General features: G+C 41.7%; 1 protein-coding gene across 8 annotated transcripts; it reads left to right on the forward strand.

Moving 5' to 3' along the window:
* The first annotated feature begins 61,572 nt into the window (after positions 1-61,572).
* Positions 61,573-121,595, forward strand: ZFAND6 (zinc finger AN1-type containing 6). 8 transcript variants are annotated; one of them, XM_012466927.2, is made up of 7 exons: positions 61,573-61,719; positions 88,880-89,042; positions 106,710-106,880; positions 108,088-108,196; positions 109,089-109,189; positions 114,431-114,544; positions 120,681-121,595. In XM_012466927.2, the coding sequence occupies exons 3-7, from the start codon at positions 106,727-106,729 to the stop codon at positions 120,827-120,829; spliced, it is 627 nt and encodes a 208-aa protein (XP_012322350.1). In that variant the 5' UTR covers positions 61,573-61,719; positions 88,880-89,042; positions 106,710-106,726; the 3' UTR covers positions 120,830-121,595. The 8 variants fall into 8 exon arrangements, with proteins under 8 accessions (XP_012322350.1, XP_012322352.1, XP_012322346.1 ...); XM_012466923.3 differs by having other exon boundaries at positions 61,629-61,719; positions 108,037-108,196; XM_012466922.3 differs by lacking the exon at positions 61,573-61,719 and adding an exon at positions 75,214-75,301 and having other exon boundaries at positions 108,037-108,196.
* The last annotated feature ends 989 nt before the right edge of the window (positions 121,596-122,584 follow it).

Here is a 122,584-nt window from a genome sequence, read left to right on the forward strand (position 1 = left end):
CTCTTCTGCACCCCCCTTCCTCGTTTCCCTCACAGGAATTTACCCCGGTAAATCTGTTAGACAGCTAACCCTTTTGTGGCATGGTTTTGGAGTACGCGGACTGATAGGTACAGAGCTATAGAGAACAAAGGAGCATACAGATATGTGGTCAAGCTACTTCTCCTCCGGGATTTCCCCTGGGAAGGTTCACCCCTGCCTCCTAGACTGTGCCTGTTGGCTCACAGGAGCACGAAGCCAAGAGCAGGCTGCTTTCCCTCCTTAAATCATCTTTGAGCGTCACAAGAACCACGGAAACGATGGGAAGATTGAGCTTTCTCTCCCCGATTACATTCCCGTGGTGCTGAACATTTCTCTAAAAATAATAGAAGCGGCCGGGCACGGTGGCTCATACCTGTAACCCCAGCACTTTGAGAGGCTGAGGCGAGTGAATCATTTGAGGTCATGAATTCAAGACCAGCCTGGCCAACATGGTGAAACCCTGTCTCTAATAAAAATACAAAAATTAGACAGGCGGTAGTGGCGCGTACCCTTAATCCCAGCTACTCAGGAGGCTGAGGCAGGAGAATCGCTTGAACCCAGGAGGCGGAAGTTGTGGTGGGCCAAGATCAAGTCAATGCACTCTAGTCTGGGCGACAGAGTGAGACTCTGTCACAAAAAATAATAATAATAAATAACAATAATAATATAGAAGCATGTGGTTTTAAAATTACAATTAAGCATCCTTGCCTGGATGCGGTGGCTCACGCCTGTAATCCCAACACTTTGAGAGGTCGAGGCAGGCAGATCACTTGAAGTCAGGAGTTCGAGACCAGCCAGGCCAACATGGTAAAACCTCATCTCTACTTAAAAAAGAAGATACAAAAATTAGTTAGGCAATTATTTAGGCATTTATTATAGAGAACAAAGGAGCATACAGATATTTGACAAAGATCAACTACCTGCCTTCACTGGGTCCTGGCTTGGGCAATGTTGGAGATAGAAAAAAGATAGACCCTGTCCTCAGGATGCTTTTTTGTGTGTTTATTTTTTGCTGTTTTTGTTTTTGTTTTTGAGACAGAGTTTTGCTTTTGTCGCCCAGGCTGGAGTGAAATGGCGTGATCTCCGCTTACTGCGATCTCCGCCTCCCGGGTTCAAGCGATTCTCCTGCCTCAGCCTCCCAAGTAGCTGAGATTACAGGCACCCAAGACCACACATGGCTAATTTTTGTAGTTTTAGTGGAGACAGGGTTTCACCATGTTGGCCAGGCTGGTCTTGAACTTCTGACCTCAAGTGATCCACCCGCCTCGGCCTCCTAAAGTGCTGGGATTACAGGCGTGAGCCACCGCACCCGGCTAGGGCTTTATAGTTCTAGTCTTCCATATACAAAAAGGATTTGCTTTAAAAATTCTTACATATTGGCCGGGCGTGGTGGCTCACACCTATAATCCCAGCACTTTGGGAGGCCAAGGTGGGCGGATCACAAGGTCAGGAGATCGAGACCGTCCTGGCCAACATGGTGAAACCCCGTCTCTACTAAAAATACAAAAAAATTAGCTGGGTGTGGTGGTACGTGTCTGTAGTCTCAGCTACTCAGGAGGCTGAGGCAGGAGAATTGCCTGAACCCAGGAGGCGGAGATTGTGACAAACCGAGATTGCGCCATTGCACTCCAGCCTGGGTGACAGTGCAAGACTCCATCCGAAAAAAACAAATTCTTACATATGGTGGGCGGTAAGGAGTTTGAGACCAGCCTGGCCAACATGGTGAAACTGCATCTCTACTAAAACTACAAAAATTAGCCGGATGTGGTGGTGGGCACCTATAATCCCAGCTACTCGGGAAGCTGAGGCAGAATTGCTTGAACCCAGGAGGCGGAGGTTTCAGTGAGCTGAGATCATGCGACTACATTCCAGCCCGTGCCACAAGAACAAAACTCCATCTCAAAAAATAAATAAATAAAAATAATAAAAAATAAAGATTCTTACATACTGTGGCCTGTTTTAGTTTCTTTTGGGGAGTTTCCAAATTATCACTTTTCAAGGATAGAGAGGAGAAAGACAAAGTTATTTTCAAAAAAGAAAATTCTTTCTTTTATATGAAATTCAAAAGGACTAGCGTGGGGTGGCGTGGAGGGAAGTGTGGGTCAGAGCCAAGTAGCTGACCATGGACCGAGTGTGAAGACTTGGGGGCTATCTTTCCTCATTGCCACCACAATCTGAGTCTGCATTCACCAGGGTCTAGCATGCAGACCCATGAAGACCAGCTGATGGCTCCCCATCCTCTGAGCTGCTCTGCTAACGCGTGGAATGTTGTATGAAATTAGGGGTCCACCCACCCCAAATCCATTCTGAATATGTCAACCAGAAGGTGCAGTGTCTGGAAACTGTATGTGTATCCAGTTATCCATAAACATACACTAAACTGCTACTATGTACCAGGGACTGTGTTAGGCGCTGAAGATAAAAATTCTTGCCTTCAAAGGACTTTCAGTCTAGGAGGACCTATGCCATATTGTAGGCAGTCAAAGGAACCGCATAAGGGAATAATTAAAGCAGGTCACTGCCCTGGCCCCAGATGCAGAGACCCTCCCTGGAACCCTTGCTCAGCCTCTGGAGCCAGGTTTGCAGCCTTACAACTGGAAGGTTCTGGAAAATGCACATGTGTGACACTGATTTATCGTAGGCAGAAAAGCCGGCTGGGGAAGAGGGTGATGATGGAAGATGATTCGCCAAATCTGTTCACACTCAACGAGTACCGATGGCCCAACGAAGGTTCTCTCTGTGCTGGCTTCATCTAGAAGCTTTTACTGAAGAAGTGTGAAGTCCTGGCTAGGACTGAGGAAACTCCTAGTGTTTTTTATGAAAATAACAATATGAATCATCCTAGTAACTAACAATTTCTTCCATTTGTCAGGTGCTTTGGACTTATCATATACATCTGTGTGAACTACATCCTCATGAATATTCATTGTACTTACATAAATCGCCACATTTATACACATATGTTCCAGTTATCCATTGCTTTGGTAACTAAGTTCCTCAGAATTAGTGGCTTAAAACAGCCATCATGCATTTTGCTCATGAACCTAAACTTCGACGGGACTCAATAGGAATGAATGATTGGTCTCTGCTCCAGGATTTCTGGGGTTTAGCAGGAATGATCCGAACAGCTGGGGCTTGGCTCTCCGCTGACCAGGGAACAGAAGCAATGGCTGACACCCTAGCCAGGTAAGTCTTGATGGGAAATAAGAGGGAAGAACCCTGAAGCCACCCTGGCTGATGAGCCCAGAGGAATGCAAGCTACAAGACAAGGTTTGTGACTTCCAGGAGGACTACTGAGGTCAACTTCTCCTTTCTCCAAAGGCAGAAGCTGAAGTTGGCTGGGTTTTTGGCTGCTTCAGAGGAGGTGACTCATGGGAACTCCCACCCCTGGTATGCTCTTTAGCTTCTCGGAGCTTATCATGGCTATTTCCAAGGCCTGGAGCAGCGCAAATTGTCTGTAGGGGAGAGCGAACTTCAATAGTGACACAATTGTAACACAAAGGGGACGGGGGAGATATGCACACGAAGCCACCTGCGTGTCCTCCAGTCGTCCCCCTTGGGTCCACGGGGCCAAGCCTTGAACACACAGTGGAGGAAATATGCACTAGAAGCCACCTGCGTGTCCTCCAGTCGTCCCCCTTGGGTCCATGGGGGCTAGCCCAGAACACACAGTGGAGGAAATATGCACTAGAAGCCACCTGCGTGTCCTCCGGTCGTCCCCCTTGGGTCCATGGGGGCTAGCCCAGAACACACAGTGGAGGAAATATGCACTAGAAGCCACCTGCGTGTCCTCCGGTCGTCCCCCTTGGGTCCACGGGGCCAAGCCTTGAACACACAGTGGAGGAAATATGCACTAGAAGCCACCTGCGTGTCCTCCAGTCGTCCCCCTTGGGTCCATGGGGGCTAGCCCAGAACACACAGTGGAGGAAAGGCCCCCAGCCTATCAAGAAAAGCCAGAGGCCCAGTGTGACAAGGCTTCATTCAGTGGGAGCTTGGTTTTCATCTGAGGAGATGAATTTCCAGGACATTCTACAAGCACAGGCTCCATGCCAGCAGGATTTCCCCCCAATTTTCCGGTTATATTTGGGAACAAGGCCTAAGAGGGTGCTTGAAAGAGTGACTAGTTGTGAACCAAAAGAGCTGAGAGGCAGGGAGGGAAGGAAGGAAGTGTCACAAAGCCTGCCTAGTGGGGCAGAGTGTTTAGACTGAGGTTGTGGACAACACAAAGGAGACAGGAGGAAAGAGTGGGGGAGAGGAAGCCAGAGGGGAGTTCGAGTTACAGATGGTCCGTGTAAGATGTAGTACTGAGTGCAACTGTCACCAAGTCACTAATTTGTCCTTCTTCATCCCCTCTGGCATACTTGTGCATGCAGGTGCGTGATCAGCGCAGCGTGGCCTTACCCTCCGGGAATCTGACTTCACTATCTACCGGTCCTTCCAGTAATCAGCTCAGGATCCTCCAAAGGCTTCTCATTGCCCATGAAGAGGAGCTCAGATTCCTAAAAGGCTCTCCATGCTCTGACTCAGCCTTCCTAGTCAACCCAGTGTCACCCCACTCCAGTCCCCTGCCAGTGCCTTCCCTGACACCAACAGGCACATACTTCCCTGGCACCATCAATGTTCTTCCTGTTGTCTCTAACTGAAATGGCTCTTGTCTTTCATTCCTGTGTCTTTAAACCTTCTCCATCTCCAAAGCCCAGTCAAATAAAGCCTTCTCTGTTCACCCTGGCCAAGAAAAAACCTCTTGGTCTGTGTCCCCAAGGAATTTGTGCCTGTGTAACAGCGGGTGTCATGGTATATTTTATACGGCAGGCATTATGCTGTTTTATACCCTTTCCTGGACTCCAGACTGGCAGCTCTCCTAGGAAGAGGGCTGTCTGACTTCTCTTTGATTCCCTTAGAAGGCGTAGTGACTGGACTGCCATATGCTAAGCATGTGATGAACGCTGACTGGATTCTATTATTAACATTGCCGCTAATGTTGAGTATTCCACAAATGCCCTGTTTCATAATCAGGCTGATACCGTAGCTGAAGCTAAATTAGTGTTCCTGTTCATTTTTACTCCGCAAAGCAAAAGCAAAATTTTCTTTTCTTTCCCTAAATGACATCTAGGGGGAAGTACAAGAGAAAAGCCTATTTGAATAGGACCTTTAAGTAATTTGGGCAGAAGGCCTTGGACTTTCCACTGCTCGGAATGGAGCAGCGAAAGATTCAACACAAACCCAAGAAGCAGAAGTGACAGCAAGCAAAACCGGGCCCCTGGAGGGCGGTCCTCTGGGAGAGTCAAGGCCTCAGAATGCACCAAAAAGCAAAGTGCAGAGAATCCGCAGCCTCTCACTCAGCCCGCTGTAACTGCCTGCAAGACCCTGCACTGGGCTCCAGGGATACATACACGGGGATTGCATTTTGCTCACCAGACAGACAACGGTGGTGTCGTATGTCCCACCAGAAAATTCACCTGCAGAAGTGTTACGAGCCACAGGACAAAATGACATGAAGTTCAGCCTAGGGGAGCAAGAGAGGCCTCGTAGAGGAGGCTGACATACACGCTGGGACGGATAGAACGCCACCGTCCAGGCAGCACGGCATCGGTAAATGTGCAGGTGTGAATCATGAACTCTGCTTCTAAGGAAGCTGAAATGCAGACTCTGGGGCTGTGGATAAGCTGTGAAAGGGGAGCAGAATTCCGGAGGTAGCGGCCTTGTGTACTGGGTCAGAAGTTCAGAACTGACTTTGAAAATGAGAGGAACTTTTGAAGGGTTTTAAGCGAGAGAGTAACATGGTTCGATCTGAATTTTAGGACGCTTATTTAGACAGTCCTATTTCTTTCTTTTCTTTTCTTTTTTTGTTTTTTAAGACTGAGTCTCACTCTATCACCCAGCCTAGAGTGCAGTGGCGCCATCTCGGCTCACTGCAACCTCTGCCTCCTGGGTTCAAGCAATTCTCGTGCCTCAGCCTCCCAAGGAGCTTGGACTACAAGCACGCACAACCCCGTAGGGCTCAGCTGATTTTTGTATTTTCGGTCGAGACAAGGTTTCACCATGTTGTCCAGGCTGGTCTCGAACCCCTGACCTCAGGTGATCTGCCTGCCTCTGCCTCCCAAAGTGCTGGAATTACAGGCATGAGCCACCATGTCCGGCCTGGACAGTCCTATTTCTAATGAACTTGTTTCTGGGGAAATTGGAATCAGGAATAGCAGAGATTATTTTGTAAAATCAATTTTATTGAGGTGTAATTTCCAAGAATAAAATCCACTCCCTTTAAGTGTACACTTTGATGAGTTTGGGGGCGTGGCATTTTGGTTTTTGTTTTGTTTTGGAGAATCAGGGCTTTGCCATGTTGCCCAGGCTGGTATCGAACTCCTGAACCGAAGGGATCTACCCACCTTGGCCTTCCAAAGTGCTGGGATTACAGGTGCAAAGCGAGTGGCTATACTTGACCAGTGACTTTGATAAGTTTTGACAATTGTAAATACAAATGTATACATCCCTACCAAAATCTGAAACATTCCTACCACCCCAAAATGTGCCCTTATATCTTTATGCTCCTTTGCAGACAATTTTTTTTGTTTGTTTGTTTTTGTTTTGAGACAGAGTTTCGCTCATTACCCAGGCTGGAGTGCAATGGCGCTATCTCGGCTCACCGCAACCTCTGCCTCCTGGGTTCAGGCAATTCTCCTGCCTCAGCCTCCTGAGTAGCTGGGAGACAATCGTTTTTTTGAGATGGAGTCTCGCTCTGTTGCCCAGGCTGAAGTGCAGTGGTACAATCTCAGCTCACTGCAACCTCTACCTCTTGGGTTCAAGTGATTCTCCTGCCTCAGCCGCCCAAGTAGTTGGGATTACAGGTACGCACCCCCATGCCTGGCTAATTTTTTTATTTTTAGTAGAGACAGAGTTTCAGCATATAGGCCAGGCTGGTCTTGAACTCTGGTCCTTAGGTGATCCACCCACCTCACCCTCCCAAAGTGCTGGGATGACAGGCGTGAGCCACCGCGCCGGGTTGCAGTCAATTTCTTACCACCCTTGGCCGCAAGCAACCATTGATCTGCTTGTCATCACGATAGATTCGTTTTTCCCTATCCTAGAATTTCATGTGAATTGGCCAGGCACTGGGGCTCACACATGTAATCCCAGCACTTTGGGAGGCTGAGGTGGGTGGGTTGCTTGGGGGCAGGAGTTCAAGACCAGCTTGGCCAACGTGGTAAAACCCCATCCCGGCTGTTTTTTTGTATTTTTTTTTTAATAGAGAAGAGGTTTCACCATGTTGGTCAGGATGGTGTTGATCTCCTGACCTCATCATTCACCCGCCTCGGCCTCCCAAAGTGCTCCCAAAGTGCTGGGATTACAGGCGTGAGCCACCCAAAGTGCTGGGATTACAGGCGTGAGCCACCGCGTCCTGCCCGACATTTGTAATTTTAATAACACAGCAAAAATAATTCCATTCTCTCCAGCACGCACATTCTGGATATGAGGCCCAACAGCTTTAGTGACTGTTTCTCACTTTGGGAAGGAAGTTGGTAAACATCTCTCCATTTTGTGTACTTTAAAAATTTTCCCTGATAAAAAATGTTTTTATAAAATAGAAGTTCTGGCCGGGCGTGGTGGCTCACGTCTGTAATCTCAGCATTTTGGGAGGCCAAGGCGGGCAGATCACCTGAGCTCAGGAGTTCAAGACCAGCCTGGCCAACGTGGTGAAACCCTGTCCTTATAAAATAGAAGTCCCATTGAATTTGAGTGTCTTTACAACCTTTGTTTCCTGGTACTCTTGGGAGGCATCCATCCTGTTTAATTAAAGGTTCCTTCCACAGGAAACTCCCTTCTTTTGTCGTCTTTGGTATCCCCATCTCCATCTTCTACAACAGACAGCTTCAACAGCCACACCACTCCAGCATCAGAACAGTTTGGGGAGTTTCCAGAATCTTCTATTCCCACTTCCCGTTTCTCAAATCACTTGACCTATCATATAAATAAAGCCAAAAGTCATAGACAAGAGACAGGAGAGGATTCAAATTCTTGGCCAAGCTGGAGACATGAAGGAGGCCTCCAAGGCAAAGCCTCTCTGCCTAGAGCTGAGTCTCCATCGTGGATCTTCGTCCAGATACAGAAGAGTTCATGGTCAGAGGTGGTTTCTGCCCGGTTCATTGCCGGCCTTGAGTCTGGTAGCACTTTGATGGCGTTGGAGAAGCAGTAGGGCTCAGTGCAGTGGTTTGGAGACTCCGCGGCCTGTGCACAAAGCATCTTCTCAAGTCTCAGTTGCATGGACTGTTCACAGTGCGGGGTCCTGCTCAGGAGATCTTCCCTTAACCTGAGGCAACGTGGGTGGCTCCCGCTTTCCCACCCAGCTAGGCTGGCCATCCTAAGGAAATGCAGCAACCCTTCCAAGCCCAGGCACGCCCTGTCTAACAGAGGGGCTGTCAGGACGAGAGGGACTCCCACCTAAGTCCAAATCGAGGGAGGGCAATCCCAGCCCACCTGCCCTTTCTGTCCTGATTCTGTCTCTGCCAGCCAAGCACAAGTGCCAGTCCCGACTGCTGGCTCCTGCCCATAACAGGAGAGCCTGTGTCTGCCCTCAGGGGCTGCACTCCCCTCCACAGCCAGGCAAGTCTGTCCGGAAAGTTCCTTTCTTTTTTTTTTCCTTTGGAGACGGAGTCTCAGTCTCGACCCAGGCTGGAGGGCAGTGATGCAATCTCGGCTCGCTGCAACATCTGCCTCCCAGGTTCTCATGCCTCAGCTGCCTAAGTAGCTGGGATTACAGACATGCGCCACCACACCCAGCTAATTTTTGTATTTTTAGTAGAGTAAATTTTGTATTTTTGGGTTTCGCCATGTTTGCCAGGCTGGTCTCAAACTCCTGACCTCAAGTGATATCTGCTCACCTCGGCCTCCAAAAGTGCTGGGTTTACAGGCATGAGCCACCACACCCAGCCTGGAAGGTTGCTGTTCTAACCACCCTGCAGATGCCACGTGCAGGCCGACAAATCTCTGGAGTCTATGATGGCAAAAGTAACAGTTCAGGTTTTATCAGATTTTCCCTGTTGTGTGTTTTAAGCAAAAAATATCCAAGATTTTTTCTCCGAATAACTCTGCTTTTTCTGTGGTCCAGTAAGAGGACACTGGGTGGGGTAGTCGGGGGAATGTCCCCATATAAACTGGATTCATTCATTATGTTTTCATTGAATATTTATTGAACTTCTGCTGTATAGCTAGCATTGAGCTGGGTGCTGAAGATGGAGAAAAATCAGACAAGTCCTGCCCTCAAAGAGTTCCCCAGACTAGATTAAGTGCAATACATAAACAGAAAAAGTTATAAAATAAAATAGAAAGCGATGAGTATAAAGGATCCTTTACTTCATCCTAAGTATGTAAGGTAATGTAAGGACTTTTTTTTTTTTTTTTTTTGAGATGGAGTCTCTCTCTGTCACCCAGTCCAGAGTGCAGTGGCACCATCTCGGCTCACTGCAACCTCCACCTCCCGAATTCAAGCGATTCTCCTGCCTCAGCCTCCTGAGTAGCTGGGACTACAGGCACACGCCACCAAGCCTGGCTAATTTTTGTATTTTTTTTTTTTTAGTTTCACCATATTGGCCAGGCTGCTCTCGATCTGCCCGCCTTGGCCTCCCAAAGTGCTGGGATTACAGGCAGGAGCCACTGTGCCCGACCATAAGGATTTTTAAAAGGGAAAAATGAATATTTACTGAACATCTAGTATGTGCCAGGGATCACACTGAAAATTCTACAAACATCATCTCATTTAAAGTTTGTGAAAGGACTTATTAACTGTTTCACAGAGGAAGAACTCAAGACCCAGAACTTGACAGGTCAGACAGCTAGTGGCAGAGCCAAGATTAAAACCCAGGGCCATCTGACTCCAAAATACATAGATTAAATGCTACTTACAGATTTTTCCGCTAGGCACAGTGGCTCACTCCTGTAATCTCAACATTCTGGGAGGCCGAAGCAGGAGGATCATATAAGGCCAGGAGGCTGAGATTGCAGCGAGCTATAATCACACCACTGCACTCCAGCCGGGGTGACAGAGTAAAGCTCCGTCTTTAAAGAAAAATTTTTTTCTTAAATTCATATACAGACATGAATGAATAAATGTAACCATTTGATAGCTCAATTCAGCATAACAAACAAATTGGATGTCAATCTCATCTCTAACTCCGGGTTATTGGGGCATCTGCTGCTGCTGGGTTTAGCAGACTATCACCTAGGAAACACGTCCCAACACTATCTCAACAGGCCTCCGCAGGGCGCCGTCTCGTGTTTACAAACGGAACTGCAGCAGAGGAATCCTTGCAGGCCCCGAGCCCCTTCCTCTCTCTGTGCTTAATATCAAACTGCAAAGTGCTGCAGGCACCATTACCAAAGGCTTAGCCTGAACTGAGAAAACCAGAGACCTCCGGCAACTCTGTGTGAAAACACCTGCAAATCAGAGTTGCTGTTCTGCTGTGTTCGCCGCAAACCTCCTCCATGGTATAAGGAGTTCCTTGTCTGTGACAGCCCTTCGCTAAGGCAGGGGAGATCTGAGAGGGAAGGCGTAGCCCTTGAGTTGCTCACAGTCTAGGGAAGGAACAGCCAAACGCATGAAAATCGTAACTGCATGTACCAGTGCTCTGACAGAGAGGAACACAGAGGGAATTGGAAAGCCTCCCAGATGCGATTTCCACAGAGCTGAAGCTTCAGCACGTGTAGGAGTCTGTCAGGCTTAGGGGGTTAAAGACAGATGATCCAGGCTGAGGGACAGGCTAGAAAAGTGAACAGAAGCTGGGGGAGAACCGCAGGTCTTTCAGTTTTAGCAAAGTCCAGTTAGCAACCAGTGGAAGAAACATTCAGAGGGGGAGTTCAGCGGGTGGAGCTTCGGAGACGCGTTTCAGCCAGAGCCTGGGAGCCGTTCGCGTATTTACAGCTCTGAAGTCCTGGAAGACACTGAAATCACCCATGAATTGCTGGTTGTGTAAGACTAGAAGAAAGCATAGGACAGTACCTGGGGGACATTGGGTGTTGTTTTCAAGCTTGTAGAAGAGGAGCCCGTACAAGACCAAGAAGATAGGCCAGAGAGGTAGAAATAAAAACAGGCACGCGTGGAATACATTCTCCCGAGAGTGCTGAAGATTTTCCAAAGGGTATCCAGGAACGGAACTTTACGAGGATCGACAATTTCATGTGTGCTCTTTTCTTTTTTTCTTTTTTTTTTTTTTTTTTTTTTTGCTTTTTTTCTTTTTGCTTTTTGCTTTTTTGAGAGGGAGTCTTGCTCTGTCGCCCAGGCTACAGTGCAGTGGCACGATCTTGGCCCACTGCAACCTCCGCTTCCCTGGTTCAAGCGATTCTCCTGCCTCAGGCTCCCGAGTAGCTGGGATTATGGGCGCCCACCACCGCGCCTGGCTAATTTTTGCATTTTTTAGTAGAGGTGGGGTTTCACTATCTTGGCCAGGCTGGTCTGGAACTCCTGACCTTGTGATCTACCTGCCTCAGCCTCCCAAAGTGCTGGGATTACAGGGGTGAGCCACTGCGCCCGGCCGTGTGTTCTCTTTTCTAAGCACAGATTGCCTGCCAATGAACCAATATCTGAAGGATTGTGCTGGTGGTTTTCTGTCCTACCTCCGACTCCACGATCCTAGTCTGTCATGGCGGTGCATTTTTCCCCAAGGTGTGAAAATCTTTAGGGCCAGAGCAAAGGGACAACTCAAAGCTTTAGTGTAGTTATTGACAGCATCGTTAGGAACCAATCAAATAATCAGCTAATAAGTTGTTAAAAGCAATTCTGATGATAGATTACTATGTGATTTTGGGGGGGGGAGACTTCTAATTGAATGACATTTATATAACAAATCTTTCCTTCCATCTACTTACTTTGTCTTTTAAAAAATTTCTCAGTGCTTATGGTCATAAAAGCAAAAGAAAAAGTGACACCGAGCCCCAGTGAAAAGAAATAGTCATTCGTGGATATGTAAACAAATAGATCAAATCATTTTAAAGTCCTGTCTATTTCATTCAGAGATGTATCTCCGGCTGGGTGTGGTGGCTCACGCCTGTAATCCTGGCACTTTGGGAGACCGAGGTGGTGGACCACCTGAGGTCAGGAGTTCGAGACCAGTCAGGCCAACATAGGAATCCCGGTCTCTACTAAAAATACAAAAATTAGCCAGGTGTGATAGCGCGCGCCTGTAGTCCCAACTACTCAGGAGGCTGAGGCAGGAGAATCACTTGAACCCAGGAGGCGGAGGATGCAGTGAGCTGAGACCACTCAGTTGCCAGTCTGGGCAACTGAGAGACACTGTCTCAAAAGGAAAACACACACACACACACAGACACACACACACACACACAAGTTTATTCCAAAACAGATGTGGAAATGTAAATGGCCTAAATAGCCAAGACAATGTTGGGGAAGAACAGAATTGAAGGACTTGTGCTACTAGACTTCAACATGTACTGCGAAGTTCTATTAGTTAGGGCAGTGTCGTATCGGTACAAGGATAGCGGAGGGACCAACAGAATAGAGCAGAGTCCAGAAACGGACTCAAATGTACACATCCCTAGATGTATAACCAACGTGCCACCCCCACAATTCAATGGCGAAAAGGATGATCTTTTAATTCAATGGCGGTGGATAAAGTAAACGTTGAATACGGGGAGGAAGGGACTTTGATCTTACTTCACAACACACATAAAAGTAACTTGAACTGGATCATCAACCTAAATGTGAAAGGCAAAATAGCAGGATTCAGAAGCATACATGGGAGAATATTTTCATGTCCTCACGGTAGGCAAATATTTCTTCACCAGGACATAAAAAACTCTATTGATAAAAAAATTGACAAATTGTACTGTATTAAGGTTAGAATTTCTTTAATCAAAAGACGTTATTAGGAGACCGAAAGGACCAGCCATGGATGGGAAAGTATCTTTGTAAAACATATCCGACAAAGAACTCACAGCTACAGTGCACAGAGGACTTCTACAAACCGTGAAGAAAAACGAATCAGCCCCATTTTCACAAATAGGCTTCATCTGGAACTTCATAACCAATGAATATATGGAAGAATGCTTCACATCATCACTCATTAGGGAAATGTGAATTCTTTTTGTTGTTGTTGTTGTTGAGATGGAGTCTTGCTCTATTGCCCAGGCGGGAGTGCGTGGTACGATCTCGGCTCACTGCCACCTCTGCCACCTGGGCTCAAGTGATTCTCCTGCCTCAGGCTCCCGAGTAGCTGGGATTACAGGCACCTGCCACTGTGCCCAGCTAATTTTTGTATTTTAATTTCACCATCTCGGCCAGGCTGGTCTTGAACTCCTGACTTTGTGATCCAACTGCCTCAGCCTCCCAAAGTGCTAGGATTACAGGCGTGAGCCACCACGCCCGGCCGGAAACGTGAATTAAACAGTATGATATCACTACACATCCCAGAAGAACAGCTAAAATTAAAAGGTCTGACAATACCAAGTGTTAGTGAGGATGTGGACCAATGGGAACCCTCAATTGCTTTTGGAGTGTAAATTTGGAAAAGGTTTGGCAATATCTACAAATAAATTAATACCTCAGCCTGGCAATCCCATTCTCAGTATACACTCAAGAGAATCTGTGTTACGTGCATCAAAAGACACATACAAGAATGTTCACAGCAATTTATTTGTAATAGCCCCAAAACTGCACAAACCCAAATATCCAACAACAAGGAGAAAAGATGAATAGAAGTTAGAAAAGTGATGGCCTTAAGGATGGCGTTGTAATTGATTGGGAAACCTTATGGTTTGCTGTAAATATCCAACTTGTTCTGCATAGAGGTTCTCTGGGTATACAGGTATGTAAAAATCTACTGAGCTGTACACTTAAGCTTCCTACAATTTATGCATTTTATGCATGTTATATTTCAATTTGAAATACATTTAAAAGCTTCTACTAGATACTACAAAAGAACATATTCATGACAAATATTTCTTAAATAGGACATTAAAGCATTAATAGTAAAGAAAAGACTGATAAATTTGACCACATGAACAATTAAAAACTTCCCTTTATCTAAAGAGGACGTTAAGAGAATGACAAGCCTCTGACTGGTGGGGATATTTGCAATATTTGTAATAGACAAAACATTATATCCATATTATATAAAGAGCTGACTCTATGTACGTGCTTGTGTATGTCTCTGTATGTCTACAGAATAAAGAAAGAAAAAGCGCACAGTAAATTAATGAGTAAAAGACATGAATAAGCACTTTGCAACAGAGGATACTAAATGGCCAATAAATATATTGGCTCAGTCTCATTATCATCAGGGAAGCACGAATAAAAACCATATATGGGCTGGGCATGGTGGCTCACACCTGTAATCCTAGCACACTGGGAGGCCCAGGTGGGTGGATCATTTGAGGTCAGGAGTTCGAGTCCAGCCTGGCCAACATGGTGAAACCCCGTCTCTACTAAAAATACAAAAAATTAGCCAGGCATAGTGGCACACTCCTGTAATCCCAGCTATTCGGGAGGCTGAGGCAGGAGAATTGCTTGAACCCAGGAGGCGGAGTTTGCAGTGAACCGAGATCATACCACTGCACTCCAGCCTGGGCAACAGGGCAAAACTCCATCTCAAAAAACAAACAAACAAAAAACAAACAAAACAAAAACTATTTACACTACCAAAGTGACTAAAACTTAAAAGACCATATTACCAGGTGTTGGGGCAGATACAGAGGCAAGCTTCTCTTGCATACAGCTGGCGAAGTGTAAATCGGTACACTCGCTGGTTTGCTGTCTTTATTAAAGTCGATGCTATACACACTCTAAGATCAGAAATTCCACTCTAAGTTTCGCACCTAGCAGAAATGCATGCATGTATAGTGTAGGGGACACGCAAAAAAATGTTCACAGCGGAATTATTCATAAATACCAAAAACTAGAAATAAACCGAATTTTGAAAAGAAAAAAGTGAAGTCAGGAGCTGAGTGTGGTGACGTGTGCCTGTCGTCCCAGCTACTCAGGAGGCTGAGGCAGAAGAATTGCTTGAGTCCAGCCTGGGCAACATAGTGAGATCAAGTCTCTTAAAAAAATGAAAGACAGGGAAGTGGTTTCCTTAAAAGTCAGAGTGATGCGGGGAGAGGATTGCAGATGCAAAAACAAGGCCTTCGGGAGAAGCGGGAGTCGAAGTGGGAGGAGGCGATGCCGGAGACTGGGAATGTTCTCTTTCATGATCTGAGTGTGGATTACTTTGGTGTTTGCTTTAACGCAGTTTATGGAACTGTGAGTTCATGTTTGATAACACTTGTCCAAGTGAGTGTTACATTTCGCAATATTTTTTAAAAAAAAAAAAAGAAACTTAAAAATTAACAGGGAAGGCCAGGTGCAGTGGCTCACGCCTGTCATCCTAACATTTTGGGAGGCTGAGCCAGGTGGATCGCCTGAGGTCAGGAGTTTGAGACCAGCCTGGACAACACGATGAAATCCCGTCTCTATCAAAAACACAAAAAATTAGCCGGGTGGGTGGCAGGTGCCTGTAATCTCAGCTACTCGGGAGGCTGAGGCAGGAGAATCTCTTGAACCCAGGAGGCGGAGGTTGCAATGAGCCAAGATCGCGCCACCGCACTCCAGTCTGGGCAACAAGAGCAAAGCTTGGTCTCAAAAAAAAAAAAAATTGACAGGGAAAATCAAGAACATGTAGGACTTAACCAGACAGAGAAGGGAAGGAAGGATTTATAGACAGGGCATGAGGGAGATAAAGGGCCTGGGGCCTGCCGAGCTAGTGGCTTGGCGGAATTGTGGCAGGCTGTCTGAAGGTCCCACCAGAAGGACGCGAGCAACGGGAGACAGAGCCAGGACAGTTCAAGGCCAGCTCCGAAGAACCACGAATAGAACCACCACCCGAGACTGTGAAAGCTGTGCCCTGCGTCCAGGTGCCAGCCGAGAGGGCAGAGGTGTTCACCTGGCATATGCTGGGTCTTCTAGGAAAAGAGAAATACTTTCTAATTGCACAAAACTTCACCTCATGGAGAAGACAGTGTCTCCTTATATGTTTTTTTCCTGTAATTTGAAAGCTTTAGAAAATATATATATATTACGGATAAAATGTGGGACTTTATTCTGGAGGCACTGCTGAATGACAAGATGCATCAGGCCTCCTCTCAGCATCAGAGTCAAGTCCCTGTAAGCCTTCTTCCCTACCCAAATTAGAGGGCTCTGAAAGGGGAGCCACTACCAATTCTTTGCCTTCTCTGGCATCCCCTCCAGCAGCCTCGGAGCACTCTGTGGCTGTGAGGTTGCTGAAACATCGCAGACTGACTGGCCCCGAGCTTCCATCCATCACCATTACAAGGCTGGGCCAATATTGGCATTTTAAAGGATTCAGCAATTAAGGTCATTAGTGGGATAAGGTGATCTCACAGGTGGAGCAGGTCTCAGCTGCTACACAACATACAAAAAGATCAGGCTGTTTCCTGAGATTTTACCCAGGCAGGCTTTGCAGATGATGGCGTCGAAAGGGGCAGGAGAGTCTTACACTGGATGCCAAAGGCCTGTGGCAGTCCAGGTGGTTTCCTCAGTTCCTCCTCCCACTCCACACTCCACACCCTGGCATCGCTTTTTTTTCTTTTTCTTTTTTCTTTTTTTTTTTTTTTTTGAGATGGAGGCTTGCTCTATCACCCAGTCTGGAGTGCAGTGGGTGCAGTGGCGCCATCTCCTGGGTTCAAGCAATTCTCTGACTCAGCCTCTCGAGTAGCTGGGACTACAGGGACGTGCTGCCACACCCGGCTAATTTTGTATTTTTAGTAGAGACGGGGTTTCACCATGTTGCCCAGGCTGGTCGCCAACTCCTGACATCAGGTGATCCACTTGCCTCAGTTTCCCAAAATGCTGGGATCACAGGCGTGAGCCACGGCACCCGTCCCACCCTTGCATCCCAATTCTTCACAAAAATATCCTTGAATTGGCTGAATATCTTGGAAAACCGCCTCTCACCTTCATCCGTGAGTAGGAACACTAATATAAGCGAACATCATTCAAATCAGCTGGACGGTGAGCCAGTGAGGATGGGTCCTGGGCCGTAAGCTGGGGAGTCCCATTTGTCCTGGAGCACAGCCGCTGGCAGGCTCCCCGCCAGCCTCCTTTCCTCTGCCTGTGGCTCTCTTCTACACCCTCTAACTCCCATGCCCCAGGCTTCAAGACTGGGAGAATCAGGGGGCCCCAGAAGCTTTGAGGGACTTCAGCAACAAGGCAGTCTGGCTGCTGGTCCCTGTGTCAGAGACCAGAGTCTCTGTCCTTAAAAACCCACCTGGCCCCCAGCCTTCTCAGAACCAGCGTACTCTGCCTGGGTCTCCAGATAGTGCTGGCTCCGAACTTCCCATTCTTGTGTGCCCTTACTGATAAGGACTCCTGCCATTTCTCGTAGGGCAGAAGATAATATCCAGAATTTGTCTCTGCTTCTAGTCTGTATCGTGATTCAATAAAAGCGAAAATGTGATACTTACACAAGCTGAACAGTAGACTTCAGCTGCATGGCTGACACTGTATTCTATCACGTTTCATGTCCAAACATACACAAAAAATTTTTTTAGACAGGTTCTTGCTCTGTTGCCCAGGCTGGAGTTACGGTGGTACAATCACGGCTCACCGCAGCATCGACCTCCTGGGCCCAAGTAATCCTCCTACCTCAGCCTCCCGAGTAGCTGGGACCACCAGCATGCACCACTGTGCCAAGCCTTTTTTCTTTTTTTTTTTTCAGAGACGAGTTCTCCCTGTGTAGACCAGCTTGGTATCAAACTTCTGGGTTCAAGTGATCCTCCCACTTCCAACTCCCAAAGTGCTGGGATCACAGGCATGAGCCACCAGACCTGCCCCTCATCACATTGTTTCTGCCAGTACGTTCCATCCCTGCTCTGCAAAGTCGGGATATTGGTGTGACGTGAGTGAATTAAGCTGAAATATTGAGAATGACATGTTCCGCGTATAAGGATTTGTGTGGCCTCATCCATGCTACACTGCTGTTCTCAGAGGTGGTTCCCCCGGAACTACCCACACCATTTGCAAACATCCTCTCTGGCTTCCACAAGCCAAGTGCCCAGAGAGCCTATCTAGCTGCAGATTCCTGACCCTTTCAACCTGCTCCGTTTAGCTGGAGGTAATTGCTCCATACTCAATCATGTCACAAGAAAAAAGCAGAGGTGATCGTTACTATCTTTCAAAAGCCGGCCGTTTCTAATTTGATGTGCGAACGCCTTTGGTATGACATTTAGGAAAATGAGCCATAAGTGGCTCCAAATGAAACTCGGTCATATCTAATTACCACGTAACGAAAGGAATGTAATTCAAAACTATTAAATAAAAACACGGTCCACATTTGAGAGTTAAAGATCTTCCATTAAGGATAAATCCTCTTTAAAAATATGGGTTATTGTGGCCTAGGGGTCTCACTTAAACCTCAACAAAGGTGAGTCCAATGAAAAGTTCATTTTAACTTCACAGTTTATCGAGCCCTCGACTGCATTAATATTTCTAATAGCTCATCTTGTTCCTTTTGAGTCCTTCAGGACTTGGACCATTTGAGGGATTTTTATTTCCCTCACATCATTGGAGACAGCAGTATTTTATGATATATAATAACATGCCAGGCTGGGTGCAGCGGCTCATGCCTATAATCCCAGCACTTTGGGAGGCCAAGGCAGGTAGATCACCTGAGGTCGGGAGTTCAAGACCAGCCTGGACAACATGGTGAAACCCCATCTCTACTAAAAATACAACAAAACATCAGCCTGGCATGGTGGTGTGTGCCTGTAGTCCCAGGTACTCAGGAGGCTGAGGCAGGAGAATCACTTGAGCCCAAGAGGTGGAGATTGCAGTGAGCTGAGATCACAGCAATGCACTCCAGCCTGGGTGACAGAGCAAGACTCAGTCTCAAAATAATGATAATAATAATAATAATGCCTCACTTCTCATTTTCTAGTCTCTCTCTGTTATTATCAACTCTCTGTCTGCAGATGCTTAGAGACGTCTATTTTTTCTAAGATGAAGAAGCCAATACTGTCCTGATATTCTGAAAGAAGAAAAATCTCAAAATACACAAACTTTTCTCATAGCTTAAAAGATGACATGAAGGCCAGGTGCAGTGGTTCACGCCTGTAATCCCAGCACTTTGGGAGGCCGAGGCAGGTGGATCACGAGGTCAGCGGTTCGAGACCAGCCTGGCCAACATGGTGAAACCCCATCTCTACTAAAAATACAAAAGTTAGCCAGGCGGTGGTGATGTGCACCTGTAATCCCAGCTACTTGGGAGGCTGAGGCAGAAGAATTGCTTGAACTCAGGAAGCGGAGGTTTCAGTGAGCCAAAATCACACCACTGCACTCCAGCCTGAGCAACAGAGACTCCGTCTCAAAAAAAAAAAAAAGACAGGAAAAAAAATTTGTCTCTTCAAGTGACTTTTTGAAATACGTTCACTGTGTATCATATTTTCCCAGCTTTAACAGGAGTCAGACACCCAACCTACAGAGGTGGAAGCACGGGACCTCCTGACATTCTCTTGTTCCTTGCAGCCCTCAACCTGTAAGGCGTGAGTAGTGGGATGGGGAATTTCCATGAAGGTCCCTCAGAACCAGGCACAAACAGGACCAAAGGACCAAAATGGTACCAAAGGTCTGGAGGCAGGGTCAGAGACAGGCGATGCAAACAGACACCACGTCCAGGATGCGGGACGGTCCTAGCGAGCATGGAAATGGGCTTCCCAGTGTGGGAGGTTAGACGTAAAACCCCATGAGAACCTTCCTGGGGGCAAGTCAAGAAGCAGATAGCTGGGTGTGGTGGCACATGCCTGTAATCCCAGCTACTAGGGAGGCTGAGGCAGGAGAATTGCTTGAACCCAGGAGACGGAGGTTGCCGTGAACCGAGATCAGGCCATTGCACTCCAGCCTGGGCAATAAGAGCAAAACTCCATCTCAGAAAAAAAAAAAAAAAGCAAGGATCTGCATTGTATGAACCGTGAGGATTGTATTTGAATCCTGACTCTGCCATTTACTAGGTACATGACCTTGGGCAAGTTTCGTAATCACTCTGTTTCCCTACATGCAAATCGGGGATACTCATAGCATCTATTCCACAGTGGTGGTGTGAAGATCACATAAGTTAATACAAGCGAAGATTCTACGAGGCCTGAAACATAGTAAGCACTCAATAAATATTAATACTAGGTATTATTATTGTTTCCACTCTCCTAGTTCAAGATCCTGACCTTTGGAAGCTTGCCTAATTTTCCTGCCTCCCCAGGATCCTCCAAATTCCTTACCCACATTTGTTACTGCTGTAGCCCAAAAGGTCTCATCCTCTCATGTTACCTACAGTAGCCCTAGAGATCCTATCAGAAGAGCCTGATCACTTTACAAAGAAAGCCAACCCAGCTCATCAACTATAAAGCAAAACAAAACAAAATGATAAATTGGTTTTATCAAACTTAAAATATTCAAAGGGCACTGTTAAGAAAATGAGAAGATGGCCGGGCGCGGTGACTCACGCCTGTAACCCCAGCACTCTGGGAGGCCGAGGCGGGCGGATCACGAGGTCAAGAGATCGAGACCATCCTGGCCAAAATGGTGAAACCCCATCTCTACTAAAAATACAAAAATCAGGCTGGGCGCGGTGACTCATGCCTGTAATCCCAGCACTCTGGGAGGCTGAGGCGGGTGGATCACGAGGTCAGAGATGGAGACCATCCTGGACAACACGGTGAAACCCTGTCTCTACTGAAAATACAAAAATTAGCTGAGCATGGTGGCGCGCACCTGTAGTCCCAGCTGTTTGGGCAGCTGAGGCAGGAGAACTGCTTGAACCCAGGAGGTGGAGGTTGCAGTGAGCTGAGATTGCACCACTGCACTCCAGCCTGGCGCCTGGTGACAGAGCGAGACTCTGTCTCAAAAAAAAAAGAAAATGAGAAGATGAGTCACAGATTGTGAGAAAAAAGATCAAAATCCGTGTATCTGACAAAGAACTTGTGTCTAGAGTCTATAACGATCTCTTGTCCTCAGCAACAAAGGACAACTTTGAAACTCAACTTCTAAAAATGGGCCAAAGATGTAAACAGGCATTTTTGCAGTAGATATATAAATGGCTAATAAGCAAATGAACGGAGGTTAACATCATTAGTCAACAGAGAAATGTAAATTAAAACCACATTGAGAGGCTGGGCGAAGCGGTCACACCTGTAACGCCAGCACTTTGGGAGACTGAGGTGGAAGGATCGCTTGAAGTCAGGAGTTTGAAACCAGCCTGGCCAACATCGTGAAACCCTGTCTCTACTAAAAATACAAAAAAGTTAGCCGGGCTTGGTGACGGGCGCCTGTAATCCCAGCTACTCAGAAGACTGAGGCAAGAGAATCGCTTGAACCTGGGAGGCAACGGTTGCAGTGAGCAGAGACCATGCCATGGCACTCCAGCCTGGGCAATGGAGTGAGACTCCGTCTCCTAACAAACAACAACAACACAAAGCACACAATGAGAGACTCCCTCTCAATGCCCTCTAGACTGGCAAAAATAAAAGAACCCGACAATACCACGTGTGATGAGGGCATAGAATTAGAACTCTCATACAAGCGGCTGGGAGTGTAAAACGGTACAGTCACATTGGAAAAGAGTCTGGCAGTTTCTTTTTTTTTGTTATTTTTTTTTGAGATGAAGTCACCAGGCTGGAGTGCAGTGGGGCAATCTCGGCTCACCGCAACCTCCGCCTCCCGGGTTCAAGCAATTCTGCTTCAGCCTCCCAAGTAGCTGGGACTACAGGTGCGCGCCACCACGCCCAGCTAATTTTTGTATTTTTAGTAGAGACGGGGTTTCACCATGTTGGTCAGGATGGTCTTGATTTCTTGACCTTGTGATCCACCTGCCTCGGCCTCCCAAAGTGCTGGAACTACAGGCGTGAGGCATTGCACCCAGCTGGCAGTTTCTTATGAAGTGAAACATAAACTTATTATACAACCACACAATTCCACTGTCAGTATTCTACTCAAGAGAAATAAAAATATGTCTACCCAAGGAAGTCTACTCAAATTTTCATAGCAAGTTTATTTATAATAGCCCAAAGCTGGAAACAATTCAAACGCCGTCAACAGAAAAATAGATAAACAAAATGGTATATCCATACATGGAATCCTAACCAGCAATAAAAAGGAATGACTTACTAATAAACGCAACAACATGAATAAATATTTTAAAATTATGTTAAAGTAAAAGAAACCAAAAACAAAAAAAAATCTCTATCACATAATTCCGTTTGTATGAATTTCTTGAATAGGCAAAACTAATCCCGCAATGGCAGAGAAAGCAAATCAGTGGTTTTCTGGGGCTGGGGTATGGGAATTGGCTGCCAAGGGGCATGAGGGAACTTTCTGAGGCGATGGAAATATTCTCTATCTTGATTGTACTGACTGGCAGTTACACAGGGGGTTTACGCTTGACAAAACTCATTGAACTGAAAAAAAAAACCCACATCAAATGGTACATTTAAAATGGGTGCATTTTATTATATGTAAATTTTGCCTCTGTAAAATAACTTTTTTAAAACAACCAGCCTATTTCTCTTTTTTTTTTTTTGAAATGGAGTCTCAAACTGTTGCCCAGGCTTTAGTGCAGTGGCATGATCTTGGCTCACTGCAATCTCCACCTCCCAGGTTCAAGCAATTCTCCTGCCTCAGCCTCCTGAGTAGCTGGGACTACAGGCACGCGCCACCACACCCAGCTAATTTTTTTTTGTATTTTTAGTAGAAACAGGGTTTCACCATGTTGGCCAGGATGGTCTCGATCACCTGACCTCGTGATCCGCCTGCCTCAGCCTCCCAAAGTGCTGGAATTATAGGCGTGAGCAACCGTATTTCTTTAACAACAAATAAATTAGTTCTGCATGCTTGGGGTAGCAGGGAACAAGATAGCTGGAGGCCAGACAGGGAGTCAGTTGATTCTTTCTTAAATAGACTTTATTTTTCAATAGTTAGCTTCTCAGCAAAATTGAACAGAAGGTTCACATTCACGTCCTGCTTTCTACCCTCACAGACTTCCCCACTAACAACATCCCACACCAGGGTGATACATTTGTTGCATCTGATGAACCTTCACTGACACATTATTATCACCCAAAGTCTAAATTCACTTTTGGTGTTGAACATTCTGTGAGTTTGAATAAATGTGTAATAACATGCACCCATCATTATAATATTATACAGAACAGTTTCACTGCCATAAAAATCCTCTGTGCCCTGCCCATTCATCCCTCCCTACACACCTCTCCCTACCCCCTAAACCCTGGCAATAACTGAGCTCTTTACTGGCTCCACAGTTTTCTGTTTCTAGAACGTCGTGTAGTTGGGATAACACAGTATGTGGCCTTTTCAGATTGGCCCCTCCCACTTAGTAATATTTAGGGATCCTTCTTATCTTTCTATGTCTTGATTTCACTTTTTTACTAAATAATGTCAATTTTTCTAGATATACCACAGATTATCCATCCATCTACTAAAGGACACCTTGGTTGCTTCCAAGTTTTGGCAATTATGAATAAAGCTGCTATAAACATGCATGTGTTGGCCGGGCGCCATGGCTCACGCCTGTAATCCTAGCACTTTGAGAGGCCACGACGGGCAGATTACCTGAGGTCGGGAGTTTGAGACTAGCCTGACCAACATGGAGAAACTCTGTCTCTACTAAAAATATAAAAACTAGCTGGATGAGCTGGTGCATGCCTATAAATCCCAGCTACTCCAGAGGCTGAGGCAGGAGAATCACCTGAACCCAGGAGAAAGAGGTTGTGGTGAGCTGAGATTATGCCACTGCACTCTAGCCTGGGCGACAGAGCAAAACTCCGTCTCAAAAAAAAAAATTCATGTGTGGGTTTTTGTGTGGACATAGTTTTTAACCATTTGGGCAAATTAGGAGCATGATTGCTGAATCATATGATAAGTCTATGTTGTGCTGTCTAAGAAATTGCCTAGCTCGGCCAGTTGCAGTGTCTCGTGCCTGTAATCCCAGCACTTTGGGAAGCCACGGCAGGCAGATCACTTGAGGTTGGGAGTTCAAGACCAGCCTGACCAACATGGTGAAACCTTACTCCTACTACAAATACAAAATTAGCCAGACATGGTTATGTATGCCTGTAATCCCAGCTACTCAGGAGGCAGAGGCAGGAGAATTGTTTGAACCCAAGAGGCAGAAGTTGTGGTGAGCCGAGACTGTGCCATTGCACTCCAGCCTGGCAACAAGGGTGAAACTCTGTCTCGAAAAAAATATTGCTGAGCTCTCTTCCAAAGCGATTGTACCATTTTGTATTCCCATTAGTAATGAATGAGAGCTCCTAATGCTCCACGTTCTTACCAGCATTTGGTGTTGTCTCTACTTTGAATTGGAGCCATTCCAATAGGTTGGTAGTGGTATCTCATTGTTGTTTTAATTGGTAATTCTCTTATGACAGCGCCATTTGTTGAAAAGAATATCTTTACTTCATTGTATTGGTTTGTTCCTTTGTCAAAGGTCAGTTGACTATATTCATTTGACTCTATTTCTGGGCTGTAATCTGTTCCATTAATATATTTGTCTATTCTTTCACCAATACCATACTGTTTTGATTAGTGTAGCTTTAATAATTAGTCTTGAAGTTGGGTAATGTCAGTCTTGCCACTGTGTTCTCTTCCTTCAATATTGTGTTGGCTATCCTAAGTCTCTTGCCTCTCCATATAACTTTTAGAATCAGTTTGGCAATATGCAGAAAATAACTTGCTGAGATATTGATTGGGTGTCTTCAACCATTCTTGCTTTGCTATAAAGAATACGTGAGACTGAGTAATTTATAAAGAAAAGAGGTTTAATTGGCTCACAGTTCTCAGGCTATAAAAGCATGGCGCCAACATCTGCTTGGCTTCTGGTGAGGACTCCAGGAAGCTTACAAGCGTGGCATAAGGCGAAGTGGGAGCAGGCATGTAACGTAACTGGAGTGAGAGCAACAAGCCAGCGGGAGAGGTTCTAGATTTTTAAACAACCAGATCCTGAGTTAAGTAACTGAGCAAGAATTCACTTCTCGCCAAGGGGATAGCGATAAACCATTCTTGAGAGATCCGTCCCCACAATCCGATCACCTCCCAGGCCCCAGCTCCAACACTGGGGATCCTATTTTAGCATGAGATTTGGAAGAGACAAACATCCATATCATTCCATTGGAATTGCATTGAAATTACAGATCAAGTTGGAAAGAATCAATATCTTGACAATATCAGATCTTCCTATGGATGACTATGGAATATATATCTCCATTTATTTAGTTATTTGATTTCTTTCAGCAGAGTTTTTCAGTTTTTCTCACATAAATCTTGTACATATTTTGTTAGATTTATACTTAATTATTTCATTTTTTGAGGTGCTAATGTAAATGGTATTGTGTTTTTAATTTCAAATTCTACTAGTTCATTGCTGGTATATAGGAAAGTGATTGACATTTTTGTATTAAGCTCATATCCTGCAAAGCTGCTATAAGCACTTATTAGCTCCAGGAGGTTTTTGTCAATTCTTTCAGATTTTCTTCTTCTTTTTTTCCTAGGCTGGAGTGCAGTGGCATGATTTCTGCTCACTGCAACCTCCACCTCCTGGGTTCAGTTCTCCTGCCTTAGCCTCCCAAGCAGCTGAGATTAGGTGATCCACCCACCTTGGCCTCACAAAATGTTGAGATTACAGACGTGAGCCACCATGCCCAACTTTTTTATTTTTTAATTGAGACAGAGTCTCGCTCTGTTACCCGGACTGGAGTGCAGTGGTGCAATCTCAGCTCACTGCATCCTCTGCCTCCTCGGTTCAAGTGATTCTTGTGCCTCAGCCTCCTGAATTTCTGGGATTACAGGCGCACACTCCCATGCCTCGCTTTGTATTTTTACTAAAGATGGGGTTTCTCCATGTTGGCCCGGCTGATCTCGTCCTGTCCTCAAGTGATCCACCCGCCTTGGCCTCCCAAACTGCTAGGATTTGGTGTGAGCCACCACCCAGCTCTTTCAGATTTTCTACATAGACAATCATATCATCTGGGAACAAAGACAGTTTTATTTTTCCTTCTTAATCAGTACATCTTCTCTTTTCTGGTCTTATTATGTTATTAGATCTTCCCATATGACATTGAAAAAGAGCTGAACGGGGACACCCTTACCTTGCTTCTGAGCTCAGAGCGAAAGCTTCTTGTTTCTCACCATGAATAGGTGTTAGCTGTGGGGTTTCGTAAATGTTCTTTATCAAATTGAGGAAGTTCTCCTCTATTCCTAGCTTGGTGAGAGCTTTTATCACAACTGGGTGTCAGACTTAGTCAAAATTTTTTTTAATCTATTGATGTAACCTTGTGATTTTTCTTCTTTCCCTGTTGACGTGACGGATATAGTGATTTATTTTTTTGAATGTTGAACCAGGCTTGCATACCTTGGGTAATTTCATTTGGTCATGGTATGTAATTCTTTTGTTTTGTTTTGTTTTGTTTTTGAGATGAAGTTGTTACAGAATATCAGACCAATGGGTGAAACACAGGATTTTATTAAGGTGGCCACTGGCTCAAAGGATTACATCCCAAGTCTGAGCCCTGGAGAAAGAAAGTGGGGTACTTTGATACATCCAGGATGACATAGCAGCTGACGGGTTTACAGAAATCAGAACAAAGAACAGTTAATTAATTTGCAACATGTCTAGTGATATACTTACATTTGAAAAATAGCATTTTGAGAAACACATTGTACATTGTTTGGGTGTTATCTTGCCCTGTGACCTTGCAGCTGGTCAGCAAGAAAAGCAGGAGTCTTGAGATGCCTGGGAACTTCGCTGAGGATGTGGGGAGAATAGATAAGGTAGCTTTTACAGGGAGTTAGTTAATTTTGAGCAGAGCTGGGGGTTAGGTTTCATATTACACAGCACACAACACAGCAAAATTTACTTTGTTATGTAGCAACTACAAATTATAAGGTTTGTTTTTACTATTATTGCTATTATTTAATTCCCTTCTTCAAAGTTTCCCTCTTGTCACCCAGGCTGGAGTGCAATGGCGCAATCTCAGCTCACTGCAACCTCCACCTCCCAGGTTCAAGCGATTCTCCTGCCTCAGCCTCCTGAGTAGCTGGGACTATAGGCGTGCGCCACCGTGCCCAGCTAATTTTTGTATTTTTAGTAGAGACAGGGTTTTGCCATGTTGGCCAGGCTGATCTCAAACTCCTGACCTCAGGAGATCTTCCCTCCTTAACCTCCCAAAGTGCTGGGATTATAAGCATGAGCCACCAAGCCCGGCCCTGGTTATGATATGTAATTCTTTTTACATATTGTTGGATTTGATTTGTTAATATGGTGTTGAGTATTTTTGCATTAATATTCATGAGAAATACTGGTCTCTAGTTTTCTTTGTCTTGTTTTGATTATTAAGGTAATATTGACTGGGCGTGGTGGCTCACGCCTGTACTCCCAGCACTTTGGGAGGCCGACGCGGGCAGATCATAAGGGCAGAAGATCGAGACCATCCTGGCCATAGTCAAACCACATCTCTACTAAAACACAAAAAATTAGCCGGGCATGGTGGTGCGCTCCTGTAGTCCCAGCTACTCAGGAGGCTGAGGCAGGGGAATCACTTGAATCCAGGAGACGGAGGTTGCGGTGAGCCGAGATCATGCCACTGCACTACAGCCTGGAGAATGAGCAAGACTCGGTCTCAAAAAAAAAAAAAAACAGTAATACCTGAGAGAATGAGCTAGGAATTATTCCCTGTGCTTCTACCTTCTGAAAGAGATGAGAGAGTCAGAATAATTTCTTCCTTAAATATTTGGTAGAATTCACCAGTGAACTCATCTGGGCCTGATTCTTTCTGTTACAGAAAGTTATTAATTATTGATTCAATTTGTTTAATAGATATTGGCCTATTCAGATTGTCTGCTTCTCTTCGTATGTTTTGGCAGATTGTATCTTTCAAGGAATTTGCTCATTTCATCTAGGTTGTCAAATGCCTGGGCATAGTTGTTGATAAAATTCCTTTCTTAGTCTCTTAGTGTTCATGGGATATGTAATTATGTCACCTCTTTCACCTCTGATATTAATAATTTGTCAACTTTTTTTTCTTAGCCTGGCTAGAGGCTTATTGATTTTGTTGATCTTTTTAAAAAGCTGACCTTCAATTTTTATGATTTTTTTTTTTTTTTGAGATGGAGTTCAACCAGGCTGGAGTGCAATGGCACAATCTTGGCTCATTGCAACTTCCGCCTCCCAGGTTCAAGTGATTCTCCTGCCTCAGCCTCCCAAGTAGCTGAAAACTACAGGCACGCACCACCATGCCCAGCAAATTTTTATATTTTTAGTAGAGATGGAGTTTCACCATGTTGGCCAGGCTGGTCTCAAACTCCTGACCTTAAGTGATCCGCCCGCCTTGGCCTCCAAAAGTGCTGGGATTACAGGCGTGAGCCACTGCGCCCGGCCAATTTTGATGATTTTCTTTATTAATTTTCTGGTTTTGATTTCATTGATTTCTGCTCTAGTTTTTCTTGTTTCTCTTCTTCGCTTCTCTTGGGCTTCATTTGCCCGTCTTTTTCTAGTTTCCTAAGGTGGAAGCTTAAATTACTGGTTTTGTGTCTTCTTTTTACGTGTAAGCATTCGGTGCTCTCCGTTTCCCTCTAAGCTTTCACTGCACCCCACGCATTTTGCTAAATTATATTTTCATTTTTTATCAGTTCAACGTATTTTTAAATTTTTTAATTTCTCTTGAGATTTTCTCTTCAACCCATGTGCTATTTAGAAGTGTATTCTTTAATCTCTGAGTGTCTGGGAATGTTCCAACTCTTTCTATTATTCATTTCTAGTTTAATCCCCTTGTAGTCTGAGAACGAACATTGTATGAGTTCTGTTCTTTCAAAATTGTAAGGTGTGTCTCATGCCCCAGAATGTGCTCTATCTTGGTGAATGTTCCACTGATAAGAATGTGCTGCTGCTATTGTTGGATGAAGTAATCTATCCTTGTTCCGGTTACATCCAGTGATTGACGGTGTTGCTGAGTTCGACCATGTCGGCCCGCTGGATCTGTTCATTTCTGATAGAAGGGCATCGCAGTCTCCAACTATAATAATGAATCATCTATTTCTCCTTGCAGTTCTATCAGTTTTTGCCTCATGTATTCTGACTCTCCATTGTTAGGCACAGACACATTAAGGATTGTTATGCCCTCTTGAAAAGTCGATCCCAAGGCCGGGCGCCGTGGCTCACGCCTATAATCCCAGCACTTTGGGAGACCGAGGTGGGTGGATCACGAGGTCAAGAGATCGAGGCCATCCTGGTCAACAAGGTGAAACCCCGTCTCTACTAAAAATACAAAAATTAGCTGGGCATGGTGGCGCGTGCCTGTAATCCCAGCTACTCGGGAGGCTGAGGCAGGAGAATTGCTTGAACCCAGGAGGCGGAGGTTGCGGTGAGCTGAGATCCTGCCATTGCACTCCAGCCTGGGTAACAACAGTGAAACTCCATCTCAAAAAAAAAAAAAGAAAAGTTGATCCCTTTGTCATTACGTCATGACTCTTTATCTCTACAACTTTCCTTGCTCTGAAGTCTGCTCTATCTGAAATTAATATAGCTACTCCCACTTTTGGTGTTAGTGTGGCATATTTTTCTTTGCTTTCTTTCTTTTTACTTTTTTTTTTTTTTTTTGAGACGGAGTCCTGCTCTGTCACCCAGGCTGGAGTGCAATGGCATGATCTCAGCTCACTGGTCATCTACCTCCCGGGTTCAAGCGATTCTCCTGCCTCAGCCTCCCGACTACCTGGGACTACAGGCGTGCGCCACCACAGCCAGCTAATTTTTTGTTTTTATTAAAGATGGGGTTTCACCATGTTGACCAGGATGGTCTTGATCTCCTGACCTCATGATTCGCCCGCCTCAGTCTCCCAAACTGCTGGGATTACAGGCGTGAGCCACCATGCCCGTGCCCCCCTTTTTTTAGTAGAGACTACCATGTTGGTCAGGCTGGTCTTGAACTCTTGACCTCAAGTGATCCACCCACCTCAGCCTCCCAAAGTGCTGGGATTACAGGCGTGAGCCACCATGCCCGGCCCACCCTATTTATATTTCTTAAAGGCAGCTCCAGTGTCTGATTTGCGCATCACAGAATTCTAGATTCCTAGAACTGTGCTCATGAGAATCTAAGGCCTGATGATCTGTCACTATCTCCTGTCACCCCCAGACAGGACCATCTAGTTGCAGGAAAACCAGCTCAGGGGTCTCAGCGATTCTACACTATGGTGAGTTGTATAATTATTTCATTATATATTACAATGTAGTAATAGCAGAAATAAAGTGCACAATAAGTGTAATGCACTTGAATCTCATCCCTAAACCATCTCCCGCATGCACACACCCTGTCCCTGGAAAAACTGTCTTCCACAAAACCAGTCCCTGGTGACAAAATGGTTGGGGACCGCTGCTTTAAATGGATGGAATGAATGATTAAAGGCGCATTTTACAAGGTAGGTTTTATTATTGTTTAGATATAGCAAGGCCAACAGATTGGGAGACAACAGCCATTGGAAAGATACTTCGTTATACTCCCAGATCGCATAAGAAGCGGGCATACCACACCATGGGGAATGCGCAGGAAAGCACTCGGGCTGCGCAGAGGGCAGGGGGAGAGGAGGAAACTGTGGACAAGAACCTTTGTCGTGGTTTCTATAGGAAGGAATCAGGGAGACAGGGTACGCAGGGTTGGGATTGGCTGCTTTGAATAACTACAAAGGGTTCCAGGGTTAGGGGCTCTCTCTAGCTATTTGGTACCTGGCCCTGGAGTTATTAGGACAGAGAGTGTGAGAGCCCAGTGAGCGGGGACTCTGGATTGGTTGGTTTGTACTTGAATAACGTGAGGAGGGCAGTCCCTCTAGAGGCAAGGAGGAGGACCCAAGATGTCAAAGCATCAGGATACAGACATAAAAGACATGGTTAATACAAGGGGCAAGACCCAGTCCTGAATTCATATGAATGCCCCCAGGGATTGGTCTTTCATATACACATACACACACACACACACACACACACACACACACAGACCCCTCCTACCCATGGGACTGCCAACTCAGAGAAAGAAGCCCCTGGACAAGGATTATTGAAAGAGGCGCTCAAGTAAGGTTCCCTACTTTCTTTCCAGGAAAGCATGAACACTTCATCTCTCTTGTTGCCTTTCTAACAGGGATATCAGGAAGAATAACTCCCTGCCCAGCAGGGTGGGCTTCTGTTTCAGAAAGAATACAGCCACTCTGCTGGAACCAGAGCAGTGGCCCCATCCTAATCCTGGCAGAGGGCAACAAGTCAGCTTCGTGCTCAGAACGTGCTTCTCTGAAGGCCCGCGAGTTACCAGGAAGAACCTAAGTACAATCAGGTATACTTCTCCCGGGCGTGGGGTGTGGGTCAGCGTTCTCAGTTGCAGACCACAGAATCCGCCCCTGCTAGTTTAAACAGAAAGGTATTTATTAGGTGCTAAAGACAGATCACAGAATCACTGGAGGCGCTAAAGAAATAGACACTAGAATGCGCCTTCTGGAAGGACGCCCAAAACCACAGCACGGAACTGTGCAGCCAGGGGACCTTCTGCGTCGGCACGATCGAGACGCTTCAGAAGCGGGCAGCTGCCACCCAGCCACCTCCAGGAAGCTACCTGCCAAACCAGGAAACCACTGGCAGCCTCCAGTTCCACACAGCCTCCGCCACCACCGCTGCCGCATGTCTCTCCCTGCAAAGTTCAACACCACGTGCAAGTACATTTGGTTAGCGGAAAGTAATTCCCATTGTGAACGGTAGCTACAAGGGGGTGTGGGAAATGCTGTTTGTAGTCCTAGCCTCTCAGTTAGAATGGATGTCAGTATACCAATCCATGTGTATGCCATACGTGGGTTGCTGCCTTTCCCCAGGCCTGGTGTGACGTGGAGAATCAGTACCTGCTTACTGTTTTAAAATAAATTGTGAATTATTCAACAAAATTCACCAAATCTCAGTGGCTATGGCTCAGCTCCCCATGGTCCAACTTTCTAGATATTCAAGGCCCACCTGCCTAGATGTCTAAAGGTTACTGTGCTTCTATGTCCTGTTGGCATATACCCATGGCTTCTTAGAACATAGAGCCAAACATTTGTCTAAATTTCAGCTGGGCGTGGTGGCTCGCACCTGTAATCCCAGCTCTTTGGGAGGCCAAGGTGGGTGGATATCTTGAGGTCAGGAGTTCGAGACCAGCCTGGCTAACATGGTGAAACCACCATCTCCATTGAAAATACAAAAACTAGCTGGGTATGGTGGCAGGTGCCTGTAATCCCAACTACTTGGGAGGTTGAGGCAGGAGAATCGCTTGAACCTGGGAGGCAGAGGTTGCAATAAGCCAAGATCGTGCCACTGCACTCCAGCCTGGGCGACAGAGCGAGACACTGTCCCCTCTCTGCAAAAAAAGCCCTGGCATGGTGGCTTATGCCTGTAATCCCGGCACTTTGGGAGGCTGAGACGGTGGATCATGAGGTCAGGAGTTCAAGACCAGCCTGGCCAAGATGGTGAAACCCCGTCTCTACTAAAAATAACAAAATTAGCCAGGCATGGTGGCAGGGCCTGTAATCCCAGCTACTCGAGAGACTGGGGCAGAGAATTGCTTGAACCTGGGAGGCAGAGGTTGCAGTGAGCTCAGATCACACCACCGCACTCCAGCCTGGGTGACAGAGTGAAACTCCATCTCAAAAAATAAAATAAAACAAAATAAAATTAATTAATCAAAATTGTCCAAACTTCAGTTAGAGACTGAGATTTCGCAGTCTTTTTATCTTGAACATAACATATCCCAGCTAGAGCAACCATTACTGTCTGCTAGGCCAGTGCAGGAGGCTTAGCAACTGTTCTTGACTTTCTCTGTTCCATGAGGTTTATGAAATAGTTCTCATAACTGGGAAGAAACCCAGGTGGGAAATACCTTGTTGCTTTAGATAAAGGCTTAGAATTTACAAGCAACGGCCCTCAGTTCAGATCCTGACTCTCCCATAATTTATATGTGTAATTTTGGTCAAGTCATTTATCTTCATGAAATACCCACTTTCTCATCTCTAAAACAGGCCTTTATGAAATAGCAACTACTTCATAAATTGTGGAATTTATTCTTAGGCAGATAGTAATAGGATCGTATCTATCATAGTGGCCCAGAATCATTTGAAATTTCTACTTCATTGCCTCAGCAGATCCTTAAATCAGAGGTCGTCCTCTTCATCCTCCAGTGGATCCTTAAATCAGAGGTGGTCCTCTTCATCCTCCAGCGGATCCTTAAATCAGAGGTGGTCCTCTTCATCCTCCAGTGGATCCTTAAATCAGAGGTCGTCCTCTTCATCCTCCAGATTTGCTCTCCTTTGTTCGCAGCCTTTCTAGCCCTCAGTCACAAGCTTGGCTGTCACCTTGCACTCCTCCCTCTGCTTCACCCGTGACATTCAATCAGAGACCACGTTCTGCAGATTCCTGCTGTCAATTCCCCCTCAGCTTTTCCGCGTTTACTGTCTTGGCCCATTCACCAATTGTCGTCTCCTTTCTGCTCTGACTACTGGATCAGTCTCTGAATTTGTCCTTGCCTTTACTCTGCCTCAGCTCCAGTTCATGCATCTGTCAATCCATCCATCCATCCATCCATTCAACCACCCAACCATTTAACCATCCAACCATTCATCCATCTAAACATCCAGCCATCCATCCCATCCATCCATCCATGCATCCATCCATCAATCCATCCATCCATCCATCCATCCATCCATCCATCCATCAATCCATCCATCCAACCATCCAACCATTCAACCATCCAACCATTCATCCATCTAAACATCCAGCCATCCATTCCATCCATCCATCAATCCATCCATCCAACCATCTATCCATCCAACCATCCAACCATTCAACCATCCAACCATTCATCCATCTAAACATCCAGCCATCCATCCCATCCATCCATCCATCCATCCATCCATCCATCCAACCATTCAACCATCCAACCATTCATCCATGTAAACATCCATCCATCCCATCCATCCATCCATCCAACCATCCAACCATTTAACCATCCAACCATTCATCCATCTAAACATCCAGCCATCCATCCCATCCATCCATCCATCCATCCATCAATCCATCCATCCATCCATCCATCCATCCATCCATCAATCCATCCATCCAACCATTCAACCATCCAACCATTCATCCATCTAAACATCCAGCCATCCATCCCATCCATCCAACCATCCATCCATCCATCCATCCATCCATCCATCAATCCATCCATCCAACCATCCAACCATCCAACCATTCATCCATCTAAACATCCATCCATCCATCCATCCATCCCATCATCATCTGTCCATCCACTTAATTTATATATATTAAATACATTACGAGGGGTTAGACAGTATATTATAATAAAAGAGTCTTTGACAGAGGACCAAGTGTTAGGGACACCAACACTAATGAAATAGTCTCACTAATAAATATATGATTACAGGTGCTGTGAAAGAAAATTACAGGTTGCTGTGAGAACATCACAATGGGCCCTGAACTGGTTAAGAGGTCAGGGACATCTTCCTCGAGGAGGTGACTTTTGAGCTGAGGTCTAAAGGCTAGAGGAAGTAATTTGGTCGAGGAGATAGGGACTATGATCTTCCAAGCAGAGGGAACAGTGAGTGTGAAAACTCTGAGGCAGAGAGGAGCTGGACACGTTTGGGGAGCCAGTCCAGTGTGGTAGCAGAACAAGTCTTTTCTATCATGGTATTCCCAGGACCTAGCAGAGTGCCTGACACGTAATAGGTGTTTCAGGAGCTTGCTGAAGGAGCCAATGAATGAATGAAGGGATGGGTGTGGGAGACAGAGGAGTAAAGAAATGAAACTAATCATGGTACAACATACCACTGAAAAACAGAGCTGCCGCCTCCCTCCTGGTCTCTTTACTTCAGGTTTGCCCACCTCCAATCCCTCTCCACCCTATGGCCCCAGGAGCTTAGGCCAATACAGCACTTATCACACTTTATGTAATTGACTGGTTATTGTCTCCCTCCTCCTCCATAATAATGAGCTCCACAGAAACTTGTTTACCAATACAGCCTCAGCACCCAACCCACTGCCTGCAAAGAGGAAGCATTGCATATAAAAATTTAATGGGTTGGTAAGCATAGGAGGCAGACACCCAGCATCAAAGTCAATCCGGCGGGAGAGGGTGGAGTTGAGAATGAGTAAAACACAGTCAGCTGCCAGTGTCAGCCCGCACGGGAGGGGCTGAGAGCCAAGTGGAGCACTTACATGCCAGTGGCATTTGACAGTCATATCTAGAGACAAGCCCAGAGTCTACAGAGAAGAGCAAGAAAGCAGGTGCAGGAGATGCAAGGAGGAGCTGCAGGGCGGGCCCACATCACCCGGGGGATGGCACCCTCTGGCCGTCAAAGAGCTTGGCTTACACCTGTCAGGTCACACAACACCCTTCAAAAGGAGGCACCCACACCTCCTGACCCCTAACTGCTTTTTCTACTGTATCCTGTTTGTGTGTGTGTGTGTGTGTGTGTGTGTGTGATGCACCCCCTAGGGGGACATCCTGTTTCTAGCCTCTGCACCCTGCCAGTGCCCAGCCCAGTGCCCGACTCAGTGCCTGAGTAAATGTGTGTTGGGGGAATGAATGGCCAGCAGGAGAGAGAGAGCACTGGGCCTGGCAGGCCGAGCAGCTGGAAGGGAGGCCCCTAAACCAACAGCACCTCTGCGGGGAAATCCAACGACACAAAGCCCCATGAATGATTGTGAGTAGTTGTCTGAATGCTTCCCGTTTGCTTGCTTGAAACCAGACTTCCTACAATGTCTATTCTGGTCCTCTCACTTTGACTTACCACCTTTCAAAATCAGTTTCACCATTCATTCTGCCCTTTTGCCTTCTAGTTTCTGCAACAGACAGATCGAATCTTCGTGCATTTATTCATGAAACACTTACGGAGTCCCTATTATGTGTGATACACTAAGTCATCAGACTCAGGGTTCTATGAGAGAACCTGGTGGGAAAGATGGCTAAATAATAAAAATTCACAATCTAGAGTGATCAGAGAACGAAACATCACAGGGACACTGGGGAGCAGACACTCGCACCAGAATAATACATGATTGTGTTTTTCCTGAATTCATTTCCTCATCTGTGAGTGACTAATGCACCAGATTGGAGGTATTTGGGTCAGGGAGGCCACTAATTGTTTCCCAAACACCCAGCTGTGTGGTCATTGAGGGCAGCTGGGAACAAACAGCAGCCCAACAGCGTTCAAACTTCCGAGGACCAAGCCTGGGGGCTTTGCCACAGCACCAGCAATTACTCACTCGGCATGCGGCCACTCCTCACTCTTAGTCACCCATGGACCTCAATCCTGCACTAGACGGGTTTCCTGGGACAATGCTCACACCAAGCCCTGGGCAAACTGGGACAGTTAGTCACCCTAAAGTCTGTGCACTTTGCTGCACTTGCGAGTCTGCACACACGCCAGGACCGCTGGCCTGGATCGGGGATGATAGAGGCAGAGGCGTTAACTGCTGTGTGGAATCTTAGCCTCAGCACCTGCCTCTCTGATCTGGCACCCTGCCAGCCCCAGCTCCTAAGATGCAGGTCACTCACACCTCCTGCCTGCTGACTCAGCCACACCTTGGTGGCTGAGCTAGTCCTGATGGAGGCAGGGCAGGTGGCCTTGAGCTAGTCCTGATGGAGGCAGAGCAGGTGGCCTTGAGCTAGTGAGGAGAGTGGAGACCCTGCTGCTCTTATCACTTTATCCCTAGCAGCTAGCACGGTACTCCACGGAGCAGGGATACAGTAATGAATGAGTTAGGCGTGATATTAGTGTCTCTCTGTTCAGCGGGGCTTAGATTAAAGCCTCTGACTCCTGCCAGGTACCTCCCTCTATCCCCCTCCTAAATTCTCTGTTGCAACTCAAATATGGGACACCAAGACCCCAGAGACCAGCCCAGAAAACCCATGCTGCCTGAAACCCAGCCCTCTCTCACTATTCCACTCCACGGGGACTCTTTAAGGCTACCCAGGCCCCTTTGGCCAATATCTGACTGCCACCTGCCCCCTTTCACCCTGAAGTGGCCTTGCCTTGTGCCTGCCCGACTTCCCAAGTGCTGGAGTTTCCTGGGCAGATCTCCAGCATGTTGGCTGCTCTGCCACCCACAGCCTGAGGTCTGGCAGCTGCATAGATGGGGATCCTGTGTTTTACATACATCCCCCTGGGAAATCTGCATGCTGGCTTTTCTGAACTTCTGAGCTGGCAACGCTCGTGGGTTCTACCCTCAGCCCGCCCAGCTGCACCTTCGGGGTCAGTCACGATCAGCCAGGTGATGAGGGGAAGACAAGGCACTAAGGGAAGTTCCAATCTTTTCTTTTTTCTAATCAACACATCGACCATCAGCTAGCGCCTGAGTCCCTGCAAAGCTGTGAGGAGGCTGGAGGAGGAGCACGGGGCTATTTGTAGACTTGCAACCTCACAGCTGGCAGGAACTGTCTGGGTCACTGAGCCCACCCTCCCACCTGAGCAGGAAAGCAAACTTGCTGTAGCCTGTCGATAAATGGGCCTGAAGCCTTTGCTTGAATCTGCCTTCATGGGTCGCTCGCTCCCTTTCTGGGGTGTGGTCTGTGATTAGACTGTGCCTACTGTTAGGACGTAGTAAAATGAGCCCCTTGTTGTGCATGTCATATTCCAATGCTGCACCCCTGGAGGCTGGTGAGCTTACCTTGTCAGTATCACTGTGGGCTGAGATGAGATCTCCCCCTAAGGATACGATCTTTCCCATCACCGATCCGTTGTATCAGTCAGATCCCGACAGGTGCACTCAAGTTAGGATAATATGAGGAAGATTTATTTATTAAAGGTCTACTTACCAAGCTGTGGGTGGGATAGAGCGGAACCCCAGAGAGAGTGCAGTGGTCTGCCTTCCCTAGCAGTGGGGATCCTACTCACTAGGACTGATGGACCAGGAGATCGACTGGTAGTTTCTGGAACCCGCAAAGTGGAGTGATATATAGGAGCTGTCTATCGGAACAACCTAGGGGCTTTTCAAATGCACTCTCCACTCCCAGACTCCCCAGGAGAGTTTCCTAGAGCAACTTCAGGGACTGCAGGCTGGCTACCAGAGCCTGCAAAGCAGAGAAGCTGAATTTCATTATCAGATGTGAAGGCTGAGTTTGGGGCTGAGAAAGGGCAAAGTTGGAGGGGTTAGGACGCACGCAGACACTGGCCTGGGACGGGGAGCCTGGGTAAAGCACACACGGGCTGTGAGAGGCCCTGCAAATGAGACGGGTGCCTGGGGCTGCTGCTGCAGTGGCCCTCCGGCCTGGTCAGGAGCTGTGTTGCTCCCCAGGATTTCTTTACCACCCCAAACTCGGGGTCCACTGTCCTTGAGTAACAGCGCCTCTTCTCCTCCCTTGGGAGACTCTTTTGTCTGACTGGACTCTTCCCTGTTTTTGTCAGTTCAGATGAGTGACCTCGCTCAGCTGAAGTCTCTTCTTTGGGCCTGGAGCCACTTTGGCTCAGGGCCCACCTGCTGTCCAGTGACTCTGTGATCCAACCTTACTGCTTTCCAAACTATCAGGTGCATAAAAGTCTCCAAGGACTTGTCAAAATGACGATACTGATTTAGTACATCCTGGCGGACTCAGAGATGCTACATTTCTAACAAGCGCTCAGATGGTATTGATGCTGCCTGTCCACGCGTCACACCTTGAGTAGCAAGGCTTGAACCCAGTGGTTCTCCATTCTTGGTTGGAATGAGAACCATCTGGAGCACATGGTCAAAACACAAAGGCCCAGCCCTTGTGTACGTCAATGAGCTTGGCCCCCAGCCAGCTGCATGAGCTCTCAAGGTGATTCGCATACACACTAGGGTTTCAGAACCATTGCTGGAACGCTAGCGTGTTGCACGTGGCTGGCCTGATTGGGTGGCACTGGTTGCCAACTGCATTTAAGGGCCTAGCACAACTCCCTGCCAAGATTTCCTGGAAAACTCATTCCCTACAGGTGACTTACAGTTGTCACTCTTTGACATTATGGGTCTCCGGCAGTCTCTCTCATCACTCTCCAATCATGCGCCGCCTTGCTCAAAGCTCCAGGGCAGTGCTGACACTGGTGTCCCGATTGCCTAGAGCAGTGTTAGCAAACCATGGGCCCGCAGGGCAAACCAACTGGCCAACTATTTTGTAAGTAATGTTTCATTAGAACAGCCATGCTCATAAATACAGATACAAAAATGCCGCCATCCCCTTTGCAAATAACACAATCAGGAAAATTGTCTCTCGTTGAAATATAAATTCCTGTGAAGCTCCTATTAACCAGAGCTTTGAGTGCTTGGGATGTGCCCAGTGCTGGGGACACAAGGCTAGGTCACAGATAAGGAACTCTTCCACAGCAACCCCTGCAATGCCCCTCCTCCCTGGGGGTCTGTGGATGCGTCCTCTGCCTTCTTCTCCGCCGTTTACATGCCAGGGCTAAAAGGGCTGGTAGACAGGCGGGAAACACAATCGCTTTCCATGTGAAACAGGCTAGCCTACCTTGGCTGTTAAATGAAAATGGGAAAAGGTTCAGAAACACAGTTCCTTGATGGACTGAAGATTGTGGAAACAATGAGAAGGAAACGAGGCAGCCACTAGGGAAGTCCAGGGGAAGCGTGCTGAGGCACCTAACATCCGTCTCTTCCACAAACCTTCAACCCCAACTGGGATGCACAGTAAGAAAATTCGAGCTTCTTTTCGGCCTCCCTTCATTGCAGCAACTGCACTCTCAAGGGGACAGTGTCGTCATCTGACCCAACAGCCTCCACCTACGGTATGGCCGGGATCCTCAGCCTGGGACTCGGCACGGTCCAAAGCGTTGGAAGGGGAATCCGGCTTGACATGACAGGTCTCCTGCAGGCCCCCTCGTCACTCTCCGACCATGCAGCCCCTTCCTCAAAGCTCCAGGTCAGTGCTGACATTGCTTGTCCTCATTGCCTAGAGCGGTGTCAGCAAAAGATGGCCCACGGGCCAACATCATTTCGTGAATGATGTTTTACAGTATTTACAAAATAGCACCTGTTTTGTAAATAATGTTTCATTAGAATACAGTCATGCTCATTTACCTATGTCGGACCACTCTCCTCCCAGTGACATTTTGGGTTGCCACAACTGAGGAGTGCTACTGGTACCGACTGGGTAGAGACTGGGATGCTGCGAAACATCCTACAGTGCACAGGACAGCCCTCGTAACAAGGAATGCTCCAGCCCAGAAGCCAGCGGGCCAAGGTGGAGAATGCCTTATGTATTGTTTATGGCTGCTTCTGAGCTAAAATGGGAGTGTGGAGTACATGTGACAGAGATCATATGGCCTGCAGGGCCTAAAATACGTTCTATTTGGATTTTGTACTAAGGCAGGGTTTTCCAGAGAAACAGAACCAGCAGTACAGAGAGAGCGAGAGAAGAAAAAAAAGAGAGCGAGATTTAAAGAACTGACTCGTGATTATGGAGGCTGGTAAGTCCAAAGTCTGCAGGGTGGCCTGGCAGGCTGGCGACCTGGGAAAAGCCGAGGTTGCAGTTGAAGTCTGATGGTTGTCTGCTGCAGAATTCCTTTCGCTCAGGGGAGGTCAGTCTTTGTACCATTCAGCACTTTGACTGATTGAATGAGGCCCACCCACATTGTGGAGGGTGTTAGATATCATGAACCCCAAGTTTCTCTTCAAAGAATCAGCATGTCAGTATGTTCAGTTCTTGGTCCTCCTTTTTAAAGTTTAACTTCCTTGTAGTTTCAGTAAATAACCTTTTCTACCAGTTCTAACCAGTAGTTCACATCTGTTCCCCTGGTCCTCTGCTCCGTCCTGACTCATTACAGTCACCTCCTCTGGTCACCTGCTTTGACCCTAGGTCACCCCCAGCTACCTGCTCTGAGCTGTCCCGTAAGCATCCTTCCCTCCAAACTACCCACCCTGCCACTCTGGCTTGTACCCCTGCTCCCCTTAAAATAGCCAATTAGAATTAGACTAGACTGTGCGGTCTAACCCTAGCCAATCGGGGAACGACAGGGCAGTAGGGGTGACCTCCGTCAGGAATAAGAACCCCTTCCCCTCCCTTGCCCAGGTGTGCACAGGCCATTGTTCCATCTGTGAGCCGCACCTTCTCTAGAAGTAAATTTCCTTGCTGAGGAAAATTATATTCGAGTGCTACTTTTGCAGCACTGAAAATTTACATATAACAAGGCTCACCAACTTGACTCAAAATCCACTAATTTCAATTTTTTTTTTTTTTTGAGACAGAGTCTTGCTCTGTCACCAGCCTGGAGTGCAGTGGCGCAATCTCAGCTCACTGCAAACTCTGCCTCTTGGGTTCAAGTGATTCTTGCGCCTCAGCTTCCCAAGTAGCTGGGATTACAGGCACGCGCCACCACACCCAGCTAATTTTTGTATTTTTAGTAGAGACAGGGTTTCACCATGTTGGCCAGGATGGTCTCGATCTCCTGACTTTGTGATCCACTCGCCTCAGCCTCCCAAACTTCTGGGATTACAGGCATGAGCCGATGCACCTGGCCAATTTCAATGTTGTTCTCATGCAAATGTACCCTCACAGAAACATCCAGAATAATGTCTGACCAAATATCTGGGTACCATGATCCAGCTAAGTTGACACATAAAATTAATCATCAAAGGCTTTTACAGAAAAAATTTGTAGAACCCTGGTAATCACACCTTACCAGAGCTGAAGACCTGTTGGACTGGGCTCATGAGAGGATTTAGGTGGGTGTGACCCTGGATGTCAAGGGGAATGGAGAGTAAGCTGTGATGAGAACGCTGTGGTCATGCCTCCCTGGCTCCAGCTGACTCCCCCAAGGTCAAAGTCCACCCTGACCCTCCCCTATGGACACAGTTCTTAGTTTGGAATGTAATTTCACATCGTCTTCTTTTTTTTTCTTTGAAACTACCCTTTAAGGTAGAGTCCCGGCAGATGGTACTGTTTTACTGATAAGCAAGCTGAGGCCCAGAGAGGCGAGGTAACACCACACAGGGAGCTGGGGCGAGAATGGATTCCCCAGTTCCCAGTTTGGTGTTGTTGGGAATCACAATTCACTCTAGGGTGGCCAACTGTTCTGTTTTTTGTTTGTTTGTTTTTGAGACAGAGTCTCTCTCTATCGCCCAGACTGTAGTGCAGTGGTGCGATCCAGGCTCACTGCAGCTTCTGCTTCCGGGTTCAAGCAATTCTCCTGCCTCAGCCTCTTGAGTAGCTGGGACTACAGGCATGCGCCACCACACCTGGCTAATTTTTGTATTTGTACTAGAGACAGGATTTCGCCATGTTGGTCAGGATGGTCTCGATCTCTTGACCTTGTGATCTGCTGCCCTCGGCCGCCAAAGTGCTGGGATTACAGGCGTGAGCCACTGCACCCGGGCTACCTTTTGGTTTTTAAAAAATTTCTTGCCAGATTATAAAATTGGTGAACATATGAAAAACACATGAATAAAAAAGCCAATAGCAATCATCACCCATAATGCCAAATATGTAAACATATATACACATATATATAAATATATATGCATGTTTATGTGTATATAAAATATAAACATCTATTTTTCTAGGCATATATATGTGTTTATATTTACACACGTATATGTGTGTATATATTTATATATGTATATATATTTACATATAGGAGATATTTATAGATATTTATATATACACATATATATACATACACATGTGTTTACATAAGCATATACTTTATATATCTGTTTATATATAATTTATTTTTATTATAAAATTAATATATATTCATTATAAAAAAATTCAAACATCATAAGTAAGCTTTCTCATTACTCAAACCCATCCCTCAGAGATAATAACCGCTATTTTCTTTCTTTTTATTTATTTATTTATTTATTTATTGTAGAGGTGGGGTTTCACCATACTGGCCAGGCTGGTCAGAGCCTTCACTGGATTTAGAAAAAGGCACTTCTTCGTCAAATAAATACTTTTAAGTTAGCACAATCTGGTCAGCTCCGCCAAGGGTGCTGTCCAGAGTGTGGACTGGCTCTGACAGAGCCTGGCTGTGCACCACATGCTCACCCACTTATACTCCGAACTCTGAATCCCAGTGTGCTCGACCCTCCAAAGAGGGCACCGTCCACCTCCATATGAGGAATCCATGTCAGATTTGGAATTGGGCGGGAGGCAGGGATTTGGGCAGCAGGTGAATCAGAAGAGACTTCAGTGGGCTCCTAGAATACCTGTGGGACTGTTTCTAGCGACATACACGTGTGTGCCGATGAGTGGGGTGCATGCTCTTCTGAGAGTGTGCGTGGCTATGTGTGCCAGTACAAAGTTTTATGAGGACAAGCAAGCTCTCATATCCCGTTATATGTCTAAGGTGTCCATGAAATTCCCTTGGCAGTGGCTCCCCTGTGCAGTGAACAGCCTAGACACCAGTAGGCAGCATCCCTGGAGATGGACGTGATTGTTTTTAACAGCTACATAACAATGCATAAAATGGCTGTGTCATAATTACTAGAGGGATCCTTTTCCTCCCCCGCTTTTTTTTTGAGACGGAGTTTCGCTCTTGTTGCCCAGGCTGGAGTGCAATGGCACAATCTCTGCTCACTGCAACCTCTGCCTCCCAGGTTCAAACGATTTTCCTGCCTCAGCCTCCCAAGTAGCTGGGATTACAGGCATGCGCCACCACGCCCGGCTAATTTTGTACTTTTAGTAGAGATGAGGTTTCTCCATGTTGGTCAGGCTGGTCTCGAACTCCTGACCTTCGGTGATCGGCCTGCCTTGGTCTCCCAAAGTGCTGGGATTACAGGCATAAGCCACTGCTCCCAGTCTTTTTTTCTTTTTTTGAGACGGAGTCTTGCTCTGTCTGTCGCCTCCTGGGTTCAAGAGATTCCCCTGCCTCAGCCTCCTGAGTAGCTGGGATTACAGAGGCAGGCCACCATGCCTGGCTTTTTGTATTTCAGTAGAGATGGGGTTTTACCATGTTGGCCAGGATGGTCTCGATCTCCTGACTTCGTGATCCACCTACCTTGGCCTCCCATCGTGCCTGGCCCAGGTGTTCCCTTTTTAATGGATATTTCGCTTCCCTCCCTCCCTCCCTTCCTGCCTTCAGTCTACCTACCTGTCTACTGTTGCTATAAACAAAAGTTTTAGGAATTTCTTTATACTCACTTATTTGTCTGTGTATTTCTGCAGTCTAGACTACTAAAAGCACAATTACTAGGTCAGAGGTAGGCGCACTTAAATTTTAAAAACTGTTGCGTTCTGGCATTTTTGTGCCCCAGGCTGAATGACTGACAGTCCTTGTTTCATCATGACGCTTCTGACTTTAAGTATTGCTAAAACCATTTTCTAGCTTTGGAGGCGAGATATGGCACCTCATTGTTTCTTCTGCATTTCTTTGCCTACTAGCTAGGCTGAACGTGTTTACAGCTTCGTCTGCCAGTTACTTCAGGTTGCTGCTAATTATCTATTTGTGTCCTTATTTATCTATTGCAAAAGGCCATCTAATTTTAGCCAGGACTGGATTAGATAACTAATTAGATAACACTCATAATTATTGTTTACTAAGCACTTTTTTGTGCCAGACACTATGCTAACTAAGCACTTCGCACAGACTGTTTTTCATTGAATTAACTTAGCGAAGAAGATATTATTATCTCCAGTTTAAATAGAAGAGACTAAGGCTTAGAGAATGAATACGACACAGACCACTCACCTAGGTAAGCTGAAGGCGCTACGGTCGAGCCCAGCACTGACTCCTCAGTCCTCTAACAGTTGTATTGTCACAAGGGTGTCTTGGAACATGTGATTTGTTGGCGGATTCATTTAATGAACATTGATTTCCCACACTGCGGCAAGCACATATCTGCCTGGCACCCAGGCCACAGTGCGTTTGCAAGGTGCTACCTATAAGCTCTACGCATGTAGTGTGGAGTGAAGGCTGAGCTTTGGACTGAGAAGCTTTGGAGGGGAGGCAGTGTTACTAGAACCTGGAAAGAGTGGCTGGGTGGAAAAGACCACTGATGGGAGATGTGGCTTCGGTAGAAGAGTGTCACCAATCTTCTATGACCAGCAGAATACATACCAAGAATAAATAAAACCAAGAATAAATGCCCTATACTGACACTCCTCCCTCCCTCCCATCTCCTGCCAGTGCTTCCCATGGACCAGGTACAGCTGGAGGCTAAAGGCCAAGGACACTCACTGAGGAAGTCCATGGGGGTCAGCCTCTCAAGGTACAGAGGTGGGGAGGGCATGAAAAAGCGTATCTAGCCTGTTTGTGGTGGTTTACGCCTGTAGTCCCAGCACTCTGGGAGGCCAAGCTGGGCGGATCACTGGAGGTCCGGAGTTTGAGACCGGTCAGGACAACGTGATGAAAATCCATCTCCACTAAAAATACAAAAATTAGCCAGGCGTGGCGGCAGGCACCTGTACTTCCAGCTACTCGGGAGGCTGAGGCACGAGAATTGCTTGAACCCGGGCAGCAGAGGTCGCAGTGAGCCGAGATCGTACCACTGCACTCCGGCCTGGGAGACAGTGAGAATACATGAACAAAAGAAGGAAAAGAAAAGAGAGATAGGGAGGGAGGGAGGGAGGGAGGGGAAGGAAGGAAGGAAGGCAGGGAGGGAGGGGAAGGAAGGGAGGGAGGGAGGGAGGGAGGGAGTCAGGGAGGGAAAGAAAGAGAGAGTGTATCTAGAGGGACAAACAGAAGACGTCCATCACCCGTCTTCTGCCCATCAGTGGTGGATTCCCAGCAACAGTTGGGGATCCATACGTTTTGCTCACGGAACCAGGTATACCTTAATAGTGGCTGCTTGTGGGGTCTACTGGCCCAAGGTCCAGACAAAGCGGGTCACTGGCACAAGCTCATTGGAGAGAAAATGGGTTTGCAGGGGTGATGACGGGTTCCTGAGAATTATACACTTTTATTTTTATTTATTTAACTTTTAGGTTCAAGGGTACATATGCAGGATTGTTATATACGTAAACTCACGTCACGGGGGTCTGTTGTACATATAATTTCGTCATCCAGGTACTAAGCCTAGTACCCAATAGTTGTATTTATTTATTTTTTAAATAGGGTCTTGCTATGTTGCCCATGCTGGAGTGCAGTGGCGTGAACACAGCTCACTGCAGTCTCAACCTCCCGGGCTTATGTGATCTTTCTGCCTCAGCTCCTGAGTCGCTGGGACCACAGGTGTGTACCACCATACTTGGCTAATTTTTAAATTGTTTAATTTAGCAATATGCATTTAAAACTCACCCGTCTTTTCACGCTTTGATAGCTCATTTCTTTTTGTTGTTGAATACTGTTGTACAGACATATCACACCGGATGTATCCATTCACCTATTGAAGGACATCTCAGTTGCTTCCAGTTTTTGGCAATTATGATTAAAGCTGCCATAAACATTTGTGTGCAGTTTTGGCATGGATATACATTTTCAAATCAATGGGGTAAACGCAAACGAGCGTGACTGCTGGATCATACGGCAACTCTACGTTGATCTTTGCAAAAAAATTGCCAAACTCCCTTCCAAGTGGCTGCATAATTTTGCATTTCCCATCAGCCATGAATGAGAATTCCTGTTGCTCCACGTTTTTGCCAGAAACTTGTGTTTTAGGTTTTTGGATTTCAGCCGTTCTAATAGGTGCAGATTGATACCTCTTGTTTTAATTTGCATTTCCATAATGACAAATGCATGTTGGATATTTTTTTCATATGCTTTTTTGCCATGTATATAGTCTCTGGTAAATTATCTATTCAGATATTTCGCTCATTTTTTAATTCAGTTGTTTGTTTTATTTCATCTTTTTTATTTTGAAATGGAATGTTGCTCTGCTGCTCAGGCTGGAATGCAGTGGCGTTATTTTGACTCACTGCGACCTCTGCCTCTCAGGTTTAAGCAATTCTCCTGCCTCAGCCTCCTGCATAGCTGGGATTACAGGCATGTGCTACCACCCCCCCACTAATTTTTCATATTTTTAGTAGAGGCAGGGTTTCACCATGTTGGCCAGGCTGGTCTTGAACTCCTGACCTCAGGTGATCCACCTGCCTCGGTCTCCCAAAATGCTGGGATCACAGACATGAGCTACGGCGCCCCGCCCAGATGTTTGTTTTCTTATTGTTGAGTGTTTGAGTTCTTTGCGTTTCTCAGATCTGTGTTTTGACAATATTTTCTCCCAGTCTGTGGCTTGTCTTCTCATTCTGTTAACAATGTCTTTCACTGAGCGAAAGTTAATTTTAATGAAGTCCAATTACATAGATAATAAAGTCCACACATAGCTTGTGCTTTTGTTATGTCCGAATGGATTTTCTCTTGTGTTTTCTTCTAGAAGTTTATTAGTTTTGTTTCACACTTAGATCTATAATCCATTTGAGGAAATTTTTGCAAAAGTTTTAAAGTCTGTTTAGGTTAATTTTTTTCCACATCGATGCTCAATTATTCCAGCACCATTTGTTTTAAAACTATCCTTTCTACATTGAAATTGCCTTTGCATCTCTGTCGTAAACCAGTTGACTGTATTTGCATGGGCACTGAGATAATTTCATCAAATAATACAACTAAAATGCTTAGCATAGGGCCTATTGTAGAATAACCAATTAGTGTTAGCTTTTAGTAGCCGATGAACCTATTTCTTTGGTAGTGTGTTCAAATTAGAATAAGAAAATTTGGGCCAGGTGTGGTGGCTCAGGCCTGTAATCCCAGCACTTTGGGAGGCTTGGGTGGGTGGATCACTTGAGGTCAAGAGTTCAAGACCAGCCTGACCAACATGGTGAAACCCCATTTCTACTAAAAATGCAAAAATTAGCCAGGCGTGGTGGTGTGTGCCGATAGTCCCAGCTACTTGGCGGGCTGAGGCAGGAGAATGACTTGAACCTGGGAAGTGGAGGTTGCGGTGAACCGAGATCCTGCCATTGCACTCCAGCCTAGGCAAGAAGAGTGAAACTCTGTCTCAAAAAAAAAAAAAAAGAAAGAAAGAAAATTGAAGTATATCATGGAATATGTGAATGTTATTTGGCTAAGTCCCATTTTGAACATTTTTTTTTTTTTTGAGACAGAGTCTCGCTATATCACACAGGCTGGAGTACAGTGGCGAGATATCAGTTCACTGCAACCTCTGCCTCCTGGGTTCAAACGATTCTTGTGCCTCATCCTCCCAAGTAGCTGGGATTACAGGAATGCACCACTGCACCCAGCTAATTTTGTATTGTAAAAATACAAAAATAAAATTTTGTATTTTTGGTAGAGATGTGGGTTTCACCATGCTGGCCAGGGTGGTCTTGATCTCCTGAACTTGTTCGTGATCAACCCATCTCAGCCTCCCAAAGTGCTGGGATTACAGGTGTGAGCCACTGCGCCCGGCCTTGGACTTGGTTTTTAAAGGACACATTTAAAAAAAAAATTAATTGAGAGGAGGGTTTTGCCTTATGTATAGTCCTCTTTGATGGACACTGTGTGTTGTGATCATAAAAATAATGAGATTGTTATACTCTTGTTTCAATTTGGTAACAATGAACGCTTATTCAGGAAAATGGTTCACACAACAAAATGATGATTATTTGCAGGATTTTTAACCAAGTTCCTTTCACATGTCACTTAAGATGGTAGACTCGCTGTTTGAATTTGGTAACATGTTTCCATTGGGTAACAATGGACACCTTTGTTCAGGGAAAAGGTTTACACAGCAAAATGACAATTATTTGCAGTATTTTTACCAAGTTCCTTTCACGTGTCACTTAAGATGGTAGATTCGCTGTTTGAATTTCTTTACAACTTCGGAAAAACTTTTTTCTATTTTAAGCCAGTCAAATTTAGCAGTGGGGGGTGGAAAGATTTAAGGACCCACGTATGGGGCACAAAAATACCGTTAGATAAAGGAGTACGTTCTTATATTTGATAGCAGGGAAATCACAGTTAACAATAATTTATTACATATTTCAAAATAATTAGAAGAGAAGATTTGGAATGTTCCCGACACAAAGATAAATGTTTGAGGCAATGGATATCACACAATTGTGATATCCATTACCCTGATTTGATCATTACACATCATACACAGGTATCAAAGTATCACATATACTCCCAAAATACATACATTATCTACTAATGAAAAAATAAAAATAGCACCCATGTTACAAGGTTACTATGATGGTTAACTTATTTATTACATATAAGATGCTTAAAAGGGTGCCCGACACATTCAATACATTTATTTCTATTTTTTTTTTGAGACGGAGTTTCACTCTTGTTACCCAGGCTGGAGTGCAATGGCGCGATCTCGGCTCACCGGGCAACCTCCGCCTCCTGGGTTCAGGCAATTCTCCTGCCTCAGCCTCCTGAGTAGCTGGGATTACAGGCATGCGCCACCATGCCCAGGTAATTTTTGTATTTTTAGTAGAGACGGGGTTTCACCATGTGGACCAGGATGGTCTCAATCTCTTCACCTCGTGATCCACCCACCTTGGCCTCCCAAAGTGCTGGGATTATAGGCGTGAGCCACCACGCCCAGCCTCTATTTTTTTTTTAATGACCAACATACAGAGATGTTAGGAAATGATTAACCCTTTCATTATTAGCAAAAGGTAAACAGACCCTGACAGCCGCAACCAGCAAAAAGATTCAGTTTGTGCAACAAAAACAGGAAGCTTGTAGGGTCATGTCCTCTCGTCTTGGAAAGCCAAGTGGACTTGACTCTAACCTATACTCTAGAAATGCAGATTTCTACTGTGAGACTCTGGGAACAAGAATTTAGGCAGAAGACAAAAAGCCTGAGTGGGTTCTGTTGTGACTTTGAGAGTGATTTTGCTGTTCGTAGGTGTACGTTCTGGTTTTGTGGCAAGTCAGCTGGCTTTGTGTTTTAAGTTGTCAAGTTGCGAGGGATAATAATTCCTACTGGGTCAACTTCAGAAGGCTGTTAGGAAAATCACCTAGGGTATGTGAATATATTCATAAGGTGTAAAATGCTATTCAAATGTTAGATACTTGCGAATCTAGCTCTAGAAAAAGCCAGGCTAAAATTCTCACAACACAAAGAGAGGAACCTAGCATAGAAGAAACAAAACCAATATGAGAATCAAATAGGGAGGTACCTTCACACAGAAGCAGCATAGCTCAGAGGTAAATTCTTTATCATAAAAGCTTCTGTATAAGACAGCTATAAGCTGGGTGCGGTGGCTCACGCCTGTAATCCTAGCACTTTGGGAGGCCAAGGCCGGTGGACTATGAGGTCAGGAGTTCAAGACCAGCCTGGTCAACACGGCGAAACCCCCGTCTCTACAAAAAATTCAAAAATTAGCTGGGCGTAGTGGCGTGTGTCTGTAATCCCAGCTACTAGAAGGCTGAGGCAGAAGAATTGCTTGAACTGGGAGGTGGAGGTGGCAGTGAGCTAAGATTGCACCACTGCACTCCAGCCTGGCAATAGAGCAAGACTCTGTCTCAAAAACAGAAACAAAATTAAAAAAAAAAAAAAGAGAGAGAGAGAGAGCTATAATAAGAAACAAGATATTCACTTTATGATTTTAGAAGGAGAGGGGAGGGACATGTCCTGATGAAACTATTAGGAGAAAAGTAATGAACATGAAGTATTTACATCAATTTTGACAAGTAAATACAACATGGTGGCTGGGCGCGGCGGTTCACACCCGTAATCCCAGCACTTTGCAAGGCCGAGATGGGAGGATTACTTGAGCCTGGGAGTTTAAGACCAGCCTGGGCAACATAGGGAGACCTAGTCTCTACAAGTAAAAATAAAAATAGGCCAGGCGTGGTGGCTCATGCTTGTAATCCCAGCACTTTGGGAGGCCGATGTGGGCAGATCACCTGAAATCAGGAGTTCGACACCAGCCTGACCAACACGGAGAAACCTCATCTCTACTAAAAGTACAAAATTAGCCGGGCATGGTGGCGCATGCCTGCAATCCTAGCTATTCAGGAGGCTGAGGCGGGAGAATGGATTGAACTCGGCAGGCGGAGGTCGCAGTGAGTTGAGATTGTGCCTGAACAATAGAATGAGACTCTGGCTCAAAAAATAAATAAAAACAACAATTATGATCTTCAAGCATCTCTGCTATGATCCTTTTGAGTTGGGTTTGCAGTTTAATTCTCAATAGATTATTTTATCCTCATGCTCAGAAGAAATTCACATTTGCCCCAGAGTGCTGACAGCAAAAGTATACACTAACAAATAAATTTGAAAAATCTCAATGAAATAGGCAGTTTTCCATAAAAATATATATTATCAAAATTGTTAAAACATGGAGGGAAAAACCTGACTAGACCAGTAAGTCAAGCAGAGGCTGAGAAAGTTTTCCAGCATAATGGTGGAAAGCAATCTCACACATGAAAATATGTATTAAGGAACCTGTAAGCATCATGGGGGAGACCGGAAATCATACACACACTCCTTTCTCGAACTGTCTCTGGGCCGATGGGGCAACGCAACGGGTATGCCTGCATCCAATCGTCTTAACAGTGGGTGGAACTCGGGACCTGGAGAACAGGGGAAAAGGATTTAGTCCAGGTGAGCCTTTGAGTCCATCTTGCCCCACTCGCTGCTTGCGGGGGGAGGGAGAGTGTTTGAATACTAACCCTTCCGGGAGCAGATCTTCCCAGCCCCTTCATCTCTTGCCCAGAGGAACTACTGCTAAACAAGAGAACACACGTGAGACTGCCCGGGACACCAGCGGATGGAGCAACTGAACTAATAACCAAACAAACAGCATAGACTACTATGCTGACTTAGCTGGCATTCTGGTGTTCTCTCTTTGAGCATAAGTATCCTTTGACCTGAGTAATTCATTGGCCTGATAACTCCTTCCTAGAATTATCATAAAAGGGAGGATGAAAGAGGGCAAGGGAAGGTATAATGGGAGTTTACAATTATTTAACGTAAGCTCATTTGATACTACTGATGAATTGGGCTATGTCAGGTAGATATAGACAAAAAATCTAAAATAAAATATTAGCATATGTAATTAAACAACATAATGAAAGAAAAACTCACTATAGTTGTGCTAAGCATGTCAATATAAGAAAAATTCAATAAGTAAGCCTATTAATATTCTACTTTACAACTATAGATCAACTATAAAAATGGTCATCTTTACGGATGGTGAAAATCAGTCAATACAATTCAACAATGTTTTTTTTTATTTGAGATGGGTTGTTTCCCTCTTGTTGTCCAGGCTGGAGTGCAATGGCACAATCTTGGCTCACTGCAACCTCCGCCTCCCGGGTTCAAGCGATTCTCTTGCCTCAGCCTCCCGAGTAGCTGGGATTACAGGCGTGCGCCACCACACCCAGCTAATTTGGTATTTTTAGTAGAGGTGGGGTTTCTCCATGTTGGTCAGGCTGGTCTCAAACTCCCAACCTCAGGTGATCCACCCACCTTGGCCTCCCAAAGTGCTGGGATTACAGGCATGAGCCACCGCGCCCGGCCTCAGTAGCCATTTCTTACAAAAATTAGTTATAGAAATAGACGGTATCTCTTTAGCATCACTTTTTTAAAAATTGCAATAAAATATACATAGCCTAAAATTTACCATCTTAACTATTTTTTTTTTTTTTTTGAGACAGACTCTTGCTTTATAGCCCAGGCTGAAGTGCAGTGGTGCGATCTCGGCTCATTGCAGCCTCCCCGTTTTGGGTCCCGGTTCAAGCAATTCTCTTGCCTCAGCCTCCTGAGTAGCTGGGATTACAGGCATGCGACACCATGCCCAGCTAATTTTTGTATTTTTAGTAGAGATGGGGTTTCACCATGTTGGCCATGCTGGTCTTGAACTTCTGACCTCGTGATCCACCCGCCTCAGCCTTCCAAAGTGCTGGGATTACAGGCATGAGCCACTGCGCCTGGCCCATCTTAACTATTTTTAAGCGTAGAGTGCAGTGGCATTAAGGACATTCAGTTTCCGGGGCAGCCATCACCACCATCTATCTCCATAGCTCTTTTCTTCTTGCAAAACAAACTCTGTACACATTAAACAATGACTCTCCATTCCTCCCTCCCCTCAGCTCTCGGCAACCCCCATTCTATTAATACTTTCTGTCTCTATGAATTTGATAACTCTAGAGCACCCCATCTAAATAGAGTCAAACAGTGTATGTCTTCTTGAGACTGGTTTATTTCACTTAGCATAATGTCCTCCAGGTTCATCAACGTTGTTGTACGTGTCAACATTTCCTTCCTTTTTAAGGTGGAATAATATTCCTTCTCACATATATACCACATTTTCTTTATTCATTCGACTGTCAATAGACACAGGACGCTTCCACCTTTTGGCTATTTTGAATAATGCTGCTATGAACATCAGTGTGTAAATATCTCTTTGAGACCCTGCTTTCAATTCTTTTGGTTATATGCCCAGAAGGGTGCTTGCTGAATTGTACAGTAATTCTATTTTAATTTTTTTGTGGCGGTACCATTTTACACTCCCACCATCAGCGCACAGGGGTTCCAATTTCTCCACATCTTTGCTGACATTTATTCTTCTGTTTATATAGTAGCCATCCTTAGATCACAATTTTTAAAAAAGATATTTATTCCAAATAAATCAGCATTTTCCAGAAACTAGTCTTTAATAGAATGTCATATATTATCAATATTATTTAATTTTGCTTTGAAAACTCTGGCTATCTCAGTAAGACATGAAACATAAGGAATATAAATATTTTAAAGGAAGAGAGAAAATATTATTTGAGTTATAATAATAAAAACAATAAACTGAAAAATTATTAAAAATACTTTTTAAGGACCTGGTGTGGTGATACACATCTGTAATCCTAGCACTTTGGGAGACTGAAGCAGGAAGATTTGCTTGAGCCCAGGAGTTCGAGACCAGCCTGGGCAACACAGTGGTAGCTCGTCTCTACAAAAAGTTTTAAAATTAGCTGGGTGTGGTGTTGTGCACCTGTAGACCCAGCTACCTGGGAGGCTGAGGTGGGAGATTTGCTTAAGCCCAGGAGATTGAGGCTGCAGTGAGGTATGATTGTGCCACTGCACTCCAGCCTGGTGACGGAGCAAGACTCCGTCTCAAAAAAAAAAACAGGAAAAATAAAAACAATTTTATCCACAGTATCAACAAATCATAATATAAGAGAATTATTAACAAAAAGTATAACGCTCATGAGCATGCCTCTTTAATATTTCACTAAGTTATATTAAGGAAGCAGAAATATGTTTGAGGAGTGTTTTTTTAAAAGTTGAACAAATGGGGAAAAAAGGCAGCAGATGTCTTAATGGGCCATCCAGATACTGTGAAGATGAAAATATTTCTCCCTGCTCCCCCAAATTGTTTTTGGAAAATGCAATTCCAATTAAAATCTTTGCAGGATATTTCTTAAACAATTGCCAAAATTATTCTAGAGTTAACCTAAAGACATAAACAGATCAGATTTTCAAATAAAATTCAGAAGAGCAATGGATAGTAAAAAGACAAGCTCTAGTAGATGCTAAAGCATATTATATAGCAATGAGATTAAAATGTCATGGGTTTTGAATAAAAACATGCTGTTGAAGCAAAATAGCAAGAATAGTGGAAATCATAGCTCACTGCAGCCTCAATCTCCTGGGCTCAAGCAAATCTCCCACCTCAGCCTCCCAGGTAGCTGGGACTACAGGTGCACACCACCACACCCAGCTAATTTTTAAAGTTTTTGTAGAGACGAGCTACCACTGTGTTGCCCGGGCTGGTCTCAAACTCCTGGGCTCAAGCAAATCCTCCTGCCTCAATCTAGAATCTATTATGTATAAAAAGTTGACATGTGGTAAAGAAGGCCTCACATAAAACCATGGGGAAGAGAGGAGTTGATATATTTATTAGAACAATTGGTTAGAGACGGCCAGGCATGGTAGCTCATGCCTGTAATCCTAGTACTTTGGGAGGCCAAGGCGTATGGATCACCTGAGGTCAGGAGTTCGAGACTAGTCTGGCCAACATGGCGAAACCCATCTCTACTAAAAATATAAAAATTAGCTGGGCGTGGTGGCGCATGCCTGAAGTCCCAGCTACTTGGGAGACTGAGGCACGAGAATTCCCTGAACCCAGGAAGCCGAGGTTGTGGTGAGCCAAAATAGCGCCACTGTGCTCTAGCCTGGGCAACAGAGCCAGACTGTCTAAAAACAAAACAACAATTGGTTGGAGACTTGGAAATGGAGCAGTTTACACGCTTATCACATATCAATTTTTTTTTTTAAATCAAACTTCAGAAAAACAAGTTTCTGGTCTAACTAGGGAAGAGGCAAACCAATTTCCCTCCCTCCCTCCTTTTTTTTTTAAATTTTTTCTGACAGGGCCTTGCTCTGTTGCCCAGGCTGGAGTATAGAGGCACAATCATAGCTCACTGGAACCTCAAACTCCTGAGCTCAAGTGATCCTCCTATCTCAGCTTTCCAAGTAGCTGGGACTACAGGCATGTGCAACCATGCCCAGCTGATTTTTTTTTAACTTTCAGTCGAGAGGAGGCCTTGCTCTGTTGCCCAGGCTAGACTGACAAATATTAACGTAACAAGGGAAATACTATCGCAGAAGGAAGAATAAAGTGTGTGAAACGCAGAAGAGAGGTGTCCTAATTATGCCTAGAGGAATCAAGCCAGCCTTGACCAACGAGCAGGCATTTATACTGGGTTTTGAGGGATGAGTGGGAGTTTGATGGGGATAAGACAGAATACCCGTACAAGGGTGAGGTGATAAGAAGGCCCAGCATGCTGAATGTAATGAATAGGAGGAGGTCAGCGGAAGCACGTCCATGAGCTGAGGGAGCTGCTCGCCTGACGCCTTCTGTAAGTGCAGTACACTTTCATCAATTTTAAGACACTGTGTCAACATGATAGTAGTTTAGACCAGCAGTTCTCAAAGTATGATCCATGAACCCCTGGAGGCCCTTGAGATCCTTTTAGAGCATCTGCAAGGTCAAAACTATTTCATTGTAATGTTAAGTCATTATTTCTCTTTTTCACTGTTATTGTCATGAGTGTACAGCGGGGTTTTCTAGAGGCTACATGACGTGTGATATTGTAACAGATAAAATGTAGAGGAAATAGGAGAATCAAGCTGTCTTGTGTTGAGCCAAACATTAAGGAGCGATCCTGAGACCAGAAGTCTGAGAACTTTGATTTAGACTCTGATGAAAAGTCATTAGAGGAGACACTATTAACAGAAGTCAAATCCAGGAGAAGTTTTTATAAAAGTAGCTCCTCTCCATTAACCAGAGCCTCAGATTCCGTTTTGGTCCTATCCTTCCCCGGGCTTATGTTCGAAGTGGGTGTGCCCTTGGAGATAGTTTTGAAAAGGCACATTAATAAAGTGGACAATTCTTTGCAAGCTCCCTGTTTCGAAAGATAGAGTTTATCTCCCTTTCCCTCGAATCTAGGTCAGTCTTGTAACATTCTTTGATAAAATATAGCAGAAGTGGCATCCTACGACTTCCAAGGAAGTCCAGGCTCATGCTCCTGTATCCCTGAAAGTGCTGTGCTGTGAAAGACCATGAGGAAAGGGAGGCTCCAGCTAAACAGCCGTCACAGTTCATCTGTCACCTACGGCTTCTCCACGAGAGAGCCTAGGCACGACCAGCAGCAGGATTGCCCAGTCCACCCACAGAATCAAGAGAAGTAATAAATTATTGTTTTAAGCCACTAGATTTGGGGTATTTCTTATAGAGAACAGACATTCGGTAGAACTGGGGACTAACTGCCCGGCCTCAAAAGCAGAAGTTTGTATTTTATCTCCTGGACCAGAGTTTTTCCACATGACATGATTGAAATTCGAGGCTGATGATTTTGTTGAGGGGCTGCCCTGTGCATTATAGGATGCTTAGCAGCATGCCTGCTGCCACTAGATGACAGGGACAGCTCCATCCAGTTGTGACAACCAAAAATGTCTCCATACGTTGCCAAATGTCCTCTGGGGGACAAAATTGCATCCCATCCTTTAGAACCATTGTCCTAGGCCAAACCATTCTGAGAATAAGAATCGCCTAGGGATAATCAAAACTAGATTTCCAGGCTGGGGGGAGTGACTCACGCTTGTAATCCCAGCACTTTGGGAGGCTGAGGAGGGCGGCTCTTGAGGTCAGGAGTTCGAGACCAGCCTGACCAACACGGTGAAACCCCGTCTCTACTAAAAATACAAAAAAATTAGCTGGGCGTGGTGGCACATGCCTGCAATCCCAGCTACTCAGGTGGCTGAAGCAGGAGAATTGCTTGAACCCAGGAGGCAAAGGTTGCAGTGAGCTGAGATCATGCCATTGCACTCCAGCCCGGGCGACAGAGCAAGACTCTTCTCAAAAACAACAACAACAACAAAAACTAGATTTCCAGACTCTTCCCCTGGAGATTCTTATTTATTGTGTCCAGATTAGGAACCTGCAATGTGAATTTTTTAAATGCTCAAGGTATTCTCACTGGAGAAATGTGAGAACTGCTACAGTAGGGACGAGGAACCCAAAGACGTCTGACCTGCTCATTTTGTGTTTCAGGAAGATCCTTCCAGAAGCAGTTGGAAGATAAATTGGGTAGGATGTGGGGGGATGTAGAAAAGAGAATAGAATTGGAGGCTATTACTTAAATTCAGGTCAGAAATAATAAGGGGGTTGTATAGGGCAGTGGTGGTAGGGATGCATTCCAAACATATTTCTAAGGCAGAATCAGTGAAATTCGTGATGAACTGGATGTTGGGAAGAGGAGGACTTAAGAATAAAATGAGTAAAGATTAAAGAACTTTTATACTTTAAATGATATCAAGTGAAAAGACAATATGCAAAATGGGAGAAAATATTTGCAAATTGTATATCTGAAAAGGGACTTGTATCCAGAATATATAAGAACTCTTACAACCAACAATAAAAAGACAAACAACCCAATTAAAAAATGGGCAAAGATCTGAATAGACATTTCTTCAAAGAAGATACTCAAATGGCCAATAAACACACGAAAAGATGCTCAACGTCGTTAGGCTTTAGGGAAATGCAAAGCAAAACCACAGTGATATACCACTTCATACCCACTAGGGTGGTTAAAATCCAGAAGATTGATTATGACAAGTGTTGGCAAAGATGTGGAGAAACTGAAACTCTCACTCATTGCTGGTGGGAATGTAAAATGGTGTAGTCCTTATGGAAAACAGCCTGGCAGTTATTCAGATGGTTAAACAGAGTGACCATATGACCCAGTGTCTACCTACTCCTAGGTAGATACCCAAGACAAATAAAAACAGGCTGGGGGCAGTACACCTGTAATCTCAGCACAGTGGGAGGCTGAGCTGGGAGGACTGCTTAAGCCCAGGAGTTCAAGACCAGCCTGGGCAACATAGTGAAACCTCATTTTTACAAAAAATTTAAAAAATTAGCTTGGCATGGTGGTGCATACCTGTAGTCTCAGCCACTTGGGAGGCTGAGGTGGGAGAACTGTTTAAGTCTAGTAGTTGAGGTGTCAGTGAGCTATGTTCATGCTACCACACCCTCATCAGGGTGACAGAGACCTCAGCTGTTTAAATAAAAAAAGTCCCTATGAAAACTTGGATAAAAATATTAATAGGAGCCCTGTTCATACAATGGGCAAAAAGTTGACAACAACCCAAATGTCTATACATGTGTCATATTAAATGAATACATGTGTCATTAAATATCAATACAGCCAAATGTCATTCAGCAACAAAAGGAAATAAAGTGCTGATACATACTGCAGCACGATGAACTTTGAAACATTATGCTAAGTGAAAGCAGCCAGTCTCAAAAGACCACATATTATATGACTACATATTTATAAAATGTCCAAACTAGGCAAAACGAGCCGGGCATGGTAGTTTGCGCCTGTAGACCCAGCTACTCAAGGCTGAGGCCAAAGGATCATCTGCAGAACTAAAGGGACACACGGTAGCTTAATGGTTGCCTAGGGGTGGAGTGGGGCATAGATTGCGGGAAAGGGGCCGTGATTACTAATAGGCTTTTTTTTGTTTTTTTCTTTTTTGAGATAGAGTCTTGCTCTGTCACCCAGGCTGGAGTGCAATGGTATGATCTCTCCCGGGGTTCAAGCAATTCTCCTGCCTCAGCCTCCCACGCAGCTGGGACTACAGGTGCGCACCACCATGGCTGGCTAGTTTTTGTATTTTTAGTAGAGACAAGGTTTCACTGTGTTGACTAGGCTGGTCTCCAACACCTGACCTCAAGTGATCCACCCGCCTTGGCCTCCCAGTGTTGGGATTACAGGCCTGAGCCATTGAGCTCTGCCAAGGTTTCTTTTTAGGAGGACAAAATGTTCTGAAACTGATTTGTGGTAATAACTGCACCACGGTGAATATACTAAAGACCACTGAATTGCATCATTTCTTTCATTTTTCTTTAATAGGAGACAGTCTTGCCATGTTGCCCAGGTTGGAGCGCAACGGCCATCATCCCATTACTGATCAGCACAGGAGTTTTGACCTGCTCTGTTTTAGACTTGGGCAGAGTCCTCCTTCTTAGGCATCTTAATGGTCCCCCCTCATCCTCTGTAGACACCCACGGGTACAGTGCACTACTGCCCAGAACTGGACTTGAGCAAGTCTCTGACCTCAGCTTCCTGAGTAGCTGGGACCACTGGCATTTGTCACTGTGCCCAGCAAATCGTATTCTTTAAAAATGGGTGAATTGTAATGGTATGTGTGTTAAATCTCAATAAAGCTGTTAATTGTTTCTTTAAAGCTTGAGTTTCTAGCTTTAATAACTGGAAACATGGTGTCACCATTAGCCAAAACTGGGAATACAGAAGGAAGAATGTGTTTGGGGGGAAAATGAGCCTTGGACACATTGCATGGCTGTGATAAGCACACAGTGAATGTCCTGCTCTGGAACACAGGAAAGATGGGCTGGAGATAATAATGCAAACAATCATTTATTGAGCATTTGTTACATACCAGGTGCTGTGAATATGTTGTTTACCTACACTGCCTGGTAGGTTGCATATGTAAGCTGTTTATCGTTTCTGCTCCCTCTCTTCCCCTGTGTAAGTCAATGAGAGAAGGGCCTTCATCTCTCTCAATGCTGTCTCCCAGCACCTACAGCACAGGCTGGCAGAGAGTCGGCATACAGCATTTACTGGGTGGATAGAAATGCAGTATCTTTTAACCCTCATAACAATCCTTTGTGGTAGGTTTTTGTTCCAATTTCACCGGTTTTCTTAAGACCACAAAGCTAGTAAGTGACAGTAGTCTGTCTGCATTCCAAGTCACAATGCAATGCTACAATCTCCCAATCTCCCAGAACGAATCTGGAACAAAAGAAAGCAGTAGAGGTCATGTAAATCCAATTTCTGCAAATTCATAATAACTACATATGAATATCCAACTGGGTTAGGTGCTGGAGTTAATACAACCATAAAGTGGACAAGAATCTGAAGAAAAATACATTGAAGACAAAATCCCTAAGACTTGGCTCACAACCTTGCTAGTTCATGAAGATCTTTCACACATATTACCTTATTTAACCCCCCACAAATCCCCTAATAAGTAGGTTTTATGACCATTCCAATCAGGCTTTCGTCCTTCACTTAAACTGTGCTCCCCAAGGTGACTTCCGTGTTGCCAAATGCAACAGGTACTCACTTCAGGCACGACATTTAAGGGAGCACCAAAAAACCAAGTGATGAAGATGAATAACATTTTTATTTTCTAAAATTAAAATTAATGCAAAAAATACATGAATAACACAATACCAAAATTTAAATTAAAGAGGATCGTAAGTACTGGGTCCACCCACCAACGGAACCCCTCATTCACGGTAGGACTGAACGACCTCGAACCAAAGGGTCACGTACTTCCTGCTTGTGAGGCTTCTGAGCACGAAGACCGAGGAACTTCAGGGGGAGCCATTCTGCCCATCACCCCTAGTTCCAGCGTGCACCACGCAGGTGGGAACTGAGCCCGTGCTGTTGGAAAAGGCTGAACTGGGGATGCTTGAGCCCGTGCATATATGTGTTGCACACGGGTACGCGCACGCTTGTATTTCCAAGTCCCGGTTCCGGACAGGGGAGAGTACTGCTTTAGAGTACGCACCCTGAGCTCGGACTTTGCGCTCGCAGACTGAGGCGCCAGGCTGCATGCATGTGAAGACAAGCTCAGAATTCCTTCCTGCACAAGCGGCAGGTGGAGTGCAACTCTTTCTGGTGCCTCAATCCGAGACAGGGCCACGCCATTCCCTGCGAGGTAGCAGAGGGACCTAATCGAACACGAAAATCTCTGCGGGACCCTTAACCGCCTTCCCGTAGCTATCGGAAGTAGAGAAACTGAGGCGGGATAAGCCCCCAGCGAGGGCGGTGGAGCAAGGGACAGTGGAGGTGCAGAGGGCGGAGGAGCGTCTTCTTTCGCTCCGCCCCGCCTCTTCTCTTGGCTCCGGCCAATTGCCGCGCGCTCCGAGCCTCGACCCCGCCTCCTCCGGCCTGCGGCCACGCCCGCCCCGGTAATAATTAGGGTGCGGGCGGGGGCCGCCGCGTCAGCGCCGGGAGCCGGCCAATCCAGTGGCTCTCCTCGGCGGTCGCGTCATAGGCCGAACAGCCAAACAGAAAAGTTTAATAAACAGCGGACGGAGGGGCCGTGGCGGCGGCGGCGGAGCCGGAGCGAGCGGGGGTTCGGCAACCTCACCTGTCCCCATTCACCGGAGGTACCGGCGGCACCGGCGGCGGCGGGGAGCGCGTCAGGCGGAGAGAGCCGCCGCCAGGTGAGCAGTGGGGCCCGGCCGGCTGGTGCTGCCCCTCCCCCGCCCGCTCCCTTCCCCCACCGGGCTGCGGCGAGGCCCGCCCCCGGTCCCTCCCGGCGCCCGCGAGCCGGAAGCGGAGGGCGGCTGGCCGGCGCAGCAGGTGGTGGGCCCGTCTGGGCCGCGGGCGAGAGGGCGAGGACTCCCGGCTCCGCGTGGGGGGTGCGGGGAGTGGCGGGTTCACCTCAGACGCGCGCGGGCGCCGGTGGCCCGTGGCGGCTTCCTGTCAGGGTGGGCGCGCCGGGATCGGGAGCTTCGGTTTCTCAGGGCCGCGGAGCCCGCGCCGCCCGAGCGGGTTCGGAGCGCTTGGCGGGCGAGGGTCGGAAGGGTCCCGAGCACTCTCGGGCGTGTCAGCCCCGCCTCCGAGTCTCGGGTTTTCTTCGGGATGTTTTTCCACCTGCCGTGTTTTCAGAAACGCACCCGGGGGCAGCCCAGAGTCTCCCGCTCGCTCTGCCTGGCGCCGGGAAGGGACTTGGTCGTCTTTCCCTGCTTGGGTTTAGCTTGCTTAGCATTCTGAATTTTCTGTCTGCTCTTTTGAAATAGTTATTTTCAAATTTTTGTCTCTAGCTACCTGAAGAAGTACAAAAGAATGTGGCGTTTGAAATCATTTTTACTTGGTTTCGAAGTCATGTGCTAACCACACAGTTGGGACGCTATGATTTACCTTCGTAACTCGGAAGCTGTGACCAGTTGTGACGAAGTTAGGGCCTTGGGGTTACCTACAGATAATTTATATTAAGTTGTTTGGCCATAAAAACTGGGCATAATTGGCTGGGCGCGGTGGCTCACGCCTGTAATCCCAGCACTTTGGGAGACCGAGGCGGGCGGATCACGAGGTCAGGAGATCGAGACCATCCTGGCCAACACGGTGAAACCCCGTCTCTACTAAAAATACAAAACTTAGCCGGGCGTGGTGGCGCGCGCTTGTAATCCCAGCTACTCAGGAGGCTGAGGCAGGAGAAATCACTTAAAACTGAGAGGCGGAGGTTGCACTGAGCCGAGATCGCCCACTGCACTCCAGCCTGGGGGACAGAGCAAGACTCCGTCTCAAACCCCAAAACAAACAAAAAAAACATTGGGCGGAATTAACGATTTTGATGCTCTGAGAAACAGGGTTAAATTCCTCTTTCAAACCAATATCGGAATTTGATTTTTTTAAAGTGTAAAATACCTAAACATTTAAGGTTAGGTATTCAGCAACTATGTCACCAATTTTAAGGCACTTTCTGAGTTACGTATAGTTTCTCCAGAGCCCTAGGGAAAATGTTTTCAAAATGTGTACATTTAAATTTCCAAAACAGGTTGTCTTCTTTTTTTTCACGTTTTAAAATATATTTAAAGGGAAACAGATTACAAATGTGCAGGAGGAAAATACAGGGGTTGATGGGTTTGTTATCTTGTGATAACTTTCTGGGTGTATGCATGTCAGAACTTACACATTTTGCACTTCAAATATGTGCACTTTATTGTCAACTATATGTCAGTAAATGTTTTAAGAAGTAATCAAAGTATATTTAATACCACGAAAAAGTACATAACACAGTAAAGTATAAACAGATAAAACGTCATAAATCCTTGACTACTCCCCCAAACCCAAAACTGGAAAGTTACTAAAACTTGCGTTTGCCTGTGAGTTTCTTATCCAGTGGATTTTGTGTATGTCACTTCATGACTTTTTGAAAAATAGTTTTGTCGTATATGTTTGTATGCCCAAAGAGTGTGGCATTTAATTTGCTTTTCTTTTGAGCTTTATAAAAATAGTATGTGGGTGTAGTTCATTTCATTGCTTTATGATATATTAATCTGCCATAAGTCATAGGCAATTAGGCCATGTTTTTATTGTTTTCTTATTTTGTTTTGCTATAAACCGTCTTGCTCTATGAACATTTCTTGTTTCCGGCTCTTTGTACACGAAGTACAAGAATTTCTCTAGAGTAAATACTTAATGTGGATTGCCTCAGAAGGTATTAGGTAATCAGGACTAGGATAGATTGAAATACTTAGAAATAAAATGAATGAAAAAGCATTAGGATTCTCTATTATGTTTAAATGGAAGATTCATCGCCATAGTGATTGAACTTGTTCAACCTAAATATTTGCATGAAAAACCAAAATTCTTGTTAACCTATGTATAACGACTCTTCTTTTGAAGTCACATTGTAAAAAGTCTGGCACTGTTTAGTATCTCCTTTTCAATGCAAAAATAATAAGTATGGTAGAAAAACACTGGATTGTATGTAAAATAAATCACTCTTTCTGCTGTTCCTCTCTTCCCCTCTAATCTCTAGCAAATTACTTAAAAATTTCTCTTGGCCGGGCGCGGTGGCTCACGCCTGTAATCCCAGCACTGTGGGAGGCCGAGGCGGGTGGATCACGAGGTCAAGAGATCGAGACCATCCCGGTCAACATGGTGAAACCCCGTCTCTACTAAAAATACAAAAAATTAGCTGGGCACGGTGGTGCATGCCTGTAATCCCAGCTACTCAGGAGGCTGAGGCAGGAGAATTGCCTGAACCCAGGAGGCGGAGGTCGCGGTGAGCCGAGATCGCGCCATTGCACTCCAGCCTGGGTAACAACAGCGAAACTCCGTCTCAAAAAAAAAAAAAAATTTCTCTTGTGCCTTAGCATAGTCATGTAAAAGAAACTTGGCCTAAGCTTATCCTTCCAGTTTTGCACAGACTTTAGTTAAGGAAAACACCTGTCAAATGGCACACCCTTTAAGGGAAAGCATTAGGACCAAGGTGTTATTCTGTGGAATTATATTTTGTGTCCTTTAGAACATTTTTTGAAAAGTTGTGTGGCATTTCAGGATTTAACTCCATATTTATGTTTTAAATTAGAGAATGCCCACTGAGGACCTGTTTCATTATACTAACAGAGACACAGTGACAAATTAGGGAATAGTATCTCTTTAATATACTGACGATGGGTGTGTTTGTATGTTTGGTGTTTCATTCTTATAGATGAGAATTTACATATAGCTTTGAATAACCTTTTTGTTTGAAGACTGGAGTAGAGATGGTTTCATTTTTTCTATATATAGTTTGCAGAAAAATATCAGGATCCTTTGTTTTGGTAGGGCTGTATTCTGCTTTTAAAAACCTCATTTTTTATTTGATTATAAGGGCAATGTGTGTATGGGGATCCCCCCCGCCCAAACTGTGAGAAAGAATAGAAAGTTACTAAGAAGAGCCACCTATAACACCAATCGTAGATGACCGTTGTTAACATTTTGTCAGGTATATCCCTGGTCTTTGTAGGGTTTTTTTTCGTAATAGAATCTAGCTGTGTCGCCAGGCTGTAGTGCAGTACTGCAGTGACGCCATCTCTGCTCACTGCAACTTCTGTCTCCTGGGTTCAAGCGATTCCCCTGCCTCAGCCTCCCAAGTAGCTGGGACTACAGGTGTGTGCCACCTTGCTGCTCAACTAATTTTTGCATTTTCAGTAGACACAGGGGTTTCACCATGTTGGCCAGGATGGTGTCCATCTCTTGACCTCATGATCTGCCTGCTGTGGCCTCCCAAAGTGGGGATTACAGGCGTGAGCCACTGCGCCCAGCCTCTGTGTGTGTTCTTAATATCCTAAACTTAAAGAGTTAATTCTAAACATTGTCAGGCTGGCTTTTCCTTCAGAACTTATCCCAAATGTAATCTGCCTCACCTCCTTGTTTTATATAAGATGGTAATAGAAGTCATCTAACTGGAACCGCTGCTTCAACTTTTCTGCTCTTCTGCTTCATTTGAATATGTAAGTTAGAGTATCTTACTTTCCGACTCAGAACCCTCCAGTAGCTTTTCAATATGCAAAATAAAATCGAAACCTCATACTCTGGCTTATATACCTCAGACCAGCAAAATCCACTAGAAATAGAACACCAGTCACAAATGGGAGCTACATTAAGTAATTTAAAATTTTCTGATAGTCCAATTACGAAAAAAAGAGAAACTGGTGAAATACATTTTATTTAACCCTGTCTTTATAATTTGGTATGTATTTTCCACTTACAGTATATCTCATTTTGGACTAGCCACCTTTTTATTTTGGGACAGTGTCTTGCTATCTCCCAGGCTGGAGGGCACTGGTGCAATCTCAGCTCACTGCAACTTCCACTTCCCAGGTTCAAGTGATTCTTGTTCCTCAGCCTCCTGAGTAGCTCAGACTATAGACACACATCACCCCGCTTGGCTAATCTTTTTTTTTTTGAGACGGAGGCTGGAGTGCATTGGCGCGATCTTGGCTCGCCGCACCCTCCACCTCCTGGGTTCATGCTATTCTGCTTCAGCTTCCCCAGTAGCTGGGACTACAGATATGTGCCACCACACCCAGCTAATATTTGTATTTTTAGTAGCAACAGGGTTTCGCCATGTTGGCCAGGTTGGTCTTGAACTCCTGACCTCGGGTGATCCATCCGCCTCGGCCTCCCAAAGTGCCAGCATGACAGGCGTGAGCCATTGTGACCAGCCTGACTTTTTTGTATTTTTAGTAGAGACCAGGTTTCGCCGTGTTGGCCAGGCTGGTCTTGAACTCCTGGTCTCAGGTGATCCGCCTGCCTTGGCCTCCCATAATGTTGGGATTACAGGCGTGAGCCACCAGTTCAACCCGAACTAGCCACATTTCAAGTCCTCAGTAGCCATGTGTGACTAGTAGTTAACCACATGGACAGTTCCATCTTATAAAAGTACTGTAACTTAACTAGTTATCTGTTGGATGTAACTTACATTAATTTATTATTTTTTTCTTATAAGTAGTGTGATAATAAGAGCTACTTCTATGTATTTTACATTATTTCTTTAGGATCTAGTCTGTCTTACAAATCACTGAATCAAAGCGTATGAATGTTTCTTAAAGTCTTTTCATAAATATTGCCAAATTTTGTCCTTAAAAATACCAAATTTCACTAAAAATATGAAAGAATACACTCATGTCTTTACCAACACTATTATCTGTCCATCTACCCTCCATCCTTCCTTCCCTTTCTATAGGATTTATTATGTATTTCTGTAATTAATTATGATAGTAAAGACATGGATATTGAACATGTTCTAGTTTATCTTTTGCCCATTTTGGATGGCGTTCTATATTTGTGATACCCTTTTAAACCTTCTGTGTTTTTAGGATTTAGAATAGCAACTTTGCCATATACTGCAAATATACAAACATATATATGTGTATATATATATGTTTAAAAAAAAAATTTTTTTTTTTTTTTTGAGGCAAGGTGTTGCTGTATGTCCCAGGCTGGAGGGCAGTGGTGCAATCATGGCTCACTGCAACCTCTACTTCCTGGGCTCAAGTAATTATCCCACCTATAACTGGGACTACAGGCATTCACCACCATGCCTGGCTATTTTTATTTTATTTTATTTTGTAGAGATGAAGTTTTACCATATTGCCCAGAGGGGTTTTGAACTGGGCTCAAGTGATTTGGCCTCCCTAAGTACTGAGATTATGGGCATGAGCCACTGGGCCTTGCCTGCAAATATTTTTCCTAGTTTTCTCCTGCTCTCTTTTTTTTTTTTAAACAGGCAAAGGTTTTTACCTTTTAAGAAAACTAGGTTAATACTTTCTTTTAAGGCTTCTACTTTGCTTTTATATTTAAAGGCTTCTACCCAGATAACTTTTCTTCTAGTTCTTTTATGGTTTCATATTTCACATCTGTCTTTTTCTGTTCATCTGGGATTTTTTTTTTTAACATATATGAGGTGAAATAACTTCCTTTTATTTTTCCTTAAAAATTTTGGCCCCACTAAAAAAACAACAACAACTTGTTGTCTTGAAATAAAGTTGCCTTTATCATATGTTAAATGCACATTTTCTTGGTTCTTTTTAGGTTTTATTGAAGTATCAATGATTTGATACCAGTGCACACTTGTATGCACTGGGTATGGTATTCTCATTTTGTTAAGAAATGTGTTTTTGTTACTATAAGTCTCCCCCCCACACACTTTTTTGGTTGTTGCTTTGTTAGTCCTCAGATGTTTTAGTTTTTTCTTCTGGGGCTTCGAAATAGGTTTTTTTTTTTTTCCCTATTTTTTTTTTGAGGCAGAGTCTCACTCTGTCGCCAGGCTGGAGTGCAGTGGCGCAATCTTGGCTCACTGCAACCCCTGCTTCCCAGATTCAAGTGATTCCCCTGCCTCAGCCTCCCGAGTAGCTGGGACTACAGGTGCGTGCCACCATGCCTGGCTAATTTTTTGTATTTTAGTAGAGATGGGGGTTTCATCATGTTGGCCAGAATGGTCTCGATCTCCCGACCTCGTGATCCACCCACCTCGGCCTCCCAAAGTGCTGGGATTACAGGCGTGAGCCGCTGCGCCCAGCCCGGTTTTGAATTTTTTAACTTAAAAAAATTGCAGCTTCTACGTTTCGTATTTTATGTTGTGTAATGAAAAGATTTAATGCTATTGAATGTTCTTCTTTGTTTTTTATTTTTATTTTTTTTGAGACGAAATCTCACTCTGTCGCCAGGCTGGAGTGCAATTGCACAATCTTAGCTCACTGCACCCTTTGCCTCCGGGGTTCAAGGGATTCCCCTGCCTCAGCTTCCCAAGTAGCTGGCACTACAGGTGTGCGCCACCACATACAGCTAATTTTTTGTATTTTAGTAGAGATGGGGGTTTCACAATGTTGGCCAGGATAGTCTCGATCTCCTAACCTCGTGATCCGCCTGCCTCGGTCTCCCAAAGTGCTGTGATTACAGGCATGAGCCACCGTGCCCAGCCTGAATGTTCTTCTGAGCAGAGCTTTAGCTGTACTACATAAATTTTGATGAATAATATTTTTCCATTCATTCATTCATTCATTCATTAATGAGATGGAGTCTCACTCTGTAGCCGAGGCTGGAGTGCAGTGGCGCAATCTTGGCTCACTGCAACCTCCGCCTCCCAGGTCCCTGTTCAAGCAATTCTCCTACCTCAGCCTCCCAAGTAGCTGGGATTACAGGCACGAGCCACCATGCCCAGCTAATTTTTTGGTATTTTTTAATAGAGATAAGGATTCACCGTGTTGGCCAGTCTGGTCTTAAACTCCTGACCTTGTGATCCACCTGCCGCGGCCTCCCAAAGTGCTGGGATTACAGGTGTGAGCCACAACACCTGCTCATATTTTTATATTTATATATTTAAAAACCCCTGCAGTTACAGTTTTTATTCTTTCAAGTATTTAAGCACCTGGTCCATCTAGACATTGTGCCAAGTGCTGAGGGTATAACTATATACAGTACAAGGTCTCTTGCCTTCAGTCATAGTCTATTGAGAAATATAGACAAACCAACAAATAAAGAATTTTCAGATTTCGGTAAGTGTGTAGAAAGTAAAGAAATAATAGAAGGTGGCTGGGTGTGGTGGCTCATGCCTGTAATCCCCAGCACTTTGAGAGGCCGAGGTGAATGGATCACAGGGTCAAGAGATCGAGACCTGAACAACATGGTGAAACTCTGTCTCTACTAAAAATAACAAAAATTAGCTGGGCCTGGCAGCACGAGCCTGTAGTCCCAGCTACTCTGAAGGCTGAGACAGGAGACTCGTTTGAACCCGGGAGGCAGAGGTTGCAGTGAGCTGAGATTGTGCCACTGTACTCCAGCCTGGTGACGACAGAGCAAGACTCCATCTCAAAAATGAAACAAAAAAACCCAAATAATAGAAGGTGCTAAGTTCTGAGACTGTCTCTAAGGATGTCATGTTTAAATTGATCGGTGGTACCAAGGTGTGTATGGGAGTTTCTTTAGCTTTTCCAGTCTGTCAGAAAATTTAAAAAAAGACTTAAGTTTTTTGTTGCTGTTTTTTGTTTTTTCGAGATGGAGTCTCACTCTTGCCCAGGCTGGAGTGCAGTGGCGTGGTCTCGGTCACTGCAACCTCTGCCTCCTGGGTTTAAGCAGTTCTCCTGCCTCAGGCTCCTCAGTAGCTGAGATTACACCATGGCCGGCTAATTTATGTATTTTTAGTAGAGACGGGGTTTTACCATGTTGGCCAGGCTGGTCACAAACGCCTTACCTCAGGTGATCTGCTCACCTCAGTCTCCCAAAGTCCTGGGATTACAGGTGTGGACCACCTCCCCTGGCCAAAATGACTACTTTTTTTGGCAAAAAGTATTTTGTGAAAATTGCCTTGCAGGCCTGGCTTGGGGCCTCACGCTTGTAATCCTAGCACTTTGGGATGCCAAGGTGGGTGGATCACCTGAAGTCAAGAGTTCAAGACCAGCCTGGCCAACATGGTGAAACCTCGTCTCTAGTAAAAATATAAAAATTAGCCGGGCGTGGTGGCTGGCACCTGTAATCCCAGCTACTTAGGATGCTGAGGCAGAAGAATCACTTGAACCCTGGAGGCAGAGGTTGCAGTGAACCAAGATTTTGCCACTACACTCTAGCCTGGGCGACAGAGTGAGACTCCATCTCCAAAAAAAAAAAAAAAAAAAAAAATTGCTTTGCAAACAGTTTTCACTTCCAACTGGATCACTGCCCCAAAGGTGGTCCTGTGTAAAAAATTTGGAACTGTGATTCTGAGTTCTAAAATCAAGAAGTTGGAGGAAGTTTCCCAAGTGAAGGGAACTGCTGGCACAAATGGCACATACACAAAGTGCTTGAGTTGACTTTGAATTTGAGAGAAGATTGGAATGGCTGGATTTTACTGAGTGAGGATGGGACAAGGTTTGTTTCAGGACTTGTTTGGCAGACTTTTTTTTTTTTTCTCAAGTGGTAGGGCTGCTTCCACACCTCCTGCCTTCCTGTGGAGTTTTTATTTTGTGATCCAAATCATTCTTTTACAAATAGCGTATATTATTTTACCTCTTGTTACTTTTCTTCATTATTTCTACTGTGTTTTCAGTTTTCTCTACTCAAGTCCTTTGGTTTTGCTTAATTGTGATTTCCTTGAGGAATCCTTCCTTGAATGCCACCAAATAGGTTAGGTCCTTCTGTCGGCTTCATGTGCTCATTTATTATTGGGTGTCTCTTTCATAAACATTTGTAACAACTCCAGTTCATTAAGTGTGTGTGAATTGTTTTAGTGTCTATTTCCTCTTCCAGATTGGTACAGTCTGGTAGCTCCACTTGTGGCTATTTAATAAATTTAAATTTAAGATTAAAAATTCAGTTCCTCATTTGTATTAGTCACATTTCAGGTGCTTACTTAGTGGTCTTATGTGGCTAGTGGCAAATGTGTTGGACAGCAGAGACAGAGTCTTCTGCAATAATAGATACTAATTTATAGTCCTGGTGGCTAATGGCTACCATATTTTATTTAAATAGTCACATCTGACTATTGAGATGTGGGAAATCTGAATTGATGTACTAAGTATGAAATAGGAACTTGATTTCTAGTACAAAATAATGAAAATATCTCAATTTTAAAAATATCGATTACATATTGAAGTAATATTTTACATATATTGTGTTAAAATATACTATTGTTAATTTTATTTATTTTATTTTATTAAAAAAATTTTTTTATGAGACCTCTGTTGTCCAGGCTGGAGTGCAGTGGGCGCGATCTTGGCATACTGCAACCTCTGCCTTCTTGGTTCAGGCAATTCTCCTGCCTCCACCTCCCAAGTAGCTGGGACTGTAGGCGTGCACCACTGGCACCCAGCCTATTAATTTTGTTGTTGTTGTTGTTGTTTTGTTTTTGAGACACGGCCTTGCCTTTGCCACCCAGGATAGAGTGCAGTGGCGTGTTCTTGGCTCACTGTAGTCTCAACCTCCCTGGCTCAAGAGATCCTCCCACCCCAACTTCCTAAGTAGCTAGGACTACAGGTGGGTGCCACCATGCCTGGCTAATTGAAAAATTTTTTTTTTATTTTTTGTAGAGACGGGGTTTCACTATGTTGCCCAGGCTGATCTTGAACTCCTGAGCTCAAGTGATCTGTCTGCCTTGGCCTCTGAAAATCTTTGGATTACAGGTGTGAGCCACCATGCCCAGCCAATTTTTATGTTTCAATGTGACTACTAAGAAATAGAAAATCACATGTGGCTCTCATGTTTCTGTGAGGCAGCACTGGTCTTGACTTGTCCCTAAGTTTCTACAATGGTAGAGACTATATCCATTTTATTTCCTGTGGTATCCTCAGCACATAATAGACATTCAAAAGATTTGGTGAATGAATAAACTAACTCTCTTTTCAATGTTATTGTATAGTTTATAGAGAATGTTATCTATTCAACTTTTGCTTTTCAGAATTGTTCATTTTCTTTTTGACTAACATGGTTGAGAAAAGTTCTTTTGGTAGCTATATAATTAGTCTTCATCTTTCATGTAATATTTTATTTATTTTTCTTCTGGTTTAGGCTGCTAAGGAGAAAGGGGAATTTAAAGTTGGCCTGTCTATTTTCTCTTCATTTTTCTATGTCTAACACTTTTTCCTAGATGATCTATGATAATGTTACTTGGCACATGAAAATTTATGACTTAAAATCTTAATAGTTAGGTATTATAAATGCATTCTCTTTTATATTTGTGTCACTGTTGTGATCCCTGTTTCTTTTTATTCTGCATTAATCGGTGACCTTGTTATCCCTTGAGACCTAAAACAAAGCAATTTACTGTCTTTCGTAGAAAGGTACCTTATCCTGTCAGCTTGGTTTATGCTTTCTTATCTGTATGGTTCCTTAATGTTTCCTTTATATTTCCTTCGTGTTCAGTGTTTGAATAGGCCATTACCACCACCCTCCTCAACTCCCCATACATACCTTGTAATCTTTTCCCTAAGGAGTCAGGAGATATACCCCAGGAATTGCAAGCTCAAATATATACCTTAGTTTTGTAGGCAATGTGTATTTGCCAGGGAAATTTTTTTTATGTTTTATTCCCCATTGAATGGTATTTTTCAGAGTTTATCCTTAGTGATCCTGGTCATATTTTGCTAACGTCAGGATGGTCTTTTTATCAGCTACTACAATAAACCACTAGTTGTGCCCAGAGAAAATGCCCAGGATTAATTTCTTTTGTAGGAAGAGCAGTTTGAACTATCTGGAATCCTTCAAAATTCTAAGAAAGTGTTCGCCCTGTTCTGTATGTATTCTGCTAAAAGTTGTTCCTGATAGTCTAGATATTGATTTTTTATGTAAGCAGGGTCTTTTTAATCAAAAGTGAAGTGGGACCAAATTGTTCAGTGGCTTGTTCTCTTCTAAATTGTTTTTAGCTGATAAGATTTGGGAAACTTTCTGGGCTCCCACAAATAATATACAATACATCCTTTGAATACTTGATGCTTAAAAAGTATTGTGGTGGCATGCAATCAGGGAGCTCCAGAGCTTTTTGCAGGCTCCTTGTTCCTGAGAAGCAATATTGTTTTCATATTATCTTGGTTACAAATTTTGTGGTTTTGACATTACTTTCTTTTTATTTATTTTTTGCTGCTGTTGTCTGCTGCTCCTGATTTAGAAATGCAATAAGCTACTCTTAATTTTAGCCTGTTTGCTACCTAAAATGATAATGACCTTGTTGATGTTCTTTCAAGCAGGTCCTAGAGATTTTAGAACAATCTGGAATCAATCACTAAGTCCACAGTTGGCTTTTCTCTTGGTTATATATAGATTGATAGTGGTCTTGGTGTTATATTAGTGTATGATTCATGTTTGTTTCATAATTAACTTTGAAGTGAAAAAACTGATGCGAGAGCAGAGGTTTAGTTTCCATAACTATCTACTAATTTTATGCTTGCCAGATTTTAAGATTAAAATATTTGTCATCTCTCTTCTTTTTATTTTTTCATAAAACTTTTGTCCATCTACAGTCAATTTCCTTCAAGTCTTATGCTGTAATTCAAGCTATATATTCTTTCTGCCAATTGCTTCTGTACCTTCTCTGCTTCCAGTGTTCTTTTGCAAGTGTCCACACAGTGGGAAGAAAACCTGAACTTGACTCATGAAGTGCTGGGCATTCAAAGCAGTGAATCCTTGCAAAGGATCTTGGGACTAGACCTCTGTGAATTGGCTCTTTCAATTTGTCCACTTAAAGGGCATAATAGATTATGCAGCTGTTTGGGCTTCAGCAGGGTATTGCTCCATATTCATGTCTAGTTGCAATTATGTGAATTTTCAGTTTGTTACAAAGACTTGCCTTTGTAGTCAAAGCAATTTTGTTGGCTTTATGTTCTAATACGTGAATTTTCTCTGAGAAAAAATAGTTGCAAGATTTTGAATATTGAAAACTTTAAATTTAAAATGTTTAAATGTTTTGTCATTGTTTTTGTTTTCTGATGCAAACTGAACATTGAAAACATAGTTAAAGGAGAAGCCACTCTAATATGCTTTAATTTTGTGTTTATGAATCACAGGATTTTTGGTAGAGGTAAAAATTATACTTACACAGTAAACTACACATTAAATGCCTTTGAATTAATCAGATGATGATTAATGTCAGAGTAATGTTTGATGGGACAAGCTACTAAAACATAAGCAATTCTAATTAAAATGTATAAGCTTAAGAGTATAAAAATAGCAAACTTGGTATGTATAAAGTGACAGTAGGTCTTTTTTGCTTAAAAATCGGAGTTCCTAAATAGTGTCCCTTTAGGATCTCTGTAGTAAAAATATTAATGTAGCTTAGTGAGTAGTTTAAGAGGAATATACCCTTCACTTTAGGGTGCCCATGCCACTTTGAAGTAATAGAGTGCAAAGTAGTTTCCATACTGAAAAAAAAAGATGAAAAAGACTTAAACTTTTCTAAGTTTTATACCTGATCTGTCATTAGAACAAGTGCCTTTTCCTTTTAGATCTCTGTTTGCAAATGGTTAAGCATTAACCTTGGTAAAATACTCACATATCAAATCTGTTAAATGTAATAATAATATTTCTGCCCAGTTTTTTCTTCAGTTTTAAGTAGAAATATCAATCTTTGATGTTACTGAAATTTCTACTCTGTTGTGATACCGAGAACATAAATGTCAGTGAATTTGATAGACATCTTAGAAATGAATCTTTTGCTTTCAGTATTTTAGTGCTGTATATTTTCACTTAAGCTTTAGTTTTCTCTTTAAGTCTTAGAAAAAATACTGGTTTGTTTCCTCTTAGCAACATATTGTAATGGATTTTCTGTTGCCGTTTTAAAATTTTAAGATAAAGTGTGAACTCTTATTAAAAATAATCTGTCTTTAAAGCATAACTTCACCTTCATTGCTCCGTAAAAATAATCAAATAATTTAGGCTAAAAGCATTGTATTTTAAACAGTTGGTCACTGAACTTCAAATTAAAACTGCTTCTGTGAGATTTTCATTTATGTCACTTAGTTTATTTTTCACCTAGACAAGGGTAAGCAACAGTATATGATGGGAAAACTGAAACCTTTCCTACTGTTTCTTTAAGAAACCAGCTTATCCAGGGGGTTTTAGTGTATCTAACCTAACCTGCTAGCAAGGAAAAGTTCTTTAAAATAATGGATATTAGCCGTATCCAATCACAATTATCAGTTTCACTAACAGGGAGGAGATTTTACTCTTCAGCCACTAGAATTGGAGAGGGTGGAGCTTGGTATTCAGGTTTGGTTGCTTTGGAGTACAGCTTCAAGTGAAGTTAATCTGAGGTGAAGCAAACAGAAAATTGTGGAGGTTTTGTTGGTAGGATTTTTGTTCTAATCTTTTTATGATCCTTTATTTTATAATTTTGCTCCTTTGTGATTCTATGTGTGCTACGTTTTGTCATTGTTTTTATTTTCTGACGCAAATTGAACACTAAAATTAAGCAGGGAAGCAGAACAAAAGGGCTGTTTGGACAGGAAATAGGTGTTCATAGAGAATCAAACTTGACTTTCTCCTATCATTTTTAGTTCAGAATATGAGTGTCATTAAAAAAATCTTAGAATCAAAATCATCTCCAATAACAGGGTTTTCTTTGGATTGGTTGTTCGAACAGTCGATTGTCAGTTTTTATAAATGACATACTGAGGAGGTTCATTTGATATGTCATTTTCCTTAAACTTAAAATGTTAAGTTGCTGAAAGATAAATGTGATAGGCTTAAATCAGTCTTTTAAAATCAATTGAAATGCCAACTGTTTAATTTTTAACCTCTGCACACCCCCCCCTTTTAATTTCAGTATATTTTAATTTAACAATATGTTGACATTTTAATAGGCTCATAATTTTAGCTTTGTTTTTAAAAAGGCCATTGATTCATATTATGAACAAAGTAAAACTGCTTTCTTCATTCAAACTATTCATTTCTTTCAAAGGTGGAGATAAGTAATTAACATTTCAAAGGTGGAGATAAGTAATTAACATTTTGAAACAGGAAATGAAAAGATTTATATTTTTAAAAGCTATTGGTTAGGCTACTAAAACTTATTTTAAAGTATCTGATTCTGTTTACATTTCTTATTTATGAAATAATTGTAGTGTATTTCAGTACCAGAACATTTTTTAGAGACTGTTTTCTTTATATTGTTGCTGTTTGTTCTCATATAAATTGAGGTATAAATTGCAATAATCATTGCAATAATCAGACCAAATGCCAGCTAAGCGTTTTGAGCCATTGTACTTGCTATGCTGCTTGTTCTGAATCATGAAAAGGTTTTTAAGTTAATGCTTTTCTGCTATATCTGTTGCTTAAACAATACTGTAATAATAATGAAATCAAGAAAAGTTACCTATCTACCCACCAGAAAATCATTGTTTGGTCATCTCATTTTTTTCCTGTTCCCTTCTCTATCTTACCATATTCTTGCATTTTTCCAATAATTAAGAATTTGTGCAGTTTTATGTTTTTTTCACTTAACTATCTGTTGAAATTGTTTTCATTGCAGTAACTGTAATTCTCTTCAGTTGATGTGACCGTAATTAACCTAATCTTTTGACTTGTCTACTTCTAGGTTGTTGCTAATTTTTCATCATTTTAAATAGTATTGCATTGAACACATTTCTGTGTGTAGCTGTAAAATATTTTTCTTTTTAAAAAAGATTTCTTTTGGAAATATCCCCTGGAGTGGGCTTACCTAGATCAAAGGATATGAACACTTCACTGGCCAAATTGTTTTTCTGAAAAGTTATACCAGTTTATATCGACACCAGCAGGATGTGCTCCAAAGTTTTTCTAATGTGTAGCTCCTTAAATGTTCTGTTAAAGTGTGCCTATGGAGCTCTCTGACTTATATTAGTTTTTGCCTAAAAGTCTATTTTCAACACCGTTTTCCAAGATGTAGATGGATATAAATCCACTTTTTTGGATGTTAAAATCAGCTGAAGGAAATTGGAAAAACTTTTACCCACTTAATTCTCTGTTAGATATTTTATTTACTTATTTTATGTATTGCTGTCAGTATGTATGGGGCTTAGTGTTGTACACTGGCTTTGTTATTCAGGCTGGCTTTCCTTTTTCTTCCGTTATAAGCACATACCAGAAGAAATATTTTCTTCCAAGAAAATATATCAGAAACATTTTTAGGAGGGGACTGGAGTAGTGCCAGTTAGCATTAGAAGACTGGATTGGTGCCAGTTAACGTGTATGAATAACCTTTGTCATTATTCGTGCATATCTTAATTTTGAGTTTTTAAAAATACACTTTGGAAACAGAGAACTTTTATGTATAATTGCAGGTTTTGAAATGGTATGTCAGCATCTTTCCAGTATTTTATAGGTTTCAGTTAAGGATAAACTAACTTTACACACATAGAGTGGTGCTAGACACACGTTGTTTCTATTTGTCTTTAAGAGCATCCTTTTGGCAGTGACCACGGATTATGTATACTCTTAATAACTCGTCTGTTAAATAGAATAGATGTTAACTGGCTTATAAACTAGTTGAGTAACTGTCCAGAATAAACTTAAGGTGTGTTAAGACAATTCTAACACGATCCTGATTTTTCTTACAAATGGGGAGTAATGATAAGCCGTGGGCTGAGCTATAACTCACTGATGCAAACAGTAGTTTTGCATGTATGGTCTTGAGTTAAATAATCTAGCTTATTTTGCAATTTAAATAATTTAACTTTTTTTCTGTCAGCATTTATTTCAATTAACTGATAATTTAGTATCTGACTTTCAGAGCTAATGCTGATATGTTGGTCATTTGTGTCATTTGTGTTTGTTTCAGAGGAAAGTATTTTTTTAATGTCTATTTATTTTTCTGGTTTGATTTTTTTTTCCCCCAGATGCTTTGGTGTCTGGAACATTTGGGATAGAAGAGAGAAATTTAAAATTTTCCATATTTATATCACAAGTATTTCTCTTACTGGTAATTGACAACATGTAATTTGTCTTCTTAATAAAATTTAATGTTATTGCTACCAAATAGAGATAAAGATAATTGTAAATACTTTAGTGAAAGTTATTTCAAGTTTAACTATTGATTATAATTTTACCGGGTACCCCAAGGTAAAGAAATTGATGTTCTTTTAGTGGTTTCTCTAACTGTAACTCTGGTTCTTTTAAGTATTTAGAATCCTTGGAACATCAGGTTCAAATATTTACCGATCTTAGATGGACAGATTTAGGGAATACCTTCTTAGTACGTTGGCTTCCTAGGGAGAGTAGAAACTAGTTTTCTACAAGGAGAAGAAAACTTTTACGTATTTGGGACAAGATGTGAATAGTGATGGTTGCGTTTTACTCCCTTACATTGGAGATAAAACCATGCATTCAAAGTCTCTGTTGCCATTCAAAGGAATGTAGTGATTTTTTTTCCTCTGAGTAATATGAGGAAAAAATTTAATGGACAGTAAGTTGATAAAACTTGAAATAACGTAGAGCCATATTTGTTGAAACCTATTGATGCTAATTTTTGAACTGATGTGTCTATGAACTTGTTTGACTAAATCTGATTTTCTGTGTTTGTATGCCATTGGAAAAAATGAACTCGAAACAGTTTTGTGGTTAGCAGCACTTTGGTAGAAGAGAGCAGATCCGTCTATTCTGTTTATACCTTTTTTCCCTCCCCAGTATAAATACTCTTTGTCATCTGCTGCCAATGGATTTTTGTGAGTACTTGATTTCTCAGCAACATTTAGTGCCATTGACTACTTTTCCTTCTTGAAATTCTTCTCATCAGTTTCATAATACTGTCTGTGCTTTCCTCATTAGTGATCTCTGTGTCTTTGCAAAGTTTTCTTCTTTACAAGCATTAAGTAATAGAGGCTCATGGGATTTTGTTCTTAATTCATTCGAGACCTCTCCTTTGATAATCTCCAGTCCCGTATCTTTTAATTAACATACGATACATATTAATGGCTCCAACATCTGTATCTAAAACCAAAAAATTTTTCTTTCGCTCTCAAGACCCATATTTATCCAGCTCACCAAAAGTCACAGTAAATGGATGATACTGCCATCCAAGCCAGAACCTGAGTGTCATTCTGATTCTTCTCCTTCATCACCAGTTAGCCACAGTTAGCCTATAAATTTTAAATTCAGTGTCTCTAGAATCCATTTCCTTTTTTTTTCATATGTTAGCATAAGGCCACAGTATACTTTGTTACTTAGATGACTAAACAACTCCCTAATTGATCTTCACTTACATTTTGGGCTCTATATTTTGCATTCTTTACTATGCAGTCATATCTGTTTTTCTCTGCTTCATACTCATTAGTGAATACTAGCTAGAGTGAAGAATAACACCAGCTAATTCTGTGCTAAACATTCTCTCAGTCCCCACACAACTTTAAGAACTAAGTATTATTACTCTCATTGAACCAAGTAAGTCAGTTTAGAAAGGCTAGCTAATTTGTCTGAGGTCTCCTTACCAGAAGTTCTTTCTTTTAAGCACTGAACTGTGTGCTTTCCTGAGCTTACTTCTCTATTCCTTCCTCTTTAACCAGCTATTTGCAGTTCCTTCCTCTAAGGCATACTCAAAACTTGCTGCCTGTCTAAAAATGCTTTAAGGGAAACAAACATTAAAAAAAAAAAAAAAAAAAGTATTTCTGACACTTTTTTGGACGACTTTGAAAAGGGATATAAAACACTTTAGCATCCCCAGAATGTAAGAAGATAAAAGAATCAGACACAAAGTAAAGGTAGTTTTCCTTATGCATGTAGTTTTGAATTTCAAAGCTTTTGAAAGCTTGAAACCACCACTGTGTAGTAGGAAGATTAGGCGAAGTGCAGAAGTACTTTAAGCTGTTTGAAATGCTAACTCCTTAAATAGCTATTGGCCTGGACCTTGTGCTCATTCTGCATCCAGGTGTATAAAGCATCTACCTGTGAACAAAAGTCAAATAACTTCTACTGAGTAACTTCTAGATAGGGTAGAGAGGCTACATACATTCTTTTACATCAAATATTATATCATCAGAAAAGTTAAATACTGCAGCCAACATTACTTACACATAAAATTGACATAAACTGAAAAATAGTTGATTTGGAATCATTTTCATTTAAAATATTTTCTCTTTATCCTCTGTGCCATTCCCCCTCTAACATATTTTAAACCAAAAGGAACTCTATTGGACCAGAAAAGGCCTTTCCATTCATAGCTTTGAAAGCAACTTGGTAGTAAAGGAAAAAGATCAAATTGATGGAACTTTTGAAATATAGGTAAATATTACCAATATTTGTTTCTTTGAAGGGATTGAATTCTTAACTATAGTTGGGAATTAAAGGTAATTATAAGCGTAAAAATCCATAAATTACCCATTATAAGAACAGGAGTGTTTTTTTTTTCTAATTACAATTTTTTTAGAGGCAGGAAGTGCCATACTACTCTCAAAACTTAATGTGGCATTATTTACTATCAAAAATAGTCTTTTGCTATGTTTTGTCTTTTCAACTTTTATTTTAGATACAGAGGGTATCTAAGTTTGTTACATGGATAAATTGCACGTCACTGTGGTTTGCTGTACGAACGATCCCATCACTCAGTGAACATAGTACCTGATAGGTATTAATAGTTTTTCAACACTCATCCCTCCCCAGCCCCTCTCTCTAATAGTCTCTAGTGTTTGTTGTGCCCATCTTTATGTCCTTGTGTACTTAGTGCTCAGCTCCCATGTATAAGTGAAAACATGGTATTTGGTTTTCTATTCCTGCATTAATTCACTTAGGATAATGGCCTCCAGTTCCATCCATGTTGCTACAAAGAACATGATTTTGTTCTTTTTTATGGCTGCATAGTATCCTGTAATGTGTGTACCACATTTTCTTTATCTAGTCCACTGTTGATGGGCACCTAGATTGATTCTGTGTCTTTGTTATTACGAATTGTGCTGTCAAGGACATATGAGTGCACACGTCTTTTTGGTAGAATGATTTATTTTTCTTTGGGTATGTATATACCCAGTAATGGGATTGCTGGGTCTAATGGCAGTTGTGTTTTACATTCTTTGAGAAATCTCCAAACTGCTTTCCACAGTGGCTGAACACCAACAGTGTATAAGCGTTTAATTTTCTCTGAAACCTCTCCAACATGTCATTTTTTTTTTTTTTTTAGTAATAGCCATTCTGACTGGTGTAAGATGATATTGTGATTTTGATTTGCATTTCTCTAATGATTAGTGGTGGTGATGTTGAGCATTTTTTTATGTATTTGTTGGCTGTATTTATGTCTTCTTTTGAGAAGTATCTGTTCATGTCCTTTGCTCATTTTTTAATGGGTTTATTTGTTTCTTGCTTGTTTAATTGTTTTTTAGATTCTGGATATTAGACCTTTGTCAGATACATAGTTAGTGAATATTTTCTCCTATTCTGTAGATCCGTTTACTGTGTTCTTTCTTTTGCTGTTCTTTTGGTACATATTAAATAATAAAAATGTAAAATAATGACTTATTTAATAGATTTTGAATGTTACAATAGATTTATATGATACATAATTTGAAAAGAATGTTTTACTTAGCTTTGAGAAATAGAAATACAACCTTTTTTTTTTTTTTTTTTTTTTTTTGGGGGGGACAGAGTCTCCCTCAGCTGCCCAGGCTGGAGTGTAGTGGTGCAATCTTGGCTCACTGCAATCTCCGCCTCCCAGGTTCAAGCGATTCTTCTGCTTCAGCCTCCCAAGTAGCTGGGATTACAGGCACCCACTGTCATGCCCGGCTAATTTTTGCATTTTTGTAGAGACGGGGCTTCACAGTGTTGGCCAGGCTGGTCTCAGCCTCCTGACCTCAGGTGATCCACCCGCCTCAGCCTCCCAAAGTGCTAGGATTACAGGCGTGAGGTACCACACCCAGCCTACACAACTATTTTTCTTAAATTGTGTAGATAATTGTGCCAGGTGCCGTGGCTCACCCCTATTTTCAGGTTGATCTCAGGTAACTGAAACAGCTGACAGTGAAATCGTGGATGTATTAGGTCATTCTTGCATTACAATAAAGAAATACCTGAGACTGAATATAAAGAAAAGAGGTTTAATTGGCTCATGGTTCTGTAGGCTGTGTAGGAAGCATGGCACCAGGTACCTGCTCAGCTTCTGATCATACCTCAGGAAGCTTACAATCACTGTGGAAGGCAAAGAGGGTACTGGCACATTACATGACAAAAGCCAGGAGCTAAAGAGAGAGTGGGGTGGGGGAGGTGCCACACACTTTTAAACAACCAGATCTTGTGAAAACTCACTATTGCAAGGACAGCTCCAAGGGGATGGTGTTAAGCCATTCACAAGAACTCCTCCATCCCCATGATCCAGCACCTCCCATCAGGCTCCACCTCCAATACTGGGGAGTTCCCCATGAGATTTGGGTGGGGACAAATATACAAACTCTATCAGTGGATAAAGGGGGGCTACTGTAAGAGTATCTTTTCTCTCAATACTAAATCTCAGTACCTGTGGGGCTTTATAAAATACATTTATTTTTCATAGAAAAATTTATGCTTTGCAGACTGTTTAAAATGAAAACCTACACTGAAAAGGTAACATTGATTGCCAAAAATAATTATTTTAATAACAAATTTTTATTGAGTTGTGTTCATAGAGCCTAGTCAGGTAGTCAGAGTAGTTACATAGTCAGATGAGTTTGCAGAGTACTGTAAAATGGTCCTTTTCTGGAGGAAACTCAAATACTTTTTGATAAAATTAGGGAATATAAGTATTTCCTATCTGGTAAGTCAGTGTTAAAGACTTTAGACAAATTTAATGGAACTTAATTGAGCAAAAGGCGATTCTGGAACCAAGGAGTTCCCAGAATCAGAACAGTTCAGAAGAGCTCCAGAGTACCACATTATCATATAACATTTATGGTCAGAAAAAGGAAAGTGACATACAGCAAAGGGAAATGAGATACAGTAACAGCTGGTTTGGTTATAGCTCAGCCTTTGCCATATCTGAACAGAGTTTGAACAGTTGGCCACCTATGATTTGGCTGAAACTTGGCTACTGTGATTGGCTGAGACTTAGCTACTTGTTACATGAGTAGGTTACAGTCTGCTTACACATCAAGTTACCTTTATAGTTCATTATGTAGGGAGAAACTTTGGGCCAACCTAAAATATGGATGGAGGCAGCCTTGAGCCAGACTTAATCCAGTTTGTCAGGATCATATATTTACTGAGTGCCAAATTGTGTTTTGTTACAGATGATTGCTGTAGAAGTTCAAGTGGGGAGAACTATAAGCTAAGATAATAAGAAAATTAGAAAAAGTAAAATCTGAGACATTCCTTGAAGATTTGTCAGGAGTTTTTGCTGGGTGCTCTGTAGTGAATATGTAATGTACTTTGCCAGCTTTTAATTGGCATTAGAGTTTTGTTTAGAGTGAGAGGTTTTAAAAAATATTTTCCATATATGTTATTGATTGCTTTTGGTTCAGTTCTGTTTTGCTACCTGGCATAATCAGAAAATAACTTAATTTGGGCTAGGCGCGATAGCTCGCGCCTGTAATCCTAGCACTTTGGGAGGCCAAGGCAGGCGAATCACCTGAGGTCAGGAGTTCGAGACCAGCCTGACCAATATGGTAAAACCCCGTCTCTGCTAAAAATACAAAATTATTTTAGGTTGCAGTGAGCTGAGATCACGCCATTGCACTCCAGCCTGGACAACAAGAGCGAAACTTAATTTAAAAAAAAAAAGAAAGAAAATAATTTGGGGTTTTTAGCAAGGAGACACACTTACTACTGTCTTTTCAATGGAAGAATAGCAGTACTTTATTGGAGAAGTCTTGTCTCTCTGTTCTTTAGTTCCAGTGTAGTTTTGGGAAGGGTGCAGTAGAATAACAAGATTGGGAGAAGGCAGACATTCACCTGACTGCCTTCTGTGAGTCATGCCTTATCATTGGTGGAATTGGTACATGTCATTTGGCACTTATATTTGGTGTTTTAAACTGGAGCACTATTATAGCTCATTTAATAGATCATCATAAATCAGTTTAGACTGCTATTGGATTGGAGCTTGTGTGTGTGGAGACAAGATAAGGAATTTGGTTTTTTTACGTATTTAGAATCCTTGGAACATCAGGTTTAAATATTTACCAGATTTTATTTTCAAATAATTCAAATTTATAGAAAGTTAAAATATAATACACATAAATCCTATCCCAACCCTTCGGCTGCCAACTGGACTAGTCCTGGTACTAGTCTGTGGCCTGTTAGAAACCTGGCTGCACAGCAGGAGGTGAGCGCATGGGAGCAGGCGTTACTGCTTGGGCTCTGCCTCCTGTCACATCAGCAACATTGGATTCTCATAGGAGTGCAAACCCTCTTGAGAACTTCGCATGTGAGGGATCTAAGTTACACACTCCTTTATCTAAGGCCTGATGATCTGAGGTGGAACAGTTTCATCCTGAAATCATCCCGCCTGCCTCCCGACCCATGGAAAAATTGTCTTCCATGGAACTAGTCCCCAGACCTCTTAGCAAGATTAACCCATTGTTAACATTTTGTGCTATTTATTTATTCATTCTCTGTCATATTTTTTTCTGAATCTTTTGAGATTAAGTTGCATACATTATGTTCCTTTGCCATGTAATACTTCAATGTATAGTTTCTAAGAACAAGGACATTCTCTTGTATAACTACATTACAGTTACTAAATTAAGGAAATACACAATTATCTTAATACACAGTCCCACATTCAGATTTTACTAGTTTTCCCAATAATGTTCTTTTTTTTTTTGGTGAGATGGGGTTTTGTTCTTGTTGTCTAGCCTGGTGCAATCTTGGGTCACTGCAACCTCTGCCTCCCAGGTTCGGGTGATTCTCTGGGCTTAGCCTCCTGAGCAGCTGGGATTACAAGACCAGCCACCATGCCCGGCTCATTTTTGTGTTTTTAGTAGAGATGGGGTTTTACCATGTTGGCGAGGCTGGTCTTGAACTCCTGACCTCAGGTGATCCACCCACCTTGGCCTCCCAAAGTGCTGGAATTACAGATGTGAGCCCAATAATGTTCTTTTAATAATTTTTTTATTTTCCTGTCCCAAATCCAAACCATAATCATGCATTGCATTTAGTTGCCACATCTCTTCATTCTTTTTTAATCAGGAATATTTCTTAAGGTTTTCTTTGTTTTTAGTGACATTGACATTTTTGAAGAGAGTGACAGACCATTTATTTGTAGAATCTCCCTCAATTCAAGCATATTGGATGTGTCCTCGGGATAAAATTTAGGATATGTAGTTTTGGCAGGAATATTACAACTGTCATGTGTTTTTCAGCGCATCACATTAGGAGGCACATGTCCACTTGTTCCCTAATCAGTGATACTTACTTAGATCTTTAGGTTAATGTGATACCTGCTAGGTTCCTCTACTTAAGTTCGTATTTTTCCTTCTGTAATCATAATTTGTGGGGAGATACTATTAGACTCAATATATACCAGTTCTCATCAAACGTTCATTCACAAAGAGCTTTAACATTCTTTGGTAACTTTGTCTGAATCAAGTTATTACTATGATGGTAATAATTCAGATATTTAATTGGGTTTAGATATTTAACCAGGTTTAGTTATTTAATTGCACCAGCTCAGTACTATAGTAGGAATTTCTTTGAGCTGTTGGATTCCTTAGCATTATAAAGTGCTTTGTGTTGAACAAGAATGTCTCCTGAGACTTTTATACACTATTTCAAGTTCTGTACTCTGTACTACATGAGATGAGCCTGCTTTTTTGTCTCTAACTGCCCTTCAAAATGTGTTCTTTTTTGTCTTTTCAGTAGGTTACTTGCTTCAATTTCATAGTCACTTCTTGTAAGAGATAGCTTTCCTGATTTTTTTTTTTTTTTTTTTTTAAGACGGAGCTCACTCTGTCGCCCAGATTAGAGAGCAGTGGCAGGATCTTGGCTCACTGCAACATCCGCCTCCCAGGTTCAAGCGATTCTCCTGCCTCTCAGCCTCCCGAGTAGTTGGGACTACAGGCATGTGCCACCATGCCCGGCTAATTTTCTGTATTTTTAGTAGAGACAGGGTTTCACTGTGTTAGCCAGGATGGTCTCAATCTCCTGACCTCGTGATCCACCCACCTCAGCCTCCCAGAGTGCTAGGATTACAGGCATGAGCCACCGTTCCTGGCCAGCCTTCCTGAATTTATAACCATCATGTTGGTTTTCTGATAACACTCATTCATCAATATCACACTTAATATGGGCCCTAGCTCTGCCACTTAACTAACTTTGTAATCTTGAACAAGTTCCCAGCATCTCCAAACCTGTTTTATTATCTGTAAAGAGTTGGTAATAGTAGCACCTGACTTTTAAGGATGGAATGAGGATTAAGTGTGCGTGTAAAACTCTCATTGATGTCTGTTACATCATAAACACCTATAAAATTGTTAATTATTATTATACAGAAAGCATGCTTCTGTTTTATAGCCCAAGATGGGTACAGTTTATGTTTTAGCAGTTGTATTGTACTGCAAACTCATTTAAGCCTGTGGTGAAATCAGAAAGTTTTAATCAGTTCTACTGAAGCAAAGTTGAACTCTTGGAGAAATATTTTAACTTGTAATGATAGAATACCTTTCATAAAACTCTTAGGAGATTTTGAAATATTTTAAAAATATTTACAGTATAAGTAAATTCTGCAGAAACAGTTGAGTTATTTTGAATAAACCCTAAAACATCAAGTCATTTTTTATAGCATAACAAATGTTAAATATCTCAGGATTAAATAGTTTTAAAATTAGTCTATGAAATTGGGAGTGTTTGGTTGCTCTTTCTCATGGTGTTTTTGAATTATGTGGCTAATATAAACAGTACAATGCTATGTTCATGAAATCTTTAAGTTTTTTCTAAAATTTATGATGGAAATTGAGACCAGTATACATATTAGGCCAGTGTTTGTATAGGGGAAAAGTAGTTATCTCAGTATTCTAGGACGTTTTAAATAAAGTGTACATATTTTGGCTGAAGTTTACTTATAGTTGTATTAAAAAGTGCAGGTGAATAGGAAATGCATTGAAACATCTAAACCTAAAGTCTATCTCAGTATTAGCATATAGCAGATACACGAATATCTGGTGCTATTATATTTTAAAGTTTATGTATAATAATAGTGTTAGTTTTTTTTTTTTTTTTTTGGAAATGGAGTCTTAATATGTTGCCTAGGCTGGAGTGCAGTGGCATGATCTCGGCTCATTGCAACCTCCACCTCCAGGTTCAAGCGATCCTCCTGCCTCAGTCCCCCTAGTAGCTGGGATTACAGGCGCACACCAGCATGCTTGGCTAATTTTTGTGTTTTTAGTAGGTTTCGCCATGTTGGCCAGGCTGGTCTCAAACTCCTGACCTCAGGTGATCTGCCCGCCTCGGCCTCCCAAAGTGCTGGAATTACAGGCGTGAGCCACTGTGCCCAGCTGGTGTTAGATTATTATCTTAAAATTAGATTGGATAAGGAAATGAGCAGTAAAACTCTGAAGAATAATATGTGTCTTTTTTTTTTTTTTTTTTTTTTGAGATGGAGTTTTGCTCTTGTTGCCCAGGATGGAGTGCAATGGCACAATCTTGGCTCACCGCAACCTCCGCCTTCCAGGTTCAAGCGATTCTTTTGCCACAGCCCCCCGAGTAGCTGGGATTAAAAGCATATACCACTATGCCCGGCTGATTTTGTATTTTTAGTAGAGATGGGGTTTCTCCGTGTTGGCCAGGCTGGCCTTGAACTCCCAACCTCAGGTGATCCGGCCGCCTCAGCCTTCCAAAGTGCTGGGATTACAGGAGTGAGCCACCACACCTGGCATGTGTCAGATTTTTAAATGGCACTTCATTTTTATCTAGGAATATAAATTTTAAAAAAAAATTGAATCTTTTGGCCCGGTGCGGTGGCTCATGCCTGTAATCCCAGCACTTTGGGAGGCTGAGGTAGGAGGATCACCTGAGATCAGGAGTTCGAGACCAGCCCTGCCAACGTAATGAAACCCTGTCTCTACTAAAAATACAAAAATTAGCCAGGCGTGGGGGTAGGTACTTATAGTGCCAGCTACTCCGGAGGCTGAGGCAGGAGAGTTGGTTGAACCCGGGAGGCAGAGGTTGCAGTGAACAGAGATCGCGCCATTGCACTCCAGCCTGGGCAACAAGAATGAAATTCTGTCTCAAAGAAAAAAAATTTAAATCTTTTAAATTAAAATCTTTATTTCTGTAGTGCAAATTGTCATTTGACTCCCTGCGTAGTACATATTTGCTAATGGGAAGGAGAAATAAATATTTTTTATCTTTTAATTGTAGTTAGTTCCTAATCTACAGACCTTCTGTATTTTTGGTATTTTGAAAGTTCAGTTTAGGAGGATAAATTTGTTTTTTAAATGTGAACGAGGTTTTATTTTCTAGGCAAGACTTCTAATACTTGATTTAACCTGTAGCAATAATGGTACTGTAGAAATTTGAATCTGTCAAGTATGTGCTATAAACCACAGAAAATATCAGTAACATGGCTCCTCCTGCTGTCCCAGTAGGACTAAGGATCTCATTCTCCCTAATCAGGTGGTATGACATGGTTATACTTGGGACTAAAGGCACTCCACCAACTCTGTAAAAGTGTTCTTTTAGTTGGTAGCTGATAAATAAATTGGCTAGACTTAAGGAAAACAGAAAAATACCTACTTTTGCTTACTTTGGATAAATTGATTGTATAAAGTAATCCTTACTCACCTAGTTTGTGGCCAGGTATAGAAAATCTATGGGTTAGCTATATGCATATTGTTACATGAGTGTCAAATACCAATTGGAATGTTTTTATTTTTCAGTTTTTCTTTAACAACCCTTATTTACCTAGCTATAATAGTGAAAGCACTCCTTAAAATTTTAGTTGATTAAAATGTGCATAAATTTTATATGTCTCAACTCTGTTTCATGTTAAATGTGTTACAGGAATGAATCTGAAGTCTGCTGCAGTAAAACACTGAAGGCTTTAAAATGTTTTCTTGCATAAAACTCAAAACTTTTAAGTAGCTGCTTATGAGGATAGGGAAGGCAGAAAGCTAATGTCTGTCTCAAGATACAGGACAGCTGTTTGCTCATCAACCTCAACTGTGTGAGTAGAGACTTAAGCCTGTAACCCTATGTAATTGGACATAGTAACTTAACTTTTTTTTTTAAATTTAAAATGCTTGAAGATACACTAAGTCATCATGATGAGATATTTTTAGGGTGTATTTTTTTCTGGTGGGTAGGATACTGAGGGTGGAGTGGGTGGTAGATTTTCATTAATATATTTTGTGTAATAACATTTATAACTAATGTTATTAGTGGTCACTTGTCTTTTTTCAGAATTATTCTAAGCATTGGAATCTGCATTACTAATTTTGTTATTGTGAAGCAAATGATTGTAATTCTTTAGATTGCTGTGTGTTTTGCAGTTGATTTCAGCCATTTAAAGTTAATATTTTGACCAGACAAGCCTAAAAAAAAATTACTTGGGATTATGGTGTTTGATATTAATATAGAAAATTGCCTTGGGAAATAAATTATAATTTTAAAAGTTAATATTTTTAAAAATAGCTTTATTTAATCAAAGCGTATATCAAAACACAAGCACCCTTGTTCCCTAAATGCAATTGAAAGTTTTTAAAATTTGCCAATTTTATTTGTTAAAGTACTTTGACTAACTGAAAACTCTGTCGAAGAAAAAAATTCTCCTTTTAGTTATCATCTTAAGAATCCATGGCAGGGTGGTGCTTGTTTTTTTTCTACCCTCCTCCCCTCACTTTTTCTTTATGGATTTAGGAGTGAGATTCTTAATTGGATGTTTTTTCTCTCTCTTTAGAAGAATGCATTGTTTGTACAGATGGAGTGATTAAATTATAGAGCATTGTATTGAGCAAAATGATGAGCATGTAGACGGAGACTTATAAAATCTTGTTAACTGTTCACTGAGGCATGGAGTAGAGGGAATGTTACATAGTGTAGTTGCACTAAAATGAAATTACTTTCTGTTTCATAACACAAATGTGTTGACTGAAGGAAAATAAAAATGGAATCAGTGAATGAGAAAACATTTAGAAGACATGTAAAGAATACACATTGAATATGGATTTTTTTTTTTTTTTTTGAGATGGAGTCTCACTCTGTCACCTAGGCTGGAGTGCAGTGGCACAATTTCGGCTCACTGCAACCTTCGCCTCCCAGGTTCAAGTAATTCTCCTATTTCAGCCTTCCGAGTAGCTGGGACTACTGGCATGTACCATCAAGCCTGGCTTATTTTTGTATTTTTAGTAGACGGCGGGATTTCACCATGTTGGCCAGGCTGGTCTCAAACTCCTGACCTCAAATGATCCACCTGGCTTGGCCTCCCGCCTCCCAAAACGCTGGGATTACAGGTATGAGCCACCATGCCTGGCCAAATATGGATATTCTTAATGAAAGTAGTCAAAGGATACGTGGCAGAAATGGAGAGATACGTGTTGCCGCATTCAAAACTAGTGAAAAACCCAAAGGTTTCACTTTGCCCATTATTTTCTTTTCTATATTGGTCAATAGATACGTAGCACTGTGTGTATCTACAGAGGTTATCTAGTTCCTAATCTTTTAATAGTTCTAGAGAAGAAATATTTATAATCTTGTTTAATGATGACAAGCCTCACTTTAGTGCAGTGGGTCTGTAATACGAAATTTAACTCTTAATTTACAGCCATTTGGCATTTCCCTTGTAAAGCAAAGTTTTAGTTTGGTGCTGCTATTTTGTGTACAGTACTTCAGCACCCTTCCCTCCTCTTTTTTAATTAGTATCAAAAGTAAAGAAAATTCAAGGTGAGAGAAGCCTTCGGAACATACTAATGAAACTTTGATTTTTAAAATGAGATTAGGCAGAAAGAATACGTAATAGGAAAGAGAGTTGCTTTTATTACTATAGAGGGTTTGCGGGAAATTGTATGATAGTAAATTGGTCCCAAATTTCTTTTTATCTCTCTGAGATGATTCTCTGTGTTCTGTTCTATATTACTCTTCTCTCAAGGGGGTAAAGTGCTTCAGAAGCTAATTAACTTTACTCAGATAGAATGTACATGTAGGAATATGTGAACACCATATATCAAACTCTTCTACTTTTTTCCCTCTGCCTTGCTCTACCCTTTACCTTACCACAGTAGTACAGGCTTCTCATTGATCCTGTACCCTATTCTGTCATTTAGTTTTGCTTAGATTTGTAAATGTATTTGAGCTTCTTTTATGGTTGTATAATGCAGTATGATTAAAATGAAGTTCCTGGGCCATGTAAGGCCATGCAACATGGTTATGTACACAGGCTATAGAGTCTGGCTCCCTGAGTTCAGATCCTACCTGTCCCTCCTAACATCTCTGTGATACCGAGCAAATTACTTAAACCTTCCTGGGCCTCAGTTGTGTATTCTGTAAAATAGATACAGTAATAATTTGCTACCTGATGGGATGTTGTGAGGTTGAGTGAATCATCAGTGCTTGCAAATTTTATTATCATTACTAAACCCATTTACTCTTTGAGAGGAGGAGGAGGAATACTAGGTAACATATTATAAATGCTCGAAGTAGCAGATTTTAAGGCTTTAGGATTAAGAATTTGAACATCACAAAGTAGGGTATTTTCAAATAAGGTATCATGAGTAACATCTCCAGAACAGTAGAATAGAAACCTTTACTCCTGGCTGGGTCACACCTGTAATTCCAGCACTTTGGGAGGCTGAGGTGGGCAGATCATGAGGTCAGTTGTTCAAGACCAGTTTGGCCAACATGGTGGAACCCCATCTCCACTAAAGATACAAAAAATTAGCTGGGCATGGTGATGCATGCCTGTAATCCCAGCTGCTGGGAAGCTGAGGCAGGAGAATCGCTTGAACTCAGGAGGTGGAGGTTGCAGTGAGCTGAGATCATGCCATTGCACTCCAGGCTGGGCAATGGGGTGAGACTCCATCCCAAAAAAAAAAAATCTTTACTCCCCTGCCTTCCTGTTCTCAGTCTGCTATATGCGTTAGCCTTATTTCACATTCTCAGTAGCCACATGTGGCTGATAGCTGCTAGATTGGACAACACTGTTCTAGATAGTTGGTTTTACTAGGTAGTGTATTTGCATTAAACATGACATTTATTGATGACACAATTCTGTTTGTCTGGAACATGAAAGATTGGCTCTTGTATCAGATATAACTCCACAAAAAAAGAGAAGAGGAAGCAAAAAACATTTCTTCAAGAATCTTGGTGAAGATTAGGTATATTTTCTCTGGGTTTTATGTAAAGTGATTTTTAAACAATTTATAAAATTCATTATAGGGTAGTTATTTTTATTTTTTATTTTTATTTTTGAGATGAAGTTTCACTCTTGTTGCTGAGGCTGAAGTGCAGTGGCATGATTCTCCTGCCTCAGCCTCCCAAATAGCTGGGATTACAGGCGTGCACCACCATGCCCAACTAATTTGGTATTTTTAGTAGAGATAGGGTTTTACCATGTTGGTCAGGTTGGCCTTGAACTCCCGATCTCGGGTGATCCACCTATCTTGGCCTGCCAAAGTGCTGGGATTAAAAGTGTGAGCCCCCCTGCCCAACCTGGTAGTTATTTTTAAATAAAGGTATTGACAGGTGAGTCAAGCAGTGTTGCAAACATTGAAGTCTGTCAGTGACTACTTCTCGGATTAAAGTGAGCCATCTGTTTATATGTGATATGGAAATGAAAACTAGTTTTTACATTTAGATGCTTGCAGAGTTTTTTCTAATGTAGAAGCACCTTTGAAGACTGGCAATGTTATGGGTGGTAGATTAATTTAGTCTTTCAGGAAGGACTAGGTTTCAGTCAGTGGTTTTATTGTGGGAGAAATTGATCTGTTTGAGATGATTCCACTAAAGGTTAAGTCTAGATTTCAGCACTGATAATCATTTTTACTTTGTGCTTAGAAATAGTGTAGGTGTTAGGGGAGATACCAAAGGATAGGAACAAAGTATTAATGTTGTGTTCTAAAAGAAATCACTGTTCACTGGATTCTAATCAGGGACCAGAACATATGGAAACAGAAATGCATTTTAACTAAAGAAAGAAAAAAGGATTATTTTAAAAATCATTGGAAAATCATATGGAATTGAATTGCAAGTATGTAGCCTTGGTACTTTTTATGTGTGTGCTATTCTGTCTCTTCCCCACCCCAACCCATGACTTTAGATAGGTTCATTGGGTCAGTATTCATCCAGGTCTAATTAGCTTGTCTGGAGGGTTTATCCATGGTACTAAAAGGGCAGCAAGAGCTGAGTTACAGTATACAGATTGTCTTAGAAGGGAATGTTAGCAGGGAGGCAGTGAATGGCATGTGTGACTTCAATTTCTTTAACTAATTAGAAAGGAGCATGTGTGATAACGTTACCTCCCTCATACAGATTTGGTGAGAACTAAGTCAGATAATCTGTATAAAGTGCGTGGTTCAGGGCCTAGTACATAATAATGAGTTGACGTTTTCACTGAGTGCTTACTCTAATACATACCTAATTATATAGTTTTTCCAACCTGATTTTTTTAATTTAGGGAAAAAATCTGGAGAACTTAGTTGGATAAATTGGTACTTGGGGATATTCACTCAGAACATCTCAATTCAGAGTGTGGTAATTGTGTAACTGAATTTTAACTCTCATAACTAGCGGCCTAGCTATGCTCTAAAGTGTTCACGATACAGTCTATCAGCCCTACCTTAGATTGACTTACTGTTGAACATTGCTGAATTTGCTCTTAATCAAGAACCTAGAATAGAGTGTCTGGATTTTTTTAGCCATTTGAACCCCTTTATTTAATTGAAATCTTTTACAGAAACCAGATATGTAAAAATACCAAAAACAAACTATTCTATTTGAAGCAGAGATTTGTAACCCATTCTGCTTTCTCCCTACGCTTTTATTCTGCCTCAGCAACCCTTGAAAAATCAAAAGCACACTAAGAGGAATAAATTTTATAAAGGATTGCCTAGATGATAAGCCTGAATGATAAGTTCATCATTATTAGTATTTTTTTTTAAGAGATAGAGTCTTGCTCTGACACTTAATACAGGGTTGCAGTGGTGCGATCTCAGCTCACTGCAGTCTCAATTTCTTTTTTTTTTTTTTTGAAGTCTCAATTTCTTAAGCTCAAGCGATACTCCCACCTTAGCCTCCTGAGTAGCTCGGACCACAGGTGTGCACCACCACACCCAGACAATTTTTTAATTTTTTGTAGAGATGAGGAGCTCACTATGTTGCCCAGGCTGGTCTTGAACTCCGCACCTCAAGCAGTCCTCTTGCCTTGTCCTCCCAGAATATTGGGATTACACATGTGAGCCACTGCCCCTGGCCAGATTTTATTTTTATCTTTGGCTCCATGAAGACTGGCTATTAACTGAAGTTGGCCATGAGACTACTGATTTATATTAGAACTAAAACCCAGAAACTTATATTTTACTTTACAGTTACTATCGCCCATGTCATGTTGTGTTTTACTTGTAAATAAACTATAGATGAAATGTTCTTATATTATCTGGGGCAAGATTTCATTGTACTTTTCTGGAGTCATTGATTTTGTTTTTCCTAAGTAGTCATATTCTTTGCATTAGTTACCTGAAAGAATAGTCAAATGAATGGCTTCTAATTAGCAAATAGGCCCTTATGGACATACATTTTATTTATTGACAGTATTTCTAACTTTTTTTTAAACCATTTTTCCTTGGATTGACTATTTTTGCTTGCTTTTAATATTATCATACAGCATGCATTTAAAAAACATCTTGAATTCTTTTCAGATCAATTTAAAGTATATAAAAAACTATAGTGTTTCATGAACAGCACTTGTGAAGCTTCCCTTTTCATTCTGAGGTGATAGGATTCCCTGTTGCCCAAGAGTTTAAGTTCAGACTCCTTAGCATGGATACACAGCTTTTGTGATGTGGCCTTATTCTGTGTCTAAGATCATTTCCCACTGTCCTATATTCTAGGCACACAGAAGTCTCCCGTGCTAGACCACATACTTGCTTTTATCCCTGCTTTAGAATTATAAATACCGAGCATAAGCCCATGGTAAATTTCTGTTGCCAATTATCCAGAATAATTGATATATCATTTTACAAACTTTTGAGAGGAGGATATTAGAAACTATTCCAGCACACTTTTAATAAAAAAGCAATGTCATCTCAGGTGGAAGTGAGGCCTACTCACAGATCTCCTAACAGATGATTACTGTCTCTGTGGCAAGGAGGACTTTTGTGAACCTGCCCTTTGTGAGCTGTGGGTAAATAAGGAGTCTTGGATTTATGACTGCAGCTACTATTAAATACCTGACAGTTTGCAGCTTTCTCTCTCATGATGAACTGTAGATATGTGACTTAAATAAGCTACCCAATTCTGAACTGAGCTTTATATTGCAACTTATGGGTTAAAAGAATATTTTCACAAGCACTGTCCCATTTGACCCCTCAAAATCCTATGAGTTAGAAAGGACAGGCATCATAATACCTATCTTAGATGAAGTACTTTAGGGCCAACCATTTATCTAAGTAGGAAGTGGCAGAATCACAACCACCTTGAAGATGAGTTAGTTCTTTTTTCTTTTTACTACACGTCTATTTGTCCTGTTATAGCTGTTGTTTTGCAGTGATTTATAGTCATACTTCCATTCATGATGCATTTCTTAGTCATCTCCACAAGGTGTGTTACAAGGGAAAGAAAATCATTTTCTGAAATACCTCGCAATCATTTCTGGCATCCATTTTGGTATACTCTATGAAGTGAGAGTGGTATATTCTAAAACTTCGTGCTTTTGGTGCTTCTTAGCATTTTGTGGTTTCGTGGCTAATGAAGTTGTAATTTTGAAGTTAGATGTGATGTTTGTGCAGATACATGAAAATCAGACGTTAATATTTCTGTTCATATACCTACATTGATCCTTGAGAGCAGAACTGTGTGTCCTAAATGTCTTTTATAGTACTTAATAGTTAGTGGAGTGATAGTATGACCAGTAAATTTATCAATATATACTTGAACAAAGAGCCATGACTTAAGAAAGTAAAACTGACTTACAGTCACAGAATTTTGCTATGTCTTTCCTGATAATATTTCTAACCAAAATAGTTGTGAAATGATTTATTCTTCCAGCATGTATTTGAGTACCTCCTATGTGCCTGGTATTAATCTAGAGCAGGAATTGGCCAACTATGGCCCACTCACCAAATCCTTTCCAGTCACCCCTTATTATAAATAAAAGTTTTATTGAAACACAGCCATGCCTCTTTGTTTACTTTTTTACTATTAAGGCGGAATTGAGTAGTTGTGACAGACTGTATGGCCCACAAAGCCTAAAATATTTACTATCTGGTACTCTAGAGAAAAAATTTGCCAGTCCTAATCTAGAGTGCTGGGAATATAACTCTGAAAAAACTAAATCATTTTTCTGTGTGTTAAATGTGTTTTTTTGCTCTCATGTCATAGGCTCTTTGTTCTTAGAAACTTTACTATTTGCTTGTTATTCACATTTTAATTCATATTGAAGGACAATGTTGATTATTAATAGTAACTGTCAGTTGTTTTCCTCCGAATTTGTGTTATCTTTTTCCTCAGTAGCCCTTTTTCCTGAAATGGGAGACTGATTAAGAGCTATGTGCCCAAAATCTCTGCAATAAGATTTAATAAAAATAATTCGTTTTATTTTCTCTTTTTGGAGTCTTGCTCTGTCACCCAGGCTGGAGTACAGTGGTGTGATCTTGGCTCACTGCAACCTCCACCTCCTGGGTTCAAGCACTTCTCCTGCCTCAGCCTCCTGAGTAGCTGAGATTACAGGCATGTGCCACCACGCCTGGCTAATTTTTGTATTTTTGGTAGAGACAGGGTTTCACCATGTTGACTAGGCTGGTCTCAAACTCCTGACCTCAATCTGCCTGCCTCGGCCTCCCAAAGTGCTGGGATTACAGGCATGAGCCACGGCGCCCACGGGCGTCTTTGTTTAGTGCACAAATTATAGTCATAGGAAGCAGACCTTGCTGACAGACCTAGATCTCGTCTTAAATAGCAAAATTCAATTTCTTTAAAAGGAGCCTTTCTAAAGTTTTTTGCCTTGTGATAAAGCCTTGGCTACTAGTGGTGGTGTGCAGGTAAGGTGGCAGGGCAGCTTCATTGAACATTCAATCAATATTGAATGCCGACCATTCACCAAGCATTAGTCAAAGCATCAGTCAGCAAAATCGACAAAATCCCTGCCATTACAGAGGTAACATTTTAGCAAAGGGAAGACACAAAATAAAATTAAGATTAGGATAAGGACATTGAGGAAAAATAAAACTGGAATTGATGCTGGGGACAATTTTAAATAAGGTGGCAAGGGAAAAAGGTAACATCTGAGCAGAGACCTGAAGGAGGTGAAGAACCTAGTTATAAGGATTTCTGGAAAGTAGAAGGAATAGCAAGTACAAAGACCTCAGACAGGAAAATACCTCTCATACCTGGCAGTGTGTATGGTAGGAAGAGGAGTAAAAGAGAGGATGTCATATAATGGGGGACCAGATCATGAAGAGCCTTTAAGTCGTGGTAAATAATTTGGCTTCTAATGCTTTTTAAGTTGGGAAGCCACTGGAGGATTTTGGGTAAGCAAGCATTGTGATTGGTTTAGATTTTAACAGGATCACTGGCTGCTATGTTGAAAATGAACTATACGGGGGCAAGAAGCAGGGAGGCATATGTACTAGAAACTGTTATCAATTGCTGCATATGAAATTAACCCAAAATTCATTGGCGTAAACAACAAGTATTTATTATCTCATGCAGTTTCTGTTGGGAATATAGAAGTGCCTCAGCTGTATGGTTTTGGCTCAGGGTGTTTCACAAGGTTGCAGTTCACATGTCAGCCAACGCTGCAGTCATCCAACGACTTGATCAGGGCTAGAGAAGATCAGCTTCCTGTTTCACTCATATAGCTGTTGGCCAGAGACCTCAGCTACTCATCACATGAGCCTTTCTTTATGACATTGCTGTCAGCTTCTCCAGAGTGAGTTACCAAGAGAGAAAGCAAAGCAGGAAAAACCGTGTCTCTTATCACCTAGACTTGGAAGGCATGCTATTACTTCCATGGTATTTTGTTGATCTCCCAGACCAACAGTGATACAGTGTGGGAAGGAACTGCATGAGGCCTGACTACTCGGAAGCTCAGGGAATTGGGGCAGGCCACCTTGGAGGCTGGCAACAAACAGAAAATGAGATTTAAAAATAAGACACACCATATATAGTAGATTTTTAAACAAATACCTAGGAATATCTAAAAGATATGCAAGATCTCGTCACAGAACACTATAAAACGTTATTACGAACCTAAAGGAGAACTAAATAAACTGAGAGATATCAAGTAGTATTGGCACGTTTGTAGATTCAACACAATTCCAATCAAAATCCCCTCCTCTCCCCTCCCGTCGGCCTCCCAAAGTGCTGGGATTACAGGGATGAGCGACGGTGCAGGACCAGGAGTACTGTATTTTCAGTCTGAGGTTAGTGGAGTCACAGGTGGTCACCTAAGGTGGGAATGCCAGTAAGTTTTTTAGAATTTATCTTCAGATGCAAACAATACAGTGGCCTCTTGGTGAGGTTTATCATTCCAGTATAAATTTATAGCAATACAGGATAAGTATATAGTAATACATTATATTGCTATAAGGAAATTTTTCTCATGAGTGTCTTATAAAGTTTTCTTATAAGTGGGAAGGGCTCATCTTACCACTCTGTGCTATGGTACTAGTTCAGAGTTCAATGTGCATTCTTATTTAACTAGATGTGTATTTTTTTCTTCTCTTGAAATTAATAGTGAAGATCCCAAATTGAAAAGGCCAAAAAGATTGCTTATAAGATCAGTCAGGTAGCTAAAATTGAAGGTGGTCTTGAATTGGAGAGTGCAGGCTCTGCCTAATAGGGCCTTAGCTGATGAGTTTTAATTTTGGGAACGTGAGTCCAGTATTGTCAGATCTTCCTATTTTTCACAGAAGAAATCTGGAAAAAAACTGCTATACAGGCTAGGTGTGTTGACACACCTGTAATCCCAGCACTTTGGGAGGCTGAGGCAGGTGGATCACCTGAGGTCAGGGGTTCGAGACCACCCTGGCCAACTTGGTGAAACCCTATCTCTCCTAAAAATATAAAACTTAGCTGGGCATGGTGGCGCATGCCTGTATTCCCAGCTACATGGGAGGCTGAGGCAGGAGAATCACTTGAACCTGGGAGGCAGAAATTGCAGTGAGCCGAGATTATGCACTTCATCCTAGGCAACAAGAACGAAACTCTGTCTCAAAAAAAACAAAACCAAAACAAAAAACTGCTATGCAGAGAAACTACAAAGCACAGTCTGTACAGTAGTCCAAAATCTCTATACGTTTATCAGAGTGAATAGCATTCATCCCAAGTGTTTTGTATCAGGTTATACCTTCTGATCTGTTGGCTTTACGATCATTCCTGGATTTTTTTTTCCGAGACAGAGTCTCACCCTGTCACCCAGGCTGGAGTATAGTGATGCGATCTCAGCTCACTGCAACCTCTGCCTCTAGGGTTCAAGCAATTTCCCTGCCTCAGTCTCCCAAGTAGCTGGGATTACAGACATGTGCCACCACGCCCGGCTAATTTTTGTATTTTTAGTAGAGTTGGGGTTCCACCATGTTGGTCAGGCTGGTCTCGAACTCTGGACCTCGTGATCTGCCCACCTTGGCCCTCCAAAGCGCTGGGATTACAGGCATGAGCCACTGTGCCCTGCCGGATTTTCTTTCTTTCTGTTGTTTTTTTTTTTCAGACGGAATCTTGCTCTGTTGTCAGGCTGGAGTGCAGTGGTGCGATCTCGGCTCACTGCAACCTCCGCCTCCTGAATAGTTGGGACTGCAGGCACATGCCACCATGCCTGGCTATTTTTTTTCTTTTTTGAGATAGAATCTTGCTCTGTTGCCAGGCTGGAGTGCGGTGGCACGATCTCAGCTCACTGCAACTTCCACCTCCCGGGTTCAAGTGATTCTCCTGCCTCAGCCTCTGCAGTAGCTGGGATTACAGGTGCACGCCACCACGCCTTTAACTTTTGTATTTTTAGTAGCGATGGGGTTTCACCATGTTGGGCAGAATACTCTCTTATCTCTTGACCTCATGATCCGCCCACCTCGGCCTCCCAAAGTGCTGGGATTATAGGCGTGAGCCACCGCGCCTGGCCAGATTTTTGTATATTTTTAGTAGAGACGGGATTTCACCATGTTGGCCAGGATGGCCTGGATCTCTTGACCTCGTGATCTGCCTGCCTTAGCCTCCCAAAGTGCTGGGATTACAGACATGAGCCATGGTGCCCGGGGATGAATTTTTTTTTTATCATCGATGCAAAAAGTTTCCTGCTGCCCCTTATCATCCCTCATGTCTGTTTATTACCCATATAATAGTTGGAGATACAAAGACTCAGAACTCTTGGAATTACTGCATGCAGCCGGGAAACACTAATCTCAGGCACCTATGCCAAGTTAGGTAATTCCTCTTTTGATCAGTTAATAAAAAAAATTATAGTGTACCATAAATCCTATTTTGCTGTCTTCTGGGATCCATTTGATACAATTGCAAAGAGAATTCACCTATTCTTAGTTTTTAGTTTTCCAGTGATTAAAAATAGGCAGAGTGGCAGGAGCTTATCTTACCACTTTGTGTTGCTCTACTAGTTGAAAGTTTAATGTGCATTCTTATTTAACTAGACATGTTATGTGTATTTTTTTCTTCTCTTGAAATTGTTAGTGAAGATCCCAAATTGAAAAGGCCAATTTCAATTTATCTTACAAGATTGCTTATAAGATCAGTCAGATAACTAAAATTGAAGGTGGTCTTGAGTGGGGAGTACACGCTCTGCCTAATAGGGCCCTAGGTTTTAATTTGGGGAACATGAGTCCAGTATTGCAGGAGCTTCCTATTTTCAACAGAAGAAATCTGGAATTATGTGATACTCCCCAAGTTTTGAATGCTGACAAGTAATTTTTTAAAAAGTAATAGTTACTGGCCAATCAGATATAGCTATGGGTCAGATTTAACTCAAGTTTGCTAGTTCACAATTTCTGGACAAATTCTTCATTATAAATTATATTTACTCCGTATTTCTTTTGAAAGGAGGGAGAAAAAAATGAAATGAAAAAAGTATACATTTTATAACTGCCTTAGGCTATTGGTCATTCTTGCTGAATAACTATTTCATTATATAAATTATGAATATTGCACTATGTCCTCTTGAAACCAGGGAAATTTAGTAACATGTCCAAGCTTTTACAGGTAATGAAATGGCAAAGCTGGGATTCCAGCTGCTGCCGAAGTGACTCCAAGCCCATTCTGTTTTCATACACCATACTTTCTAGGGAAATTAGGCTGCTTGGGTTAAATTATGTAGAGCATGAATGCTAGGTTGAGTACTCCTTTCTGGGACAATTATTACACAAAACAGAAGTAATTGATGAGAACTGGGAGTTTTAGGAGAATTTTAATAAATGGATTAGGAGGAGGGGTAGTAAACTGTTAAAAATAACCCAGGTATGAAGCAGCGAGAACCACATTTGGGTTGGAAAATAAAAGAGCATGAGACATTTCAAAATAAAAATTATTGGAACACGGCGACTTACCTTTAGGGAAGGAAGCACAGGAAACTAGGTTTAATTGACATGTATGTGCTGTTATAATTGAGTTTATGTTGCATTCATTACTATTCTTTTGTCAGAATTTTAGTAATTGGTCATGAATTTTCTTTACAGTCTTAAAGCATTTAATCTTGAATTTTTTATCCTGCTAAGAACTTCTTAGGTAAAAAGATGTAAAGGAAACATTTTTTCAAGAGCATGGTTATAGCTAATTAAAAGCTGCATAATATGTTAAGATTGAATAAATGAATGGAATATATACTTAAAGGGAAGTAGTAAGAATTAATGAATGCTCAGAAAATTAAAGGTTTTCAGGGATATGGTAGACTTTGATAGTTCTCGCTCTCTCTTTTTTTTTTTTTTTTTTTTGATAAATCAAAAGACACTGACTTAGCAGCTTACCAGATAGGGGAACTTGGGCCAGTTACTAAGTCTTTTTGAGTATCTTTTTTTTTTTTTTTAAATAGGGATATCAATAGCACCAATATCATAGGATTCTTTAGAGAATTAAATGAAATGTAAATAATAAAAACAGTTCCTGGCATATAGTAAACTCTCAATAACTGTTAAGTATTGTCTGGGATGTTAGAGGGAATAATAGGTTGGGGATTTGACTATGAATGTCATGAAGTCATATTTTATGAATTCTCTCCAACTCATAGACTTTTATTTATTATACCATGCTAATCATTTTAAAAATATCTGATAGATATTTACCAGAAAATTAAATAAAAATTTATTATACCATGCTAATCATTTTTACAATCTCTGTCTCTTTGGATTTGTGGTTTTATAATTCCACAATGCAGCAGTTAAGGAATTGTTCTGCCCTCTCTCCTCTTATCCCTTTTCCTCCCTGATCATTTGAATGCCAGACTGATTGCCCCAAAAAAGTATAGTAGCAAATGGAGGGAGGCAGGACTTCCAGTTTCTTTGTAGCTACCCCATTTATGCCATTATACATTCAGATGAACTAACCCTTTTATGGTTTTTAGTCTTTTTCAGTCTTTCTGACTCTTCATGTAAAGGTACATTTTATGGCCTAACAATTAATAAATAAGGTTTTTGTTTTTTTTTTTTTTAAAGAAATGTGTGAGAAATCCATTGTGCCTCTTGAGTTACGAAAATCATGGTTAATTTGATGCTGTGCAGGCAGTTTGCCTTGGGAAAATTGGTATGGTGTTACATGTTTTCAAAGTTAAATCTTACTGTTTTGAAGTAATTGTGATGAAAAGCTTAGTGGTCATATTGTACTTTCATCTATGACTTTTGAGGTTTTTTAGAAATAGATTATTTATCTCTTTTACTGTCTGGTTGCCAGCCATATATTTATCAGTATCATTGGGAAAGTTACTTTAATTCCTCTCTTACACTTTAATGTTGTTAATTGGTGGTGTAGCATAATTGGTGGGTTTAGACCTGAGTTCCTCAGTCTTTTTTCTCTATTTCTTCCCTAAGGAGGCTTTTTAGATTTTTTTTTTCTAAGGTGGCCCCCACCTCCAGAAAATTTTAACTCCAGAGAGATACTGAGATACTGCAGGTCTGTTTATGTATTTTATGTGTATCTGTGTTTTATACAAGAGTAAGTTTTTCTGCCCCTTTCCTCCAAAAATCAGTGTTCCCCCTTGAGGGGCAAACTGTCTGTATTGAGAGTGCACATTTAGAAGCAGTGGATTCTCAAAATTTTGGTGTAAATACCCCAAAGGGCTTTTGTGTATGAGAGTTGTATCTTGGTGAAATTCATCTTATTAAAAATTAAAGCTGAGAAAATTGTTTAAATACTAGTTTATTTTTAAATATTTTATGAAAAGTAACCACTTTCCTCTCCCCCGTATTTTTTAATGAGAAGAGTGGCATTGTTAACGCATTTTTGCAGATTTTTTTAAAAGTCTGCCTTAATAGCAAGATTCTAGTAGTTGCTTTGGCATGCAGTCTGTTACGGTGTTGTAAAGAAAATCTGGGCTCATAAATATTTGGAAAGAGTATTTTAATAACATTTTCAGATAATAGAAGTTCTTTGATATTACACCAAAACTTGACAGTTGATGGTTTCTTAAAGTATAGTTGCAGTGTGAAATTGAAACCATACAAAACAAGCTTGTTCAATCTGTGGCCAAACATAAATTCATAAACTTTCTTAAAACATTGGTTTTTTTGTTTTTGTTTTAGCTCATTGGCTGTTGTTAGTATTAGTGTATTTTATATGTGGCCTAAGACAATTCTTCTTCCAGTGTGGTCCAGGGAAGCCAAAAGATTGGAAACCTCTGATATAAAAGTTTTTGTCCTGTTACATTAAAATTCATTGGCCTTTCTCTTTGAATGTATCTTTTGTTCATGAGTAATTTCTTACTATTTCTTATAAGCAACCAACATTGGTTACTTAGAAAATACTGATTCACTCTCTTATGATGATATTTCAAATATTGATATAGTATCAACTAATCACATTTCATTAATATCACCATGAATCTTATCAGAAACTGAGAATATTGGAAATGCTTGTCAAGGTTTTTTTTTTTCACTTGACTGTTGTCTTTGATAACAAATACTGTTAGATGTTTGAAGTGATAGGTGCACTTTGTTCATTTTCAGAATGTCTACTGAATACTCAGGTCTTAACCAGTTTATTACTCATTCTTTCAGATAAAAAACATGTTCCATGAAAAAGGCAATTCAGTCACCTCACAACTCAAACAATTGTACAGTGCTTTTTCTTTCCGTCGTCATACTTCTTTACTCAACAGGAGTGTTTCGTGCATGCTTCCCAGTTTCTCATGCAAAATGTTAACAAGATGTGTATTCAGGGTTGAGATTTAGCAAAATTAATAATTTTTGCTGTGAGAGCGTGGTGATGAAGAATATGACTACTAGTGCAGTTGGGTGCCATTGCTTTGATTTGGCTCCTTGATAAGGCTTCAGCTCTTTTTTATTTCCCACAGCTGCTTTAGCAGCATTTGTGCTCATGTCCATATGGTGAAAAAGGCAAATAACTCACTAATAGTATTCTGAAAACAATTTTGACCTCTATGGGGTACATGAACCATACTTTGAGAATCATTGACGTATTAATAAGTGATGGAGCTGGGGTTCAATCCAGGTATTGAATTGAATATACATTTCATATATCTATCTATCTATAGATATAGATATATATATCCCAACTCCATCACTTATTAGCTACATGACCTTGAACAATTACCCTGATACCAAAACCAGATAAACATAAAAGAACACTGCAGATCAGTATTCTTCACAAAATAGGCAAAAATGGGGAAAAAAACCCCAAAATATTTGACATTAGCTTTTCTATACTGTCATTTGAATGCCAGACTGTCTGGCATTGTTATTTTTTATTTTGGAGTGTGTGTGTGTGTTTGTGTGTGTGTGTGTGTGTATACACACTTTTAACAGGGCTGTAGAGGAGAGAGGGTTCTGAAGTAGCATTTATTAAAATGGAATAAGAAAGATGCTTGCCAAAATCCCAAATTGTATTCATAGGCTAAAGGTCTAAATATCCTCAACAGTTTTAGGACTTTTTTTTTTTTAAACGGCAAACGCTAAGCCTGCTGCCTTGTTTTGTAGTTCAGTCAAATGCATTATTGCTGTTGGTTTTGAAATATGTATAAATCTTCACTACCCCTCAACAGTTTTCAGATAACGTAGGGGAAGAGAAACGTAGTTGGTGACAGTAAACTGAATGCTTCCCTTGGGTGTTTACCAGTTCAAGGAAATTCAGTGGTAAAACATTTTCCTTCTTTGGTTAGTCTCTTGTTCATGATCTTTGAAAATAGACTCATCTGTAATGAGTCTGTTTACATATACACCCATTTCGGAGTAACCTTCACTTAGGAGATTGTTGTTTTTTAATAAGAAAGAGGGCCCGTTAGTACCTTCTGTCATGTTATTCATGCCAAAGAACCAGTTGCTTTTTGGGAGAAATAGCACATGGGGTTCTCCATCTGTTGTAATTGATTATTGCTTTCATGTGCTTCCCAAACAGTTTCAGTCTCAGCATCACTTGCCTGTCTGACTAATGCTTCTGTCCTGTTAGTTTTTAATATTTGTATTTTTAGTTTTAACTACTTAAAAAAATAAAAATTTCCACTAGTTAGGCAAATAATATCTTCATTTTAGAGAATTTTAAAAGTTAAGGTACAAATCACGGAAAAGCACTAGCTTCATCATCCTGGGGTATGTTCATTACTGTCCTTTTTGATGATTAATGGGTGCTCCTTTTTTCCTAATTGGCAATGTATTGTATACACATTTCATATTATGCCTTTTCATTTATATCAGTATCTCCCCCACCAAAAAGTATTCTAAAACATTTTTAATGACTGAATAACTGTTGTCATTAATATGTGTCATGCTTTAAAAAAAAACTATATACATTTTCCTAATGTTGTTTTCAGTTTATAAATGTGCTGTGAAGCATATCTCTTATATTTTATTATTTTTTTTCTGATTATACTCTGGTCATTTTGTTGAAGACCCTTAAAGGAAAATGACTGGTTCAGATAGCAATATTTGTTTCTTTACAAGGTTCTTGAAGTGAATTGCTAACTTGCTTTCCAAAAAGATTGAACCTTTTTTGCTAATGATAACATATTTTTATCATTTTATAAGCATTCAGCTCAGTTCTCCATATCTTCACCAGAACTGATACTATGTTAAATGCTTTTAAAACAGAATAAATAACACACATTAGCCCATGAACTTCCAGCAAAGGTTTAAATTCTTAGAAATTAAATAGTATAACGTACATCAAAACTTATAGTGTATATTTCTTGTTACTAGGAGAGTCCCAACTGAACTAGACTTAATGAGTTGTCCTTAACCTTCTGGGGGTATAGTCTTCAAAACAGATTTCTTTCTCTAGGAGTTCTTTATACTTTCTGAGCCTGCACAGACCTGCTTATGTAGAGTGGGTTGGAGATAAAAAAGTTCAATGTGTGTTCTTTGGTTTTTATATTTTTCTCTCCTTTAGCCCTATGTCTTGGGACAGTTACATAGAGTAGTTTGGTATATGTGGATTTTTTTCTTTATCACATAAAGCAGATTTGGATAATAAGTGATTGGAAGTTATGTGTCTGAGTTCTTTGCTAATTCTATATAAATTTCAGGTGTGCAACGGAGGAACATGGCTCAAGAAACTAATCACAGCCAAGTGCCTATGCTTTGTTCCACTGGCTGCGGATTTTATGGAAACCCTCGTACAAATGGCATGTGTTCAGTATGCTATAAAGAACATCTTCAAAGACAGAATAGTAGTAATGGTAGAATAAGCCCACCTGGTAAGTAATTCCGGTAAAACTCATCTGTATTCAAAATTTAAGTACAAGTGGATAGTTCAGTATACCCAATACCCTTTTCTGCTCTCACATTATACTTTTATTACCATATTCGTATCAGTAAAATTTCTCATTACACATTGTGATTATCAGTAGCGAGGAGTTAAGAATGAGTATTGTCACATTGAAAATACTGTAAATTCATATCATAATCTTATTGCTGTGGCTGTGGAACTCTATTACCTTATTAAAAGAGAGGGGACATCTCAAGTATATATAACTGTCTTGGAAAGTAAAATAAGGGAGTGATGAAAGAACTTTTGTTCTTTTATCTGGTGTGACTTTTACAGCTTAAGTAGTTGTTGAAGGAAAGAGTGGGTTATCGATAACTCAGTGGACTTTAGAGGAAGCTTTACTCCATTAGGAAGGAACGGTATAGTGGATTAACTCATAGTAAGGAATGTTCAACTCCAGTTCACTAGGGTTTTTTATGCCTTTTTGTGCCAAAGGATATTCTTGGAATTGAGGTGGTCTTTTGTTTCAGTAGTTGTGTAAGAAGGATCATGAGGATTCTGAGTTATAAGCTTTGCAAAAGGAAAGGGTTTAACGTATTCATTTAGGATAGTTCTCATGTGAGATAATGCCTGCATGTATAGATTTTTGTGGTTAATGAAAGTGCAGGCTATTACTTAGTTCATTTAATATTGTGTATGAGATCTTGTCTGTTTCTGTTCAAGCCAAAACCTACAACCATTTAACCAAAAGTCCAGATTTTCTTAAGGCTAAGATCAAATGAGTATAAATTGTTTTGAATTAAATCATCATCTACATTTATAACGTAATGTACCTGAGCGTAGATTTTAATTCTGAACCTGTATTCTTCATTGCTATATCATCTTATTTAAATACCTCATTTGTACTCTAGTACTTGGATGATGTTTTTGAATCAAAGAATTTGGGCTTGGATGATACTCAGTCGTAAGAAGTAGGAGTTTAGTTTATTAATTTATACAATTTGTATATGGTTTAAAATTAACATATTTTTAATTGGCAAACCATTGAAAATTTTTATCTAAAATAATGAACCAGCATATTACATATTAAAACAAAATTTCTATACTATATTCTGTGGAAAATGGATCTTGTTTTTTTTTTTTAGATAAGATCTTAGCATATAGAATCACTAATATGGAATGTGATACTGTTACAGCAACCTCTGTCAGTAGTCTGTCTGAATCTTTACCAGTTCAATGCACAGATGGCAGTGTCCCAGAAGTCCAGTCATCATTAGACTCTCCATCTTCATCTATGCAGCCAAGGTAAGATGTAGTCTCGAATTATAATGGGAATGCTAGTGAAAACTAAAGAGTACATTCTGTTTTTGATTAACTAATAAGGAAAACTAAGTAAAGCTACTTTAAGATTAACTGGCCTAAAATTTTATCTGTCTGATTATAACTAGTTAGAAAAAGCGATTTCTTGTTTTCACATTGAGGGTTTGGGGGTTATCGTTTAAGTCTTAGATTTATTTTTCAGGCGTCTTTTTCTTTCTTCTTTCTCATAATATATCCTGACCTACTCCTCAAGTCCTTTGGAAGCATGTTAAGTGAAATGTTAGGTCTTAATTCTGCAAGTATTACTACCTTGCATTTAAAAAATACAGTCTTCTCACATACTGTCTTTCTTTAATATCATGATGTAGTACTCATATTTGTTTGTATTGTAATATGTATATATATGTTTTTAAACTCTAAAGTCACATCATTTAGAAGGCTGCATACAGCAATACTTGTTTGGGTTTTATTCTGCTGTTAGGAACGAATATATTAAATTCCTACACTATGGTTTCTTTTTTCCAATTCATGATAGGAGATGTCCAGTTTTGCTATGCCAGAATATCATCGACAGCTTTGCCTTAGGGTTCTTTAGACATGTCTTTATCATGCTAGTTTTCATTTAGTGAATTCATGTGGTACTTGAAATGTGCAAAGGACATATGCACTATTGCTTTGTTTCCAAGACAGGAAGATTCTGGTCCAAATTGGTCTCTAGTTTTAAAGCTCTATGATTATGTTGAAGTTATTTTAAAAAGTATCTCTATATTATTGTCTTAATGATATACATAGATATGTTGAACTCTTACTATGTCACATTAGTTAATACTCATGTGTGGAGATCACCTTTTAAAGATGAAATATTTTGCTTTTTTAGCCCTGTATCAAATCAGTCACTTTTATCAGAGTCTGTAGCTTCTTCTCAGTTGGACAGTACATCTGTGGACAAAGCAGTACCTGAAACAGAAGATCTGCAGGGTTTGTATATGAACTATCATGTATTTTGTTATTTGAGTATTTTGGCCAGACACTATCCTAGGTGCATGTATAAAATATTGCCAGCTTAAAAATACATATTTTTCTAATGAACACAATACTTTATATCCTTAAGTATTTAATTAACATGTTGCGGAGCCATTTCACACTTACATATAATTTTATCAGCATAAACATTGCAAATTCAAAATTTATTTAGTTTGAAAAATACAGTTGAATGTGTGGCAGCATTATACCGTTCTCTTTTATTATTTTGACTGGTTCTGTCTAAATACTACTCTCTAAGAAAACTGGGACTGCTGGTTTGAGGGGAATCTGTTTCTTTCATTTTTTGACTCATTATCTGAGAGATTGTGTACGTCTTGGCTGGCAGTTGTCCCCTTCTTCCCCGTGTATGCAGTAGCCACATGTTCTTGCCCATGCTCTTCATATTTCCATTATGCAGCTCAGAGTGATCTAGGAAGACTTGAAAATTTGTATGAAGGCGTTTGTAGTAGGGAGAGAGAACAAGAGTAGGCCATTTTGGAGGCTGCTAAATAACCTCGGCTTAATTAGTTGTGTTCTATCAGTGTGTGGAAATAACGTGATAACCAAGGAAAGATCTCTGGAAAGATAAGCCTAATGAAGATCAGTGTGTCATTCTGCCTGTGGGATGATTTACCAGTGAAATTCATTGTGCCTGGTGTTAACACGATGGTAATAGATACATCTAGCAATCCTAGTTTAAGTTTGCTAAATTTTTAATTTAGACCAGGCACAGTGGCTTATGCCTATGATCCTAGCCACTTGAGAGGCTGAGAGAGGAGGATCGCTTGAGTCTGGGAGTTTGAGACTAGCCTGGACAACAAAAAATTAGCCGGGTGAGGTGGCACATACCTGTAGTCACAACTATTCAGGAAGCTGAGGTGGGAGGATTGCTTGAGCCCAGGAATTCCAGGCTGCAGTGAGCCATGATTGTGTCCCTGCTCTCCAGCCTGGGTGGGCACCAGAGCAAATCCCTCATGCCCGATCTCAAGAATTAAAATAATTAAGTTTAAATAAGCTACGTAATTCCTCTTGCTTTTATTTGATACCCACAAATATTTGACCCAGTTTGCTTGTTTGTGTAGATTTTGTATAACAAAAAAATATGTGGTCAACATAAATATTCTAGTCTATCTAGCATATTGTTATAAATTCATAAATGTTTTAAGTGAATAAGTTTTATTTTTTAGTTAAAAATTTTAAGGAAGGGCAGAAATGAGGAATATTTTTAAAGAAATAAGGAAAAGACTGGGTATGGTAGCTCATGCCTGTAATCCGAGCACTTCGGGAGGCTGAGGTGGGCGGATTGCCTGAGCTCAGGAGTTCAAGACCAGCTTGGGCAATGTGACGAAACCCCATCTCTATAAAAAATGCCAAAAATGAGCTGGGCGTGGTGGCACACACCTGTAGTCCTAGCTTCTCGGAAGGCTGAGGCATGAGAATTGCTTGAACTGGGAGGCGGAGGTTACAGTGAACCAAGACTGAATTGCTTCCTTTTGCATAATTAGAATTTGATAAGGTATTCTTTGTACTTAAAGCTCACATAAAAACTGAGGAAACAGGATTATTTCTGGGAATCATAGACTTTTAAAAATGGTACTATATCATCTTGTCTGTGAATTCATTTGGTGACTGTTTAAATTCAGGCTGTCAGCTATTAGTTTCAGGTAAGCTGAGGTTACTAATGTAACCTCATGGGTACCTGAAACTAATAGCTGACAGCCTGAATTATATACCTCATGGGTATATAATTGACATTTATTGGTCCCACTTTTGAGCTGTAGCATATAAGCTTTTAGATACCCTACTGATCCTTCACTTTAAAGACTGCATTTGCCTCAGTTAAAAAGAAACTATTCGCCTTCTTCAGGGCTTTAGGGTTAATATGGTGAAATGTCTGCAGTAGCATTTGTATGCATAGACAATAAATGTATTTTTACTCTTCTCCATTCCCAGATCCCATTTAAAGTTTGTGCCGCAGTAGTTAAACCAGTTTTGTTAAAAACTATAATCTGCTGGGCTCGGTGGCTCACGCATGTAATCCCAGCACTTTGGGAGGCCGAGGCGGGTGGATCACGAAGTCAAGAGATCGAGACCATCCCGGTCAACATGGTGAAACCCCGTCTCTACTAAAAATACAAAAAATTAGCTGGGCATGGTGACGCGTGCCTGTAATCCCAGCTACTCAGGAGACTGAGGCAGGAAAATTACCTGAACCCAGAAGGCGGAGGTTGCGGTGAGCCGAGATCGCGCCATTGCACTCCAGCCTGGGTAACAACAGCGAAACTCCGTCTCAAAAAAAAAAAAAAACTATAATCTTGTGATAGTGTTACTGCCATTAAAGCATTATCTATATGAATTTTTTTTAAATATCAGACTGTTTTGGAGAACAGGTTAGATATTACAGTTTATAGATTTCAAAACCAGTAAATACAATAGGTTCATTTCTGGTTGCAAGTTTCGCTGTTTTTGAGTCTATGTGTATAGCTAGACAGGCTTATCTGATACTGTTTAGGAGCTGGGGATAAACAGTAAATAAGACATTCAGCCAAGCCCTCTTGGAGCTTACATTCTAGGGATATTTATTCATTGAAAATAAAAGGTTTAATGTATCTATATTCTGTTTCAAAAATAATATGTTCATAGTGTATTACTAGACCTGTCTCCTGTCTAGTTTCAGCATGTAGGTGGAGTAACATGCTGTAGAATTTGTCATTAGCACATACTTAACTTGTTTGTAGTATTTTGCTTTTTGTCATCTTTTGTTGAAATATGAGATAATGTTAAAATATGAGATAACGGTGTTAACATAAGCAGGTTAGAATCAATCACAGCAAATGTCTGAGCATGTATTAGGATGTGTAGTTCACTGTGATGGGACTGGAGGTTCAAATGGGAAATGAGGCACATAAATAGGTAAGTAATTCAGTTCAACAGATGCTAATTGTTGAGTGCCTGCTATGTGGTTGGAGACACTGGGATAGGCACTGGTAATGGGGCAAATAGGACAGATGTCTGCCCTCAGAGAATTCACAGTTAAACCAGGTTAAGTCAGTGAGGGAATATTAATATGAAAAGTGCTATACATAGTAGGGTTTCCCACCCCAAGGTTGTAGGAGAGGCAGTGGAGGAAGAGCTGATTATAAAACCTTAAACAAGAAAAACAAGTTAGAGTTAGCCTGGTAAAAAGAGAGACAAGAGGGGCATAGAAAGAGTATTTTGTATGGAAAGGACAACTTGTACAATAGTGCAGAGGCAGAGAGTTTGGTATGTCCAGGGAAACTGCAAGTACTTCAATATGGCTGAATCATGGAGTGTACTGTTGAGGAGTAGTGAGAGAGGAGGCTAGAGGAAGAAGGACAAAGAAAATCATGAAGGACCTCTGGGCTTTATCTTGGGGGTTAGTTGGGAGTCATTGGGGAATTCTAAACATCAGAGCGAACACCATTAGATTTTCACTTAAGGCAGATGATTGGATGCAATGTGTGAAGCATGGATTGAAGAGGGAACTCGTGAGGTGCCCAGTATTTGGAAAAGGTGTTAAGGAAAATCAGAGTGAGAAGCTAAAGACAATTGAGACAAGGAAAAGGGTGTCTGACCTTGGTCTTGAAAAAGAAGAGGACCTAGATCAAATGGGGAAAAAGGAAACCTTTTTGAATAGATTATAAGAAGTATGTAAAATGCAATAAAATATATGTTTAAAAAAACGGCCGGGCGCGGTGGCTCAAGCCTGTAATCCCAGCACTTTGGGAGGCCGAGGCGGGTGGATCACGAGGTCAAGAGATCGAGACCATCCTGGTCAACATAGTGAAACCCCGTCTCTACTAATACAAAAAAAAATTAGCTGGGCACGGTGGCGCGTGCCTGTAATCCCAGCTACTCAGGAGGCTGAGGCAGGAGAATTGCCTGAACCTAGGAGGCGGAGGTTGCGGTGAGCCGAGATCGCGCCATTGCACTCCAGCCTGGGTATCAAGAGCGAAACTCCGTCTCAAAAAAAAAAAAAAAAAAAAAAAAAAAAAAAAAAAAAAACTGTGAGCAAAGGTACATGGCATATTTGCAGTGTAGATTAATGGAGCAGTGGATTCCTGGAAAAGGTCTAGTTAGTGATAAAACTGGAGAGGTTAAGAATTTATCCATGCAAATTCCACCATTTTAGAGCAAGATGTCACGTCTGCAAGGTCATATTATAGATTCTGACTCTGGGGACAGCGTTCAGGAGGGCCAGGATGGTTAGCAACAAGAGGGAGACATGTTAAGATATCAGAGTAGTAATTTAACCTGAATCTTGGCAGATGTGGCTTTGGTTTCCATATATAAATGCATCAATTTATTATCTTAATTACAACATTTTAAAGCTTCTTTGCTTCAATTTGCCTTATTTCTAACATTTAAGGTGCTTTTATTGAAACATTCTGGGAACTTGAAACTTAACTTTGAATTCCACAGAATCTTGGTTTCACCTTTCCCCTACTTGTTCTCTGAGAAACCTCTGTCATTCTGACCCAGCAATATTAAGAAGTATGCATATGGCACTTTTTTTGCACACTCCCTTAGAATATTCAACTAGTACTTGTTTATGTGCCTTTTATTGAGCAAATACGTAGTAATTAGAAAAATCAGAAAATACAGTGTAAACCAAAAGAAGAAAGTCTATAAAATCACTGTTAACATATCCTTACATATTCTAGATTATTTTCTACACGTGTATATACATACATTCAACAAAAAGGGGGGCCGGGCGCGGTGGCTCAAGTCTGTAATCCCAGCACTTTGGGAGGCCGAGGCGGGTGGATCACGAGGTCAAGAGATCGAGACCATCCTGGTCAACATGGTGAAACCCCGTCTCTACTAAAAATACAAAAAAAATTAGCTGGGCACGGTGGCGCATGCCTGTAATCCCAGCTACTCAAGAGGCTGAGGCAGGAGAATTGCCTGAACCCAGGAGGCGGAGGTTGCGGTGAGCCGAGATCGCGCCATTGCACTCCAGCCTGGGTAACAAGAGCGAAACTCCGTCTCAAAAAAAAAAAAAAAAAGGGGGGGTCATATTTGTAAACAACTTTGTAATTTAATAAGACTAGCTTTCTATGCTAATAAATAAATTCCTCTGTATCCTCTGAATAATAGATTAGGGAGGGTGGGATGAGGAATAGCAAAATCTTATTGAATAATTAAATTTTGCCACCTTCCTATTTTTGTCAGCTTCAGTATCAGAAACGGCACAGCAGCCATCTGAAGAGCAAACCAAGTCTCTTGAAAAACCAAAACAAAAAAAGAATCGCTGTTTCATGTGCAGGAAGAAAGTGGGACTTACTGGTAAGGACCTAGATCAAATGTTTAAAGTTAAGATGATGTGGCCAGGTGCGGTGTCTCATACCTGTTATCCTAGCACATTGGGAGGCGAAGGCGGATGGATCACAAGGTCAGACGTTCGAGACCATCTTGGCCAACATAGTGAAACCCCATCTCTCATAAAAAGACAAAAATTAGCCGGCGTGGTGATGGGCTCTTGTAGTCCCAGCTGCTCAGGAGGCTGAGGCAGGAGAATTGCTTGAACCTGGGAGGCAGAGATTGCAGTGAGCTGAGATCGTGCCACTGCACTCCAGCCCAGGTGACAGTGCGAGCCTCTGTCTCAAAAAAATTAAGATGATGTTTTATAATAATACATAGTTTACTGTTACTGACTTCAATTGAGATTGTTCCTGTTCCCTTGAGAGTTAATATTGGATATACTTCAGTTTCTGAATTTTAAGGAAATAAAAATAGCCTTGATTATATACCTACAAGTGAAATGAATAGCTTTAAAAACAATTCATTCCAGCTGAATTTAGATGTATTAGACAAGTAAGGCTAGTGTGCCAGATGCTGTGAAAGGTCAAAGATGTGACTTCTGCTTTCAAGGAGAGAATATTTTGAAGTACTTAGTTAGCTGTGTAGTCCTTCCTATTTATAAAATAGGGCTAATCGTATGTTGTTGTGTGGGTTCAGTGAGTTAAGACATGTAAGTAGTTATCCCAGTGCTGCCCCACAATAAGTAATCAATATATGTTGGCTACTGTAACATAGCTACCAGATGCAGATGGTGGTAGGAGGGAGAAAGAAATGTTCAAAAGCATTTAGCAAAGAAAGTACATTAAGTGCAGTCAGATTGCTCTGGAAATTCAGAGATAAGAGTAACTAATTTACATTTTAAAATGGTAGCTCTTAGAGGCCCAGCAAGGAAAGGTTCCTGATGGCAGAATGTTTCAGTGCATCTAGAATAGTGAGTAGGACCTATAACTGATAGAAATAGAGTCATTTCAGACAGACAGGAGAACTTGAAAAAAATGCATAGGGCATGTGCAGGGACCATGAATAGGGGAATGTGGCTGTGTAACAGGTAATGTGTGAACAAGAGTGTTGCATACTGCAAGTACTGCAATCCAACAGAAATAAAGAAGTAAGACTAAAAACATATACAGTTGACCCTTGAACAACATGGGACTGTGTGGGCCCACTTAAGAGTTTTTTCTAATGTATTGGAAAAGTTTTTGGAGACTTGCCGCAATTGGAAAAAACTCACAGATGAACTGTTTAGCCTAGAAATATATATATTTTAATTTAGAAAAGTTAGGCATGTCTTGAATGTGTAAAATATGTGTAGATACTAGTGTATTGTATCATTTATTACCACAGAATATGCACGAATCTATTATAAAAAATTTAAATTTTATCGAAACTTGTCTATACAATTGCTGATCATACATAAAGCCATTCATAGTCAAGAGAAATGTAAACAAATGTAAAGATGTAGATTAAGTGATAGTGGCATAAAAATTACTATAATGTATACTGTACTTCTCTAATAATTCCATGGCCACCTCCTGTTGCTATTGCAGTGAGTTCAGGTACTGCAGGTTTCCACTTAAAATGCTATGAGGCACTAATCACCTCTGTGTCAGCCGTTTGTCTCCGTAGTAAATTGCCTAGCACAGTAAAAGGTAATCTCTTGTGGTTCTCATGTATTTTTCATCGTGTTTAATGCAATACTATAAACTTTGAATAATACCATAAGACTCATAGAAAGTGCCACTAGTGGTACTGGAAGTACTCCCAAGAAGCAGAGAAAAGTCACAACATAACAAGAAAAAGTTGAATTGCTTGGTATGTTCCATAGATTAAAGCCTGTAGCTGCAGTTCTGCCATTTTAAGAAAAATGAACAATGTCTGCCATTTCAAGATAAATGAATTCAGTGTAAGGACTATTTTAAAAAAAAAAAAAAGAAAAGAAAATGTGTGAAGCTGTCTCTGCAGCTATGCCAGCAGGCACAAAAACCTTGTACTTTTTTATGAAATACCTTTTTATTTTGTGTTGACAATGCAGCTTTTATGTGGGTGCAGGATTGCTATAAAGAAAGGCATACCTATAGATTATAATATAATTCAAGAAAAAGTGAAGTCATTATATGACAACTTTTAGATTCTAAAGCTGGAGACTTTAATACCAACAAAAGATGGTTTGAATTTTTTTCTTGTTTTAATTGAAATGGAGTCTTGCTCTGTCACCTAGGCAGGAGTGCAGTGGCATTATCTTGGCTCAGTGCATCCTCCGCCTCCTGGGTTCAGGTGATACTCCTGCCTCAGCCTCCTGAGAAGCTGGGATTACAGGCATGTGCCACCATGCCAGGCTAATTTTTGTTTTTTTGTTTTTTTTTAAGTCGAGACATCGTTTCACCATGTTGGCCAGGCTGGTCTCAAACTCCTGACCTCAGGTGATCGGCCCACCTCAGCCTCCCAAGGTGTCGAGATTATAGGCGTGAGCCACTGTGCCTGGCCACTTTGGTAATTTTAGAAAAAGGTTTGGCTTATAAAAAGGATAACAGGAGAAACAGCTTCTGCCAACAAAGAGGAAGCAGGTAAGTTCCTAAACTACATTAAGAAAGCCATTGGAGAAAGAGTATCTGCTTGAATAAGTTTTTAATGCAGACAAAAGTACCCTATTCTGGAAAAAAAAGAAATCACAAAGACATGTATAAATAAGGAAGAAAAGTGAATACTACAACTTAAGGCAGGAAGAGAGAGTCTAATTTTACTGTTTTGTGCAAATGCAATTGGGTTTACGATCAGGACTGCCCTTATCTATAAAATTGCTAACCCCTGAGTCTTGAAGGGAAAAAGATAAACACCAGCTGCCAGTCTCTTGGTTGTACGAGAAGAACACCTAGACAAAATGAACGATTTTTCATGGTTCGTTACATTAACGCTTTGTCCCTGAAATCAGAAAGTACCTTGCCAGTAAGGGACTGCCTTTTAGTTGTTGTTTTTGAGATGGAGTTTCATTCTTGTTGCCCACGCTGGAATGCAGCGGCGCAATTTCTGTTCACTGCAACCTCCTCCTCCCAGGTTCAAGTGATTCTCCTGCCTCAGCCTCACTAGTAGCTGGGATTACAGGCGTACTCCACCATGCCCGGTAAATTTTTTATATCTTTAGTAGAGACAGGGTTTCACTGTGTTGGCCAAGCTGGTCTCAAACTCCTAATTTCAGGTGATCTGCCCACCTCGGCCTCCCAGAGTTCTGGAATTATTACGGGCCTGAGCCACAGCGCCCAGCCCAACGTTGTTTTGATATTGAACAATTCCCTGGCCACCCAGAACCTCATAAGTTCAGCACTGAAGGCATTGAAGTGATATGCTTGCCCCCAAACAAGCATCTCTAATTCAGCCTCTAGGTCAGGGGTCATAAAGACCTTTCAGGCTCATTGCATATGGTGCTCTATGGAAAATATTGTCAGTGCTATGGAAGAGAACCCCAAGAGAGAGAACATCATACCACTGAAGATACCATTATTGTTTAGACAAAGATATGAAAGCTATCAAGCCCAAAACAATACATTCCTATGGGAGAAAACTGTGCCCATGTGTTGTGCATGATCACAGGATGGAAATCATGGTAGAGATTGTGGATATGGCAAGAAAGGTGGGGGATTAAGAATTTCAAGATATGGATCTTGGAGACATTCAGGAGCGAATAGACACCAAACCAGAGGAGTTAACAGAAGATGACTTGATGGAGATGACTGCTATCAATCCAGTGCCAGACAGTGAGGAAGAAGACCTAGAAAAAGCAGTGCCAGAAAACAAATTGACGTTAGACTGTCTGACAGAAGGGATCTGAGTATTCAAGACTGCTTTTCACTTTGGCAACATGGACTCTTCGCTGATCAGACAACTAAAACTAAAGCAAATGGGGGAAGAAGGATTGGTACCATATGGAAAGATTTTTAGAGAAACAAAAAAGCAGAAAAGTCAGAAATTACATTGTATTTCCATAAAGTTAAACCAAGTATATCTGCCTCTCCAGCCTCCCCTTTTACCTTCTCCACCTCTGCTGACCCTGAGACAGCAAGACCAACTCCTCCTCTTCCTCTGCCTGAAGGCAAGGATGAAGACCTTTATGATGACCAACTTTCACTTACATATTTTCTCTTCCTTGTGATTTTCTTAGTAACATTTTCTTTTCTCTAGGTTAAGAGTACATTATATATTAATAATACATATAACATAAAAACATATAACACAAAATATATATTCGTTGACTGTTACCAGTAAAGCTTCTGGTTAATAGGCTATTAATAGCTCAAGTTTTGGGGGAGCAAAAAGTTATACTTGGATTTTTGACTTGTTAGAGGGATCTGCGTGCCTAAACCCGGCATTCTTCAAGGGTCACCTGTACTGTGGTTAGTTAGAAAGTAGTCGCAGCTATAGATGTCATTTATTGTTTACCATGTGCCAGGCATTGTGCTGAATACTTTGCATAAAAACTGGACTTACAGGGAAGAATAAGTAAGATTTTGAGCAAAGGTATGCTTTAGGTAGATTATTTCTGGTTAAGGAATGGGTTGGAGAGGAAAGAGAAAGGAAGTTAGAGTTATCACAGCTGCTTCAAGGCCAGGCACGGTGGCTCATGCCTGAAATCCCAGCACTTTGGGAGGCCAAGGTGGGAGGATTGCTTCAGACCAGGAATTTGAGACCAGCCTGGGCAACATAATGAGACCTCCTCTTTAAAAGAGAAAATTTAAAAAGATGTTTCAGATTTGCCTGTACCTTAGCACATGTCTATTTAAAGAATATAAACATGGCCCGGTGCAGTGGCTCACATCTGTATTCCCAACACTTTGGGAAGCCAAGGTGGGAGGATCACCTGAGGCCAGGAGTTTAAAACCAGCCTGGACTACATAGTGAGACTCAGTTTCTGCAAAAAAATTTTTTTAATTAGCTGGGCATGATGGCATGTGCCTGTAGTCCCAGCTACTCAGAAGCCTGAGGTGGGAGGATTGCTTGAGCTGAGGAGGTTGAGGCTGCAGTGAGCTATGATTGTGCCACTGCATACCAGCCTGGATGACAGAGTGAGACTCTGTATCCAAAAAAAAAAACAGATATTAGACATTTTTAAATATACATATTTAATATTAAAGATAAATTTTCCAAATGTCACAAACCCTCAAACTTTATGATTAGAAGACTGAAATTTAATAATTTTCATTCTGTCCAGTCTCTCAGTCTAATACAGTGTTGTTTGCTTCATTTTTCATTCATTATGATGAAGTTACAAATAGGTTTTTGAAGTCAAAACTGTGGCAAAGGAAGTTAACATCAAATATTAATGTTTAAAATACTGATTCCTATGCTCCATTTCCAACAATTGTATCATACCATAAAATTCTAATTTGGAGGAGCAGGACCAGTTTTATATAAAGACTGTCTGTACCCATTACATCTCGATTTTGGCTTTAACCCTGGGCATTTCCTTAAAATTAAGTAGCGTTTATTGTGTGTTTTACCATATGTTCAGCAATAAATTAATTCCTCACTTAATCCTTATAATATTATTCCAAAATTACAGATGCAGAAATGAGGCTAATTTGCCTTCATTAGTAAGTAGATTCACACTGAGGCGGTCGAACTCTAAATCCCATGCTCTTCACCTCTCAGCTGCAGTACAGTTCACATCTCCATTGGAGGTTAGCAGAGAAAAGCAAATATTAAAGCTGTGTTCTTTGTTAACAGTTCTTTCAGAGGTATTATTTGATCTTTCTTAAATAAATGCTACGACTGCCTTCTGACAGTAGGCTTGTTTTCACATTATAGTGTTTGGATTTGAAAAATGTTTTATGTTTTCAATCTAGCAACTGTGTTTTTTGATAAGAAGTAATTGTGGCCATATTACAGGTGAAGGAACAAATTCAGAGAAGACTTGCTCTAGTGCAAACCTACCTTTGTAGATAGGAACAAGAAATGAAGCTCTCAGATAGTGAATAAAAATGTAGTTTGTGAGACTGTGTATTTAGAATGATTCTTTAGTTTACATTGCTGCCCTAAATATATTGTGCTGTTCAGTATTAATTATTATGCCAAAGACCTTAATAGTTCATCTTTCAATCCAACTCATGTATGTACATTACTCCATTTTCAGGGTTTGAATGCCGGTGTGGAAATGTTTATTGTGGTGTCCACCGTTACTCAGATGTACACAATTGCTCTTACAATTACAAAGCTGATGCTGCTGAGAAAATCAGAAAAGAAAATCCAGTAGTTGTTGGTGAAAAGATCCAGAAGATTTGAACTCCTGCTGGAATACAAAATCCTTTGAGCATCTGCAAACTAAAAATTGACTTGAGGTTTTTTTTCCTAGTCATTGGGAATGTAGAGCAGTGTATCTTGCATAGACCTTTTAATCATGCATGTCATCAAAAGAATAGATTTTTGTTTTTGTTTTGAAAATGACTCTGAACCTTTATTTCCATTGCATTTTCTGTGGCTGAGAAGACTTAAACTTTACAAGTATTATCCTTTTAAGATCATTTTAATTTTAGTTGAGTGCAGAGGGCTTTTATAACAAACGTGCAGAAATTTTGGAGGGCTGTGATTTTTCCAGTATTAAACATGCATGCATTAATCTTGCAGTTTATTTTCTCATTGTGTATGTATATATCGCTTTTCTCTGCAGCACGATTTCTCTTTTGATAATGCCCTTTAGGGCACAACTAGTTATCGGTAACTGAATGTATCTTAATCATTATGGCTGCTTCTGTTTTTTCATTAACAAAGGTTATTCATATGTTAGCATATAGTTTCTTTGCACCCACTATTTATGTCTGAATCATTTGTCACAAGAGAATGTGTGCCGATCAGATTCTAAGTTTGTGTGTTTAAACTTTTTTTTGAGCGAGGGGAAGAAAAAGCTGTATGCATTTCATTGCTGTCTACAGGTTTCTTTCAGATTATGTTCATGGGTTTGTGTGTATACAATATGAAGAATGATCTGAAGTAATTGTGCTGTATTTATGTTTATCCACCAGTCTTTGATTAAATAAAAAGGAAACCGGAATGCTGTCTTGGATTACTTTTTCTCTTCTTTCTGGTAGTTAATTTTATTTTTTGGTCTTTTAGTTTTCTACTTTCCAAATTTTGTAAGAGAACTATCATTATTTGTCTCACATCTGCTTGTGACTAAGCTTATCATCATAATTGTAATTTTGTTTTCCTCTCGAGTTGACAACCTGAGCATATCTTTAAAGGCAAGCACTCCTCTCTGTTACTTAAATGTATTTTCTAGTCCTTGTCTGATTCTCTTTTCTGGACTCGCACACCCAATTAACATCTAATAGAAGCTGCTTTTTCTGGTAGGCTTAGAGAAATTTTAAAAGAGTATAATTCAAACTGCAGAGCAGTTGTAGAATTGCGGAGTAGAACAACCCTCGAGATCATTTGTCCTGTGGTTTTCAAATGTGTCTGGTAACCAAACTTTTTTAAAACATTAAATACTACATAAAACAGATGAAGGCAGTAATTTTACAGTATAAATTTCTCAGTTTAAAATTGTTTATGTACATGTTCTATTTTAAATAAAGGATTTAACAACAAAATCTGTGAATTGATCACATTAACATGAAAAAGAATAAACTGTATTCAGATAAAGTAATAGAATTTACCCATTCATAAGAAAAATTAAAAGTAATGATAAATTAAGACTAGAAAGAAATTTCCTTAAGCTGATAGTTCTTTGTGAAATCAATGAGCCAAACAAACACAAAACCAAGCATCAACCAAAAAGAGGAAACTTACTTCCTTTTAAAGTCAGAAACAGGCCAGGCATGGTGGTTCACACCTGTAATCCCAGCACTTTGGGAGGCCGAGCCAGGTGGATCACGAGGTCGAGAGGTCAAGACCATCCTGGCCATGGTGAAACCCTATCTCTACTAAAAATGCAAAAATTAGCTGGGCATGTTGGCACGTGCCTGTAGTCCCAGCTACGAGGGAGGCTGAGGCAGGAGAATCGCTTGAACCCAGGAGGTGGAGATTGCAGTGAGCTGAGAT

Source organism: Aotus nancymaae, unplaced genomic scaffold (assembly GCF_030222135.1).
Source record: "Aotus nancymaae isolate 86718 unplaced genomic scaffold, 86718_ANA_hifiasm-v0.15.2.pri h1tg000064l_0, whole genome shotgun sequence".
In the NCBI taxonomy this organism is placed as follows: Eukaryota; Metazoa; Chordata; class Mammalia; order Primates; family Aotidae; genus Aotus; species Aotus nancymaae.

What these genes read in the sequence shown, in the direction of transcription:
- ZFAND6 (XM_012466923.3), top strand. Translation starts at nt 106,727, where the DNA reads ATGGCTCAAGAAACTAATCACAGCCAAGTGCCTATGCTTTGTTCCACT. An exon ending in TCTTCATCTATGCAGCCAAG is followed by an intron (nt 108,197 to 109,088) that starts GTAAGATGTAGT and finishes TTGCTTTTTTAG; the next exon opens with CCCTGTATCAAATCAGTCAC. An exon ending in GAAGAAAGTGGGACTTACTG is followed by an intron (nt 114,545 to 120,680) that starts GTAAGGACCTAG and finishes CTCCATTTTCAG; the next exon opens with GGTTTGAATGCCGGTGTGGA.